The following is a 124,293-nucleotide window of genomic DNA, read 5'->3' as shown; positions in this document are numbered from 1 at the left end:
AAAACAATCACTTCCCTTCATTGTACAAGGGAACATTACTCTGTCCTTCCCTTTCAGCTGAGAAACCTCTGTTTAAGGGCTTTTCTGATACATTTCCTTGGTTAACTTGACACTGGCAAAATCTGTAACTACATCTTTTTACCAGTACTGCCCTACTGGTCGTCAGGCAAGAGAAGCTAGAGTTTACACAGGAGTTTAGACCTACAGCTAAACCAAGGAGCCCTGCCTACACTATGGATCACACGCCGCAGCCTCTGGCGCTGAATTTCATGCCTAGCTCTTCAAAGCACGGACCAAATCGGGAGGGCAATCAACCCCCATCCTTCCGCTGCATATTTATAGGAAATTAACTTCTGATTTGAGCTCACCGTGCCCACTCCTCCATGCAGCTGGGAGTGCGTTTTAATGCGTGCATTTCTACCATCAATCAGGTTTCTAAGACATTCTTTCATTATGTTTCTCCATTTCGTAGCTAGAGCTGAAGAAAACCTTAAGCAGCTACTTGTATTTAGAGACCCCCATCAGACCTTCTGCCTGTGCATATTTTTGCATTTCAGGGACAAGACAAAATTTGGAAAGTCTTCATATGACGCAGCAGGAAGCCTTACCTTGGATATTAAAACAGCAAACAGAAACGCAGAAGTTTTGTTAAAACAAGCAGCTATTAATACGCACAGCTTTAGTTTTGTGTTAATGCCATGTACATGTGTGCCACATCACAGTTTGTATCGTTGTCAATCAGAGCTACTGAAATGCCCATCTAGCATGGTCCAGGCAGGATGAAAAAGCCTGGAAGTGCTGCTAGCGGCCAGTATCTACTCTGTGGGTATTCAGAATGAACTCTGGGAGGCAGATTTAAGTGGCTTATTTCCAAGGCAATTAATTCTTTCTAAAGTAAATGTGTGTGAAAAAAGCTCTTTCGGCCTGGTGGCACCTGACACTGCTGACTTCTTAATACATATTAGCTCTCACTGGCTGGGATTGGAAAGAATATCACTGAAAACATGGCAGCAAAGTAGCTCTGCTTTGTGTATGCATGTGCTTGAATAGCTTCTGACCACATGTTTCATACCTACCTTGGGGCAGTACTCAAATACGCCAGCTCCCGACACTGTACGCTCGTGCATGCGCTGCTGTAGATGTCCTTCCAAAGACACTCTAAAAGAAACTTGTTATTGATTTCATCTCCATTGTATCACATGAGACTTGTTAAATTGGCTTGGGGAAGTCTGTAATCATTTGAGAGGAAAAAACGATTCCTAAGCAAATGGGGAAGCAGCTTGTCTAAATGAGAGTGCCCTAAGCCGCTGCCCAAAACTGGAGGCTGCTCTCATGCTTTAGGCTCTTTTTTTTGTCATATCGTTTAAGAAATGCAACTGTTGCATGGAAACCTTGAATAATCAGTTGGTATCAATACTCAGGGACCTTGGCAGCTGCATTGAATTACTTCTTAGTCACACTGCCTAGTGAAGTTGCAGCTGGAAATGTGGCTGCAGTCATGCCAGCTACTCAGATTGCATGGGCTGAGATGCTGGGATGTCAGCTGTGACAGCCCGCTTCTCCTGCGTGCATTAACCCTTCGGGCACTCCCTCCTCTCCACTCAAGGCCCTGCCTGTGAAAGCACCTGCGCTGTTTACCCAGGAACGCTGACATGCAGTCCCCAGAGCTGCTATGACCCTACTTTGAGCAGCTCTTCCCAAAGTTCATAGAATCATAGTTCAGTAGTTGTTTTATGTTCTCGATCTCTAGGTTGTAAATAAGACAGACTGGGAATTTCAGTGAACGAGGGAGGCTCTTCAGTGCTGCTGCTCAGGCGAGGTGATGGTCAGTGGCACAAGGCACCCTGCTCAGACTTACAAAGATGCTGGCGGGTTCTGGGGTGTTTCTGTCTCTATGTTTTTCCTTTACAGTCACGGAGGAGAAGAGTAAGAGTTATCTGAAAGGCTGCTTGTGGGATGTTATGGCAGAATTGTCAAGGCATCTTTTTAAAGCTGTAAAAGTGTGAATTTGAACCCTGACTCCGCTGTAGTGGTAAATGGGTGCCTATGTGTTTGATCCAGGGGAGGAACGACACCAGTCACATTTCCTTTGTACAAGCCCTTGATCATACAAACAAGGTAGCTGTATCAGCTAGATGTGGGAAAATTGTTCACCTTGCTATTATTCTGGCATACCGGAGAGCTCAGTGAATCTGCCTTCCACCTCTGCCATCCTCCGCCTGCTCATCAAAGAGTGATGAGAATTTATTGTGCAGCTCAGCAAGTTAATATTAGGGAATTACAAATGCAGAACGTAGATGATGGTGGGGTAGAAATGCCAAAAAGCCTGGTTAGGAGCTGCCTCCCCACCCCGCAACATCCAAGACTTCAGAGGGATCAGAGAGAAAACGAGATTCCACACACCAGTTCTGATAAATGTTACAGATTGCCCTGGGCTGCTGGGGAACCAACACATGAAAGTTATTGAGATTGTTTCCTTTCTTGTGCAGCGATGAGAACAATTTTTAAAACATTGTGCTTTGCTCTCACAGGGCTGTTTTCCTCTGCGATGTACTCACCAGGCTGCAAAAGGAGGGGAAGAGCAGAGTGTGGTTCCTTTGGGCATCGCTTGCTGAGGGTGTACCACTATGGTGCTGCTCAGTTTGGGCTTCTCTGCCCCTCTGATTCCTCTGGAGAGAAGAAGGACTTGTCTCTGCTATTGCCACCTCTCTCAGGTCTTCTACTTTAATAGTGTTGGCTTCAGTCCCAGAGCAGCTGAGCTCTGTAACAACTCCCCAGTTATTACCCCAGGGTAATGGGAGGCTTGAAAAAGTGTAAGTTTAAAATTAGAAGGTCAAAGGTCCTTGCCCTTTTTCCATGATCTCTCTCTCTTTCTAGCTGGTTCAGTAATCCTCTTCTGTGTAAAAAGTCTCCGGTAAGACACATGGGAATATCACGGAGTCCAGTTCTTATAACCAGACCTGGCTGCCCAAGGTGAGCGGTGGCAACCTCTGGTCACCACCAGTTAGGTCCTGTCACTGCATCCATCAGTAGTCTTTTGAGGACACTGGCAGAGGCTAGTACCCTTTCCTCGTCCCACCCAGGGAGATGATTTATCCTAATCCCCTTGTACCCATATACATTTTAAGCACCCACGGTGTCTTGTGGCAGGAAGCTTCACAGCTCACCCAGCTCTTACCTGAAGACTTCCCGATTGATTGTTTTGAATGTGTCCCCTGCGAAATGTTGTGCAGAGTGGAAACCTGCCATCAGTCAGACGACTGGCAGTGGGTTTTACTTCTAATTTGTGATAGAGAAATATGATGTGACATGCCACCTTGGGAAGGCTGCTGTCTGCCCTCAAGGAGGGGAGCAGGCTGGCTGATTAGCTCGTACGGCCATAAAACACTGCGACAGGCATGTTTTGCCTTTTGGAATTGGCATTGATAAGGTTGGAGTACTCTGACACCACTGCTTTGATCAGACATCTGTAAAGGCACTGCGACCCAGATGAGGTTATTAAAATGGAGAGAAGGAGAATGTAAATGAACTGAGCGGAATAATGCACCCCACGTGTATCGTGGGATGTGAGACCATCTATAGCTTTCAGCAGCTGTAACAATTACAGGGTTTGGGCTGCGAAGAGACATGTCCCCAGCTAATACTTTTAGCCTCTATTGCTCATCTTGATCTGTCAGAGCAAGGAGGCTGCAGATATGAGAGATAACAAGCTGTAAGAGGTGAGATACAGCTGCTTTGTTTCAAGCTTTCTAACTTCGTTTCTTGAGTTCTTCTGAAGTAAACCTGTGACTTCTTGAATTAATTTGGATGCAGCCAGGAAGAAGTGATAACAAGGTCCCATTGTTGCAGGTGAATCTCCCCTAGCAGTGCAGCTGGATCCATGCAACCCCCTCAGCACAATAAATTTGGATGGGAAGAGGTTCCTGATTCAAGCACTGGCTGAGAAGAGGGACATTCAGTCTCTGGAGCATCATTTGAACCTGAGGATGATTCCCAACAGGATTTCATTGCCCCCACAAAGTCAGGATGTTACCAGCACATGCATCAGGATCTTAAAGTGAAGGGGCATCCTCAGGAATTAAAGGAGGAAAAAAGAAACAACTAGGGTCTCTCAAATGTACCTGTGGCACAGCATTTGGAGAGGACTGCAATAATGACTGCCTGACCAATTCTCTTCTGTTGGTCTTCTAATGGCTGTCTGATGGAGAGGGATGGAGCTGCCTGCGATTGCCTTGCTCTGTGTACACACGTCAGGGATCAATATCCCTGCTGAGAATCCCTCAGACCCCATCCAAAATTCCTTAATCAGGAGAAATCCTTCTTGACATCCAGACTGGACTCTCGAAGCAGCATTTCGCCTGTCAAAAGCTGAGGATGAGTTTATACTCCAGGAAGTAAAAAATTCAGGATACTGAGCAATTTTGGTTTTGTTTTGTGCTAATTCAGAGTTGTAGTTGTTTTTTTGAGTTAAACTCTCAGGGTAGATGTGTGGCCCTGCAGCACTCATGCAGAGATTCAGATGGTCAGGACTTTGCACGATTTTTAGGAGACTCTGGCAGCTGCTGTGTCCGTGCCAAGCCAAGCACAACTGTATAGTGGCACATGGGGGGAGCACTGGTGGTATCCTGCACGTCAGTGATGGCACTGTGTTTTGGCAGCCTCTGCACTGCCTCATCTAATTGTGCCTTGTTAATCCACCTGCTAATTAAATAAACCTGATTAGGATCTAAGTTCTACATGTTTTATTCACTTAGGTCCCAATTCAACTAAGTTGTATTTCATCTCACGGAAATAAAGGATTTTCTGGAGGTCTGCAGGAGACTTTTTAATTGGCCTGCAAAGAGTAACCGAAAACCCAAAGCTGTTGTCAGGAGATTCAAACTCATTGCATCTCCACTGGTGGCCGTAATCAAAAGAGGTTGGAGACCACAGTATTGAAGTTAAGCGTCCGACTTTGAACATGTGAGTAGCCCCACTAAAACCAGCAAGGCCGCTTGGATGTTAAAGGCAGATCCCTTCTGTGTCCAGGCTCCTGCTATGCCAGTGCAGGTAAGAAATCATACAAATGAAGATTACAGGATCAGGGTCGGGGAGTTTTAAGTCTCTCTCTTTGGAATACAGGTTACATTATCCCTGTGGTTTCACTCTTCTTCATAAACTAAGGGGAGTGAGTGTGTGTTTTCAGATGCACGTGGAGTCACAGCCAACACGTGGTTGCCTTTTACTCAGCTTATGAAGGCAAAAGTGCAGGCAGAAAAAATCCTGTTTGTGTCAGACTTAGTATTTCAGCAGCAATACCTTTTGCTGTTTCACACGATGTCTCCTTTCTCGTACAACTGAGTTGGAAAACAGCTATGCTTATGGCGGGTTTTCAAAAGCAGGAGGCAGGAGAAGAGATGCAGGAAACCTTAAGAAATGGCACAAAGGCCAGCTACTAACCTGCACGGCTGCGACCCAGCCTTTCCTGTGCTGTTCCCAGCAGTTCCCAGAGCATGTAACACAAACCAGCCTAACCCCAGCCTGCTCTCGGCAGCCAAGCTCCTGTTTTAATTCTGCTGTCAGGTTGCCTGGCCCTCTAGTGCAGAGTGAGACCGCCCTATGCAGTTTGTAAGGAATGTTTCATCTGCATTCATTAAAAAATAAGCTGGTCTTTGTTCCTATTGCCTCCACCATCCAAAAACCATCTTCCTGGGAGTACAAATACTGCCAAAGCTTCTTCAGTCCACGTTTTTCTGGGTGAAGTAAATTGGTTTCTTCTCTGGGTGTATTCCTTTCACCTATAATAAAATGTGGTTTATTGTATCTGACTGCATTAATTGATGCCCTGGTTACACGAGTACACAGGTCAGATAATCAATATACTTTACCATTTAAAAACCAGTAGAATTTGTGATCAATTCAGAGTCTGTCTCCTAATTTCAGGTATTTAGAGTTTGTTTGTTTGTTTGTTCTGTTTCTCCCTGGGGCTGATTTGAATAACAATCATGTTGTTAATAAAAGGTTTTTAACGTTCACAGCACTTTAGGACTAATCTTGCTGCCTTGGGGTATAGCCAGGCAATGCTTTCCTCGAGTAGTGATAGAGCCTCTATCATTTCAGGGACCACCTCCTCCTCACACCACTGCAATATGCAGTGCGGCATGCTTATTTAACAGGAAAGCGGAACTGGTCACTCACGGTACAGTCACACCCTGCTTTGGAGGCAGAAGCAAAACCCTGACTTGCTTCAGAGGAGGAAGGAACAGCCTGAGGGTTTATAGAGTGAAATGCTGTGTAGCCACTGGAGTCACTGGAGGTTGCAAAGAGACGGCATCGTCATCAGATGAGTCTCTCCCAAAGCTTCTTATCCTGTTGTGTTGAGCTTAGCAACAAGTCTGTCCCAGTCACCGCGTGTGGTGTGACCTGCTCCTCGGTCGGACCAGGAACACGTGTGGCAGGGAGGGCTGACTGATCCCACGTCTTCCGGACCCGGCTTCTCCTTCTGGAAAGCAGGCGATGTGAGGGACTGGGCCACATAAAGGAGGTGGTTGTGCGCTCGTAGATTTGCTCTACCATTCGCAAATGAAGTAGGCTGACTTGGTTTTCTACAGATAGCAGGGTATGGTGAGTGGTTCGTAGATGGTGCTCGGGTGGAAGCTCCTCTTGGAAGAGAGATGCTCCCCTACATCCCTCTGCTACTAGTCAGATGTGATTCACACACAAGCCTGGGTATATACTTTAGAATACCCCAAAACGTGCATTTTAAAGATTCCTTGTCTTATCCCCCTTTCTGAGTTTGTCTTCCATGTGCACTCTGACAAATTTTGTAGGAAGAACCATTGTATTTTAGGTTAATTTTGGGCTTCATGATTTTAAGGTGAGCACTCCAGCACCTGCATGGGGAGGAAGGTGACAGGCATATGTGGAAGGTTAGCATGCCCCATAGGCTCTGTGTCCTATACACCCACCTTGCCTTGCCTGCACCCCTGCACCCCCCACACGCCGGGCACCCCCGGCCAGCGGCAGAGCCGGGGGAAAAAACCATGGGCTGCCCCAGCAGCCCTCGCCAGGGGAAAGGAGCTTCCCCGGCTGCGCGGGCGGGCTCAGCCCCCGGGGGAGGGCTCTGGCGGGGGCCGGAGCATCCCACCGTGCCTGCGGGGGCTGCGGGGGGCGCACCCCGGCGGCGGCGGCCGCCAGCCCCCGCCCCGCAAGCCCTGCCCGCCTTTGGGACGGCAGCCGCCGCCCGGGCATTGCCCTTTTAAGCTGTGGCCCCACCACCTCCTCCCCGGCTCCCGGAGGGGCTCCGGCAGCCGCCGCGACCTCCCTCCTTCCCTCCCTCCCTCCTTCCCTCTTTCCTTCCCTCCGTCCGTCCCCGCTCCCGGCGAGCGGCAGCTGCGGGCCGGGGCGCGGAGAGCCCCAGGGCGGCGGCGGGGAGCCGGGCTGCCCCTGCCCCGCTGCTCGGGGACCATGGGATGCTGCACCGGGCGCTGCACCCTCATTTTCCTCTGCACTTTGCAGCTGGTAAGTGGAGGCGCTCCGGAGGGGGGGCGGGGGGCGGCGGAGAACGGGGGGTTCGGCTCCCCGGGACGGGAAGCAAAGTCCCCCCCAGAGCCTCGGTGCCCCCTGCCCCGGGGCTGGTAAAGGCTCCTGAGGAGGAGGAAGAAGGATGTCAGGCTGTGCTCCGCGAGGGGACTTACTGATGCCTAAAACTCGGAGAAGCGTTTATTAAAAAAAAAAATAAAAAAGTTCTTAATTCATAAGTTTGTGCTGATAAGATACAACTAAAATAAAAAAATCAGCCCGTCCGGGGAGTCCCGGCGGGCTCGGTGGCGATGTTGCAAACCAAACCAAACTTCAGACGTGCCGAACCCCCGCGGTACCTTCAGCCTCTTGTACGGCCGGCTGCCAGGATCGGCTCCCCAGGATCTCCTCCCCCCCGCCCGGGGTCCCCGGGATCCCCTCCCGGGATCTCCCCCGCTCCCCGGGATCCCCCCCGCTCGCCCGCCCGGGAGGGGTTTGTGCTGCCTTGGAAGGAATTATTTCAGACCTCCTCGGGATGAGGTGCCTAGGCAGAGTGCCCTTATAAATATACACGGATTTATCGGGGCGTAAACGCCGCGGTGCGCAGAAAGCGCGGCCCCGGCGGGCGCGGGCTCCCCTCCTCGGGACATCTGCGCGCACGGCAGGGCGAGCGGTGACAAACAAAGGTCTGGTTGTTCCCCGGGTGTCTGTGCGTCCAGCCTGGATCCGGAGGGTCCCCTCTTGTCACTAGCTAATGGGCTCCAGGGCTCCTCGAGCCTTAAAAAGGAAATGACAGCATCAATGTTTTTAAATTTCATTTAGTTCTTTCAAATTTGCTTTATTTTGGAGCGTTAGCGGCGTGCGGGGAAGGGCAGGCTCCCTGCGAAGTTCTGTTGAATAGGAAGCTGGTGCCAAGGGATGAGGCTAGTTAAAACTCTTTGTTTTGGAGTTGCTTGCTCTGACAGCTGCGCGTTTTCTGCCAAGGGCCGGTGAGCGGGCGCTTCGCCGGAGGTGGGAGAGAACCTCTCCTTAGAAGAAACCTGCTAGTTTTTAAATGTAAACCATCAGCCTAAAACTGAAGGGGAGGAGGGTGAGGATGCAGCCCCGTTACTGCTGACTAGCACAATCGGAAGACGCGGATGGAAGGTTTGACTCACAGAATCACAAAATCACTCGTAGTTAAACAAAATACAGAATAGCAGTGGTGGGGTTTTCTTGCACAAAGCATCTCGCTGGGCATATTTATGAGCGAGTTGAATGGCTGGGGAGTGTATTTAGTCTCCTGGATTATTTCTTTTGATTTTTCACCCGTGATCACAGAAGAAAGAATCTGTACCCTGTATTACATTAGAAATTGGCACCTCAACACTCACTGTCTCTTAAACCCATCACTATGTCATCCTGCTTTAAAGCACACACTCACACACACTGGAGGAAAAAAAAAGAATAAGAAAGAGAAAAAGCCATGAGCTGCTGGTGCTGTTCTTATTTCTGACAAGCGTGGGAGTTTTCTCGTATCCAAGACACAGGGACAAAGAACCCCCAGCATTTTATTTTCCTTAAGACCCTCCTGCTTGAAGAAAAGAATCAGTTTGGCTCATTCTTAAGCAAGTTCGGATGCCTTGGCCCTAGCGATTTCCCATGGCACTTGCTGGGTGAATTGGTGGAGCTGGAAAAATGTGAACTATGGTGAGGGAATTCCTGGAGCCGCACTCCGATGGGGGTGAGGCCAGGAGATCCTGGCCAGTTCCCAGCAAGTGCTTGGGTGAGGGTGAGATCCAGCCTGGTGCTTTTTCATTATTATTTTTTTAAGCAAACTTTTTCTGTGAACTGTCACATCACTTCCACGTCAGTACAGCCAAGTGACCTGCAGGACTCGCTGCTGCTCAGGGTGGGCTCTGCTAAGACAAAACACTGAAGCGATCAGACCAAGATCATCATAAATTATAATGACATGAACTTCCTTTGTTCCTTTCATGTCTCTGCTCAGCTTCATTTGATACTTCGAACCCTTCACAGTCTTCCCTGTACATTTCCAAGCACCGTGTCTCCCACTACCAAAGTCTCAGGGGTGAAATCCTGGCCCCTCTATGGTCAGCAATGCTTTGCCTCTGACTTAGGTGGGGAGAGGATTTCGGCACTGGGATTTCCCACTTCACTTTTGCAGCACACCCCTATGTTTCTTCACATGTTCTCATGTCTGTCCCTCAAGGCTTCGCTGGGGCTTTTTATAAACGATGAACGGAAACACGAAACAAGTCCTCCTCCCCCCCAGATCAAATTAGGAATTTGAGTTGCAATGCTTCATAGAGATTGTTTTATTATTAGGTGGAAGCAGTTGAGTGAGTGTGTGGGGAAGTGTTTGCACGCTGCAGCCTAAATGTTTCCCTGGAAAAAAAAAAAAAAGGCAGAAAACAAACATATTCATCATTGCAGTGTATGCTCCCAAAGAAAAAGTTTGTGATCCAGTCGGCGAGCAGAACAACATGTGAATTCAAGGAGCCGCTACACAACGCGAATACCAACTAGATCTTCAGCCCCCCACGGGCTGAGCGCTCGTGGTGCGGATAGAGGAGAGCCGTATGCGTCTGTCTGAAGAAAATCAGGGCTGACTCCCCAGTGGTTTGCTAATCAAGGGGGGAGGGAAGGCTGTAGTTTGAATAAATAATTTGCCATGTTCCAATTTTAGGTTATTGTTTCCTTGAAACGTCCACGTTAGGCTCTTGCTTTGCTGATTGGTGCTGCAGGGGGGCTGCAAGAAGGTTCTGGCTCTCCCTCCCCCTGACCCCGGTGTGTGTCACTGTCCCTAAGCCTCCCCTTCTTCCCGACCCACTCCTGCCTTCAGCGGAAGATTGGGTGATGCTGGCCGAGGTCAGGGCCGCCCTGCAGGTGAGCTTATTCTCAGCCATGGCACAGAGGAGGACTGTCAGCGAGGCGATGGGGTGTTTGTAGCCCAGAGTTTGTGCATCCCAAGGGTGTTGTCACCTCCCAGTTCTCGCTTTGCCCGAACGCCTCTGCCGTTCAGGTGCTGATGTTACCTGCAGCAGCTTGCCAGCCCTTGCTCATCCCTCCCAGCCATTGGGCAGCTGCATATTGAGAAACATGAGCAAAATTTAAATGAGGCACAGGCCTCCCCAGGAAAAAGTCAGGACTCGGGCAGAGAGCCTCTGCAGAGGGTTAAGAAATGTCCCTTGTAGAAATTAGGGTTGAAAAAGGCTGTCAGGGGCAGGATTTCTGAACCCGAGCGGTATGACAGAGGCTGTTGCACCCAACAGGACTGTGGACTGGGTGGGTCGTGGTGAGAAACCATAAATGAGGGCTGGTCTCAGGCAGGGATACATTAAAAAAAACTTCAGTTTGCTTCTTTCCTCTCTGCCAGTGTGAGATTGCACGCAAACGGTGTATTTTCTGGAGCAGTAAGTGATTGTGCACTGAAGGCACTATGTGAATTTATTTCTACAAGGCATGGAAAAATTCCCTCCCTCCCCGTGCCCTGTCCCAATAAATCAAACAACTGTAGTTTCTTTACATTCTGTCTGTGGATTGAGAGCTCTGATGCCAAGCAAAGCCTGGAGACAATTTTACAGATACATTATAAATCCCCCTAGAATAAGAGCTTCTAATGGAAAAAGTGACTAATACTTCAAATGAGCACAGAACAAGGCACCCTGGGACGGGACTGCATATTGAAACTAACCAAAAGTAACTATATACCTTTATTTATTTATTTTCTCGTGTTCTCTTTCTCCCTCACTCCCTTCTCAGCAATGCCTTTTTAATCTCTTACAGAAGGGGGTGACCAGTTCTGGAAACTATTTGAAACCAGCACAGATCCTTCTCTAACTACTCTCTTGTAACTAAAGCGGTCGTGTCAGTTTGATCGAGGCATAAAGAGATGAAGAGCTCGCAGTGCGTGGGGGCAGAAGGGCAGTCTGGCAGGCAGGCAGGTGGGATTGCACGGCAAGTCAGGCAAGGCAGGGTCTGGGCAAAAAAACCCAAAAGCATGAGTTAAAACAGGTGGGCTTGATCGGATCGGCACACGTGGGCTGCAATAGCATCTTCCTGTCCAAGGTAAGGAGCGAGCAGGATTGCAGCATCTGCACTTTGGGAGTTGTGGAGACGGTGTTCTTGGCTTTCTCCTCTCCATTCCAGGGCCATTTTGAACTGGAGACAGGGTGGGGAGAGCAGGACCCATCTCCCCTCCTCTGCAGCTGCCTCCGGAGCTGGGGCAGTTTGATGCATCTCCTGAGAGAGGTCTGAGCTCACACAGCTGAGCACAAAGCATTCAAGGCAAGAGCAGGTGCGAGGGAAGCACAGTGTCCCTTTGCTCATCACGCTGCTCAGGACCACTCCAACGTTACCTTGTGCTCTCCCCAGCTGTGTATCTCCTCCATGTTTTGTGCTTAAATTACAATCCCTCTAGGGAAGGGACTATCGCGTATATGCACAGCACCTAGCACCGTGATGGCTTGAGCCTTTCCTAAAGTCCTTGAACAATACTCCAGGCTAAATAATAACATAAGTCTAAAGACTACGTTTGACAGATGCTGTCTTCTCCGTGTCTGTTCCAGACAAAGGAAAATTAAAGCTGTGCCAATAATAGAGCTCGTCAGCATTTTCCACTGAAGCTGACTTTCAGCAGAAACCTGGGGATTTGACTAAATGAATATTTTCATGAGAAGTATCTGCTTTCCATAGACAATTCTGAGCTTTTCTCCCAAGTTTTGGCCAGAATATTTTGGCGAAAAATCAAAAATGTGCTGGCGAATGTTTGCTGTGCTGGCAAACATTTTTAATTTTGGAGTTGTGGAGCTTTTCTTACAAAAAGTTGAATTTTTGCATGAGGAGATTTTATTTTTTTTCCTTTTCCTGAGCAGCTGGAGTCAGTACCGCTCTAACACAGTGGTCTAAGCCCAAAAGCTTCTGCACAGCACCAGGGGAGAGGGGCTTGGGGTATGTGTGTTTCAGACGTGCCCCATCGCAGATTGCACCTTGCCTGGCAGCCCACATCCGCATTTCCCATAGCGGTGGCGGAGATTGCAAATGACTCACAGGAACCATGTTTCTTTGTGTCCTTTAACCAAACCCATCTACCACTTTCAGACCAGGAATGAAATTTGGCAAAGGCCAAGCCAAAGAGCAGCCGAGGGCAGGGTGGTATTGAAGTCACCTCTTCTTCTTGGAGAACGAGGGCTTTATTTTGGCTGACGCAGTGTCTTTGCCTGACCGCTCTCCGATTCTTCCTGGCCACTCTCTGCTCCTCTGCCTTCCCTTTTTTTCTTCTCTCCAAGCACCAGGGCCATGTGAGAAGAGAAGGAGACAGTTTTCTCCTGATGGGGAACCTCTCCCCCTAGCCGGTGTGGGGTTAAGGGAGTGCTGCGCCTGCCAACCCCGAGCTGACGTTGCTCCATTGTGTGCTAATAATATACGGAAACTCAGATCATTTTGGCTGGGGTGCAAAATGGAGCTTTTCCAAGAATCTGCTCCAGGGGCCCTCAAGTAGGAACTCTTGGAGAATAAACTGGATAACAAAGGCCAGATTGTGATTGCTTTTCCTCCAGGAAAACCCTGGAATAGCCCATAGCTTTTTGAGCACTTAAGAAAATGCATATGATCTAGTGAGCAGTAAGTGCCCCAGCTGTAGTATTCCCTTTTCGCATTAACAAAACATTGGGTTTGAGGTCAGTAGAACTAAACCTTTCTTTCTTATTAAAAAAAAAAAAAAGAGAGATAATTTGTGATTTAATGTCCTTATGCTGGTGGGGTTCCTTTTGTCCCCTCTCCTCCTGTGCTGCAGTAGATGTGAGGAGCACACCTAATGGCATGGGGTGTCTGTGTTGAAGTTTGGTAGAAAGAGAGTTTTCAACAAAGTGGAAACTTTTGACTCAGAAGTAATGCACTCTTCTCCTGTTCCCCATCTCCAGAACACAAGAAGGAAAAAAAAGGACATTTCTGGGTTTAAAAAAAAAAAAAAAAAGAAAATACTCTGGTATTTAGCAATGTTTGCTGAAAATGATGGTGAGGGTTTATTGTGCCAAACCCCAAATATTTTGAACTTTTCAGAAGTGTTTTCAAGCTTCTGTAAAAAAGAAGTTGGTTTGGTGTTATGTTGGTTTTTTGTTTTGGTTTTTTTTTTGTTTGTTTCTTTTTTTTTTTCTCTGGACTTGTGCACTCTGGAAGTTTTCATCTTCTGAATGTTTCTGATGTCATCATGTATCCCCCAACTTGTGTTGAGGCTTAAGGGGAGAAGTCCTCAAAGAGAAAGCACAGGCTTGGGCGTTCCCGCGGGGTAGCGGCTTGCTGAGTTGACTCATTATCTACTCATAGCCCAATGTATTTTGGTATTTTTGTTGTAGAAGGAAACTCAATGAGTAAACGCCCTGCAGAACTGCCAATCTGAGATATTTCATAATTATTCCAGAATCACAATATTACATTAAAGTTCACAGGATTTCGGAATAAGAATAAATGAAGTCTGCTTCACTTGTTTATTGAGATCTAATAAGGTTAAGGATCTTATTTCATCTTCTTGCCAGGGATAATAGTAGGGATTACAAAAGCAAGGATTAATAGTACTAAATGTAGGGAATCAGTAGTTAAGTAATAACAGGAAAGTAGGTATTAATAGTAGGGATGGGAAAAACTGAAATGATTGAAATATCTGGCAGAAATCTTTGAGAAGGGGCTCCAACAAAGGTGCTGCTTCTCACCAGCATATCGGATTTGTGTTTCCCGTTGAACTCAGAAAATTCAATGATGTTGCTCTGGCTTCTCCCTGGGTTAGCTGAGCCCTGGGCCCACATCTGAAGGTCCTTGTGAAATGAAGAACAGAAGTTTTATTTTGCTTTATGTTCCAAGGTTTCACAGACTAGAGAGGAGGGAGCAGCAGTTCTCTGCTGGGGCAAGATCAATAGATCCTCCCTTGACTTCAGTGTAGCTCATTAACATCAGCTGTCTTTTCCAAGGGATGCTTTTTGGTCTCATTTCCACAAGGACTTAATTGCCATTTTCCTGGTGCCTGTGGCTTGTTCTCAGCACAGCTGCTTCTGTGGCAGGACGTTAGACACAAATATGTTGTTTATCAGGGAAGCTCACATCCCAGATTTTCTCTCAAAGGTGAGGATTCATGGAAATTAGGAGAGCAGCTTTTCTGATCCCCCTTGCCCCTTCATCCTGGATGTTGCTTGGGTGAATCCAGGTTTAGTAATTGAGGCGTCAGATTCCCTGACACCTTTCGGCTGAAAAGGTGATGGGTGGAAGCAGTGACCGCTGCTGCCATCTGCCACGGCTTAATGAAAATATACTGTGGGAATCAAGGCAGCAGCTTGTCTTCATCACCTGCTTGGAGAAGGCAGACATCAGGAGTCACTGTGCCAGCTTCCTTTGCCACCTTTCAGCTACTGGCCAGCCCTGCAGGCAGCTTCCCACCTGCTCCCCAGGCTCTCGCTCTCTCAGGCCAGCAAAATATCTGCTTTCTTCCCTCTTCCACACCCACCCCCCCCCCCCCCCCCCCCATTTTTTATATCCAGTGCTCAAAACTCTAGAAAACCAGGACCATCATCATATTTTCCTCTGCACCAGTGGAGCTAACACACAGATGTCTGCCCAGGTCCTGGTTTTCAGAAGTGTGGGAGCACAAGTTGCCACCCCATTACGGCAGCAGGCAGTCCTGCTGCACAGCGCCGGGGCGGGAGGGCTCAGTGTGCGTGTGGGATCCAGCCTTCACCCCCTTTCTGCACTTTGGGGCAGCCCCTCACCACGCAGACTTCCTCCCCATTGCACCGCTCTCAGAGGAGAAAGGAAAGCAGCTGAGGATCCCCGATGAGATCTCTGGGGATGGGATGCCTGGGAGGGCTGGGCCAGGCTCCTCAGCCCAGCTTGCCCCATCCCACACCCTGCAGAGCTGCCCGCAAGCTCGGTTCTCAGGTCTAGGAGGGCGTAGCTCTGCAACAGCATCTCTTTTCTCAGCACCGTCTCCAAGTCTCTTTCCCTGTCATCGGGCCATCCCCGAGTGATGTGGGACATCACTGTCCTGAGGGAGGTAGGTCTGAATGATACAGGAGAGAGCTTCTCCTTCATTACTGAGCACTTGGGCAACCAGTCACCTGGTCAAAGATATGAAAGAACAAGAACTGAATATTACTGAGGATAGCTGGGTTATACTTCTCCTTGAGAGCTAAGTACACTTAATAAAAAATGAACCCGGGTGCTCAGATGAACACACAGTTACAGTGAATATACAAAGCCTGGGAAGAAACCTCCTGTGACACTTCTCCGGGAAACAGAACCTGTCCTGTGTCTCTGGCGACTCTGACAACAGCCTTGGACCCATTAAAGCGTCTGGTGCTGAATTATATTTCCCAAGTGCTGTTCTCTGGAGATAGTTCATCTGTAAGCACCGTTTCATCTGAACAGGGAAGGTGAGATAGAGGACACTATAGAAGGGGATGGAGCATTTTATTACCCACACAGAACTTATAAAATATTGAGTGTAACCTTGCATGGAGCGCTCTGTATGGTGTGTTCATCCATCACAGATAAACAGCCTCACCACAATTAACAGTTTGTCACTGTCTTTCTTCAGCTCTACCTCAAAATTACCGCTGTAGTAACCACAGCTCAATCTCAGTACCAGGACAGTTAACCTACCTGGAGATCAGGAGGAATCTAAATCCTGGCCTTGCTCGAATTTTTTCATATTTAGGAGGTTTGTACATTATTTCTAAAGTACTACAATAAAAGCATTGCCCTGCACATTAGAAATGGCTTCTTTGTGTTGGGAATATATTGGGTCATACTCCAGGGTCTACAAGCAAACTTTTCCCCTACATGAACCTCAGCAGATATATGGTCTTTTTGTGGAGGGTATGTGGCAGGATCTTTCCTTAATATTACTGCTATGGTCCAGATACTCAGGAGTGCCAAACTCCATGCTATGGGGCTTGGGAGCATCTTTTCCTCCTTTCAGAGATGCTGGATCCTTGATACTCTACTAAGAGGGAGATAGTCCCAGTGTAGTGGAAGCACCACATCCAAATGCTCCAAGAACAAGGATGCAGTCATGGGCACTTAAAACAGCTTTTCTGCTTCCCTGACAAGGAACTACTGAGTGAAGCTGACCGGACAAAAACTCGTCCTGAACCAAAGACCTTCCCTCAGCAGGATAAGACAGAGCTCGCCTGGCCTGACTGGCTTGGACCTCATTTAGAGGCCTTGAAAGTAGCAAAGACCACACGTACGTGTTTACCAGCGAGCAGGTCCACAGAGACAAGGTCTAGGTCCATAGGCTGATATACTGGTGAAGGATGACCAAGACCTGAGTCCTCAGACTGGGCTGGACTGTTGATCTTCCCCAGAACCCAAAACACCTCTGAGGTTCTGGGCCAAACACCTCCTGTTCAACTGCAACTCTTCCCTGGAGGGTGGTGAAGGGAACATCCAAATCTCTGGCCAGATCTGAAGACTCTGTGCATTTAGATAGCTTGCATGAATATCTGAACTAGTGGCTACTTAGCTAAATCAAACCCAGTTCCTAATTTCCCGTGGCTGCTGGTAATCCGTTAGCAGCAGATTTCCATGTGTGAGATGAGAATGGGCTCTGACAGGCGGCTGGCATCCCTAGCTCCGGCAGACAACACACTTTTTGTGGTATCATTGTGGGAAAGGCAATACACCTGCTTATATTGTATATGTACAGAATTAGGGGAGAAATCTGATTATCCTAATTACTCAGAAATGCTAAATATGTGCAGAATACAGTTTGGCTAATTAGCCTGGGAGATCGCTGGCTGTTCGGCAGGGAGGAGAGCGGGTGTTGGGAGAAGTGTAACGGGAGTTCACAGTCTGTTACGTGCCCTTTGCTTTCCGAGCATGTGGTGAAAAGCGAGCATGGGGGTTTGGAGATGCGATTGCCAGCCTTAAAACAAATTACAAAGCTGGGAAAGGGCAATTCTTTTTCAAATGTCTGCCACTTCTTAGGATTCTGGGTCTTCGAGTTTCCCATCTCATTATTCTGAGAGGAGACATTCAAGGGAAGGAAGGGACTGCCTTGCTGTACAAACAGCTGGCGAGAGCCCCCGCACGACACCTTCTCAGAGGCATCTGTTCTGCGTGCTCTTTATCCTGCCTTTGTGCTGACACAGGCAGATTCTCGAATGCTCTCAGAAGCCTGCGGAGACCGTGATGGTAGTTGGTTCTGTGAACGGTGCTGCTTCATTTGCATTTAATGGGCTCGTTTGCACCACAGAAATGCATGTTAGAAGAGGCCTTCTGGCCCAAAGGCTGCCCTGCTTTTCCCAGAGAGGCAGGGGAAGTCAGGCACATGCTAGGCAGGGTGGAGGTTCGTGCTGATTACATCTCAAGGTACTAATCCCCAGGTGCCTAGATCCAGAGACGCAGGCTGGTTCCTCCAGCTCCATGCTGGACATACACCCACCAGCAAACCATGACACCATACAGGAGGGCTGCAGGAGCCACACCGGTGTGAGGTCGGGACAGCTGGCATGCCTTGGTGTGTTCTTGGGTCCTGCAGTCTACGCAAACTCTACTGTCAGACCAGAGCCCAAGCCCAGATCTTCTGGATATAATCAGTGCTCAAAATGCACGTTCATCCATTGCTCCTTGTAGCCATGCTTCCTCATGTCTTTAAATAACCCTGCACGGCTTTTATTCCTGACCTAGGCAGAGACTAATGTCTACCTCAAGCTTTTCTGAAGAGGTTAACCCTCCTGCTGTTAAGTCACTGGCTGGCCATATTCAGTGTGCTCAGAATCAGACCTGCTGTCAGTTTAAAACAACATTAGCTGGGAAGTTAGCTATGAGAAGCCACAGAAGCGTTCAGGCTTCCAGGGCTGCCACTGAAGCAGCTTAAAACTGAGTTGTGTGACAGCCTGAAAGAATAGATAGGGTGATATAAAAACTCTGTCATGGCTTCAGACAATAAAGACTGTGTCTCCCTTCTGATGAATAATGGCTCTTTGTTTTATTCCTTAGATGACAGAGCTGTTACAACTGCTGAGAACTATTCCAGTGCTAAATATATGGCTGTGTAATAAAGGCTCTGCAATCTATGAACTGGGACTGAATGGATACTTGAGTGAATCATTTAAAGTACGATGAATTTCTGAAGCAGCTCATAGTGACAGGAGGTGGAGGGGCAGTAAACTCCTTTGCAGATCGCTTAGCCAAAGGATGCTTTCCTTGCGTGAGGTGTAACCCAGGTTTCGCGGCTGCCAAGTTTTTCACTCCCAGTTTTGGACGCTAACCTGCAAACAAAGGGCGTTTCAGACGGAGCTTCAGTGTTTGGTGGTGAGACACTGCATAGATTTTCTAGCAGAAATCCTGGAAACCCACTCCTGGCAGACTCAGTGGGAATGCAGCAGTAAACCCCTTGTTCTACTGTAACCCGGGGCTGAGAGCTCAATGGGATTTTGCTAGACCCCATCAGAAATAGTGATAGTTTACAGCCTGCTGTGATAAGGAGGACAACGCTGCAGTGTTGTCACACTAGTTCAAGAGGTGATGCACAGATATTGTTATCACTGTTCTGGAGTTCACCTCAGAATCTAGTAAGATTAAACTTCCTTGAAATTATTTAATGTAGTGGCAAGGATTTGAATTTCCATAATGTGGATAAGCACTTCTCTATTTTAGCTAGTCCGTGCAGACAGACATGCAAGCAAGAAGATCAAAAGACTTAAAAAAAATGGTTGGGAAGTCTGGAGTAGGGACAAGCCAAAGATGCTGTAGTTCCAAGGATGAGAATCATCTCGGACCTCCAACGGGAGCGATACCAGCAGCAGGGAGGCAGGGCATCATGTGCAGATGAAGCTTTGGTAACACATGCTAATAGAGGGCAAGTCTTTGTCCCCTTTCATGGCTGAAGGAGACACAGGAGTTCATGAGTGCCCCTCATCTGAGCTGCCCCGGGGTACGGGGTTCAGTCTCTGCAAGGTCACCCAACTCTTGCACTGCAGAGACACAACCGCTAAAGATTTGCTGCAAATGAACTTTCTTCTCCAGAGCTGCCAAAGTGGCATCTATTGACCAGCCTCTATTTTCAAAGAGAGGAGAGAGGGAAAAAAAGAGAGGGAAAAGAGAAATTCAACTTTGCTCTTGAATAAACCATGAGCCATTGAGGAGCTGCAAGTCAGCAGGGGAGGGGTAGGGGCAGTGCAGAAATGAAGGGGACGCAAACGTCATGCGAAAAATGAAGCACAGGAGGAGCCTGGCCATTGTGCGCTGCTCTTGGAAACTTAATTGGAGAGTCGGTTGGTGGGAGGCCAAAAGATGCATAAAGTAAAAGACAGACACTCGACTGGACTGAAAATGCAAACAAATTGGGAAGCACAACAGAAGAGATAAATTATCCTCATAAAATAAACAATGGCTGAGTGACACTGGATAAACAGTTACATATAATAACGCCACTGTTTGTCTCAGCCATCCTAATTGGGAGGCTGGGCAGCGTCCGATGAAAACTCTGCGTTGCACATTTTCCCTTTATAATGAGGAAGATTTTTCCTCCTTCCTGAAAGCCTCTCCCCAGTCCCATTTAGCAGCAAACCGAAAGGCCTGGTTTCATTCCACTTTCCCACAGCAAACTCATCCTGGCAGGAGCTGCATTAAGGAGGACAAGTAGAAAATGATAATAAATTGAGGACTTGCTCTTATTTCACCTTGTGACAAATCTATCCAGTGGGTGACTCGGGGAGGGTGATAAGAGCACGGACTGGGCTGCCGCTTTCCTTTTGACGTTTGGTCATGTGGAAAATAACCCCTTTCTAGCCCTCACTCAAAAGGGCTTTCCTTTAGAAGTAATGCTTTTTAAAAGGCACTGAATCCTTATTTACACTGTTGGAAAGCCAGCAGCTCGCCTCCATCAAAGTGAAGATCATGGGTCTCATTTCATCATCTACTTGGACTGAAGAGCAAAAACAAAGGGGATGCACACAAAAAGTGATACGGTCAATGCCATTAATACAAGCAGGAGAACCTCTTAAACCTTAGCTTTTTTTTTTTTAAAGCATGATACTGCGTTGCTAATAAATCCCTGATGAGAATCTTTTGTTTCACTGAACTCCTCTCAAGTATAGCAGGAAGACACAGTGGTGCAGGGAATGGTGAGCAGGAGAAAAACACAGGCTTAGTGACTTCCACCGTGGCTCCCTCTCATGCTTTGAACCCGAGACTCTCCGCCCCGAAGCACTTACCCCCAGCACTCAGTCTGGTTTGTAGCAGAGACGTGCTCTTACCCTTTAATGACTACCCGGAGCAGACTGCTTCCCAAGCTGCTTCACCAACCTGTGAAAGAGAGGCTGAACTTCAGCCTCAAATGTGTGTCTAAACACTTCGTCATCTCCATCCTTAGGTATTCACGTGTTTAATCTGTTTGAGCAGTTCACACGTCCCTGTTTTCTTGCTTTTATTGACCTAAGAAAAAGAGAGCTGGATGTCTGCTTCCCAGCCTGTAGCGCTTATGGGGAGGTTACAGCCAAGGAAGGGACCCAAGAGGTGGTCAGCCTTCCTTGCCCCCAAGAGAGCGGGGACCGTCCTGCTGGGGCCGTGGGGAGGGTACTGGCGACCCCTGAGGTGTGAGTAGCAGCTCAGAAGTCATCCTGGGTGGCACAAAATCGGCTTCGCCTCCTAAAGTGGCTGGAAAACTGAAATACCCCTAGTTTACATGTCTTAAGGGAAGATAGATTTGTTACCTGTAATTACTAAAGTAATTAATCAATTATTTAAATACAACTGATTTCCTTTCAGTGAAGCAATCAGATGATGAAAGTCAATAGTGATTGATTCAGTTTCTAGCCACTTTGTAGAAGGGAAGTTGTTTGTGGGGATTGTGGTTATTGGAAAATTCCTGCAATGCCCCGAAAGCCTCTGACAGTCCCTATTTGTAACAAAATAGTTGTTTTCCTGTTTGTTCCAATTTAAAACCCTTCCTGTCAAAGCGTTTTACTGGAACCAGAAGCTGGACTGCTAAATGTTTTTCATGTCCAAAATACTCTTTTCTTCCCAGTTCTTTTTCATTTCGTGCTCTGATGACAAGCCTGGAAGTTTCCTAGTACATTCATTAGGGGAGAGTTGGTCAGTATTTCTTCACGGATATTTATTTTTCAGCTGAAAAATTGGCTGCGTGTTTTTTCAACTATAGTTTTTCAAGAGGAATTTTTCTTTTGCCCTTTTTGTAACTGAAATAAGCACATTTTTATGTTAGGTTGTTTTGTTGGTGAAGCACTAACAGCATTTCCAGTGATGATTAAAACTCAGCTGTTGCAGTATAGGTCATTTTGTACTGACGAGAGCGTGCATGAAATGCAAGCAAACCACCTGGCCCATTTGCAGCCGAAATCCTCCAGCTTCTAATTTGCCTGAAAACTTTCTGCATATTGCCATGACATGCAGAAGGGAAAGTCTCCTGAGTCGGTTTTGATATATAAACCCAATCACTTCTGCAGTATTAGCTCATCTGCTCTGTCCTGACTTCCAAGCTGTTTATTAGACTAAAGTTATGTCCTCTGGCCGCGGAGGGTGAGGTAAGATTAATAGCTGAGATGAGCAGCAGTGGGGAGTCTGGCAGGAGGACTGACTCGGCATCCTTTGCTGGGCATTGCTGGGATTTGGTTGGAGCATCAACAGGGCTGAATTTGGGGGGGTGCAGGCACAGGAGCGGGGTGAGTTTACCTCTCTGTTTTGAGAATGTGACAGTGATGGGAAAGGTGAGGGGGCTGGTGCTGTGATCATCACAGGGAGGTCCCCAACCTAAAATGCTACCTCTTTTTATGGGCAGGTGGGCATCGATAAAAACACTATTGCAGTGATGAGGCAGTTTCTGCTGACACAGGGTGACTAGTATAAAATATCAAAGAAGCTTTTTACAAATACAACCTCAGTCTCCAGCTCTCGTTTGTGTAAAATGAGGGTGTTATTTCTAATTGCACTACATAGATGGGAAAACAGACAGTTAACAACTGCGCTGGAGGGCTTTGGTGGAAGCAGCAAGGGCAGAATCAAACCCAGGAGACTGATCCGTATTTGGGGTAACACTGATTTGTGCTGCCCTGTGCGCGAGCCAGGCTGGGCGCGAGTGCATCGATGCCCGGATCCCTCTGTGTTGTTCCCATGGAATCTCCTCTCCTGGCCCTTCAGGCCCAGATCTTACAGAGCCCTTCAGCCCGTGACTGCAGCTGGGCGTATGCTGTGCCTCAAGTCAGCAGATGCTCCAGCGCTTCACTGAATGAGGGCTTCTGTCTTCCTCAAGGAGCTGCTGCTCGTGGCATTACAGTGGGGCAAAAAGCTGCTGGCAGATGGAAAGGGAAAGCTGTAAAAGCATGGGAAATGCATCCCTTAGGCTTCACATGCTGTCTCTCCCTGCCCCCCCGCCCCAGCTTCACAGCTAGGTATTAGGAAGGAAGTGCTAAGAGCATTTCTCTGTGTCCTGGTGGGGGAGATAAAGTCTTGCCCGATGAAGAAGGGTCCGTTTGTACAGTAATTACCAGTGGAAATTTCTGGGTGGCTGTGCTCTCCCCTCCTGCTGCAGGATGATTACAAACGGGCTTTCCTTCTAGGAGCAAAGTTGCAGCAAGATCATGGCAGATCCCAATTTCCTAGATTATTAATAATAACAATATCATTTTCTTTCTCCCCTATTTCTCACCCACCCTGTGCTTTCCTTTTAATGAATTCTCTTCTCTTGCTGTAGACTCCGCAGTGACACCAGCCTGATTTGTAATGTAAATAGGCAGCCCAGTGTAAAGGCGACCTGCAAGAGCACCGCAGGGCTCTAATTATAATTTTCATTAAACTCCTTCTGTTTACGAATATCCAAGCAATCTGGCATTGCAGCAGGAGCAAGAGGAAATTAAAGCAATACTACCACTTAGCTACAGTGTCAGGGAGCGGGGACCCAGCTGTTGAGCAGAAGCTGAAACAGGGCTCCTACGGACAAAGTTTTGAAGAGTTATTTCAGCTTTGGCATCCTTCCTCTCTCAAGCTCTTACCCCAGTTGCAGAGTTTGCATGTTTTTCCTTCAGAGGATCTGGCTGGTGCAAGTGTTTTACGCGTGATCTGTTCGTGACCTAATTAAGGGGATCAGCTGCTAGAGCTCCCGGTGCAATGGGCAGCAAGGACGTGGGGGGAGAGCGGCCGCTGAGCCGGCCGGAACGGGACAGCGGGTGGAAGGTGCAGAGCAGGGGAGAGGGACTGTCAAGCAAAGAGGAGAGAGGGGAGATTTATCTAGCAAGGCCCTGGGGGGTTTCCACAAAAAACCAGTCGCTCGGAGACCATTTGTCCACACGTGCTGGGGAGCATCCTGCTGAGTTTGGGAGTGCTCTGACACACGGAGCTATGCAGAAGGTGGGTCTCTGCTGGCCCACGGATACCAAGAAACTCTCATCCTCATATTCCCCTGGACAGGAAAAACAGCTTCAGGTGGCTTTCTGCAGGTGTTCTGCCTTCAGAGAGGCATTTTTGTAAGTCGGGCTACAGCTGACCCTTTGTGAGGAGAAAGTGCTGCAGGTGCCAGCCATGAAATAGACTTGCAGGGGACACTTTTGCTCATAAAGCTAAAGGCAGGGGATGTTCTCAGTGTCCCTTGGACACAGTGAGTCTTTCTTGGGCTGTGTGTGGACAGGACAGAGGAAAAACTGAGCTTGGCTTTTTGAGCCTGAAGCAAGAGTTTCTTCCTCCTTTGGGAAACTGCCAGTAGTACATTTAAGGTCATAATTCAATTTTGGGGTAACCAGAGGCAAAATAAAAGTGCAGTTTGCAATAAGCGCCTATCAAATAGTGAAGATAGCCATAATTTTGTCTAAACTGGGTGAGTCCAGCCGGTGTCTCATGGGCTTTATAGACCCTGGGAGTTTTGGACCAACTCCCTAATGATGTTAAGTCTTTCTAGTGCTCTTGAGAGCTCATGGGGATCTCTGGGCTGCTCCCAATGTGCTGCTCCTACATCCAGGAGACTCCAGAGAGCTGCATCATTAGAAGACAGCCAGGCAGTCCTGGCCCAAAGAGTGCATCAGTACAGCCTTGTACCTTCTATGCAAGTCCTGTTGATGTGTTTGCACTCTCCCTCCAGCAGCAGAGCTGTTGCTTTTAGCTGAGGAGACAATGCTTAGGATAGCAGGTCCAGAGAATATAGGGTATATTCCCTATACCAAACAACCCTTTGGCTAATTTTAAAGTATTTTCACTTTTTTCCTGCATCCCTGTGATGTGAACAAGCCCAAAATTCACATAGCCTTCCTGGCTGAGCAGAGACAGGGATCACAGAATATAATGCCCTGTTGGTAGGAAATAAATCTCTCTATTAGAAAATTAAATTCCTGCTGATCTCCAACACTGCTCTGCCTCACAGCCGTTATAGTGTTTAGATGGCTTCATAAACGGTAGCAGATCTCCCGAGGGAAATGGTTGGTGAGTTAATGGCACATCTTTAATATACTTCACTCAACAGGGAAATCTGTGCTACTGGTGGGAGAAGGTGTCCCCCCAGTGCTAAAGCTGTCTGCCAAGCCAGGGGGCTGTTTGGGGGGAGCAGCAAGGATGTTTGACCAGGTTCATCAGTACGAGGTGGGCTAAGATAGCGTGCAAGTCATCCAACAGGCAAGGGAAAGCCAGGACTGCCACAAGCGTGGAGTCTGAGCCTGGGATAAAGCTGTGCTTTACAGAGCATCTGGCTGACAAAAATGTCAAGCACTTGTTGAAGAAACTAATTATTTTTTATCTCTGTTGCAAATACTGTCACGTCCCCTTCGTTCCAGTGCCCCCCTCTCTGCCGCAAAGCTGGAGAGACAAAGCTGAGCTATGAAACTGAGGGAGGAAAAAAAGCTGGGCGGGGGGAGCGTTGCGGGCACAACAGATTAATTTAATTATGTTTGGGAAACTTAGGTTTGAGTGTTGACGTAGGTTACAAATAAAACAAGTTTGTTATTCTTCTCAGAGCGCTTTTTTGCCTGGATCACAAAGGCACCTGCTTATTAATTTAGCCTGATTGCTAATCTCGGCAATCAGCAATCACAGGAGCATGCAGTACTTAGATGCTATCAGGAGACACACGCGGGAGCGAAGGGAACAGAGCAGCTCGGGTATCTGATGCTGCTGCACAGACACCTCTCTGCACCCCTGAGGTCTGAGCCCGGAGGCGAGATGTGATCCAGGAAAACCAAACAGGCCAGGGGCTGTGCGGGGTGTACAGAGAACAAGCCTCACCAGACACGTAACTGACCCCGGTTTGGGAGAAGTTTAGGCAATAAAGGGCAATAATTTTACTGAAACGTTCCCTCTAGAAAGCAGTCTTTTTCCTGGGAGCTGTATTCTGAGCACCATTCAGAGAGTCAGCGCTGGGCAACCCCTGCTTTCCCCTGCAGTGTTATGTGCAAGGGCCGGCTAATTAACTGTGCTGCTGATCACCCCGCTCGGAGGGTTGTGGAGCAGGGGAGGGGCTGCCGCGCTGGCGCTGCACCTGGGGATGTGCCATTTGGCAGGGGCCATGGGCTATAGAGTCTTGATAGAAAAAGTACTGCCAGCTACTGCCTTCCACCCCCGTGCCGTCTCTCTCCCTTCACATACCCCTGCTGTTTTGCCCACTATGTGGCCCAACCAAACACCAGGAGAAAAACGGTTTAAGAGGTTTGTGTTCATGAATGCTGGGCATAGCCCATGTCTTCACCCGAGCAAGACTGGTGGCTACATGTAACGTGCTAGGAAACCTCAGTCCTTCTGAAGCTGGAGTCTCAACTCCAGACACAAACAGGCTTCTGCACTGCTTCAGTGCCAGTCTCATCCCTTATGTTTAGCAAGGATTGTGCCTTTCCTCGAATGCTAAGCAGCATTCAGGCGTGTGGGACTGAATAATGGCTTATCTTTGCAGCTAGGATGTTTCTGAAAGGCACTGGCAGCAGAAAGCGTAGGTCAAAGCAGTGGCACTCCCGAGAGCATCGATGCCAACACACAAAATGATGCTGGGAGGAGACAGTCCATAGCACAAAGGTGCCAGGCCAGGGCGAGGGAGGAGGTGGTGAGGACTCAGCACTGAGCTGTTTAACAGCAGGATGCTCTGGGCTCCAGCGGGGAAGTTGTGCTGAACCACACAGAGGGGCTGAGTCTGCCCAGGGTCTGCACAGGATGGTACTGGGGTGGGAGAAGTCCTGATCCTCAGCTATGGCAGTCTGAAAGCTGTGTTTGCTGGAGCATAACGCCCCAGGAGCAGCCAGCCCCTGCTGCAGGACAGTGGCCTGGTGTGGGGCTCACACCAGCGATGGGGACTTCTCCAGCTGCCTTGCAAGGGTCTTTGGCAGGCATTGGTCTTCCAGGCCATCGCAGTGTCCAGAGTTTACTTCTGAAACAGAAATGATTTAAAGATATATGGTCTGCTGTTGGAGGCCTCTCTAACATCTGTGTGAATAGAGGGGGTTTCAGCAGCTTCTAGGGAGAAAACAGACCAAACCGAGCAGAGAATGGGGCTTATTGTATCCAGTGGCCAGAGTGACCAAAGATGCCTGAGAGACAAAGTGACAAACAGAGACCTCCTGTGCAATTAGTCTCTTGACCTCTGTGGTTCAGCGAGGGATGCTGGGAACGGAGCTGTGGATCACAAGGCCCTGAGGAAGGTTTCCTTGACAACACTTACTGAAGAAAAATGAGATTTCATGAATGCAGCGTGTATTAGCATGTGAGAGGCTGACTTTAGAAGAGACAAGGACGCGGCACCAAGCAGAACGAGCCCCTCGGTTAGGGGATGTGAAGTAGCGGCTCAGTGAACTGCTTCTTTAGATAAACTTAATTAAACAGCTATTACAACCATTAATATTCATTTAGAAATGCAGCCGCTGTGCTAAAAGCAGACTCATTATTTAATAATTTTTCTGCCCACAAAATCTTCTCCCCCTTCAATAAGCACTGACACACGGAAGAGATTTTTCTGCTCACTGCTGGTAGTTTCACCACACTGCAGCTTGGGTTTAAGATTCTTTAGATCTAGCATTGTTTCACCGTTTACAAACACAAATCAATTGTATAGAAAGACTGTGTATAATAATATATGATAATAATAGCAGTACAATAATAATAATAAACAGAGCAGACAGGTGTTTAGTATTGCCAAACTTAAACTATTTGAAAAAATGGAAATTAAAGATATTTGTGTTCAAAACCTAAACAGATATATTTTTAAATTATACATTTGAGACTTTTTAATTTCTTCCTGCTCTTTCAGCTAGCTGGACTTAAATTTTCATCCTTAGGTGATGTCTCATAAGGACAGGATCACTGTGACTTTGCTCTGAACTCAGGCCATCAACCACTGCATAGCCAAAATACCTCAGGAAATCAATGCAAGTTTTTCCTCGAGAAAAGACGAGTGACCTTTTTCAGTGAAAAGTCTTGGCTGCTCTGATGCTGTTTGCACAGTAGACAAACAAAGAGCATCTTCTTAAAAAGCAAAGCCAGTTGGCAGGAAATCAAATGCTGAATCAACGCATCGGGAATCAGCCAGGCAGCCCTGAACATCACAGGAGCTCAGTGGTGACCGAGGACTGCAGCTGAGGCTCCTTCTCAGTTCAGGCTAGAGAGAAAGTAAATACACAGCTTTACGTTGCAAATTTTGTCAGCATTGAAGCTGTAGATACGCACGCAGAGGTCCAAGGTGGCTGTGTACACCACTGAAAAAGGGCAGTGCAGGAGCTGGAGCAGTCTGTGAGGCCATGTGTCCTTATAGCGGTGAAAGAAAAGGAGTAGCAAAAGAGTTTTCAAGTTGCTTTTCAATAAACCAAGTGGAAAATTGTCTAGGTTTCTGGGGAAAATGGATTTTTTCGTCTTTTTTGCAGGAGTATCTCCCTTAAGTCCTGGCTGGCCCATAGCAGTAGGAGCAGCCTTTCACATTTCCTCCATTTATTGCATGCTTGTAAATTTATTTCTAACATTTCATTTTAAAAAGAAATCTCTTACTAAGGCTGAACTTGGAAAGCATAAGAGCAGGTTTGCTTGCAGGAATGGATACATATGGACGTGCGTGTGTGTAGGCAGGACACCCTCTTTGCATATCTGTACCTGTCATTGGGCTTTCTGAGAATCCTGCATCTGTTCAAGTCATGTCAACGTCTTGAAAGTGATATTTGTTGTTTTGTGTCCCAACCTATTTCAGAAATGCAGTGAAAGACAGAGGTCCAAACCAAATAAGATTAAAGGCTTTAAAAGCTTAATAAACTCAGCAGAGCAAATCTAGCTGATAACATGGCCTTGATAGTAGGCTATGAAGGGCAGGGAGTTAAAGAATTACAGGCAACTGACTTGTTCATCAGCATCCCTGCTTCCTCAGCAGTATGGAGGCACAAAGGGAACAGGTTGAACCCTCCGGTTTGTCAGCATGACAGGAGCAACAGAAGACAAAGATGGGGGGATAAAAGAGATTTGAGGGACCAGAATTTAAACAAGTCCCCCCCCCCAAGCCCATGTTGAATCAGCTTGGAGCATCCTGCTGGCATCGACGTCTGCCAGGGATACTGTCCTGCCAGAACCAGCGGAAGCACAACTGGAATGGCTTGAACCCCCCAACAAGAAACTGTTTTACATTTTGAGATGTTTTCTAAGACCATAGCCCTTCTCTGCAGTGTGGTCCATGAGGTAACACTCCTCTCCAGCTCAGGTACAGCTTCCCTCTCTGGTGAAGCTTTAATGGTGTAAAGACCTTGAGCATGTCCCATCGTGCTGGCTCACAAAGCCTTTCTTTGCGCACCGTGTGTCAGCTATGTGATAGGACTCTCTGTAAACTGCAGAACATCTTCTCTGCCTTTCTTATCTTTCCTGGCCATATAAATGAACGATAGCCCAACAGAGAGCTCTGGCTTGTTTTGTTTGCCTGGCTAACAATTGCTTCACACGGTTATTTGCTATTCCACTTTCACTCAGATCAGCAAAAATGGTTTATTTCAGGAGAGAAAAGTCTGGCACAACTATTCTGATTTTAGTACTGCAACAAATCATTTAATTTAAAGAATGAAAGGTAAAAATGTTCTATGGGCTGGAGAAGCAAAAGGAGCAGAAGAAATCCTGGTTTTAATAAGAATAGTCATAAAGAAGAAAAATTTGTCCTCCCTGATGAAAAGGCCCTGTCAGCTTTGAATGGGTTGAAACCTGTGCCACAATCTGTGAAATTTTTCTTTACAACCAATATCTCTAGAATGTAATAGGCTTTCTCAATAGAATAGTGTGAATCATCGTAAAGAATGCTACAGCAAGGATATTACTCTGCGGAAACCTGGCAGCAGCAGAGAAAGATGGCATTTCCCCTGCTCAACCAGAGGGATCCAAGAGAGGTTCAGTACGAGGGTGCAGATGTATTGGTACCCATGGGCAGGGGCGAACCCTGACCCTGCCGTTTCTGAGCCAGACGGAAGGAACCAGGACTGAAGGGCACCACGGCATTCTTTACATCCCAACCCTAGATCAAGGCCAGCTTAGCACAAACACCAGCCCTGTTTACCTGCAAGTCTCAGCAGCATTTAACGGGTGAGCTTTGCATACAGGCCTGTAGTGTAATGAGTGAAATGGCCGTTCATCTATTTGTTTTTTAGCAAATATTTTCTTAATTATGCTGGGTTCCTGGGGCAACAGGGACAAGTCCAGGGTAACTTCAGGCTGCGTTTCAGATGGCTGGATTGCAGCACAGACTCACCACCTGCGTGTCAGTAATACAGAGCTTCAGCAGCAGCGTTTGCGCTTGTCATCAACACACATCTTACAGAAAATTGCTTTTACCTTATATATGAGGAGACAGCTTGCCTGAGCTCGCACATCGCACAGAAGCGTACCGACCCAGCTCCTGCTCCCCTTAGCTAAACCAGCAGGCAGGCACAGCCGATCCCTGTACCAGATGAGTCACGCCCACAGCTCCCAGGGACAGGAAAACATAAAAAAAAAGTGGAGAAAGTGGCAAAGGAACGTAAATCACAGTAAGGAAGAGGGAAGTATGACATGAAGCTAACTTCCAGGATCATGGGGAAAAATCCAGAGTGGCCAGAGACCTCTCTAGGAGCTATGCCCCAGTCTGAAGTCAGTGTAGGTTGGCAGGTCTGTCTCCAGAACTCTTGGGTACCTCTCACTTCACAGACCAACGTTTTCCCTGGTCCAAACAAGCCAGAGAACATCACAAAGCTGTGGAAGGACAAGGTCTCCCCTTTCATACAGCCCCAATGGCAAATGTTCTTTTGTGAGAAGAAAACACTTTTCCAGAGAGGGATGCCCTGATTCTGGAGTGGGAAAACTCATGGCAGAAGGCATGGGTGGGAAGGATCTGGCTTATCCCCTTTTCAGGGCCTGAAGGCTGAGCGGGGTGTTATCTCGGCAGAACACACCCCCATGGTGTCCCCTCGGCTAAGTGATGCTCTGCGCGGCAGGTTCTCCCGCGATAATGTAACGCACAAAGCCAATTAAATGCCTGATTGGATGAAGCGGTCACAGTCAAGTGACCCACTGCCAACCAGTCAGGATTCAAAACTTCCAAATATCGTTAAGGTACGTGCATTAATCCCCTCCTAAAAGATTAAACATTTAACCTATTACTGCTGTTCCTGATGAGATACAGAAAATCTGCTGTGCTTGGGGGGAGAGCAGGCAGAGCACCGAAATGAGCAGCATTTGCCCTGCTCAGCCCCGGAGCCCCGCGCGTGGCCGTGCAGCACATCTCACAGCATCTTCCGGGCGATTCACATTAATCGGAACAGGGCTGTGTGCGTTGCTTCAAAGGGAAGACTAATTATTTTGCAGAAGAGAGAGTTTTGGAGACTGCCTTCATTCCCTCCCCACTCCCTCTGCACCCCTTTGCCAGTGAAGAGAGATGTCAGAGAAGGAAACCTGCTTATCTCCACGCTGATTGATCTCCCTTAGCCAGGGCTGCTATAGATTTCTTTGAAATACAGATTTTTGTTGAACTTCCAAGGTAGCATTGAGAATTGTGATACTTTCCTAGTCCAAGAGAGGTGTGAAGCTCATTTCCCCACTGATGCAGGAAGAAGGAGGAAAAATGGTTATTTAATGGATGTGGCTTCCCTCACTGTGTGGCTTGACTGGGACCTGCAACCACTCACATCCTTAAATGCTTTAAGCCATTACAGATGCTCCAGTGCTTGGTCCCCAGCTGCCATATAAAAGCCAAGCCAGGAAAAGATGTCACATAGCTGATTACACACAGGGGACTAGGATCATGCATGGTTAGTGTCTAATCAGTAGTTAAATTAACTACCAATGGTAAATTGTAAATATTTATTTAAGTGAAAATAAATATGGGATGCAATAATGCAATCCCAGCATACTGCTATGATAATTAAGCAGCCTTTGAAATCTTACCCTGACAGGGAAACCTCCTGCTGTGCCTTAGCACTAGCAAAGTCACTGGTCAAAGCGGGGAGGTTGGTTGCACTGTGTTAGGGAAGACAAGCAAAGAGAAGGTCTCTCTGCATAAGGCCGGGCACCGGGGAAAAACCTGCAGGGACCATTTTGCCCCCTCCACTGACTGTTTCTCCTATAGACATAATATTTAAAGGCTGTGGGGATGTAAAGGCTAGCATGCAATCGCATGTTTACCGTGCTCTTTCAGCTGCATGCGTAACACAGCAGTGCAGACCCAGGTGACCAGTTGTTGCTGAATCACAGATGGTGGCTACAGATGAAAAGCACATCTTTATGCAAGTATGATTTGAAAATCAGGCCCAGCACTTCAGCAGTAATGGAGTTTTATTTCTAGAACATAGTACTAGCCTTGAACCGTGTTATTAGTGTGGGAGAGGACCGCAGCCTGTCCTCCTGGAAAACCGATGTGTTTGCAGAATTTCTTTGCTGGCTGGCAGCATTTTCTGTGGGGTGAAGGTGGAGGAAAGAGTTTCCTCCTTTCTCACTTTGATGGATGTGTGCTGGAGAACAGAAACATGAGAGGTGTCAGGAATGATGGAGTGATGCTGAAGGCTCTGACAAATGAGCTCTTGAAAGTCCTCCCGCAGCCGTTTAAGATGCTACCGTCCCGCTGCTCACCTCTGCCCTCTGCCAGGGCCACCTGCCTGTCGCAACGTGCACAGAACAGAGGACGTGCTCCCACACAGGCACCGGAGCCCACTGGTCTGCGTTAGCTTCGCCATCGGAGGAGAAGGGATGAGTATAAAGTGGAAGAAGGGGGCATGTAGACACACGTTCCGTCCTACTGACCTGGTTCATAGGCAGTAATTGCTTTGGGAATGGAGTAACATCTTCAACTGCTGCAGTGATTTGCTCAGGGAGCACGTCAAAATCTTGAGAATAAACATCACAAGCCCAGAAGCTGTAACTCTCCTTTTCCTTCTTCTTTCCAGCTTGCTGCGTTAGAGAGGCAAGTGTTCGATTTCCTGGGATACCAGTGGGCCCCTATCCTAGCCAACTTCCTCCACATCATCATCGTCATCCTTGGCCTGTTTGGCACTATTCAATATAGACCTCGCTACATAGTGGTGGTAAGTAATGTGCGTTTTGTTCAGAGCCATTCAAAGCCTTTCGCAGCCTCTGCTCTGGTGGGATATGGCAAGGGATGAGGAACTGAGTAAAGCCCTTGGGAAATCAGGCATGAGCATTGTAAACAATTTTCACAGGAGGTGCTGTGCTTAAGAACACGTTGTTCAGTGTGCTGCAATTTTACTGTACTTACTCCAGACTTGGAAGATATCAGAGAATTATTACTGGTACCAAAGTAACACTGAGATACTGCGCAACAGACAGGGAGAACTAGATGCTGGACAAAGGAATGGCAGCAGCTCTTCTGCTCCCTCCAGACTTCTGCCCCTGTGTCTCTAATCAGGCAAGGGACCATCTACATATGGGAAACAAACAGAGGAAGAGAAAAGAATGGCAGTGCTGACTCAGGGCATTTAACTGCCTCTAGCTGCATCACATATATATAAACTAATACCTGTGATTTCCTAATGTTCATTGCTTCTTTCTCTCCCCCTATTCCTCTCTAGTATGCCATCTGGACTGCAGTTTGGGTCACCTGGAACATCTTCATCATCTGCTTTTACTTAGAAGTGGGAGGGCTCTCAAAGGTGAGTAGGAGCTTTATGGGTGAGTGCCCAGGCTTTGCATTAAGTGGGGTGGGGCTTAGCTGTGAGATAAGGGAGGGGGTGGTTGAGGGCAGTGGTAGGGGATTGTCTGGTGGCAGGTCTTGCCTATGGGGAGGGCTGCCTTGCTAGGGGGTGGAGGAACACTGCTTATTGGGTGGTAAAAGTGGGGAGCTAGTACTGATTTCTGGAGTCCTTTGCTGGTGGGTGCAGGTGGTGGCTGGGATAAGCCCTGCCCTCTTAGGAGGTAAGGTGTATTTGCTTTTTAAAGGTGAGAGCAAGCCTGGTAGCAGATCCATCCTGAGGGGAGATGGGGTTTGATGGCTAATTCCTAGCCATGATGCAGAGGTGGCTGAGGAAGGCTAGGAGCTAACTAGATTACTGCTGATCCTCTTGTGATCTGATAACACCTTGGGAAGAAAGGTGTGTGACTTGGAGGGGAAGGCCCTCCTGCAACAGTGTGTGTGCTCTCTCTGCCAGCCTGTTGCAGAGAAGAGCTGCAGCAGGGACTCAGTCTGGCTGGGGTGACTTGGACCAAGGACTTTGCTGTAACTCCATACCTGACCAGTTCTTGGTATATTTTTGCCTCCCAGTCCTGCTGAAGACCCAGTGCACTCAGCAGCAGGGGTGGGTACCTGGTCGTTGCTGTACCAGGCAAAATATTTCTTGTTGCATCTTTTTGGGAGAGGCTCTTCTCTAACTAACTGGAGCGATGCGGGGGGAGGCTGGTGTGTCTCCTCTGGATGCAGCCTCAGAAGTGATGTGGCTTCCCTGTCTTAATCATTACTTCTTAAATACAGTGGTAGCTATTCATGGCTCTTGGCCAGGGGTGTTGTGAGTTAATATGCGAAGCTCTTTGAAGGCTAGATAAGCAGACAGCAGTCTGCTTAATGAGGGGTGGGTCAGAAATAACAAAAATGGGAGGCAGGCCCTAAATTAAGCGTGAGCTGTAAGCGATGAATTGCTAAGTGTTCCCGTAGCTTAGCAGGCTCTGAGCGATTACAGGATACAGGCTCATTTCAGAGCACTCTACATCTGGCCTAAATTCCTGGGTCATACATCTAAGTTGCAGTCATAATTGGAACTGCACTGTGGTTTTTTATCAGGCCTTCAAAAAGTCATGAGTGACAGCATAAATCCTTTGCAGATAAGAAAATGTAGCTTCCTAATTCCGCAGTTAATCTCCATTTCCCCTCTCAATTATCCACAGAAACTTTGAGAGAGTTTTTGCCCAAAACAGTGATTACTCATGGTCTGAAAGCTCAGCCTGAGATGATCTCGGTCTTGGCTGTGACCAACTAAAAAGTAATTTTATGTAGCTACTTAAATGCTCCCTTCTGTGGAGGAAATATTGGCTTGATAAACTGCTCTGGGAGCTTCTCTGACAGGCAGTGTTTGCTTCTAGCCAGCTGATTACTTGTGTTTACTAATCCCAGCCTGCCCTGCAACACGTCGGCTTCTGTTCTGCAGTTCAAACAGCATGGCAAACTATACTTTCTCAACTACAGAGGAGCTTCATCTCGTAACCTTGCTCTGTGCTGTGGCTCGTTTTAGCAAAGCCAGCATGCAGAGAACCTTTATTTAGCCTACAGGATGATTCTTATGATTGGGGACTTTTTTTATAGAATTGGGTTGCAGCATAAATTGTTCCTGACTTAGTGTACTTCCCTTTAGAGCTGCAATGACAAATTCATGCTGTTAATTTTGTGGCAAAAACTGGAAAAAACAAGAGAGTATTTGTGCTTATTTGGTGGTAAACTCCTTTACAGGCTTGCCTCTGTTCTTAGTAAGTTATTTTCATTTGAAAAGGCTGTCTTGTAAGAAAAACTCATTAATGTTTCCTGCTTCTTCCCTTTAACTGAAGTTATTTGGGTCTCTGTAATGGCAAAACAAAACCTTCACTTCAACCTGAGAACAAAAGGTACCCTTGAAGCAGGAAGTAAGGCTTCTGTAGGACAGAGTGGTGCTTTGTGGGCTGGACTTGAGCATAGTGTTGCTTTCCCGCTGCATCTCTAGAAACCTGACCCAAAGCCACCTGACATCTGCAGAGTCTTGTTGACCTCTGTAGTCTTGGGATCAGACCCCAGAAGGATACCTGGGCTTGGATGAACATGTGTTGAATAGGCTTTTGGAGGGGGCGAGGGCAGAACAGTACCAGCCAGGGGTTTATGGCAGCAGTGCTGCGGAGGAGCAGGTACCTCTGTGTGCCCTCAGGGGCCTTGGGAGGAAGCTGTCCTCTAGGTCCTAGTAAGAAGTCAAAGTCAAAGCTTGTAATTAGCCTGGCATAAGCAGGTAGATCGCAAGTAGTAGAAGAACGGCTTTGGTGGAGTGAGGCTGATGGAGCTGGTCAGGTAAACACTAACTCATTAACTACTAGACTAAGCATGAATATGCTGGGGAGTGTTTTAGACAGGACCATGTTCCTGTGCAAGTCCCTTAAGAGGCTGATAGCTCTGAGGAAGGTCTTCAGGTGCTGTTTCCTCTGTGATTCCTGGTGACCCTGTGGGAGAGAGCTAGAAGAGTGGGAGAGTGGCGTTCCTGCCAGAGCCATGCTCACGCCTCTGTATTCCTGACAAAGGCAGCCTGCCAGGGAGAGCTCTGTCAGCAGCTAGCTGATTTATAATGACAAAATTCAGAAAGGGCAGTGAGCTAGAAAGAATGGAGTTTAACTTGGTGGCTAGTAATGACAGCCCAGTGCAACTGAGACAGGTGATAACTCGGTTGGGGTGAGCAAGGGGGAAAAGGATCCAAGTGTTTCTGCTGTAACAAGTTTAGAAAAAGCCTGAATTGAAAAAATGAGGAAATGGTTATGTGCACTTCTTGCAAATAATTCTTTGTGCTGTGCAGTACAGGGCTGAGATGAGCACGAGCCCTTGTTCTTGTGCCCCCCTTGCTTTGGGTGCCTGGATGATCTAAAGAACAGAAACCAGGGGCACCGTGGCTGTGGGGTCCACGAGGTAACATGTCAGCCCATAAGCAATTCAGCAAAGGGGTTAAGAGACTGTCCCTTAGTCATAAACTCTGTCATCAGAATATGGGCTGGTAGGTGCATGTTGTTGAACTGCAATTTGGGGCCTGGCTATTCTCTTTCCTTTAGCAAGCAATCACTTCTCTACTGACTTTCCTCTGTTGGGTTGTCTGCCTACCGCTTCTCACCCTCTCTTTCCTCCTGTCTTTCACATCATTTCCTAAAGCAATCTTCTTCCAGCAGTGCCTGCTCTTTCCTGGCCGTGGAAACCCTGAGAATGGCTGTTCTGGCCAGTCCTGCTCAGGGCTGTTATAACTACTTCCTAGCCACTAGTTATAACTACTGATTTTTTTTCCCCTAAAAGGAAAATGCTCTTTCCTGCTCTGTGAATGTGTTCTCTACTTCTTGCAAGAGCTAAACTGGCCTGATTTCTATAATTCTATCCTGTCATTTTTTTTCAATCCTTCAATCTTTTCTTAGTAGGAACAAGAATGTGAAATATGGCACAGCAGAAATTCATTAGGTGGCCAGACACAAATGGATCAGCATAAGTGTCTAAGAAAGCACTTCCCCTGTTGCCGCAAGGGCCTCCCTAAGTGGTAGCCTATGCCAGCTTTCCTGTAAGTGCTTTGCCAATGAGCAGGCAAGAGAGAGAGCAATCTGGATTTGAAGGGGTGCTTCTCAGCACTGGCAGTGAGATGATGTGCCTCCGAGCAGCTTTTGGCAGCGTTGCCTTGCTGACTTGTTCTGCTCACAGTTCTGAGCATACTTGCAGCATCTTGGGGAAATGCAGCCTCTCGAAGTGCCGTACCGCTGCTCTGTGGTGGGGCTCACAGCCGAATTGCCTGATTCGGCTCTTCTTCCTTGTCTGGTCTGTTCCTGTTCGATCTCCCTCTTTCCTCTTTCTCCATCTGGCCATTTGGTTAGGTGAATTGTTGAGAGCTATCTCTGAAGTTTCTAGACTGCTTGAAATAACATGGTAAGCTTCTCCCTGTCTACGTGAGTGTAAAACACAGTCCCTCCTGCAACCCCCTAGTCTGAGTCAATTATTAAAGTCCTGCTGTTAGGACATATGAGCATCTGGCTGTCCAGCTGCCATGCTGATTGACTCTTCATCATGTACTTAAGAAACATTCAGAGAGGTTTGAGGAATTGGTGTTGTGTATTTCAATATATTCCTTTGTCTTTTCCCTCTGGAATTATTCATCTTGGAACAGTGAAATTTTTGTACCCTTCCTTCATATTCTCTCTTGTCTATCCAGTGCTTTGATCTGAATCCAGAGCTGCTGTGGTGGTCTAAATCTCCTCTTGAAATGGAAGCTGCCCTTATTAGTCAAATGGGGGGTTATTTGTATTCCAGAGAATCTGGACGGCATCTTGGGATTACTTTGTACCTGGAGAAAATACTGTGAGGAGGATGGATAAATGCACGCATAATTACAATTGTCCTCAACTCCATCTAAATTTAGAAATTGGAAGCCTGGGCTTTGGCCTTTAAATGCTGTGGCATTGTCAAGAAGCCTGCTGAGGGACAATGAAAATGCTTCTCTGTTGTCTCAGGATGATACAGCTACTTGGCACATGACTAAAAGATAAACATTATATTTCCTACTTTGATAAGAAATGCTTCCAACTGAAAAGATTTAAAACGATTTTGCTCTTAAGCTCTAGGGGCTCCCATGCAGGGTTCAATTTGTTTCCAGAGCCATTATCATGCTGGCTTGTGTGATAATTAAGGAAATTTGGGGGGAGGTGGTTCAGAAGGTTGTTAACAAAAAGAAATAAGTCCATCTCTGATGGTGTCCCTTAGCAGATAATTTCAGAAGAGATTTCAGAAAACTGTTTTAGGAAACGAACACAGCTGGCTCCGTGGGTGTCAGAGGTAGGCGTGAGTTTCCCCGCAGGACACAGCGGGTGAGGCTGGGAGCAGAAAATAGACTCTGTAAAATGTAGGTACCAGAGTTTTAGTGCTGTTGTCTTCATTCTCATGCTACTGGCAAATGGATGGCAACCAGGTGCTGCAGCAGTTGAGAGTGATATGTGATATTTTTGGCTGGCCTTCAACATGTTCCCGAGAAGGAGCTTGTATCACTCTCTGCTCATATTTCTCTTCAGGCTGAAGGTTAAAGAGGAAGCGATAGCCCTTCAAATAACAGCCTGTCAAGAAACAAGGGGGAGCACAGTTACACAGAGATCACTCTTCCTACAGCAGGGCTCGCTCACTTCTGGGACTCATTAACATCTTCCAGTCTGCATACCACTTTTGGGAGTATTTCAGTATGTGTAGACTTCAAATGTGTTGCAGAAAAGTTTTGGGAAACACCTGTTTCCTAGGCTTTCTTGCAACTGCTTCTGTTCTCCTGATTTTAGTTTGCTGTTCCTACTTTGCGGTCTCACTTCTATTCAACCCCCTCCTAGCAAATGAAGCTGGCAAACTGCAGAAGACACACTGGGATTTTTTTTTTCCCCCTCCAGTCTCCCAGCAAGCACTGAGCAGCTCAAGGTCAATTAAGTGATTTTTCTTGAATGCTCTTTTATGGTGCCCTATCATTGCAGGTATCCTCTGAGGACATCCAGCCAGGGACACAAGCCAAGGAACAGCATTGCTTTGGATGTTGAGACCCTTTCATTCATGCTGTCCTTGTGCCCTGCAGTGCTCTAGAAAGACACTTGTTCAGAAAGGTGTCTCTGTGAACGCGAGGGCATCCACAACCCCGGTGTGCACTCAGTATTCATTTTACATCTGTGAGATGGATGGCTCCTGTGTGAGTCACTGCGGTGCTTTTAGAATCCAAATGTGCTCAGTTTTTCCAATCTGTTAACTGAAGAATAATTTTTTTTTTGCACAGAGCTGGAGTGTGATTGTAGGCAAAAAGCAGTGAGTGCTGTTTAGGACCTACTGTTCCTCCACCTGCCTACCTCCTGCCCAGCACCTGTTCTGCTTTTCCAGGCTTAATTCACAAGCAAGTGCAGTTTCTGCAGCAAAGTTAAGCCAGAGCCAATTCTACAAAGATTGACAAAAGGGAGATTGAAGAAGGAAAGCAGCCTGTTTCTTACTTTGCTGGATACACACAGATGCTTCTGTGAGGCCTAGAGAAGGCACTGAAGAGGGTCTTTGCATCAGTGAGGCAGAAGGTTTGGGAAGGCACCGCCTGTGAGCTGGGAGAGGGAAGCCCTGGGGACTGAGGTTAAGAGTAGATCCTGTGGTGCCCTGTGGAACAGCTTTGTTTCTGTGCTAACTGGGGGAGGCCCCAGGCAAAAAACACCCAGGAATTGAGAAAGATGATTCTTTCCTTCCCTAACCAAAGTGGCAAGTGGCTTATGAGAGGGAGAAGAGCGCAGCAGCTTGGCGAGCCAGCTGTTCCAGGAGGAAAACCTTTTGCTGGGGAAGATCCATGTGTCTCAGAACATGCAAACTTGGGAGAGAAAGAACAAGCTTTGCAGAAAAGATGCGTTTTGGTGGATATATGTGAGAGATCCGCAGGCTGCTGAAGAGCAATGCCCAGCAGAGGGAGCAAGCCAAAGATTATTCTGCCAAAATTATCTGAAGCTGGAAAACTGTCTCTAGAAATGTAGATAGCACAGCACTTTGCACTGTGTGCATTATCCTGGAGCTGCCAATCTAATAATTATTCCCCACAGCCTTTAAAATGCAGACAGCTCCCTTTAAACTCCCAACTGTTAATAGAGTTATCCCTATTGTCTTTGCTATTCAGGCTGCTTTTGCATTGGTGCCATAGTTCATCTCTGTGCCCTCCTTCATCTACTGTAAAACACATCCCATCTGTTGTGGTGATTATGTCAGGAGTTTGGCAGCTGTCTTCTCACTTAATTGTCCACATTTCTTAACATGTGCTTCCTGCAGCATATTTTAATAACAGCTCTGCAAACTGTTTATGAGTATCTGGTGGAGCGGAGGGTACCTACACAACGTGTATAGTGGGGCATTTGGTTTCTATTCACAGGTTTTCTGGCTGGCAGTCAAATTTTCTGCTCTTGTAACTCAAGTTTGCCCCTGGATACAAACACGGACACAGGAAAGTGTATCTGCAGGACTACCTGGCTAGGGTCCCTGTATTGGGAGTAGAGACGAGTCCTTTCTTCAGAGGGTAATTCAGAGCAGGTGCCTGGATTAGCTGCTCTGAATCTGTGTTTCCCTCTTGACTCTACAGGGAGCTGCAGCAAAGGAGCTGCCATGTGAGGCTTCCCGTGTTAGGAAGCGTGAATGCCCCAAGCTCTGACTGCTGCTGTTCTGGGAGCCTCTTCTTTCCTACAGGGGCTGTGTAGGAAATAGGGACACACACAGATTCTCTGCCTGAGAATTTAATAATCTGTCCTCCAGAATAAAACTTCCAACCCCTTGCCTTGTTTTGTGGTCAAAAGGTGTTGTTGATTCCACATCAAAGTGACCTGAGAGGGCTGCTGGGGCACTTAGCACCCATCTGTGAAGTGTTGCAGCTGATCTGCTCAGCTAGTTCTGAGTTTATCTTTTACTGTCTGCAGGGAGGGATTTGCCATGTCCTGTAAGCTCAAAATCCTAAAGCTCTCCTGGGTACTCCAGTGAGTACCACTCTTTTCTCAAGTGTGAGGAAAATATCATTTTTAAAATGAGCACCTGGCTGCATACCAAACTCCTGCACCACTCGTGTGGCATTTCGCTATGCAACCCCCAGAGTGGCATGGTTTAAGTTATTGAACTAGCAAAGATGAGAAGAGCAAACCAAAAAGCCTCTCTTAGGGTAGAGGTGATAAGAAGTTGCTGGGGAATTGTCTGCAAGAAGCTGCAGTCATCACCTTGAGGTCAGCTCAGCGGGGTAATCTGGCCCGAGACTGACAGTGTGTCAGGTCAACAGAAGATGTAGAAACAACATATGTGAAGAGTGTAGAAGGAAATCAGACTGAAATGACAAGGGAACTTCTTAGGTGTGTTAAAAGCTAGGAACAGAAGAAGATCTTTGGGTTATGAAACTCACTTAGGGTTATGAAGTTCATATTTCTCAGATATCTGTGTTGGTTCCCATGCTGGGAAGAGCATACCCATAACACATGGTTCTGACAGGATTCTTAGTCCTGCCTCATTTGCCTTTTTCTTCTAGACTTGCAAGGTTAATCTTCCAAACCCAAAACTTGAGGCTTTTTTTCTGGGTGCAGGAACCACCAGCGAAGTGGTGGTGAGTCTGCAGCCTAGAAACTGTCTTTCTGATATAGAAGCTGCGGAGTCCTGCTTCTGAAGTGTGCTATGTGGTGGTGAAATAGCTTTGTTGCAGTGCTGCAGGACTGCCTCTAAAATGGTTCCCACCACAGAATCCTGCCTGTGAAATACTTACAAGGAACATAAAGCCAATGTATTTGGATCTGTGCTATCATTTCTTGAGGGTGGGGATCTTGGAAACTTCAAGTTTTCCATTGATTTTAATGTGCCTTTCATCTGACAGCATATCAGACACTCTTACAGTAAATGGAGATCTCTTGACAACTTTTCTTTTTAGGACAGTGAACTCCTGACATTCAACATCTCCCGGCACCAGTCATGGTGGAGTGAAAATGGTCCTGGCTGTGTAAGGAAGGAGGCTTCAATGTCTGGCATCAAAGGGCTGGACAGCCATTCCTACATCTCTGTGATAGGCTGTGCGCTGGAGTATCGGTACATCGAGGTCATGCACAGCTCCTTCCAGATCCTGATCGCGGTGAGTACGTAGCTGAGAACACTGTGGGGTAGCAATTGTTGGGGAGATGCTCTTTGGTTTTATTTTTTTCCAGGCACAGAGGCTGGCCCATATCTTTCACCCCATTTTGTATTATCCGATTGCAAAAGCCTCTGTAAATGTTTTCTTGTTTGTTTGTTCATAAGAAAGAACAAGAGAACAATATTGCTTGAAAGAATTGGGAGTGGATACCAGCAACCTAATACCTGAAGTAAAGCATCACGTGCAACCAAACAATAACAAATCCCTCTGTATCCCTGTTGGGGCGTGGAAATTCATGTTTTGGCAAGGACAGAGACCCTTCTGAAGAAGGATTTCTCTTATTCCACGTGACTTAGTGATAGGTGATGGAGAACATATGTGCACATCTGTTGTGAAGAAATAAAAGGGAGAAGATTCTTATCTCCAGAAAATGAAAGAAACTTTAAGGAAGCAGAAGGCAGCGTATTTTCTTTCTGCTGACACCTAAGATATATGTACTAAATGTTTTCATCAACTCTTTCCTCATTGGAGTCTTCCACAGACTTTTTAAAGTACCCTGCAGTAATTCAATGTCCTTAATGTTCACTGTTAATTAATTGTTACTCACTTGTCTGTGAAATTAACTGAAACAATGTCCGTTGTCCCCCTTACTTTGCTGGTACTCTAGCATTTTGTAGCTGCGTTAGAGTTAGCAGCCCCCATCTTTCTAATCTGCTTTGGTTTGTTACTTTGTGGTTAACAGCTTTAAGTACAAACGGACATGGACTGGTGAAATGTTCACATTTCAGCTTTCAGTTTTGGGTTAAAAAAGAAGGGTGACTTGCCCTCATTAAATGTTCAAGGATAACGAATACAGAAATTCCAAGCTTCTGGAGTGCCAAGTACTTCTCTGCATGTTTTTGGTACAAATTTCCACTGTCCTGATCCTGCATTTCCTATTAGCTGGGATGATCTGTGTGACCCAGGGAACTGCAGGGTGGGGGGAAGCCTCAGACCCCTTTCTTGCCATATCACAGAAAAGAGGCAGTCAGGGAAGCTCCTGTTTCCTGAGTTGGACGGACTCCCTGGCGTGTGTGATGGCTGTTAATAATTGGTTAGCTCTTCAGGGAAAATGATCTGCCTTAAACTGTCTGAGAGTTGCTTTGATGTGTGTGTATGAGGAAGGCAAACCTATGTATCCAGAAGAATAGAGCCTGTTGCCTTTTATAAAGGGCCGTTGGCTGGAATTGGATTGATGCTGCTCAGATGGTGCTGCTCCTGAGTTTGGTGAAACAACTGACAGACTTTGAAGTCAACATCTCAGACTTTTAAAGTGCAGAAGTATGTCACTGTTAGCATCCTTCCTAAACGCCTGAGCTGGCACTAGCCCCAGGCTAGAGGTTCAGCCAACAAATGGTCCTGAGTCTGTCTGGAATAGACCTTTGTTTTACGGCAGCTTGCTAACTTAGGCACACGGCCCTGGGCTAAGTGATCACGCTGACACATAGGAGTTGGTGTCTCTGGGAGTGTTTTCCCCTTTGCTTCTTCCCAAAGGCACAAGACTATTCTCTGTGCATCTGCAGAACACCACAAAGGGCCAGATGGGGAGACAGAGGAAGGAACTATAAGATAAAATAGGATTTAGGTAAATATTTTTATTTCTCCTTCTCCCTGAGATTTAAGCTGCAATGGATTTTTGAATCCTAAACCCTGGAAATGAGTCTAAAATACTTGTGTACAAGAAAGCCGTATGGGCTGAGCTATGCAGAGTGAACTAGATTTCTACATGTCTTGTAATAAAAGTAGAATATTGAAGCCCCAGGCCTGTAACTCCTGCCGGCTCTGAAACGCTTATATAATTTTGTCATGTAGTGGGAAAAATAGAGCTTTTCCTCTCTGCTTTGCTGAGGTAAAGCAGAAAGCAAGCCTTTTCACTTTCTCACTCAGACCTTGCCTGAAAACAGTCAGCCAGTTCTCTCCCTTTTTAGTGTCTGAGGGTCAGACTCTTTGATCTCTGCCAGTATCTTTTTCTGTTCTCTTTATCTCATTTTAAGGCAGATTTTATTACAGGCTGCTGTCCTTCCCAGAGCGCCTGGCAGGTACTGTGCTGCAGACAGGCAGGGAGACCAGATCAATAGTACGAAAACATGACTAGGAACTTGAATGCTCAGGGGACGCAGCAAGGGACATAACCTAGTTCCCTCCTTGTCTGCCACACATTTGAGACTGGAATAGTCAGTTCCCTCTTAAGAAGGGCAAGGGACAGACAAAATTGTCCTTTCTGTATGTAGTTTTTTGTTTTGCCTAATGGTTTTTAGAAGTTGTGGGGTGAGGTGTTTGGGGGGGGTTGTTTTGTTTCAGTTTTTTAAATTATTATTATTATTCCAGATATGGTAGTGTGAAATCCTTGTTCTTTAACTACCCAGTACTCAGCTGTGGTCGTTTTGGCTGTGTTCTGGAAATACCAGTTCCTTGAGACTGAAGAACTGTAGTGCACTGTATTGTGTACTTGGGGTAAGGCTCACTGAATTCAGTCTTGCATGCCAAAGGAGAGGGAAAGCAAATCTGAACCCATATGGTGAGCACAGTGTTGGCTGTCATCTTGACTCCTGCTGACTATATTATCCTGCTCCTGGGCATACATTTGAAGATACATAAGGTCTCAGTCTGCTTTTGCTCAGAGGTTGTCTGTACTCCTTGAAGGCAAAAGAAACTCCTTTAATCTGGAATTCAGTCAAACTTGGGCATATCAGTCTCCATGCATGATACAAGTAGCTGTAGGGCCTAGTATGAAAATCTTTCTCAATGTTTTAGCACCGAACACGTTGGAGGAAAAAGCTTATTGTAACAACATCTTAAAGTGTGTACTGTTATAGAAATGTGACTGTAAAACTAATCCTACCAACCCAATTAGGAAATGCAACAGCAACTAGTTTGTCAAGAAAAGAAATCTGCTTTGTTTTTATCTTAGCAAGAATTCATCTTGCATCTCCCCCATTTGCCAGCCAGCAGGGAGAGGAGTGATTTCTGGTTTTGAAATACCTGGCATTGCTCTGGGCTGTCCATATGGTAGTTCTGGGAGTGGGGAGGGTTAGGCTTTTCCTGAGGCTCCATTGAATGGGATGGAAATTGGAAATGTCTTCCCAACCGAGAGAACTCATTGCCTGCCTGTCTGCTGTTTTCACTCAGATTGACAGGTTGGAAGGTTCCCCGGAAGGCGGCAATGTAAGCCTTGACAGCAGATGTTATGTGAAAAGCAGCATGCAAGAGATGCTTTGCTGTTGGCAGAAGCTAGATTTTCAGTGGTTGTCATTGCATCCAAAGAATAAAGAAGGTCAAGGAATCGAAGGATTTTTATTGCCTCTTTTTGGCTTTCTGATCAAAATAGCTCTTTCACAAACTGGCTTTTTGCTTTCTTGTAGCAGAGATCTCTCTATTTCCCCCCCCTCACACTGATAAGAGCGTACACACTTAATTAGCTCTGATTAGAAGTGAAGCCTAGAATACATCTGCCCTGAAGGATGAGTCTCTGCACATATTGTCTGTGGTGGAAAAACCAATGGCAAGGTGTTCTATTAAGAGATGAATTGAAGAACCCAGAATCTTCACGAGGACAGCTGTAGACTAAAGCTAAGTTTTTACACAAGCAACACTTACACCTCCTAAAACTTGCCTTCCCGTCCTTCCAGTATTTTGTATGTTGGCAGCCAGCTGGTCCCTGTCTGTAGATCTTGCTGTAATTCAGTCTTTCTGGCTCCAGCACTTTAGTTCGATGCTTCTATTTTGTGAACACTTTTCAACTCACTATTAAGAAGTTAGCTTCAGACGTCTGAGGGGCAGAAGGATGTACAGACTTACATTTTCCTTGTTTTCTGTGGGCACACTTGTCTCTTCCTGTCTTTCCTGCGCTGTTCATTTGCCTGCAGAATGCTTGGGACATCCCAGCTCCATCCTCTTTTGCTCGGCAGCATGTGCATTCCCAGGCTCTCTGACAGGCTGACTGAACACACCTGCCTACAACATGTGTTGCTAATAAAAAGCTTAATCGGATACTTCTGCAGCCTGGAGGAAGCTGGTACTGAACATGCAGAACAAGTGGAGAAACAGCAGCAGAGGCTAAAGCCCAAGAACATTCGCTGGGGAATTAGAGCAATAGCTTAGTGTCACTTTACATCACTGACATTTTCCCTCCTCTTCCACCTTGCCTACATAATTTGCAAAGATCTAAGAATTATTTCTATTACCCTGGGATAATAGAGCTTAAAACCCTCTTTCATATTGCAATCAGCAACCAAGATGGCACTTAGAGCAAGAGTGAAATTACTTCCAAATTCTTGGCCTTTGTGAAGCTTTCTGTTCTATATTAATTACTGCTAAACTTGGTGATGTTTGGGGGCTTGACACATCTTCATCAAGGATGCAGTCAGAAGGGTGTCTCTTAGAGTCTGCTCATTCCACATTCTAACAGACTCTTCCAGTGAAAAGGGTTGGACAGTAGGGGTGGCATTTCTCCTCTGTAGCTATATTTCACTTATAATTCATGTAGAAGGTGAGACATGGGGACTCCCAGGAGTTCATTTAATCCCTGAGGTAGTAATGTTTAGTTATAGTTTAGGTCAGCTTATATAAAAATGCAATTCATGTTTATGTTGTACGTCTCTTCCTTCCTTGCCACTGAAACTCTCCTGTTCTGGCCAGGTCACAGGACTAGCAAAACTTCTTTGGGGGAAAAAAAAAAGTGCTGTTAAATAAACATATTCATTTATTGAGGAAACTCATGTAAAGAAGGAATGGATAATAAAGTCAGTTAAAAGCATATTTTAAACACTAAGCAGGTAATTTTGAAACAAAGCCAGGGGACAGAAGAAATAAAAAAGAATACCCTTCACTCCAAGAGAGCTGGAATAAGAGACTTAGTGAAGTTCACTTAATTCACTAGCTGTTGGTAGGTTTTTCTGAATGCAAAAGGTCACCTTAGTCATAAAAGGGAAAAGTCATATGGGGTGAGAGGTATGATGGTTGAGGGTTATGAGGCATTAATTTCTGTGCAAAACAAACTTCTCAAGTCAGTCTTAGTGCTTGCTTGGTGCTTCTGAACTGTGAACAATTTTCAGAGGTTTAACAGGTTCCCCATGACAGTATAGCTGATAATTGTTCATGCATTCTGCCCGTAATCTGGGCAGGGAAGTCATTGCCATTGTTAATATTATCAGGAGTTCCCTGACACAGATATCACATACGGTTTGTATGTACATGTTATAGAGCATAATAACAGTGAATGGATTTAAGGCTGCCACTTTACACAGCTGTTTACCCAAAGTTCCTACTCTGAGGCATGATGGAAAATCTGGGGGAAGAGAAAACCTTCCTAGAGTTCTCTTGGAATCAGGGCACACATTCAAGATGCATCTTTCCTGCTTGGATATTTGTGTGTATGTAAATTGCTGTATTTACATCATCATTGATATATGTAACAAAAAATAATGATAAATTGTATGTGATTTGACCTTATATTCTCTACAATGTAAAAGTCTGGATCTTCAAACTATAAAAATGCTAGAGCAGGTACAAAGAATGTGTGTAGCCACACTCCTGATTTGATCCTAGGGCGAGAGCAAACGCACTTATATCGCAGACAAGAGCGTGCGGATGGGTGGTTAGACTTCGCGCTGAATGCTGGGACGGCCTTAAGCTGAAGCACTGTGTTTTTCCAAGAGCATCAATAAGTGCGCACGTCGGTAGCTACCACAGCCCAGCCGATGAGCGGAAGTTGCTGATTTCGCAGCCAAACCTACTCATGACGCAAGGCAACGGGGAGCGGCCTCGGGGGCTGCGTCAGCACCACGGCCAGTTCCCGCCACCAAACCCGCCCCAAAACCGCCCAAAACTTTCTTTCCCAAAACTGCGGAAAGAAAAAAAATTTCCCCGAGTTTTCTGTTAACACAGTACAAACTTCAGAAGAGAAGAAAAATCTCTGATTATTCTGATTTTTGAGCGGTTTTATTTGTTTCTTTTTGTCTGCTGTTAAAAAGCAGTGGTTCTACTCAGAGGCAATATGAAAAGTCAGCAGGTAAAATTGCATGTGGCTTTGCGGTTACCATCGTGCCCAGAAGGATTTTTTTTTCTCCCTTTTCTCTATGAAGTAATCTGTAGCTCATAGAAACTTGGTACGAAGCAGCCCTAGTTTCAAAAATGCCTATCAAGGGAATGAGTGAGTGCACAGAGCTACATCTCCCCCCCACTGAGGTACTGGGACATGCTTCCACAAGGCTCACCCAGGAGGAAAGGAGAGGCTGGCTTGTCTTTCAGATGATTACAGAAATTTGTAAAGGAAATACAAGGTTTAGTGATGCTACAAAAACATTCAATTTTCTTCCAACAAGGTGTGTTTTGTCAGGGAGAGAGAAATCACGAATGCCTTATAACTCCCCAGAAGAAATCTCATTATCTTGCCTTTTGTTTTTCTGGTGTGATGTATTCTTCTGTCGCATTAAAAATGAACGGACTGTACTTTTCAAGCCCTACCATGCATCATTCTGTCTTCCCTTAGAGTGAGTCACTGTATGTTACATTCTAACTCTTGTTCAAAAGAATTGAGTTCACAGTGGAAAACAATTATGCCTCACAATAACTTTACTAATAGAGTTATTGTCAACTGAGATCTCGCTAAGTGGGCTGTTATGTAAAGATGTAAAATGAAGGATGGAGAGGATATTTGATTAACAGGAAGAAGGCAAAGCAAAATAAAATCCTGCTGGATCTAGCATGCTTAACTCTCGTAGTACCAGAAGTTTGTTTCTCTACTCAAGTTGCTACTGAAACGAATGAGGCAGTTCTGATGCTTTAGAGATTCTACAAACTACCAAGTAAGGACAGACCCATGAGGCTACTTTAAATTGTTTTTTAAATGTTCACTCTAGTCTTCTGCTCTAAAGACTGCTCTGAGCAATGGGTTGACATGAGGGCCACACCATGCCAGGATGGCTGTTATTGAGAGGAACTCTATTGTTTTACTGCTCCTTCTCTGCTTCTGTCTGCTTCCCAGGAGGTGGCAATTCACTGCTAATCTATGCAATTTGTGAATTAAGACCATTGCCATCGTCTTGTCTGTTTCTCACCATGCTCTGGTGCATTTACTTTGCTGGCCCAATGCTTAATTAGTCCATGCAGAAGTGTTTATTCTCCAAAGATAGAAAGAACCTGAGAAATTGTAGAGCTAGAGTAAGACTGGGATTTTTTTCTGATGAATTTTTGATCTCCGGGCCTAAGTTACTACAGATTTCAGTGTCTCCAAACGTTGCTGCTAGTATATCACCATTTTTATGGTTAACTAAATTTCTATCTCGTCTGCATAAAAAATACATCTTGTTGGTAGCTCCTGTACCAAAGTAATTTCTCTTCCTTTGCATACCCATTATGACAGCAATACAGAGCTGATGAGTTAATAAAACCTACCACTGTGTGCCTGTCCTGTATGTAGCTGTCTGTCTAAAATGTTAAATAAGGCACTCTCCTGCGTCCTCACCATTTCTTACTGAGAATAAACTTAGCACGGTAATTTCAGTGTCAACAAAGTGAGCCCATGTTCTTGCCAATCATTCTAGCAACAGCAGACAGCTACTCTGAAGGGAAGGATGGGTCTCCTTGCAAGCTTTTAGTTTGGACATTTGAGTATGCTCCCAGCAGTGTCTTCCCTTAAGCCTACACTTGCACCCCCTACCTTCCAGCAAACTTGGCTCCACCATTACAGTAGTGCTGCCAAGTTGACAGTAAATGTTGGCTGTTGAAGGCATGTCAAGTAGGTTATGACCAGTCTCACAAGACTGATGCTAAAATGATTTATTCTCTCTATTTTCCAGCTGGTGGGCTTTGTCTACGCCTGTTACGTTGTTAGTGTTTTTACAGAAGAAGAAGACAGCTGTAAGTATTTATCAACAGATCCCTTGGCAAAGTTTTTATTACATTTTATTCCTCTCAGATGTTTGTCTGTCAGGACTGAGTTGCCATCAGACTTCTCTTCACCTCTCCACCTCTGTGATATGGCATTACCTACCTTTCAAGGACCACCTGTTTCTACTGTGCGGTATTTTTCCCCGTGTCACCATGCATTAGATGCTGTAATTCTGCTACTCTTTCAGCCCAAAATAGCTTGGTGTTGGCTGCTCACTCAGGATAGGCTTTAGAGAAACTGGGCAGCTTCTTTGGTTCTCAAGCTTCAACAGCTTAATGCCACTGAAATACTACCACTGTAATTAGGAGTACCTACAACAAAGAATACAGCCCAGTACTCAGGTAGGCCACCTGCTGAGTATCGTATGCCACAAGCCAAGGATGAAGCAGATCATGAGGTTTCTTGCCAAGAACCAACCTGACCACTTAGTTTAAAAGCAGAGGAAGTACTCTGTGTGACCTATAAGGAGGAAATCGCTGACTCTCATGTTTGGTATACAAAATCTTAAGCGTCATGACACGTGTCAGAGAAGAGTGAAGACTCAGAGGAATCACATGGGTGATTGGGTCTGTGAGCTCTATCTAGATATCTATAACCTGGTCCTGGATTACTTTGCCCTTCTAAAACGCCCTTTGAGAGCAGTCATTTTGCAAACAAAAGAACGGACGCATAGGGTTCAAATAAGTGTGAAGTCTGATTTCTTTGGCAAAGAGTCGCCTTTCTGTGTTTGAATTCTCAGCATGTTTGACTCAGTAAACTCTTACTGAAATCAATGCATCTAGGCCAGTTTACTCCAGGTAAGCATCTGTTCCAAAGGCTTTATATCCAAGTATCACGTCTTTAAGACATTCAATAGGTTTGTTCAAGTAGCTTCGTTGCTTTAAACAGCAGCTGGCATGGATTTTAGCTGAAAAACAACAGCTTTGAACTGAATATTTGAAAGTATGTGAAGAATGTTGATTTCATAAGAGTGAGATGAGATGCATTTGCTTATGTGGCTTGTCCTCCTGCTTTTCGGTTGCCTCCTATGTGGCTGCATTCATTCTGCTGATTTTATTCATCATTTGTTTAAAGCGCGGCAGTGCACTTAGCAGAAGTGCTACATTATAAGTAATATTTTAAAAACTACCCTATAGCTCTTCTATTAGCTAAATAGCTTGAGTTCTGAGACCCTTTTTAATATTGTAAAGTAATAATTTGACTGAGCTCATTTTTATAGTAGGGGTCTGTTAGGAGAGGCAACCACATGGAATGAAGCATTAACTAGAAACGCAGAGCTGTTGTTAATTTCAGGATACATATTTTTTTCCCCACTAACAAATTCATTTTCCCTCCCAGTTTCCCAGCTTGGAGTTAAAATGCCAGCTTGAATAATTAACAATGACAAACTATCAATATTTCACACTCACAGTGGTAGATCCTTCCAGTGACCTGAACAAATTTGAGCTGCGTTTTAATTTTCTCTTCCATTTGTGGTTTCCTTTAAATGTTGCTTTGATATGCAGCATGAAGTAATTATAAGTGCTGAGGCACATTAATCAGGAAGCTCATGCTAACGTGATTTTCATGAGAAAACACAGCAGTAGGGATCTACTAATGCTGAATTATGGGCAAGAATATTTTAGATGTGCTAATGCACTGTAGTATATTGCAACAATGAACCACAGTTAAGATTTTTTTTAAGTGACTTGGATTTTGAGTGCTGCCATGGTTGGGTGCTCAGATGATAGGACTTCTGTTTGTTCAAGGTACTAAACAGTTACTGAAAGTTGCAATTCTTTAAGGTTTCCTAATTTAGACATTCCACAACTGAGGTAGTATACTTAGAATCTGTTTTTTAAAACTGCAGCCTGTCTTGATTTTAAAATACTCAAACATTTTCAAAAGTGGCTGAGAAAAGGTCAAGTCTCACTGGACCTACTGGGAATCATCCACCAGGTTAACTCAGAATCTGTACAGATTTCACCCATTAACTGACAGTTGTTCCAAAATCACAGTATCGGCACAAACATATATATTGTCCTTGCGTTTCTAAATATATGTTGAGAGGGGATTTTTTTCCACTTCCAATATATTTAGTAAATATTTTTTCTATTGGGTATTTTTTAGTGAACAAACTCTTTAGCTAAAATTTAAAATAATAGTGCCACCTTCAGGAAAGGAAAATAAACAGGCATTTATATAGTTAATAAGACTCTCCAGTCATTTTTAAATGGCATTTGGACGGGATAGCTTTCACATTTCCAAAAGAAATGCACTAACTTGGCACCAAAAAGTGGTCTAAGCTGGATCTATTTTAAAGGTTTTTGCAAGGCCTACTAGGTCAGTCACAAATCACACCACGTCATACCCCTACTGACCTGGCTATGTTGGCCAGCTCAGTCATATAGACTTGGCCTGATTTCAGGGGAACTAAGAGAGCCCTGGAAAATTCTTCTGTGGTTACTAAGGGAATTGTCACTTAAAACTTTCCTTGTTTAGTTACATTGCCCTTATGCAAATACTGGAGAAGGGAGGCATTGTTCCTATTTGTATACAATTAAAAGAAATTGAGTTGGCAGAGGGGATGTGAAAAATATCAGAGCTGAAGGTAATGAGATATTTGCAGTTTTCCAAAGCTGCTGCTATTTGCCTTGCAGGAAAGACAAGTGGGGCAAGAAAATTCCCACTTGACTATATAACCTTCATGGGGATTACTGTGCTGCCACCTTCCCTGCTGGCATTCACTCATGAGCCGTTCCCCAGCTTCCTTCTTTCAGCACATCGCTGGATGGCTGAGGCTTTGTCGGCTCAGTTCTCACGTGAACTCACAGCACGGTGGCAATATCCAAGGAGGCCGAGGCAGGCCCTCTTGTTTTTCTAGCATCTTTTGTTAGCTCTGTGCTTTAAGTCTTGTGTCAGCTGAATCTCCTCCTTGGCACACTTGCCCATCCCAGGAGATCCTGGAAAAGTGGTCTGTACAGGCAGAGATTTCCACCAAGCAATCCATACCTGAAAAATCATTTTTCTGTTCTCTCACTTATTTTTGTGTTATGCCATGCCATGCATCAACTTTCTTTTTAATTTCCTTCCAACTTTCTGGCCATGTTTGTTTGTTTATTTGAGTTTTGATTTTTTTTCAGTTGATTTCATTGGTGGATTTGATCCATTTCCTCTCTACCATGTCAATGAAAAACCCACCAACCTTTTGTTCAAGCAGACATACCTGTAAGTATCATCTCCTGTGCTAAGAGGCTATGCATGCCTCTTTGTTTTATGGCTCAAGGGTGCCACAGGTTTGGGGTTTCTCCTCCTTGCAGGTTGACTTCTCCAGCAGGTTTTTCAGGCATGGAAGGAATGAGCAAGTGGACACCAGAAGGGGTGAAGCTGTCTCTGCTCAGCCCCAGGTTGCTAGGGAGAAGCTGGTGTTGCCACACTTGGTCTATGGCAATGCTGTTTGATAGGAAGCAGTGGGGCCAGCTGTAGGACGTTATTGTAAACAAACTACTGGATGCCTTTTCCTTGAAGAAAGCAGAGCAAGGATTTTCAGCAGTGAATGGTGCCCAAGCTGGTAAAGGTAGGAGCTGTGAGGGAGGAAGAGTCAGCCTCAGTGGATGCTGAGAGTGAGCCATAGTGACAGCAGAATATGATTCTCAGTCTCAAGGTAGAATTGTGGTCTGTCAGGCAGAGCCTCAATGACAGATCTCTGCTGGCATAGGATTTGTGCAACATCTAATTGTTTAAGTTGTATTTTAGCTCTGTGGACAGTCATAACTGAACTCTGACCTATATCCATGCAACTTTAATCGCAGGCCATGTCTTTGTCATCCTCCAAAAATCTTTGTATGGCAGCACCACAAAATTTGACTCTGCCTCGGATACAGGGTCTCCCTGTATCTTCTCGTACTTCTAGGGAACCTGTAGCGTACAAAGCTAAAGCACCAGTGAATTAAATTAAACCAAGCATTAGATGGTTTGTATGCAGGATGGCACAGGTTTGCTCTTAAGATTTCATTTTTGTAAATTCTGTTGCTTGCAAGAACAGAGGCTTCTATGTGTGGGGCATCCCAAGTGTTCAGCTGAAAGCAGGGAGCAGAAAGGAGAGCTGTCCACAGCAGCTCCTCTCATACCACTAATAGAGATCCATTGTTCAGTTCCAGCTCCTGCCCTGTGATAATCCCTTCCACTGCTGAAAGGACAAGATCACACTTTCTCACAGTCCACTTAAAAGCTGGTTCTGAATGAGATTCTCAGACATTAAGGCCAGTATTATCTGTATAAATCAGCAATAAGATCTGAATTTTTGATATTTCTTAAATTGAGCTGCAAGAATGCAGCTCAACATGCAGAAATTTTTTTAAAGCAGCTGCTAAGGGAGGTTGATTTTGGGAATAATGTTACCAGAGAATCCTGCCAAAAAGAAGGATGCGAGGATGGGGGAGAAAAGTGAGGCTAAGGGAAGAAAAACTGCCCCCAAATAGATTTGTACATGTGCCCCGCTAATGTAGCCTAGACTTTCCACCCACTCTGTGGGTAGCACACAGCACAGGAGCAGGAGAACAAATAATTTTTGCAAAGCAGTTAAATTCCCTGTAACTTTGGGGGTGCAATAGCATTATTAGAAGGGATGCTACAGGAGGATAAATACTGATTTCCCTCTCATTTTGTCACAGTGGGATGGAATTTTCCATAGCCTGCAGAAGCTGTGGAGCTTTAAGCAGCTCCCTGATTTACTAGTTTGATACAGCAGTGTGCTGAAGCAGCGTCACATTTTTACAGTATGGGGCTTGGGCTGCTTTTTTCTTAAAATGACAAATTCTGTTTATGAAAGAAGCTAGTACTTATAAATGAAGCTTTCTGTGTGGGGAGATTGTAATATGAACAGAAGCTAGCAACATAAAACTTCCTTACAAGGGTCTCAGTATGATGGTAAGCTACTAATGAAATAGACAGATAATATTGTTCTTCAGGCCCATTCTTCAGACCATCACTTACCTATTGATAGCTTCTGCCAGCACAATATAATATTTCTTTCTGGCTAACAGGAGATGAAAACAGCTGCTGAGCAGTAGATAAGGTGACCCTCTATAAATTTCACAGCAGCCACCAAATAGCAATTTTTGTTTGCTTATTTCAGCTTAGCTATTGCCTTTCTTCCACATGTATGAATAGGAGTGAGAGGAGGAACGGATACCTGATTCTCAGCTAACGATGCCATGGAGTTTTGCAGTCTGAGGCACTGAGTTCCAGATGCCTTTTTCCTGCTGTGAAAATAATTTCATGACGACTGAAGGCATTTTATTTTTTAATATCTTGTTCAAGATGATGCAAAACAACAAATACATCCAACTTCTTTCAAGTTTAAATTTACAAAACATGGACTTTCTGGTTTTAACTCCTTTTTGTTGAAGGAAATGCTGAGTGAAACCAAATCTATTCTACAGCTAATGACTTGGAGCTAACTGCAGCCATGAACTTCCATTTTAGGATGGCATCACCCCATTGTCAGTAGTCAGCTGCTCTCCCGATAGTGTTCTTGCCCTGTTGCCACAACTCTCTAACAGGACCACTTTCCTTCATTCCCTAATGGAATTATCTTATTGACCCCAGCTTTATCTATAGCATTTTCTGATGAGATCACACTTTTTCCTCTCCTCCCAATGTGCCCTTTCCCTTGTCCTGGCTTAGCATTTTTTACTAGTCTCTCTTCTTCATCTCTCCAAATTTATGAATTTTTATCGATCTGAAGGCACCACAGAACAACGACACTGACCTAGCTTAAGTCCAAGACCAAACCCTATAACCTCTGTATCAAGCACACAGCCTATGAGTTAGGTAACTTTAAAATATGCTGTCACAGTTCAAAGATATTAAAGGGACACTGCTGTGTTCCTTGGCAGCCTACTGAAGTGGTTATCAGCTGCTAAATTCAGTATTCAAAATGTACGTCCATTTCTGGCCTTCAGCTTCCATCCACTGCACTGAAAAGAGTTCTTAGATACCTTTGCCTCCTACTAGGAGGAAAAAACATCTCCCCAGACTATTACTGATAATAAGCACTTCCAGACCTCAATCCAGTTATCTCACAGCTTTATCCTGGTAATCCACTGACCTCCTTGACTTCAGTTGCAAGTCTCCAGTTAATGGAAAACCTCACAAATTATCAACTGCCAGGTGTTATTTTCCTTTTTTTTTAAAAAAAAAAGCCAATAACAACCACCATTACCACCAACAGTTTTGTACTGTTGCTTACAAAGGCATGATTTAAGTCTGCTTCATCTTAATTAGTACCTCCAGCACTCACACAGCAACAATGAAATTCTATAAATATAGTTGTTTCTATTTCAGATTCCACAACTGCTTCTGTTCTACATTTCACTGACTCCAGGGGGCTTTGGTTGTGATAGTTCCTATTTCAAGTGACAAGCTTAAGTAAGAGAGACTCAAATTATCATGAAAAAAATTGTTCTGGAAGTTTTACTGTGTAATAGAATTATCCTTAATCTCAGTGCGGCTTACTAATCAAGGCACTGCACTAATTATTTAATAATAATTCGTTAGGAATCTTGATAAAAGATATGCTAAAGTCTTCAGTGCATGAGTTGCTGTGTCAAAGTACTCAGCCAAAGGATAATAAATCACTTACTGAAAACCCAAGTTATTCTTCTGAGGCCAAAAGGGAATATTTCCAGTCCAGAGGTCTTACCCCACCTTAGGTAAAGCTTAAATTCAGGCTATGCCTGCTTGTACCACTGTCTCCTCTTAGGTTGCACAGGGCAGGACATGAGCTCCAGGTTGCTTTTCTTCTTCTTCGCTTGTAGTAACAGAACTCTCACTATTTGAGGCAAGGAAGCATTCTTGCACTGGTAACTGTGGAAGGGTTAACCCAGGCAGCTTTGAGGTTTGTGACTAAAGCTGTTATCTCCAAGTACCCTTCGATACCTGCCAAGACAGCAGGAGGCCCAGATCATTGTGATCATTTGTCAGCACTTCCTGCCTGCTGCATCCATCCAGTGTTTTGACATCATTTTCTGAATTTGTTTCAGAAAGAAGCACTGTGCAATCCCAGTTATAAAACAAAATAGTCTCAAAGCATGATATTGTACATGGTTTAGTGCTAAATCAAGAACCTACCAGATGACAAGAGGTAGCCTCTATTTATATAAAAGGTAGAGAGAGGGGCACTAGTTCTCCCTGCCTTTTTAGACTGTATTTATAAGGCTAAGCAGTGAATTGTAGACTTGAGAGGCTCCTGTCCCTAACACTCCCTGTGATCTGGCACCCCAAGTACTACATTACATTTATGACTTAAAAGCTTTACTTTGATAGTTGCTGTGTTGCCAGATTCCACTGACTGCTTTCCTCAGATCTGCCAGTGGAAAGGACCATAGGGTAACATAGGGTGTGACTTTTATCAGATGTAGACTTCAGTATTGACAGGGCAGCAACAGGGGGTATCAGTTAATTGAATGATCTAAGGCTCCAGTTGGTGATTGCTCACACTGATGCTCCCTAATCAATTCTTTTGTGGTGCAGCGTGTCTGCTAGCCATAGGCATGAAGCAGCTGTGAGCATGCAGCATTAAAGGACTAGACCCCAACTAAGACTCGTCCACTTATAGGTTGAAAGTAGGTTCTTCAGTAGCTCAGCTGACAGGTTCAAGTACACAAATAACATTCTTTAAAAAAAAATATATCTAGACTGAAACACTGGAGAAGGAGGGAAGAAACTGTAAGATTGTTTTTCACTCCCCCACTACCTCCAAACTTTTTTTGGATGACCAGAAGACTTTACAAAGGAAACTTTTACTTAAAGTGGGATTTTTTTTCCTGCTTGTTTTGAGGAGAGCAAAAAAAAAAACCCCAAAACACAAGACAAAATGCTTCTGCTTTTCTTTCTAGGTAGACTTTTTTTCCCAAACAATTTGCTGAATATCAACAGGAATTTGCAAACTGTTTTGATCAACCTGAAGCTGCATGTATAAGAGGTGATGTTCCAGCTGAAGACATTCACTCATCTTTATTGCTGGCTACAAAAGTAGATGCGCTTATACTGCCTCATCTACACAAAAAGCACATCACTGCCATTTCAAGAAGCTACTTTTGTTCTAGAGATGACCCCTAGCTTTTAAAATTCCTAACCAAATTTTATGCAGCTCCAAATGCTGAGGATCTAACACTTTGGCTCATACCCATTCCTTAGTCTAACTGCAGTGTGTTCAGGTCTGGTGTATGTACAACATTCATTTCAGACTTGAAGACTACTTAACCACGTTACCTCTGAGCTCTCAATCCTATTCCTCATCTGTAGTCAATCATGTTTAAAAACCCAGATCAGAGAAGAAAAAAAAAATGTTTTTCCTCATTATTTCCACGCTATTTCTGTTACCAGCTTCATACTTGCTCCACATTGATGCCCTGCCTTCACTTTTTTTTTTGCCCCCTACAGGCCTGCGTAAATAAAGAGGAGCCAGAGGATGGATAAACCTTGCACTCCACCATCAAAGGTGCTGCAGGAAACAATCCCCTGGGGCCTGGATCTTTGGCAGAGGAAATGCAGGATGGTGAATTCCATTCCATTTTTTGTCATCGTCTTTTCAAACGCAATGAATGTACATTGAAGAATGGCCATGTGATTGGTTTTTAATACTCCAAGTGCCCTGACGAACCATTCTTACAGTGGTCTCGTGGTACCAGCCAACAAATGGCACAGCCCTGAAGACCTCAGGCAGAACAAGTTCACTGAGAAACTCTCTCAGGAGACACAGCTGAAGTTGGAGCTGTTTCCTTGCACCATGGATCCATAAAGAAGGAAGCACTGTATAACACCCTGGGACATTTCATGTTTTGTAGTTAGCTTCTTCCCCCTTCTCCTTTCCCTTGTTCTGAAGAGAGCCTAAATCCCCTAACACAACTTCATCTGCTCCCTGCCTGTATAGAACTAGGTGGGGGCTATTTACATTTATGTTTAGGCTTTTTTTTTTAATTAAGTTATAGATGAGAACTCTCTCACCCCCCATCCAGGACTCCCTTCCTCATTCTCTATTCTTTAGACATGGTCAGCACCTTAGCAGTAGGCATTTGTCCTGGATTTCAGTGTTCTGTGACGTAACTCCTATAATGCTGAACAGCTAAAAACCAGTACAAGCGCCAAATCTTTACTCAGCATGGAGCTTAGCCCCATTTCAAGATCCCAAGCCATTCTCAGAGCAGCTGTAGCTTACCCTGGCTTTGCCCATCTACATTAAATTAACACTGGTGTAACTATATACACAGCCAAAACCTACTGCAGGATACTGGAAAATGCCTAGTTCTTCAAGGATCACAGATGCTTTTGAACCTGCCTTCTCACTGAGCAGCCGTGCTTATTCCAGGCACAAGCCTGGCAACACCCTGATGAAGGGTTGTTTTGTGACAGGATAATTTTGAGGGGAGGGAACGGGCTGAAGGAAAGGAGGAATATAAGTGTGATTAAGCTGCATTGACAAGCTGCAGCAGTTAATTAAAACAAGCAAACAAGAAACAATGTCAGTTTTGTTAGCTACATCTCCCAGCATGTTACATGTCAAGCAGAGAAAGAGCGCTTATCAGCCATCCGTGGCATTCTTCGGCTGGTACATCCCAAGTGCTGTTGTCATTCTTTGTCTTGCCTAATCTGTTGGAGATTACTTGGCATTTTGGACTAATGCTTTTCAGAAGAGTCAAGCTAGAAGCCATGCTAGGGAGGGGATGTGTGAGGGAAGAATTAAAAGAAATAAAAACATTAAGTGGTAAGTCAAAGATAGAATGATGCACCTTTCTTTGTCCCATTCCAAAGGGCCCTGGAAGCAAAATCCTCTTCTATAAACCCCAAATTATAAGCACTAAGAGAATTGGGTTTTTTTGCTTCTGTGCAACTTCCATTCCAGATACCCACTGCAACCTAACATCCTGAGTTCTGATCGGGTACAGCTGCAAGTAAAAAGGTTGTTTTCTATAGGTATTCTATAGGCTTCTTTTAGACAGCAGAAGCCACAGCTGCTGACCCAGCAGAAGAGACAGCTGACAGTTGCTGGTTTGATAGTAGGTTTCATCATTTGAGGAAGAAAAAGCTCAACCCCCTTTAAAACAGCTCTGCCTGACAAAACATAACTACCTCCCATATTAGTCAATATTGTGTCACTACCAGGTTAAAAAATACACATCAGTGGAACACAAGCTACCACACTATTTAGACTGTCTGCACAGCACTGTCCATGCACAGCCTCTTCGCACTTTCTCCACCTCTTCTTTGATTCAATTCATTTCAGTATTATACTCATTCCTACTCACCCACCTGATGTTCCCTGGAGGGGCAGAAAAAGGAATGGAAGAATACATATCCTGTAGTCAATGAGGTTGTTCCATGGGAGACTTCATTTATTTGGGGCCTTTGAAATTAATCTTCTCTTCCCTCATCAGAAAACACTGACTTTACACTTTTTGGTTCAATATGATTTCTTTTCCTCAGAAAGAAGTGTTATTCAGACGCCAGCATTCTTTATTGGCCTTGTTTGAGTGCAACCAAACTTTAGCACAGATGGTGGAAAAAAAGCACAGTTTCAGCTCTGAACAGCTGCAACATTTTACTAGTTGTTTCAGAAGGGAATTCTTAGAGATAGTAGTATGAAGTCAGAAGGAAACTCTTTGAATTACTGAGGTCTGCATGTTTTTAACACTATACCTCTCAAACTGACCAAGCCTTGACACCACATTTACTAATAAAACTGAACAAAAACACTTGCTAAATACTCTAAAGAGACTAAGCATCAAGCTATGCACTTAATGGCACGCCTCCTGACTGTAATACTCACTGGTAAATATTGATTAAATAAATACAAGTGGGATGACCGAGTAGCTTCATAACTACTACCCTATGTTATTATGAACACAAGTAATTATCTTTTACTAGAAGTAAAATAAAGGTTCAGGTAAGCCTATAATATTTAGTATCAATGACTTCCATAAATAAGGAAATGAGTCTGAGAAGAAAATAAAGATAAGCTATTAAGCATCATATTCCACACTTAATTACCTCTAGTTTTCATTAGCAGAGCCATTCATCCTTTGTACTCTGACAACCCTTCCTCCTGGTCTGCTTGTGCTAGACCTGCTCTTAAATACTGCAAGGCCATGCAATGACCCTGTTCTGTTAGGGTAGGGGCTCCCAGGTTTTTTTGCTTCTCCAACATGCCGTAAGACTAAGGAGCAGGGGAAGGTTTTGCTCCAGTGGGTTCCCTTATCGCCAGATTAGGAGTGCCCTCTATTGGGGATAGGCATCACTTGAGAGACTGCTAGTCAAAAAACGATGTGTACCTTTTTCTGAAGGGACATTTTCCCACAGAAAAAATGGCTGCACCCTTCCAAATGTGGACAAGTCAATTTTCCACATGTTAAATAAAAGCGGCTAAAGAAATAGCTGGTATATTTACAGCCTTGTAGTCCTGTTGCTCAGGCAAGGTTTCAGTGACACTGAGCTAAAGTTTAGGAGGAAATAACTCTATTCCAAATCTGAGCTGATTTTGTTTCCCCTCCTCAGATTAGCACATCTACTGAAATGGTAAGCTTTTGCTGTTATTTACAGAGGCAAAATAAAGCCAATGATAGCTTGAACCCAGACACAACATCTAGTTTGGCATGGTGGTACAATTCTGTTGCCTATAAAAGCTGCTGTCTGGCAAAGACTCACCAGTTCCTCCAGGAGTTGGAGAATTTAACTGCTCAACTAGTAATTTCTCTCCTTTGCTAAGAGAGTATTACTTTCTTTGAAGGCAAGGATGAAGAGATCTGCCCTCCCACATGGCCCGGGGAAAACTGACCCCTTAAAGTTACTCAGAGACAAGCCTATAATCCTGTTCAGTATCCAGGGCTGGAACCAAACAGAAGCAACTCCAGACCTGGTGCTCCACTCTCTACAGATGTGTTCAAGAGCCACGTACTAAAACTCTGCATCAAGTTCAGATGCAGAATTATTCCCTACCTACACAGCTTCATATATCAGGTCCTTATGCTCCCACATCCTTACATGTTCTTCTGAAGTTAAGGGAGTCTGGAGGAGCCACACGCTGTCTTGTGAATTCTAAAGGAAGCTAATGGATGGTAAGAACAGTTGCTTCTCTCACTCATGCCCATGTAGTACTGAAGGACAAAAGTTAAGTGATCTACAACCTGACACTGCTCTATCATCTTAGGACACCACAACACCCCCTGCTTCAGTAAGGCATTACACTGGAATCAGATATCTTACAGAGGTCTGAGTAAGCAAACAACATTTTATTCAGTGAAAAACAACATTTGATTTAAAAAACATTTCCTTTCCCCTGCAGTTAACAAGCTATAGTATTGACAAAACTTTCTCTTTTTGGCTACATGATAGAATGTTCCATTTAAAAGAATAATCATCAGTTTAGCCTGCAAACAAGTCCTAAAACATAAGTTTCTGTAGTTATCTTCTAGTAGGGCAGTACCCAACAGCCAGGGAAGAGACTCTGTAAGAAGCTTCCATGAGATCATCTAGTGACCCTGACCATCAAAGAGCCTTCCACTTCTGTCTAGGGAGATCAGCTAAGAGAAAAGAGGTTGGGGAGTCTACAACAGGCCAGGCTTTTCACATAGTTATGTGGATTTGAGTATTACTGAAACATTCTGTCAATTGCTGACAATTCAACAAGATAGGGCAGTGGGGGGAGAGGGGGAAGACAGCAAAGAGCTCAGAAGAAAAAGCTAGATTGTCCCTCCCCGACAATATATTGATGCTGAGTATTAAGTCTCAACAGAATGCATTTTGTATTAAAAATACTCCCATTTTGACTCGGACTTATTGAAAGAAGTCATCAACCCTAGCAGAATAATCTCTAAACTGCTAGATGAGAGAAAGAGAACCAGAGAACCTACTGAAGATATCCCTTGATTTCAATAGAGCAGGGATTCTTTTGAGAATGCAATAATTTGGAGGAGAATCTGTGTCAACAAAAGCCTCTTTCTGGAGAACAAGAGAAGCCAGCAGAGTTTTTCTGGAGCAGTCCTACAAGAAGATGAGCAAGAGTTCAGCAAACCAGCAACTCTTACTAGAAATACTGTGCATAGGAGGCACATTTAGTAAGTTTACACATATGCCAAGCTACCCTGCAAGTAAGATTGCTCCAGCATCAAACTATTTACTTATTTTCTTCCTCTGCTGTGTTATGAGCAAGTTGTATAGACTTATCTTTCCCCTTAGGCACATCATGGCTCAGGACATGAAAGTCCTCACACTTCCCCGGATGACTGCTCTGCAGATAGGACACAATCTCAAGTTGCGGGCACATTGTCTGCAAGCTACCAGGTGACCACAAGGAACAAACACAACAGATACATCTCTGTCCATGCACACTTTGCACATCTTTTCCTCTTGCAGGCGTCGGAGCTGTTCTTCTGCATTCATCTGAGACCCATCTTTACCAAAAAAAAGAAAAGAAAAACCCAAACTGTTAGCATTATAACAGCTCTGGAGTGCCAGCCCTGTCATCTTAGGAAGTCACACTGCAACTTGCGCATCATTTTGTTCAGATACCAACTGTGAAGATGGCAAAAGCACCTCTCAAGCAAGTTTCATTTAAACTGAAAAACTACAGCTATTATACACTCTGGCTGATCTACACAAGATTCAGCATATCTTCATATGAAGACTGAGCAGGGACAGATATCAACATTTTTTACTGTAATATGTAAAGTATCCCAATAAACTGAGGGTTTTTTTAACAGCCTGCTTCACAGTAGAACTCTAAATCCTGAATAAGGGTCACTATGTTCAGTTACTATTCAAAGAACACACATTCCCCTTCAGGATTAAAAAAGTGAGTGAATACAGTTACCACCGATACCATTACTATAAAAATCATCCCACTTATGCCTAAGCTCAACTTCACCACTGTTAGCCCAGAGCACCTGATTCCTTTTGTTGCACAGATTGCATTTCTTCTCTTGAACTTGATGTTTCAGTTTCTCCCTGAGCAGCATCTGCATAACCAGGAAAGAAGATGGCATTAAATGCTAGCCCTTTCCTCCTTCAGACAGTGCTGTTTAAACAGATGTAATATCCTGGATTTCAGTAGCCTTAAACAGCTCTTTACTCCACTGTTAACTTCACACACAGCCTAGTGAAGCTGGTGTTCTCTGTGGTGCTTCAGTCACTCTGTGTGTTAACCTCCCTACCAAGACATGTACACATCACAGACAGCTCAGCTTTGCTGAGGAGACAGTCAGACAGCACGAGCCATCAGCTGCTCATTCCTGCTCCTGTGCTACTATTTAATCACACTTTCAATTTTGTAGAAGTCTTTTTTTCCTTAGCTAAAGAGATAGCAGACTGATATGGAGACAGGAGCTTTGGAAAGCAGGCTGGCTACCAGAGAAAGCCTGTGTGGAACTGCATCTTCAAATAAACCTCACTTGGTAAACAGACTCCACAAAAAACAGATAACACAAGACAGATATAGATAAGTTGAGAATATATATTATCCAAACAAACAAGCAGTATAGCTATTTCTGATCAAGCCATTGGTTCTATTTTAAATAGCCTTGGAGTACTTCTTCATCCTAGAAGCCTTGCTTCAGACAACTGCCTCTGCCTGCATCAGATGTGAGTTTGTGCACAAGCCTCCACATCCTGCAGCTGTCTGCTACTGCAGGCCTAACAGCAGCAGAAAATATCGAGGATATCTGCACCATAGGCTATTGGAGGCAGATACAGTTACTCTGTCCCAATAATCACAGCTTTTTTAGGTTTCTTTAAAGCAAAACCTTCTTCAGCCTCTCAAAGAAAGGCAGGCTTGCATACATTACTACTCTTAATTCCAGCCTAGGAAGAGAGAAGGCAGACCCTCAGGACACAACAGTGCTCAAGATTAAGTGAATAAGAGGTTAAGCATCCACCAAGAACGTGGGTGTGCAAGTCAGGCATACCTTTGCTTTCCTCTGCACTGCTGCTCTCTGCCCAGTCTGGCTGAAGCAGATCAGAAATCAGTTCAGACTCAGAAAGGTAGAAACTCCCAGTCAGCATGTATTTATTCTCTACCAGGTTAGCCACCCAGGTGGCGTCAAAGCCCATCTGCAGGACATTATGCACTATGGTATACTGATCCAGAGAAGGAAAAGCCTGCAATTCCCAGTTCCTCAGAGGATCATCTGTAAAGCAGCAAGTAGATACTTAACCAAAAAGACGGAACTTTGGGCCAAAAGTATGTCACTCCCTGAGGCTGTTTATTCCTCAAGCTATCTATACAGCTAGACCAACATCCAGATTTACAGTTTTTACTTCCAATCAAAATTCACAAGAAAGTCATCAAAAGCAATTTTATAAGAGCCAAGAGACTAATTTTGGATTGTTAATTCTACTGTATCAGTGAACCAAGTCTCCCATGTTTGGCCCCAGCCCAGAATCCTTATCTTTATTTTCACATCTCAGAAGTCTCAAAACTGCTTTCATGAAGATGAAGTGGTAACATCCCAATTGAAGTCTCTCCTACCTCATAATCTAGCTCAACCATTCATCACTAAAGACAGAAGTGGGAAATTCAGCTGGCAGACCCTTCAAAGACTTAAGTCTTTAAGCTCATCCTATTGGATAGGCTTTTCAATAGAATGAGGAAAAAAATATCAGTTTTCCAGTTATGGCAGCCAAATTTCAGCTACTTAAATTTCCAGAAGCAACCGATGAATGGGAAAAGATCCCCAGAATCAACACTTTCATGAACAACTGGACCCTCTAGCTGTTCTCTGGTCCCCTGTCAGGTATGTTTAAAATGCCATAGTTTTAAAATGCCGGTCTGAAAGACTCTACAGACAGACAACAACGTCAAGAACATGGGCAAATCAAAGAAAAGTTAGGCAAGCACTCAAAAGTCACATTATTATCCCAGCTAGCTAAGTGTTACCAGCCTTAGACTAAGAGGCTTGTTCTTGCAAGAAAATTTTGCTTCTTGTGCTAGAGACTATTTCCCAAGAATAGTGAAACAGCTTCTAGAATACCAAAGCATCTCTCAAACACCGTGTCTACAGAGCACACGGTAGCTGAGGTGGGTAGAAGGCAGGCTATACCACTTTCAACAGACGACAAGACACTGTTTAATTATAGCACTGACCTGGGGAAAAAGGGGAATCTGGTTCGATCTGATCCTGGGAATCTGTTTCGATCTGATCCCAGGAATCTGTCTGAAAATATCAGAAGAGTCACAGAGGAGAAGCATGTATTCAAAACTCCCCCACCTACCAAACCCCCACCCACTATATACAAAATATTAATGACTTACTGGAGATACCAGGGTGCTAGAAAAGGAATCCTGAACACTGCTAACAAATTCTCTCCCCCTTGACTGCAACAGAAATTCACACCTATAAGCAGAAAGATTTAAATACATTAGTACAGGATATCTCAAGTGAAAGTAGCAGTAGTAGTCTGAATTTTAGAAGCAAAAGGTGCTATCAGATTATGAGCAAACTTCTCTATTCATTAAAGAAAAGGGAATATCATGGTCTTTTTTTAACCCCCTCCTTGCATGAAGAGCAACAGTAAGAGGCTCATGATCCCCCTGCCTTAATTCAGTCTTCATGTTTGGCCCAAGAGGAGCCCAGTTGCAATCCTTCAGAATAGATTACAGAAAATGTGATAATAGACCGGTTCACAGAAAAACCAACAACCAAACCCCACAAGAACTGCTACAGAAAAACAAGGTTTACAATATCTTTCATTCTGTACCTCAGAGTAGTAGAAACCAAAGCTGTTCTTTGACAGAGAAAGTGATTTTAATTGACCTTTTAGATGGTGAACTCTAGGTCAAATTAGAAAATCTCAGGTCTGAACTGTGCCATTCTATCTAAGCTTGAACATTTGATTTTGCTTTTGAAGTGAAAGGTTCTAAATAGTTAGACTTTGTCACCTCTATTTGTACAGTTCTTTCTAAAAAAGCTAGTTACAGCTTAGACAACCATCATCCACACTATTTCACCATTAACACAGAACACTCCAGGGACAAATCAGTCTTTAGAATACAAGATGTGGCAATGTCAGAGAAAAAGCCTAAAGGAACTGAAGCCGACTGTCCTGGAGTCAGCGAACTATTGTATGGGATAACATGCAGAGAGACACCAGAGATATCAACTACTTTTTGGGGAGGGTGGAAAAGGAGAAACGAGAGGAGTTAAAGATACAATAATTAGGTTCTCAGGCCAATCTTGGGTTTTTCCACATGTGAGGGGACAGAAGGAGAAAGGCACTTTTAGAAGACAGTACAGACTAAGTGGCCGACCTAGAAACACATTTTCTATCTTGACCCACTATTAGGATCAGAAGACAGTCCCTTGCTGTGCAACTTTGGCCTTGAGGATTCAAAACATTTCTCTTGAGATTTCAGGGATTTCCAGAAGGTTACAGACTATTGCAACAGTTTATGTAGTTAAACATGATTGAACATATCTGACTACATTTTCACCTACTCTAGCTAGGTAGAAAAAATCTAGAATTAAGCAATAACAGAGCCTGGAAGCAGTCCTTATTACCAGTACCCCAGCAACTCATTTGCCTCTCAACTGGGGGTACTTCTATCTTACAAGAGAGATCAGTGTGGAATGCACAGCATGTATTTTTGTCTTGCTATGAGGGACATTTGTCAGCCAGACTGACTTACCCCGGATACCATCTGGCATGCTCCCTCCAAGGATCATCTCCAAATGACCAGTTCCTCATACCTCCATCACAGTAAAAACACCTCACTATATCATCTCGTCCTGAAAGAGACATCAAGAGATTATTTGACCTCCAAGTCATTGTATGCTTTACCAGCCCTGGATGAGAACCTGGGGAATGATTCAGCACAAAACACAGGCTACCAGACAGAACAGATGAACACTTGACAGTTTACCAATGCTCTGCAAGTTGTACAGGGGCAGGAAATCCAATGAGAGTTGGAACTCCAAGAGCTGCGGCTGGTTGAGATGATTCCAGAACCGGGTCACAAGCTAACAGGCCGCATGCATGCAAGCACCGTAGCTCCTGTGTATGCACATACCTATCCAATGCCATCTTGTCTGCATTTAGATTAAAGCTGTAATTAATTATACCTATAAACACACTTTGTTTCCTCACCACAATACACCACAACCAGCAGCAAGCACTGTCAGATGTACACAGCTTCTGTCTCATAGGTATAAGCATTTGCCACAACATGGTCCCAGGCTACCCATCCTGCTGCTGTGCTTCTCTCCACAGACATCATGGGGGAAAAAAATTAAAGCCAAACACTGTAAAGAAGAACTGCCTACAAACACGCTGCCCTAGGGGCAATGACAATGCCAGTAAAGGCCACCAGTGAGTTTGGGTGACAGACACCATCTTCCAAACTCTCTCATGTTGAACTACTGTTTGGCTTAACTCAAGGGCTCAGTTCGAGTTCTCCTACTCAAGTGACTGCAGGGGAGTGACACGTCTAACTGCTGCTGCCTAATGAGTCCCCAAAGTAAGCCTCTGGGCTGGGCTCTTAAACAGCTGCTCTGCAAGTAATAAACCAAGTCCAACACAGAACACAGGTTTTTTAGCTAAAGACACTACTTTATAGTTTATTCTGTGTTTCTGGCCATGCTGGTCTTGCGTGCCTTGAAACTAACACAGAGACAAAAGCAGCAGATAGGCATATGAGCTTATGATGCTCTTCCATTTAGGCATGCATGCTCTTTAGCCCCGCTATTGTGTGCCAAGTAGACAGGTACAGATTCTTAGTATTAACTGGATTTATAGCAAGATGCAGGTTATGCAGTGTGAGTGAAGATCTTGCAGAATTAGCAAGATATTCTAGTAAACTAACCAGTTACTTCCTCTAACTCAAGCTAACTAACAAGTCAGTTATTTAGACAGGCTTTCTTATGTGCATGTCATTCACCATGTCACATCTCAGATTTTTTCCAGCTATCACAACATTTAAGGCTGTTTTTTTCCCATTCCCATCTTTAGCAACAAATAGTACTTAAGTGGAAAAAAGGAGCAATTCAATTTTACTTCAACAATGAGACATTCAGGTTGCACAGGTTCGTTTCTGCTGAGGGGCTTTAGTTTGTGGACCCTGCCTGTCACTTCCTTCCATGTCTCCATTTGATGTACAAATACAAAATGAAGACATTCCTTCATATGGAAGAATTCATATTTGTAACACTACATTATTAGCTTTCAAAAAAGAATTATCCCCTCAAGATTTCATTACAGTCAAGCATTAACATTTGTATTAATATTAGAGTAAATATTTCCTCTGTCTGGTCCATCCAGGGAAGAGTACTTATTCAAACCTCTTGTCTAACCAGCAAAGCCTTCTCAAGGGGAAACAATGATGTTATATAGATACTCACAAGCTTATAACAACAAATATTGCTTATTTTCCTCAAAAAGTATTTTTTTAAACTTCTGTATTATAAGCCCAGGGTCCTTTCAGGAACAAGCCCCAGTGACATCCAAACATGGTGACTACCTACAGGTTTCACTCACATTTGTTTTTTTGAGAAGGCTTCAGTGCATGACAGAGCTTATACAAAATGTGACATGTCAAGTGCCTCATGTCCCTTTTGAGGAATAAGTAGTAAATAAGCTTAATGGATCTTAAAGCACACACTTTTCTGCCAGTACAACATTGTTTCAAACAGGTCACTTTTTCCACTCCTGCTGGTAAGGGAATGGACTTACCAGTGGAGCCCTCGGTACCCAAACAGGAGTTACGTAGAAGTGAATTCTGAACAAGCAGCAACTGAAACAGCACAGGCTGAGGGAAGGATGTGGTTTCTAACTACTCTACACATACTTTCAAGTGTTTGTGCAAGCAATAAAACAGTGAACACCTCCACAAGTTAACTTGAATAAGAGTAAAAAAGTATTCCCCCGGGGTACCTACCTGTGTAAAAGAATCCTGCTCTAGCCAGTTGCAGAGGACGCATGTCAGTATGCTGTGGCCAGGTCTGAAACGTAGACAGTCTCATCTCCTCTGTTACCATGTCTGGGTATACTGGTTCACTGGGCGGGGCTGCCTCCTCAGTGTCTATTCCCTGCACAAGACTGAGGAACTGCCCATCCACATCGTCAAATGTTTCCTGAAGAGGAGGCATCTCTTCGTTCCCAACATCCTCACCACAAATGAATCCACAGGAAGGGAAGAACTTCTGGTGCTCTGCTAGTGGGCTATCACCCGGTTCCCAGTCCTTCAGGACACCACCACAGCAGAAACACTGTACTTCATCGCTTGGACCCACAAAGAAAAAACCAGCCTTGACCAAATCTTGGGCAGACACAGGAGAGGTGTCTGGCCATTGCCAAAAAGTCCTCAGTCTTCTTTCTTCGTTCCTCATGCTGGAGTCAAACAACTGGCCGAAAGCAGCACTGAACTCAGTCTCCTCCACTGGTGTCATGTCCCCCATGTTCTCGTTCTGAAAGAGAGGATGAGGTAACCCAGAGCAGTCAGCTGGATTCCCAGCATCAGGCAGCACTCACCCTGCATTATTTGTTCCTCATTCCCATGCATATTCTGGAAAGCTCTGGGTCTTGACAAAGCTGAGCTCGTTTCAGAATTGCAGCCCAATCAGAGACCTGGTGTTTCTGTACTTTGCTGTGAACTTTTGCTGAGTCCTCACTAGTGTCTGAAAGGAAGAGACTAGCACTTTCTGAGCCCCTCTGCACATTTAGAGGAAAGATGCTTGTGAGAACAGATAGGGGAGGGGGAGCGCAAAACCTGTGCTGCCTCCCTTGCTGAGCCAATCCAGCTTTTGGCATCTGATCTGGGTCCCCAGTCACTTTGCTCAGCCTTTAATTTAATGTTAAAAAGACCCTGCTGCCCCCTCCCAAAACAGATTTAAGAAGGCATGCCATAACAAAGCAGAGAACAGCCACACCCAAAGTGTCTCATAGCGTTCAGTTTACAGCCAAACACTACACAGACTATCAGCAGACTTTCATAACCTTGTTATATTTAAACTTCTAGAATATATAGAAATATCTCTGTAAAAAGATCACTTCTCCAGGACACGGTCTAAAATAATTAGGTCCAGTTTCTATAGGAAGATGCCCTTAGATCAAAGGAAAGACATTTTCTGCCTGTGGTAGTTCTGTACATGAGGAAGAGTGAAATTAAAGAAGTTATTGAGTGCCCAATTATCCAAGCCCTCATCCTACTTCAGGTAATAGCCCTTTTCTAGGCAAGTAAGCTAAATTGCAACGCAGCTACTGCTTCTAATACTTTCTATACAGCTGGCAAATACACATGCAAAAGGTCACACAGCTACACAACTGAGGATCGGATCAATTTAACCCATCACTCTAAAGGAATTCCGTTAGAGTGAAGTCACTACATGTGTGACTAAGTGGTAGGTACAATCAAATCAATTCTTTAAATTAAATGCCCTGAAAACCCTCTCACCACCTAACTCAGCAGGCCAGTTCATCCCAAGGAAGTGCCAACAATCTACTGGTTATCAGAGCTAAGCATTATAAGCACACAGACCCAAAGCATCACGCAGGCAAATACTGAAGAAACTATATATATGCACACGTTTTCCCCCTCCCCCCCAAAAAAAAAGGGGTGTTTCAGAGGTGGGACAGCACATTATTAAAATAGTAGATAACTGCTGTAGTGCACTGTTTCACATAGGCACACTGTAAAAAAAACCAATCTGGTGGAGACCACGTGCATAGCCGCTACTCTGCGGTAAACACAGTCACAGAGACTGTTCAGAGATGTGAGTGGTCTGAGTGCCTCTTAAGCACTATTCCTCTTAGTTAAGTGCTGCAGTACATTTAGGGGAAAAATTTTACAAGGCATTTTAGTTGCAAGACCCATAGCCAGCATGAATATAATCCATCCTTTATAGATACTACACATTTAGTGATATATTAAAAGCAAAAGCAAGCTTGCTCAACTGCATGCCTTTTAGTAAGAGGTAGCAAGGAAGAAGTCCATTAGCAACTACAATTTTCTTCTATAATAATCACAGAAACCAGAGGTTTAGGAAAAAAGGCCCTAAAAGTTTGTTTTAGCAACTGCTCTATTTAATAGAACAAAGTAATTACTCAAGAACTATGTTGCTGAGTTAAAGAAAAATCCATACAGAAGGAAAAAACCCTGCTAGTCACTGATACACAGCAGACTCTGCAAGCTAAGCAAACTTTTGAGTATGCAATTTTTTAGTCTGCAGGGCAGATTTTGCCCTCAGAACACAGAAAAGCAACAGAGAGACTTGATCATCAGGCACAGCTCCACAACATCAGTGTTGCTCTTACCATGGGCCCTAACAAAGCAAATGCTGTTACTCTTAAACTATGACAAACACTGCTTTCCACCTAGGTGGCCAAGTTACCCTAGCATCCTTCCACTGAGGAAGTACACATCAGAGCAAGCTTCTAGCAAAAGACAAAGAAAATGAGGTTTTTCCCCCCAAAAAAGCTTAACAGCTGAATCAAGCTTTTCTTTTAAAATAAGAGATACAGCAAAGGAAAACAAGTATATTTATCTTTTGTTTACTAAGAAGCCCATTATGGTTTACCTACATTAAACACATTTGTATGCTGGGCAGCAGATCCATTAACCTGACTTAGAAGGCTACCCAAACCAAATGAATATTTTAAGTAACTACAACACCACTAGAAACCAGTATTCTCCCACACTCCACTACTTACACCAAATAGAAATACAATCCCAAAGCAACATTACAGGTAATATCAACAAGTCCTTATGATTAGCACAATAAAAACTTTTTAAAAAATTACCTGCAAAATGCTTAAAAAAAAAAATAAAGCCTAAACAACTCTCAGTAACTAAAACTCTCCCAGCACCACAGTCTTCAAACTGCCCTAGTCTCAGTAATGCAGAGGCCTTTCTTTTAAGAAGCAGAAGCCCATCCAAGGTGTAAGTGATGCCACCTGACACACAGGCCATTTCTAATGCTTCGGTTTTCCCCATTGGTTGGGTTTGTGCTGAAATTTGCTATTGGCTCAACATTCCAAATTTCATCTTTGTAAGTGGGAATCACCTGGGAAAGATACAAAGTTAAGCTCAAACTTCCTCCAGCAAATAACTGTTTAGGCCCCTAAAAAAAAAAGTTTAAAATAACACCTAAGCCTTGTGATCTCGTTAAGACCCAGCATAGTCCCAGTCATGACTTAACGCCTGCAATCCTCCTATTCTGCTACAGTACCTTTGCTACTGCACCCATGATTTTTTCTTTAATTTCTATAGAGATAATAGCAGAAATGAACATAATCATATTCTAAAAGAAGGCTGTGCCGAAGTAAGTTATGACATACGTCAAATATGCCGCAGTATGTCATACAGGGGCATGACAGCAGTTCTCTATAAGGAGGGTGATGATAGCCCTCTTAGCCTTTTTCAACTTGCTCCCACATGTTTTGTACCTTACAGCTTTCAGGAAAATGTAATTAACAGGTAAATAGCAACAAGAGTTTACTCAATACAGCTTGAATAGATTGCACCGCCTTTTCTTTGGGAATAAACACTGACTCTTTTGCTACCATCGCATCATCACAATCTGAAATCTTTCTATTCCTTTGCCTTCCTGTGTCACAGTTCAGAACAAAGGATTTTAGGGCTAGTTTTGAAAGGTGCAATTACTTGAAAATGTGCTTTCCTCTACCACTTTTCTGCCTGAGAAGATGCGTGCAGCTTATTCTGAACTATGTGCTGGACAAAACGTAATTTTTCTGTGTTAACATAAGAACACAGGTGGTTTATGTTTGTAAAAAATTATAAACCAGGGTTTTTCTTTCAAGAAAAAAGATCCAGACCCCCTTTCTTACAGGCAAGCCTATACAAACATTTTAATTGAAAAGAACAGTGTTGAAACTATTCGGGTTTTTAATTAAATGTGCATTAATGAAAATCCCTGAGCAGTAGAGGGCAGTGCTTATATAGGAAAGTTACAGAATCTTGTAACAAGTGAATGTGGTTCTTTTTTTTTTTTGGTCTGTAATGAATGTATATGTAATTGCCCAGTATCTTCTGCTCCAGAGATCCTGTTCTTTGTAAGTCTATATTGATTTTTGAAGAATGTATCCTAAAAATATAAGAAACAATGTTAACCAAATGCCTCTTACAGAGGCTGTTTGGGGACTCTGCTGGCAGCTTGTAGCGAATCACCTGTTAATATATAAGAGTGATCAATAGTTTGGATCTTGTGAAGCATTTTATAAGCATTGACCTCATCTTGTACTGCTTATAACCATCTTGCTTCTCAAATGTGATCCCGGGAGGTGCTGGGAACATGGTACGCTTCTTGATTTGCTTTCCTCACAGCCGTGCCTTGGCCTTGCCAGCAGTCTGCAGGCAGCTCTCAGGGATGCAATGCTTAAAAAAATCTGCCAGTGGCACAGGGTGGCACTGATGCACCGCAGCGCTGTGGTGAGGGCGTACTCAATTCCCAGGCCCGTACAACTCCACTTGTTCTAGGGGAGGGAAAAGCTGTACAGAAGCTCAGAGGAGCTGAAGGGCAGCTCACGAGTTAATTTACAAAATTTTACTGACTCTGGCAGTGATTATTAGGGTGTCCTTGTTTGCATAACTGTTTCATCATGCAAGCTTCAAAACAGGTTTAAGGTTGGTTTTCTGTGGGGAGACACTCATGGTTTTGGGGGGAGTGTTTTGCCAGCAAAGGAATGTTCAGAAGGACTAGTGAGATGACTGTGGTGGGAGAAGATGAAGGACACCAAGTCTGGTGCTGAGAGCAATTAAAAATAAGCCACCATTGATAAATGATGTAGTTTTATTTTAGCACACTAAAATTTTAAACGCAAGTTCAAAAATGTGTTATATGCAACTAATACTGATCTTTTTTTAGCAATTCCTATACATTTTTAGCTCCTTTTCAGAGATTTGAGATGTCCTACTGAAATTCTGAATGCTTCTTAAAATGAAGAGTGTGATGAGGTAACAACACACAGATGTGTGCATCAGTAAGCACCAACCAGGAGTCCAGGACAGATCAGCGATAACGATCAATAGTATGAGAAATGTAGTTACTTCTACATTGCTGATCTCAGTCCAAGCATAACTGGAAACCAATACTAGAAGTACTAGAAGCACTCTATGAAGAATGGAATGTTAACATAATTAATAAAAAATATGTTCACTAATATCAGCCTGATTTGGAAGGAAAGCAATCAACAAATACTAGGGCTAGAGTATAGCTGGAGACAGCGTGATAAAGAGCTCAGAAGGGCTGAAGTGAGTGGAGCCCCTGGAAAAACTCTGGTGCAGTTCAGCTTCTCTAACCTTGATGTTCTACACAGCTGTAAGGGGATGAAGCTGATCTGGGTGGTTGGCATGACTGAAGAAGCAAAGAGGTTGGGAACATGTATAGAGATGCCATAGCTTGCCACTGCAACTGATGTGTAAGGGGATTGGATATCAGGAGACTTATGGCATAATTCATGTTCCCACTTGCTCAGAACCACTGTTAATCACTCTGTGAAGACAAGGATCCATTTTTCAGAAGAAAACCATCAGACCTGGCGATATAACTGCTTTCCAGCCTGAAGCAGAGTAGACAAAATCATTACATTTGTAGCCATAGAAGTAGGTGATTGCTTCTGTTTCTCCATTTAGGGCCTTGCTTTTCCTCTTCTGGTTGCCTCTTCCTTGTCCGTTGCCCTTCATCTTCCTTTGTCCTGAATGACCAGCTGGTACCACCCTGCATCAAAACACCTGCACTTTGCTGCTCTCCTAAGACATGCTGGCACTCTGTTTCCTGGAGCAACAGTAAAATCTCCAGGGCATCCATAAAAAAAACCTGCTGTGGACAGGCAGCACGATCCAACCCAGTGCACGATGACAACACACACTGAAAAGTGACTGGTCACACCAGAGACAAACACAAAGCGTGGTCCCTTCGGGCAAAGTTTAGAAGTCTCACTTTGCTTTTTCATCCAGCTCAGGGTTCTTTCTTTCATCATAACGGGTAGTGCTATACACCAAAAGGGCTCTTCTCTGCCTATCAACGTTTCCCTTGCTGCACTTTTCTCACTGGATTTTTCAATAATAACAAAGAACAAATTTAACACAATATATGATTTATTCCTCCATACATTAACAATCATTAATTCAAGAAGCCTGAAAAATGTTGCTATAAAGTAAATACGCATACTGTAAATTTATACTGCCAGAACTAACGCACAGGTGAGTAACAGATACATGTTTTGTGATTTCCTAAGGATTCAAACCTTTGAATCTTCTCCCCTAATTCTTTCTTCTGGCCTCCACTACCATAGCATTTGATTGCCTCAAAACTTTATGTATCGTAATAGTTAGGAATAGCTAAATGTAGCCTGCAACATGATTCATGAAAGTCCCTAAAATCAAGTACTATTAATATACCAGCCCACAGGAAGAGAACACAGTCCACAGCAAAAGAAAAATCTGCAAAGCACAGCAGATATTCAAAAAATCAATACAGGAATTGACCTTAAAATCCTACTGTGATTTGAAAGAAAAGCAAACCTACATGTTAGTTCCTTGGAACGAGGAACATTAAAATGTTTCTGCCACAAGCCATTACAATGTTTTATATTGTTTCATAACTTCATGATTTCAGTGTCCATCCTATCAGAAAAAGTATTTCTGCTAGAGAAGATAGAGTGGGTTAAAAACTGTTCAGTGCTTTTTTGAAAGGTAACTGGTTATAGAAAACAGTTTCTTTTTTATTTTTCTAAATAGCTCTCGGAGCTGAAAATGAGTTTATTTTTCAAGGGTCTTTTTTTCTCTTTGTTTGGTTTTCTACCCCTTCTTACCTTCACCAGTGAACACAAAACATCATGGGGAAAAAAAGAAAGGACAAAAGTAAACCCCACCCTTTTTTTTTTTTTGTTTCCCACAACTTTCTGAATACTTAAAAAAATCTGTGAAGATTCAGTGCTGCCCAAATTGAATGAACTATTCTCAGTTTTCAACAGATCAATGTGATATCCAAAGAGCAAGCAGAGTGTTTGGAGGGCTGAGCCGCAGCACAGGGATCAGGAATACAAATTAGACTTTCAGGAGAGAATTGGATGGCTAAGTACAATTCCCACAGCGAGCACAGAAAATGTGAATGATATTCCCTTTCTTTGTCTCCTTCTGAGTAGGATCTGGCTGGTTTCCTGTCCTGGTTTCAGCTGGGATAGAGTTAAATTTCTTTGTAGTAGCTAGTATGGGGGGGGCTATGATTTGGATTTGTGCTGGAAACAGTGGTGATAATGTGGAGATGTTTTAGTTGTTGCTAAGTAGCGCCTACACTGGTCAAGGACTTTTTCAGCTCTCCGTGCTCTGCTGGGTGCACAAGAAGCTGGGAGGGGGCACAGCCAGGACAGCTGACCCCAGGGATATTCCATACCATATGACATCATGCCCAGTATATAAAGTGGGGGAAGAAGAAGGAAGGGGATACACGCTGGGAGTGGTGGCTTTTGTCTTCCCAAGTAACCGTACACGTGATGGAGCCCTGCTTCCCTGGAGCTGGACGAACACCTGCCTGCCCATGGGAAGTGGTGAATGAATTCCTTGTTTTGCTTTGTTTCCACGCCCAGCTTTTGCTTTACCTATTAAACTGTCTTTATCTCAACCCATGAGTTGCCTCACTTTTACTCTTCCAATCCTCTCCCCCGTCCCACCAGGGGGGCGTGAGCGAGCGGCTGCGTGGTGCTTGGTTGCAGACTGAGGCTAAACCACGACAGACCTTTTTGGTGCCCAATGTGGGGCACGAAGGGTTTGAGATAATAACAGTTGCTGGTCACAGCATAGACTCTCTTTATAATAGTTTATCCAATCTGCACCATGCTCTTGTATTCGCTATGCCTGTTAAAGATTGGTGTCGGTTTTTGTGGTCTGCTGTGCTCTGCAGTGATTAGTCATGTTTTGCCTGGAAGAGTTGTTTTTAAAACACTGGCCTCTAGGTTTTTTTGGTATTTGAAGTTTATATTGAGGCTGTTACTGTACATCGGGTACTACCTCATGGAGACAATTAGCAATTATACCTTCTCCTCTGAGAGTTTTTTTTATGGAGGAAATACAGAACGGCACCTTAGCTACCATCTTCTATAGTGCCTCCTCCCTCATTACAACAACTTTTCAGTATCTTGAACATCCTTGGGTAGTTAAGATACATCTGTTGGTATTTCTTTGGCAGATTGTTTTGATTTTGTCTAAGGTTAATAAGCAATTTAAGAATATCATCCAGAGACCTGCCCCAAGGCTCGATAGTTATGAGTAGCAGGGAATGTGGGATAGTATGGGCAAATACCTAGCACGGTAGGCACCTCCAGTGTGCTGGAACTTCACCCCTGAACAAATGCAGAATCCTGAAAAACTAGTAGAGTATTTGGAGGAAGTATGTTGTCACCCTGGGAACTCCACAGAGACACGGATAACTGCAACATGCTGGGGTCTGGCCCATGCGTACCAAGCCCTGCTCAACACTATTCAGTGCTCCCAAGGGGAAGAGAAGGCCTCTGAACCTAAGAAGACAAAGAAAAGGAAAACAACAGGCACTCAGACTGTTCCAACTCCAGCGACACGTAGTGCGGCCACTCCAACTCCAGCAGCACGCACTGTGGCTAATCCAACCCCTGTGACAGGCCTTGCAGCCACTCAAACCCCGACGACATGCACTGCAGCTGAACCAGAGGATCAACCCATGCCAGTATCAGTCACCCCTATGCACAAGAACAAATCTTGGAAGAGAAAGTCAACTCACTTAGAAAGACATGATGGAAGAGCAGGGCCAGCACAAGGAGAGGAGGAGGTAGAGGAAGATCTTGTACAAGAGGTGGAAACTACCCGATCCCTATCCTTGAGTGAGCTGCGAGATATGCAAAAAGATTTTGGCCATTGTTCAGGTGAGCACGTTATCACCTGGCTGCTCTGATGTTGGGATAATGGGGCCAGTAGCCTGGAATTAGAGGGTAAGGAAGCCAAACAACTGGGATCCCTTTCTGGGGAAGGGGGCATTGACAGAGTGATTGGAAAAGGGACACAAGGTCTCAGCCTCTGGAGGCAACTCCTGTGTGGTGTGAGAGAAACGTATCCCTTCAAGGAAGATGTTATATATCGCCCAGGAAAATGGCCCACCATGGAGAAAGGTATCCAGTACCTGAGGGATTTATAGTGACCTGGACGATCAACAGTCATCCAAAGATCCAGATGAAGCCCAGTGCACATGACCCTTGTGGTAGAAGCTTGTACAGAGCGCACCATCCTCATATGCAAGCTCACTGGCAGTGATGTCCAGGAAAGATGACGAGGCACCAATGGTGGTAGACGTGATTGATAAACTCTGGGATTACCAAGCAAATATCTCTTCCTCATCTCAGCTGTGGAAGAACTGTCCTGGAAGGTTCAGCAGCTTGAAGAGGATATGCCCTACTCCCCACCTGTACAGACCAGCATCTCAGCCATCTGCATCTCAAACGCACCGTGCCTTTTATTTCTAGTATTTGAGTCCTACCTCATTAATGGTTCTATTTCTGCTTCTTGTGCATAGTGGGTTATGTTGTTTGTTTGTTTGCTTTTTCTAAATGGGTGGAATACCTAATGACCAGAACTGTTGCTACTTAACAGTTTTTAGGTCCTGCTGAGGATCCTTTGGCCAAGATGCAGTTTGTAGGAGCTGCACAGAACAAAAAGGCAGCTCCTGCCCTCTCCAAGGCCCTGCAGTTTATTATATGTATACTGATTAAAATACAGAAACTTGTCTAACAATGTGCCTCAAATCTGTTTGAGTTCTCCTGACCAAATCACAAATATTTTGTGATGAAACAGAAATCAACATGGTTTTGCTTTGTCATTACTTATATTATGGTAACACCCAGAGGCCTCACTGTCCTGCTGACTTCCAAGCAGATAAATGATCTTCACTCAGTGCCCTATTAGAACATGGTGAACTGGGAGCCTCTCATGCCACAACAAAAGAAAATATCATTGCAGTGCTTCTAAACAGCACTGGTACCAGATGATATCAACTAAATGAAGCTTACAGAATATAATTTCTTTTGACTTCTTCAGACACAGGTGCAGTAAAAGGATTTGTAACAAAGAATTTTCACTGATTAACAATATGTCACTGAGATTATCTTTTAACACATTATATAAGTGTCTGACATCTGTTTGGCGAATGGAAATTATTGTCCTTAAATTGGCCAGTAGCCTGATTTTTTTCTTGAAGATATCAAAATACCTGCAGAGATTTAGTTTGGTAAGTCACTTTTGGCTTTGAACATACCTCTTGTGTAGGTTTCCTGACACAAAGATGTACCATTTACAGTTTCTAGGTATCAGCAATACAAGAACGTATTTGAGGGAAAGGCGAATCAAAATCACGCCTTCAACATAGGTTTAATATATTGTGTTATTGCCTGAGGTAATAACTTGAGGTCCAAACTGGTGTGATGCTTGTATCCTCTCTCATTACTACATTCACAAGTAGCTAGAGCTCTGAGCAAAGTCATTAAGACTCTGCTGAAACCGACAGTAGTTCCAGAAGTTACAAATTCTTCCTTGTAACATCTCCATGACTAATTTTGGGGGTAAAAGTGGCAAATTCTAGTCCTTAGGAAAGATACCAAACCATGCAATCATCCTTTCCTTTAGACAGAGTTAAAACCAGTGTCTTACCTCTGTTCACATGGTTGGAAATTGTTAGTTTGTGTTTGTATTTATTATTCTACTAAAACATCTGAAATGAATAGTCCACTTTCTTTTGTCCTTTTTCTGATCAGTTCTGGAGGTGCTTTGGGTTCTGTGTTGGGTTTAGGCAGCAAGTGAAAATTGGCATGTTTTACCTTAATTCTGTTTACCATGCAGTATAGCTATGGACAGGGTCAGTAAGTGTGCTCTTGGGAGTCCCTGGATGAGCTGCAAAGGCTATCTAAAGAGCAGTGCTTCAAAACAAATGTGAGAAAAAAGTGAGCAGCCTGGCTAGAGAGTGGAACATCTGTCTAGAAGGAAAAGGGAAAGGCTTGTCCTGGATACTTGGGTGATGGGCACTGCTCTGAAGTCCATGTGATTGTGTATGTTCACTAGTCTCAATATAGAAACTATGTGACTATGAATCATCCTAGCCATGAGTGTATGTAGGCAGAATGCTAGAACTGTATTTGCTTCAGCATCCTAAGGTACAGGGGACTAAAGCTAGTAGGCTATACCTGTTACTTTAGATCCAAGGAGAGAGCATGTCAGGCATGCAAATATACATGTATATCCCTAAGCCCATGTTTGTCAGAATATTATTTTTTTTTATTATTATTGTATCTTCCTGGTAACTGTAAAAATTATCTTCTCTGTCCATTGAGAAGTACACAACCTTTTAGCAACAAAACCAGTAAGATGAGAAGTCTCAGTTGAAGCGTATAGATGAGGTAATATTCAGAATTACATCAATTTAGGCTGCTTTTGGAGTGTAACATTGTAACGTAGGGGGTGACACAGGTTTTTGTTTGGTTTTGGCTTTATTGAGAGAAGTATGGTGGTATGTTCTTCTAGTATAAGTAGTAGTTATGGACACTTTCTGAAATCTCAGAGGAGTTCATGTGTAAATTACAGAATACTTTTTTTGTTTTCTTTTTAATTTAGATTTTTACAGGGATTTTATGCAGCCCTCTCTACTATGAGCAGGGGGATAAAACTGAACATTGCCATGCTGGAATCATCTCCCTCCTGCACCCTCCACCCCTGTGGAATGTAACCAAAGCAAGGATCCAACATTAATTTCCAACATTTTAGGGTGAAAATAAAAGTAGACTCACAGAGAAATAGTATCTGTTCTTCTCTCCTGTTTTTCATGTCACTGCCACATTGTGAAAGCATGAGAAGGGAAATCATATGCGAGGAGTGTGGCCTGTGAGCAGATATGATCTGACATCTTCAGCACACATGCTGTACTTTGCAAGACGACTTCATTGAAAAGCTGTAGCAAGGAGCTCAAGTGAGCAACGGCTGATCACAAGGACTCTCCCATGTCTCCCTCTTGATCTTCATCATTGGCAACTCTTTCTTGCTCCTATCATGTAGTTTCCACATTAAATTGTAAGGTCAGTCTGTCTTTGCTTACTTGTTAGAATATGGCCCCCATTTTTCAATTCAGCTTTTTGTAGTATCCTTCAGCTTGGTCTGTTGTCTTTCTTCCTCATCGTTTTATCTTGCTATTGATTATTGATACAGGGACAAAATAAACCTATTCAGAGTCAATTTGTATGGAGGAAAACAGATAAGTGCTAGTGTGACAAGCTCAAGAATAGATCTTTCTGCCTGTTGCCCAAGCAATATTCAGACAGCTAGGCACATCTCTCTACAACAAAAACATGTTCCAAACTGCAGAAGGATTTAATTGGAAAATCAAATGTTCCCTGTTCCTTGATGGCTAATTTTCCACCAATTAAAAAGTGGGTTGAGCTCCATTAGAGTCATAACAATGCCTAACAAATCCTTCTTTAAAGATAATTAATGGCTAAATAGTGGAACGTACATTAGTCACAAGCTTATAGCAATCTCTTCTGAAGAGTGATTAGTTTTAGTTGTGAACTATTTGGAGTAGCAATGTCACCCAGTTTATGGGAGGCTACACATCATCTATTCCTGTACCTTCTGCCAGGCTTTGAGTAGGTAGGGGGAATAGAGCACAACTGTGAGGCTCCTCCATGTCAGAATCAGAAGGAATCAGGAATCATAGAATCATTAAGGTTGGAAAAGACCTCTAGGATCATCAAGGCCAACTGTCAACCCAACACCCCCATGGCCTCCTAAACCATGCCCTGGAGCCCTGCATCTACACATCTTTTAAATACTTCCAGGGATGGCGACTCTACCACCACTCTGGGCAGCCTGTTCCAGTGCCTGACCACTCTTTCGTTAAAGAAATTTTTCCTAATATCCAATCTAAACCTCCCCTGATGCAGCTTGAAGCTGTTTCCTCTTGTTCTATCTCTAGTAACTTCAAAGAAGAGACCAACCCCCACCTCACTACACCCTCCTTTCAGGTACTTGCAGAGAGCGAGGTCTCCCCCCAGCCTCCTCTTCTCCAGGCTAAACTCCCCCAGCTCCCTCAGCCGCTCATCAGACTTGTTCTCCAGACCCTGCCCCAGTTCCGTTGCCCTTCTCTGGACACGCTCCAGCACCTCAATGTCCCTCTTGTCCTGAGGGGCCCAAAACTGAACACAGGATTTGAGATGGGGCCTCCCCAGGGCCGAGCACAGGGGCTCCATCCCTGCCCGGCTCCTGCTGGCCACACCAGTGCTGACACAAGCACACTGTTCCTGATACAAGTAAATCATCAGAGTCAAGGAGAGGGAGAGGCAGGAACAGAGAGGAAGGAGAAGTGCAATTGATCTTTGGGTAAATGTCATAGTTCAGCCCCAGTCAGCAACCAAGCACCATGCAGCCGCTCGCTCACTCCCTCCGCATTATCACCACTGTTTCCAGCACAAATCTAAACCATAGCCCCATACTAGCTACTATGAAGAACATTAACTCTATACCGGCTGAAACCAGGACAATTGGTTTCATTTAATCTGGTTTCTCCTTAAGCCAACCCTCCCTATAAATGAAAGAGTCAACTTTGGCATAAAGCAGCACTGAACAGTTACAACTCTGGTGGCTTATATAATATTGCTTAATTTCCTCCTTTCCTTGGAAGGGTGAATAGGTAAGTGACAAGCCTGCCTGAAAACCACCGTCTACGTCTTGGCCCTCCTGAAATCAACACAAGCTATGCTAAAGGGGCCAAGATTTCACCCAGGATCTGCAAGGCAGCAGCTAGACGAAAATGAACCGAATTAACCTCATAACGAACTGCGGTGCGAGCAGCCGCCGCCAGCAGCCAGGCCGGTCGGGACCCTCCACCAGAGGATCCCAGCCGCAGTACCGCAGGCCCAAGGGCTGGCTCCGCGCCGCCCGCGGGCTGGTGTAAGGGAAGACCGGCGTCCCGCGGGGCCTCAGGCCACCAGGGGACCCGCACGGCCGAGCCCGGGGGCGAGGGGCCGGGCCAGGGCCTCGGCCCGGCGGCGGGAGCAGGCGAGACGAGAGGAGCGGGATGGGGCGGGGCAGGGAAGGAAAGGGAGGGGAGGGGCGGCCCACCGTCGTCCCGCGCATGCGCAGCAGGTACGACCGCGCTCCGCGCGCCTCCCGCCCCCTCCCCGCCTGCGCTCGGCCGTGCCTTCCCGGCGTGCCCCGCTCGCTCTCGCCGCTGACGTCACCGCAGGCCGGCGCCCGCCGCCATTGGCGTTGGAGGCACCGTCCCCGTCCCTCGCTGCGGCCCGACGGCGGCGGGCAGGCCCGGGCGGCGCGGCGCGGCACGGCCCGGGGCATGTGAGCGGGCGGGGACCGCAGGGTGAGCCGAGGCGCGGGACCGGCGCCGGCCGACCGTCCCCGGGGCGCCCTGAGGAGACGCCGAACGGCGGCGAGCGCGCCAGCGGCGCCTTTCCCTCCCCCTCGGCCCCGGCCCCTTCCCCGCCCGGCCGCCGCCTGAGGGGAGAGGCCGCGCCGCCCCCCGCCAGGCCCCGCCGCGCCGAGCGGCCCTGCCTGCTCCCCCGGCCTCTTTGCTGAACCACGGCGGCCCGGTACATGAATTATGTCTGCCACAAGCGTTGACCCTCAGGTAAGCGGCGGAGCAAGGCGCGGGGCCTGCCTGTTCCCCCGGAGGCGGGGGGTTTCCCTCGCGGGCTGGTGCCTGCGCCTGGTCCGGGAGAGGCTTTTCTTCTCCCTCCCGGCTTATTCGGAGCTTAATCTTTCTCGTTAACTCCCCCCGTGGGCACGGCGCGCTCCCGCTGCGTGTCGAGAGCCGTGGCCATTTCTGAGGAAGGCTAGTGCTGAATGATACATGAAGCTACTCCTCAGCCCCGGTCTAAACGAGCCCTGATAAGTCTTTAGCCGCTTTTAGGAGCCTCTTAACCGTCCTGAAAAGCTGTGTGTTTTGCAGTGACCATATAAACGTTTTTCTAAAATTAACTTTTTTTATTTCCCCTGTCTTTTTGGTTTGTTTTTCTTTTCCTTTACCCCATCGTGTGCCATGGCTTCCCAGAGACCGAAAGGACAGGATAATAAAGGTGAGGATCGTGCTGAGATCTGGTTGTTTAAATTGTTACTGTAAGGGATGAATTATGCAGGTACCTGTAGGTGAGCAGAAAGGTGTTGCTCTGAGGTCCCTACGGATAACATGTGGAACAAAGGAAGTTGTGCTTTGTTTCAGAAATAACAAGAACTGTTATTTGTACAAGCTTGCTGGCACCCCACTTAATGCTGCTGAGTTTATGGTGGGTAGGACTATCTGTTAGTACTAAACATAATTATGCTCTTAATTTCCTTAAAATAAGGCAGGTTTCTACATAAAGTCACAATGATATGCCTATTCAATATATATTTTACATACTTTTGCATAGTCTCTTCCTGCTGTATGAATACGGTTGTGTTACTGGTCTGCTGTTGACTGATATATGTTCAGGCTGTCATATATAAGCCTACAATTTTTTTTAAGTAATTTTAAATAAAAAATAGTTAACTACTGATGAGATAATAGCTTTTTATAACTCCCATACATAATTTGAAATTAAATTTAATAACAAGTAATCTAAGAAAATACCTTGATTATTACTGTGATTGCTAATAAGTGTGTCCTTGTTTAGGCATAGAAACTAACAATATTCAGCTTATAAGTGCTTTTTAATATAACTTAAGCAGCCTTATAAATCCAGCTACTTCTAGTTACAGAAGGTTTGACATTATTTCCTATTTTGTAAATACTCTTTTACCTCTGCTCTCCCTGAGAAACTTTGCAGAAATATGCTGGTAAATTCCCACACTTGTTTGCTAAACATCCTGTTTGGTGTAGTGTTACTTTTAGTTTAGTTCAGCTGTTCTGTGAAATGGGTAAACAAAGCAGCTATCACATCACATGTTTGACTTTGTTTTCTTAAATTTAAGGCAAACAAGTGAAATTATTGGAAGTGACCAAATAATAGTTTTGGGTTTGTATATTGTTCGCTCATGGGTTCTGAATGCTTTTCACACATTAATTTATGCTTCGTAGGCCTTTGATTATGGCAGATCTCTCTGTCTTGCACATGAGAAAGTTGAGGCTTAAATCTTTTTGAAAATGTCAGGACATCAAGGCACTTTAGCAGTCATAATTTCATAACTAAATGTAACCTCACCTCATCTTATTTTATCTCATCTTAATTTAAGCAAGCAGTGAATAACACATGCTGGGAGAACTGTGAATTAGTTTATGAGAGTTCTAATTATGGACCAGAAGAGTAGATGTTATTTCCCAATATTTTTCACAAAACTCATGTCAATAATTATTTTTTATTCAGAGGTTATTCACAAGTTGCCTATTCCCTTTTGACTGTGGGATTTGTAAAAATCTTTTAAATTTACTGAAATTTAGTTTTATAAGCAATAATATAAAGAGAAACCATTTTGGGGAAAAATGTCATCCCTCAGTCTTTTTATCAGTCTTCATGCTGTGTAGAAGAAATACAGCTTTTCATGAAATAACATAGGGTGGAACTCTGCTGAAATGCTGCTAAGCAGTATTATAATACATTGTAACCTTTTTTTTTCTAGTACAAAATGGTTCGTTACATCAGAAGGATACAGTTCATGACAACGATTTTGAACCTTACCTTTCTGGGCAGTCAAATCAGGTTAGTGTATTTTTAACTTAGTTTTTTTTCTTAGGCATACTGTTGGTATTCAATTCATAGGATTGTGTTGAGGAAGCAAATTCCTTAAATAGAAATGGAAAAAGAAATGACTAGCATATTGTGTTACTTGGTAATACTACTAGCATTTGTGCTCGCAAAGCTAATATTACGCTGCACATCCAGATGGCCACAAGTGAAAATGAAGTTAATGCTGGAACTAGTGTCTGCTGATTGCTCCTCAAATTGCAGGTCATTGGTACAGTTGGACTGTGACAGACTATTTGATCTTACAGTTCTTTAATAGATGACTTGCATGTGGGAGTCTGAAGGTTCTGCTTTTGGGCTTTCCTGATTTGTATAATTTGTATAGTCCTAGAAATTAGCATAGTTGAAATTTGGTTTTGATGCTTTCTAGATAGCTTGTAGACTGTCCCACTTTTACACTTCAGCAAATACTGTTGTCTTTTCATGTCCTCTGAAATGTCTTAAGAATTAAATACGTGTTTTTTTAAGAGTAAGGCACTGTAATGTAAACTCAGTATAATCCAGTTTGTTATGATGTATGTTAAATCAACATCCATGACTTGAAAGATATTTTCAATTATAATGGTATTTAATGGAAGTAATTTTTGAGTTCACATTCAAATTTTTAAAGTGAACAAAGTGTACAGACACTGGAGGTGCAAAAAGTTTTCTTTCACAAATGTAAAATACCATTTCAGAGAGAGACCTGCCGAGGTACATTGTAATTTCTTGGCAGAAAGGCTAAGTGTTATGTTTTAAAAGGGAAATTTATAATTCAGCCTGAAACTGATAGATGCCACTGTTAGTGTTGGTGACATCACTGAACTTGCTTGTGAAAGAAAATTATTCTACACCCTGAAAAAATAGCATATAATGTGCTGTTCAGTTTCATTTGTGGAAACAGTGACTTAGTCTTGAACAGTAGAGCAAACAGTATCACTTCTTGTACTGTGCACTGGTTATCTTCAAGGTGTATTAAACATTTTTGTTAGGGTAGTCACAGAGGTGGAGCTGTGTGAGTTTGATTTGGATCATAGCAGCTTTTGGGAAGGGTGCAAGCTTTAGCACAGTATAGATGTGCTTGAGCTCGTTTCCATTCTGGAAGCAATCGAGACATACCACTGTGGAAGTCAGGACTAGTGTATGCATCACAGCATGAACTGTCTTCTGAGCTCTGCACTGTGTAGGTTCTGGCTCCCAAGCTAAGCTTCATAGTCTTCTGCAGCTTAGACAGGTTCTCCAGCTTTATACAAAGTTAAAATGATCTAATTGGAAGTATTCCCTCTTCTCTGGAATTAATGTACTGTAGCGGGGATAAAAGCAGGAAATTTGTGCAAAAAAAAAAAAGTAATATTTTGTTAATGCAAAATTAGTTTTGAAAGAAATTGAGCTTTTCACCTTTCTCTAATTTCTTAAATTCTGCTTCATCAGATCTGTATGTAATTTTTATTACTTAAAACCAAGATAGGTTTTCCTAATGTGAAATGTACTGAACATGAGACTTCATATAGAAAAAATGTAGAACTGGTTATTATAGTTTAATTCTAGGAAATTTGTCTTAGCTGTCAACAAGCTCAATTATTAGGTTTAAATGGAAAAATTGCTATGACTATTAGAATTTCCATAGTAAAGTTTTCTTACTTGAAAGTATAGCTCCATTGACCGATTTATTTATGCTGCATTAAGAAATTGGCGCGCTACAGGAAACAACTGTGTAGGTTGTCTTACAATTTTAAGTGAAAAGTGACAGTAGCATTAATTAGGACTGTGAGATTTTGTACTGAAGATAACCGTGTTTTTGAACAAAGCCTTACTAGTTATTCAGTCAGATTTATTCAGTGCTTTAAAATTACTGTAAAATATAACTGACTTACAAAAAGGGATTTGAAACCAACTGGATATTTTAAAATGCTTTAAGAAATTAAAACCCCAGCAGATACAATAATACATTTGACATCAAAGATGAAATGATTGTGTTTGGGTGTGTGGTTTTTTTAATTAAAAAAATACAGAAGGGTACAGAAAGGTCAAAGATAAGTTTGATGAAATAAATGTAGTGCTGTTGCAGTAAAGGACTTCTGTCAGGGTTTCTTTTACACACTCTGGCATAAAGCCAGTCAAAACAGATTGAATGTTTTGTAAGGATGTCTGCTGAAACTTTCCTTTAATCTTGTTAGAATCCTTGTGGAAACTTTACAGGCTGTGTGACAGGAGGTGACAGTCTCAGGAATTGTCTAGAATCCTTTAGCAGAAATATTTTGGGACAAACACCTGCTTTGTCTAGTCTTATTCTTTTTGGTCTTAATAAATTCTAAATCTGTAGAATATACGAACATAAGTGCCTCTGAAGAGCTATTTATGCCTCCTGTCTTTCATCTGTATTTGTTCTTACGTTTTTCTTAATGCTAACACTTTCAGATATAACATAGCAATCTCAAAGCAAAGTCTTTCAGAAAAATGTTTTCATGTGCTGAATATTGATTATTTTAGCTTGGGCGTCTCAGAAAATTTTAATGCATTTTAGAGGATCTTCTAGGAAGGTGGATTGTGTACCTCTTGTTAATGACAGCATTTGCATGTAAATAAAGGCAGCATGAAAAGTTGCAGAGATTATTTCTTTTGAATCAATATCACTGGATTTAGGCTATTTAAATCTCGGAAGTGATTGCAGTAGTGTATGTAAATCTTGAAGGCACTTTATAGTATCAGTCTGCCTATGGAAAGTAAGGATATTGAGTTACTCTGGCTTTGGGGTGTCATGGAAGGGAGTAATTGAAAAATGGGCAATAGAAATGACTCTATGTATCAGTTGGGGTTATGTGTATCTTCAGCAAGGAGGTTTTTTACTTCATTGTTTGAATGAGCTGAGAAATAATCTGATTTTTGGAAAAATGACTGAAGTTCCAGTGCAGTTTTGTAGATTTTACAGCTACTTTTTTTTCCCCAAGTTTGAAATCTTGCCGTTTGAAAGAAATATTAGTTCCTCTTCTTAAAATAATCTTTCCCCACAAGTCAGGAAAGGCTAGCTAGTTTGACTCATTAACAGGAGATGTTGACCTTCCCTCCCCCTCACTGGTAATTACAGTTAGAGTGTCGGTTTGGAAGGTCTCCAGTATATATGCTTCAACTTTATTTAAAGAGGAATAAAACTTATTTTAGTATATTCTGTATTTGTTCTTTTGCATTATTAAATATGAGAAACATATGGAATGCTTCAAAATCAGGTGTCAGCAGAAGATTCAGAGTGCAAGGACTTCTCAGCTTGGTCTAAGAAGCAGTTGAGAAAATGCTAGAATATCAAAGGGGGTCTGCTGGTTTATAACTGGTCAGTCTGTTATCTCGTAGAGTGGAAAAGCTGGCCCATTTGAAAGGATGGTCAGAAAGTCTTGCACATTTGTAACTTTACCACTGAGGAAGAGGAAGAGACTTTTGCAAAAAGTTGGATAGGGTCTTTCTGAAACAGGTTGAATGGCAAATATATGCCATGTTTGCATATATTTCTCTCTAGTATACCAGTGTTGTGATTTAGCCCCAGTCAGCAACCAAGCATCATGCAGCTGCTCGCGCACGCCCCCCCTGGTGGGACGGGGGAGAGAATCAGAAGAGTAAAAGTGAGGCAACTCATAAGTTGAGGTAAAGCAAAAGCTGCGTGAGGAAGCAAAGCAAAACAAGGAATTCATTCGCTACTTCCTGTGGGCAGGGAGGTGTTCAGCCAGCTCCAGGAAAGCAGGGCTCCATCACGCGTAACAGTTACTTGGGAAGACAAAAGCCATCACTCCAAATGTCCCCCCCCTTCCTCTTTCTTCCTCCAGCTTTAATTTCAGTTTGTGGTTGTTAGGTCTGCTTGCAGCAAACTTAGCATGCATCTTAGTGTGTGATCTCACTGTGGTCCTGTCTATGTCAGAAGTAGCCTGTGTATGTTTTACCACTTCAGGTACATTTTGATTGTCAGGGACTGTTGGCCCCTCAAAACAATCCTATAATGAGGACTGTAATAATATATTCCTGTTCCATGTGCTGTCATATTGAAGTAATTTCACCTAAAACTTCTCCCATGCATAGATCCAGAAATATTAAATATCCTTAGCTCTGAGGCACAAAATATATTGTTATGTAAGTGCCTTGAAATATTTTGGGGTATTGGTAGATTAAATAAGTCTAGAAGAAGCCACAAAATACCCTTAGTAATGTAAATAAGCTTACATGGTTTCAAAGTCTCAAGTACTAATCTTGTTGTCCTGAGGTGTATTATAAATACTCAGATACTGCATTTTAGCCCTGAATCTTTCTCAGAGTTTGAAGATCTGTAATTAGAAATTAAATTACCTCGTCTCTATTGCTATTTTCTATTTGGTGATGAACAGTGTTGTGGCTATTTATAAATGAAAGGGGCTTTTATATCTGAAGTTACCTTTTTTTTTCCCTCTCTAACAGAACAGTAGTTATCCATCAATGACTGATCCTTATCTGTCCAGTTATTATCCACCATCTATTGGGTTCCCCTATTCTCTCAGTGAAGCACCATGGTCTACAGGAGGAGATCCTCCTATCCCGTATCTCACCACCTATGGACAGCTCAGTAATGGAGATCATCATTTTATGCACGATGCTGTTTTTGGACAGCCTGGGGGTCTGGGAAATAACATCTATCAACACCGGTTTAACTTTTTCCCTGAAAATCCTGCCTTCTCAGCTTGGGGAACAAGTGGATCCCAAGGACAGCAGACTCAAAGTTCAGCATATGGGAGCAGTTACAGCTACCCGCCTAGTTCGCTGGGCGGTACCATTGTGGATGGACAAACAGGATTTCATAATGATACGTTAAATAAAGCTCCCGGAATGAACAGTATTGAACAGGGAATGGTTGGACTTAAGATTGGCGGAGATGTTACGACTTCTGCAGTGAAAACAGTAGGTTCTGTCGTCAACAGTGCCGGGATGACTGGTGCCCTCTCCGGTAATGGTGGATCGAATGTAAACTTGCCAGTATCTAAACCAACTTCTTGGGCTGCTATAGCTAGCAAGCCTGCAAAACCACAGCCTAAAATGAAAACAAAAACTGGACCTGTAATTGGAGGAGCATTGCCTCCTCCACCTATAAAGCATAATATGGACATAGGTACTTGGGACAATAAGGGTCCTGTGGCAAAAGTTCCTGCCCCCCAACAGATACCTTCTCCTCAGTCTGTCCCACAGCCACAGCAACAAATTGTTCAGCCTGTTCCAACTCAACCTCCTCCATTGACTCAGCCGCAGTATCAGACCCCTCAGCAGCCGCCCCAAAATCGCTGGGTAGCTCCTCGCAACAGAAATGCAGCTTTTGGCCAAAGTGGAGGAACTGGTAACGACAGCAGCTCAGCTGGCAGCACCCAGCCTAACCCTGTTCCAAGTGGTGAGTCCCATCCTGTTCTTGAAAAACTGAAAGCTGCTCACAGCTATAACCCTAAAGATTTTGAGTGGAACCTTAAAAATGGACGTGTGTTCATAATAAAGAGCTATTCTGAGGATGATATTCATCGTTCCATTAAGTATTCTATTTGGTGTAGTACAGAACATGGCAACAAACGCCTGGACAGTGCTTTTCGGTCCATGAATAGCAAGGGTCCAGTCTACTTGCTGTTCAGTGTCAATGGCAGTGGACACTTCTGTGGAGTAGCAGAGATGAAATCGCCTGTGGACTATGGCACCAGTGCAGGTGTCTGGTCTCAGGACAAATGGAAGGGGAAATTTGATGTCAAGTGGATCTTTGTGAAGGATGTGCCCAACAACCAGCTCCGACACATCAGGCTGGAAAACAATGACAACAAACCTGTTACAAACTCCCGTGATACACAGGAGGTGCCCTTAGAAAAAGCAAAACAAGTGCTTAAAATTATTGCTACTTACAAGCACACGACCTCCATCTTTGATGACTTTTCTCATTATGAAAAGCGCCAAGAAGAGGAGGAGGTGGTGCGGAAGGTAAACTTAAAAAATTTATTTTATACACAGATATGGGGAAAATGAAATGTGAAGGCTGCTATGGTGGAAAAAATGTAAGTAGGAAATCAAAATGTCTTTAATACATCTCAACTCGATGGTTTTATGTGTGTTTGGCAACAAAAAAAAGGAACTGATGCTCATTTGTCTTTGGCAATTTCATAGCTAAGAGGTTTCAAAGCAGAACACTAAGCAATACTGCAGGTAAAGGACGTTATGTCCAGCTTTTTGGAATTTGACTTTTTATCTTAAAATCATTAATGAACTAGAAAATAGTTTCTGTTTCAGAATTGGATTCTGCCAATGATTGCCACTTAAGTTTTTTGCCTTAAAAATATGAGGTCTTTAGCACTGTTTGACTAGAACTGGGCTATCGAGAGAGATACCTGTGTTGGCATCTGGAATTTGTACATCACCTTTAAGAGCAAGAAGCCTGATTTTGTTTGTTCAGTTGATCTCTGGAAAGGAGAGAGTTTCATAAAATTCCTGGAATAGTGCTAGAAAGATTGCGTTTCTGCTGCTGAAGTCGCCTGTATTATTTGGGTAAATAAAGATTTTTCAGTTCCCAGGTCTAACCTGTCTACTACTTCTTGAAGTTTTGAGTGAGGATGTAGTAACAGAAATTTGGGCAGTAACTGGGAAAGTGTATTAAAAACTTACATATGCTTTCATGGCTCTAAGTCTGCCGCAAGGGGCATCTGACCCTGTCCATCCCAGGACCTCAGTTTCAAGAATGCCTTTTTCTAATTAGGCAGTCTAGAAGTAATGGACTGACAAAATAATAGGCATTGGGATGTGTAGTTACGACCTAAGTAACACTTCAAGTTGCTTGATACCGATAGTGGTTCATAGACTCTTTTTGTATAGCATCTCAAATAAAGCATTTATTTGACAGGCTAGTTTAGTGCAGCTCACGCTTGCTTCAAAATGTTTTTTGAAGCAAAGACTTAATGCATGTCCCTGGAGCTAAAATTGAAAGGCTGCCATTTTAAAAGTTTCATTGCCATTTAAAAGTGCTCATAAAATTGCTTTAAATTGTCTTCATAGAATGTGCCCTTAAATTACGAGAGAAAAGGAGGTTAGTGTCCTAAGGAATCTTTAGTTCAACTTTCCCTAGCCATCGGATATGATGTGCATAGCATGGCTCAACGCAGCGGGGAAGGAGAGCTGAAGATTTGAAGTTTTTCTTGTGTACTCTCTGTGGCGTTCCACAAGCTAAAACCTAAAAGCCTTTACTTCAATACTTCATTTCTTCAGCAGACAATTAGCAATTCGATATTTAATGCAACCTGTATCTTGGAGAGGTGTTCCCTTGTCTAGAGAGAATCTTTAATAAGTCAAAAAGCCTGGGTTCCTTTATCCAGCATTTACAGTATATGGTGGGAGGTGGGTGATTGTTTTGTGTTTTTTTTTTAATGCTGAGTCTCCCTGTGATTTGCTGCCAAGTCAGGAGGGGAGAATAATGTGTGTGTTTGAGGAGCGAGTGGATAGGAGAGCTTGTCTTGATCAGTGGAACTTACTGGCCTGAGGGAGATGCAGATGGCTGCGTACTGCACACTGAACTTCCTTTGCTTTGTAGTAGCTCAGGGGGCTGTTGGGCTGATCCCACTTTGGGTTGTTTTAATACACACAACTGTTTCCCGCTTTCAGTTCAAGTGCTGATTATAATGTCCTTGCTAAGGTTGCTGATTTATAATGGGATCAGTTTATCAAAATAACGCGTTTTTTCTGCCTCATTTAAAACTGAGGCTCTAGCTTGTATGAAGCATTCAGAAAACAAACACTAAAGTCTAATCTAACATTTCTTAGGTTCCTCTGAATAGCTTAGAAAATAGGACAATATGAAGACAATTGAAGTACACTGAGGGAGATAATAGTGCTAGGGAGGTAAAGCGGATCAACAGCGAGGGAATGAAAAATAAGATACTGCTTGTCAGGTTGCATTCTATAAAATATTGTCTGGAAAGTTAGTATTTTCCAACTCATTGACTAAATGAAATTTAGAGTCCAGCAGATTACTAGAAGAGTTTCTTTGCAAGATACGCACACACATTTCTTATTGTTTAGAAGTTTGTGGTATTGAAGTTGAAGCCTTCCTGTTATGCAAAGTTAACCTTCCTATGATGATAATTTTTGAAGAATTTTATTGCCAGTTAAGGTCTCTTATGACCTAATTGACATCTTCAGATGGTTGTTTGTATATGTGCCATCTTAACTGGTTTCAACTTGCTGTGGTTTTTCTTCATTATACACTGTTTAACAGTAAAATTACTTGTTGAAGTTTTGTGCTTCCATGTCACCACTGTTGTGATTACAAAAAGGTCAGAATTCTTACAAAATGGCCCCATGGAGGTCTTGAATGCTTTAATTTCATTTGTACACAAATATTTAGTAGGGAAGAAAAACTTCATGTAATCTGTACAATGGCAAGCCACTAGCATTTCAGTTCTTTTCTTTAGATGGTTACAGTTTGTTGCTAGCCAGTCGTTCCTTGACTGATGTGTGCAGAGGAAGCTCCAGCATGTGCTCTCTGAGTTTAACTGATCTAGGAACCTCTGTGTTAATACCAGGTCAGCAAATGTGGATTAGCCATATATAATGCTGGATGAAAGTCACTAAAGTGAAGAAGATTCGTCAGTGTTACCAGCATTGCTCAAGGACTGTATCATCATCTAGAATGGAGGGGGGATTTGTTCATGCTGGGATGTAAGTCCAGCTTTTGATTTGCTGCAGTAATAAACTATTTAAGCCTGGTCTCGTGACCCAGAACCTGGGAAAGGAATAATAGGAGGATATTGGTTTCTGGAATAAAATAGTGAGAGGGTGGCATGAAACCTCTCCTGATGCTCCTTGCCTTTCTCAGTCAGTTTCCAGGGCCACTACAGAGTCCACAAAGATAGCGACTTCTGTGAGCAAAGCTCATGCTCTTAAAATGTAAAAAAGTGGCAGTATGTGTGAGAGAACTTCTTCACAAAGAAAATACAGTATAATATAGCATTAATTATTATAATTCCATAGAAATATGCTTGTATAGTCATAACAAGATTGTCTTCCAAAGTTAAAAAGCTTGTAAAGAAAATAAACTTGTTGCAGATTTTGGTATTTTTATTTGCATCTCATGTGGTAGGACAGATGGGTTGATCTACTGTCAGCAGCTTGTCTTCATAGATCTGTATTTAACTCGATGGTCGCAGTTACTGTACTGGGCTGCTGTGCTGTCACCTCGGATCTGTGTCAAGGCACTCGACTATTGCAAGGTCTATGCCTTGGTGTTGTGAAAGAGCTGAGTAGTTTTATCTCAGAAAGCTCTTGAGTCACTAAGCTTACAGTTTCTCCTTTTGGGTGATTAAGTATTGCAAAGTGTTAGCTAGTGCATGTTGGCACTTAGAAATACTCATTTTCTAGCATTGTGTTTCCTTTCGGCATGCTTTCTGTGAACACATTTGTTGATGCAGAACTTTTAAGGATGGTTAAAAACATTTCTATTTTAAGATTAATACTAATTCTGTTTCCTGATATAAAGAAAACATTTATATTTGTGTTAGAAGATGATGCCTTAATCCCGCTGACCTTAACAAGTATAGTTCAGTAGGAAGGTTGACAGCTACTTCAGACTGAGGTGAAGGGAACAGAAGTTTGACAGGGATGTGTGTCTCCAAAATAGAAGCTTCTGCAGGTTTGGGGAAAACCTGTTTTTGCTGTGTCTGAAGACTGTACGTGTTAATGTCATGAAGAAGTATGCAACAGGAGGTCCCCTGTGAGGTATCAGAGAATTCCCCTGGAGAAGAGAAACTATGAAGGCTCCGGATGGATCTTCAGAACCAAAATGAACAGTTGCTTGTTAGTTGCTTATGAAACTGCTTGTTCTTGCTTGCAGTAGTGCTAAATAGCAGTAAGGAAAAGAATTTGAGAGGTAGAGCTTCTAGAAAGCAGCTATGCTCCAGAGCACGAAGAATTGTTGCATCAGTTTCGTCCCCATCAGTTTATATGGTTTCAGACACTTTTTAAAAGGAAGACTCAGATTAGCCCCCGAGAGAGAAAGCAAGCAGCAAGGTAGGAGGAACTGCTTAATAACTTGCTCAATAAATAGCACCTTTTACTGAATTATAAAGCCTGAGCTGAGTCTCTGAATGCCATGAGCATACTTTCTGGGTACCAGGTAGAAGTCTCAGGTGCTAGCCTGTCTTCTATTTATGTGGGACTAGTCCATGAGAATGGAAGGCTTTGACTTTTAAAGAAAGTGGGATTATGAGGGTAGGTGGATGACTACACAGAAAACTAAAAATAAATTATGTAAGGTGGCAGTGGGACAGAATGGGCTGCTGAGGGTGGTAGGGCAGTGAAGCAGAGTAACGGGGATTTGCCACCTTAGGAATGGAAGTAGGATGGAACAATTACTTTTTGGAAGCCTAAAATGGGGTTGATATGATTCAGTTTTAGATTCTTTCTAGCTACGTTTTGTTTGCAGTGTCAGACAGCTGTAAGTTCATTAAGAACTTACAACACCTAAAATGTTCTGATATTCTTCCACTAAGAAATGGCTTTCATTGACAGTTCACCATAAGTCAGCAGTTAAAAGATAGGGGGAATATAGAGGTTTTTTAAAAAAAATTGTACCACTTTATACAGTCTGTTTTGTTGATTTGGTAAAACCATTTTGCTATCTTCTGTCTTAAATCATAGATTAAGAATTTATACTAGACTTTGACTTAATTTTATTATCAAAATGGAAATATTATTCTGCCTGGGGGCAGAAATCGATATATTCCATTTAAAAAAAAAAGATTTTATGCTGTGACCAGTCGAAGTAGCAAATAGTCTGTTACACTTATAATGCTTGGTATATTTGCAAATAAGCTTTACATTGCAACAGAAACAATTCTGAGATTAATTTTATACAGAATAGCTCCACAAAACAAGTAAAATCTGAAGGCGTTAGTTTAGAAGTTGACTGTTGTTTATGCTTAGGCTATTTCACAATTTTCTTGCTTGAAATAGGATTTGGTGCCCTATTGATGCATTCAGGTACAGTACACAGGGTAGAGTCTTTCCATGCCCATTTGCAGTACACAGGTGGTTTTAAACACCATTAGGATGAAATGGAAAACAGTAAGGTGAACCCTTTCTATTCAGTCTGCATGGTGTCTTAGATGCAAAAATGCACCAGCCTCAAGATACAGCAGCATATTTTATTCAACTTGTCTTGCTGTCTTCTGCACGTTCTGCAGCTTATGGGGCACCTGAAACATTTATTGAAAAAGTCCCCCCTTTTTTGTTATCACGTTGCTCAACTTGCCTGCGTAAGCCCTATGCAGAGCCTCTGCTCTAAATCGGGGCAGAGGCGTGGCTGTTTACTGCCGGGGCAGCGCAGGTTGGTTAGACGAAGACTTGGAGCAATTGAGGGATGCCTGCGGGCATCCCTTAGACTACCTTTATCTGTTTTCAATATTTGTGGTTAGCTGAAACTGTTGAGAGAGACTTCAAAGAGCCTACTGGCTTCTGTACTAGCATGCTTTTAGAAATTCTTGGGTTGTTCAGCCTAGCTGTGCTGGTTTTTATCAGGCCATACAAAAGCATATAACTTTTCTTCCACCTGATGATGTTGTTGGCCGGGTTGTTTCCTCCCCTGGCCCTGACTTGTCAGGTATTTCATAGTGCCTCCCAGAATAGCTGAACAGATAGGGAGAATTAGGAACAGAATTTTTGAGAGTTCAAATCTTACTTTTATTGAATGTGACTAACCTCCAAAGTCATTTGAGTGCTTCAAAATTATACCAGTTCTGTGGAGTTCACTGCCTACTGTCTCCTTTCTGCTCTTCTATCAGTTGTGCTACTACTGCAGTAGCTAAACTAATCCAGAAAGTAGGATATTGCAGGTCCTGTTTCTACTTAGGAATGTTGATATTCCATGTCTTACTATGACCTTCATCTGCTGTCGGTTTGAATAGACTGTGCAGGTATTAATGCAGCTGTTCCTCTTCAAGCTGCATTAATATTAAGTTAGCAAGTCCTTGGCTTGTCAGGTATATACAATATATTTCTAAAATGTAGCAGCAATGTTTTAACAAAGTGTATAACTGAGATCACAGTAGTGCTGTTCTGTTACGAAAAACATTTTGCTTGTTTGTTTGACTAAAATATTTCTTAACTTTTTAACTTTTTTCTCTTTGCAGGAACGTCAGAATCGAAACAAACAATAAGAATAAACATATACAGTTTGATATATATATATACTAGAACTGATACTAAATTCGACTGAGAAATAAAATTTAAGTATACTGGTGCTGTATCCTGGCATCAGGACAAACTAAAGCTTTCAGCTCCGATATATCTTCTCGTGCAGGGGAAATTAAGTTGTCGCATCTTTAAGTACGTTGTAGTTTATTTTTGCCCAAGTGGATCTGCATTAATTTGTATCTTTTTTTTTCTATGTAAAATTCTGTAGAATCATTAATAAAGGTGTGTCTTTTTATTTTTTTAAGTTGGTAAACAGTTATATTAACCTGATGTGGACCTATACGTGAGCATACTAAAGTGTCAATGCTTCCCAAAGACTTCATTTTGGCACAAATTGCGTTCCTAGCCAGATATAGAGATTATGGAGAATACATCACAATTCTTCCTTTATCCTCCTCCCAAACCTTTTTTTTCTTCATGGCGGAAGTAAGTAACCATGCATTGGTTTTTGTCATTTAAAAAACTTAAGATACTGCACTTCAGAATTCTAAAACGAAAAAACCTAAATTTCTGATTACTTTGTGCAGCTGCTATGCCTCCTTATCTGTACAATTACACTTCTAAAATTGCTAATGCGCCATGTCGGTTTTTCTGTCTAGTAGAAAATCAAATTGTCAGTGAAATTGTTTTTCTGGAAAATATTTCCCTTTCACTTCTGTTAACCAGTGCTTCAGTGTGCATTTGTTATACCATATCCTGCCGAGAGTGAGCGAGATGCTTTCTCTCAGCCATAATTCTGCTTTACGGTTTTTGTAGCTTAATTAAATAATAATGTGATGCTATCAACATTGCAGGGGTTTTGGACAATGTGTTTAAACCTGTTTCAGCTTTCAGGTGTTATTAGTTAATTGCAGATCATTTTTAATCCTTCCCTTCATTATTCCCTCCCACCCCCCAAATCCTAATGCCATTTAAAGTTTTTTATACCAATAATGCTGAGCTTTAACGTAGGAACTAATAGTACGGATAATATGATGGATTATGCCTCAGATGTTTAAAATTGACAGTGTGTATGTCTAATTTTTTTCTGTTGGATGAGTAAAAAAACCTGTTTTAAGAAACTGAATTTGCTGTCATGTTTTTGTGGAGTGAGGGGACCGTCGGAGAACCTGTCACCAACTGGAGTTCCAATTAAGCATGGAAATGGTGCTCATGTCCGCTGCTCTAGCACACTGAATCTGCACGTGTTTATTGTAGAGGATCTTTTATTATATTAGAAAGCAAGTATCTTCTGAATACTATTTACTCCAAAAGGACCTCCAATTTAAATAAAGTTTAATCTGTATCATTTAGACTTGTATTTAGAACGTATAACTCTTGTCTCTGGACTGTTACTGCCTGTAAGGAGTAATGGACAGCATCAGATTTAACTTTTTCCTCTAGGAGAATACAAGCCTTAATAAACAATACATATTTAGCAAGTTTGATGTCACTTTCTCTTTTTTTTGTCTATTCTCAGTTGTCTTCCTATGTTAAATCACCCTTTATGCCAACTTGTGAATTAAGTCTAATTTGAGAAATGTTTTGATTGAATAACTTTGATGTTTGCTATCAGCATACTTGATAATTGCAGAAGGGTTTCGCAGAACTCTGCAGAGGAGATTTGAGCTACTTTGAATGCTACTGTTCCTCAACGAAAATACACGCATGTACCGTGGCTGTCACTTGTACTTTCCTTTCTCCTTGTGTGGTAGTGAAGCTGAAGAAAGAGTTGGAAGTTGTCCTGTAGCCCTCAGGACAGCATTGCAGGCGTGGGTCACCGGGATGAGAAAAGAACTTTCTAAATAGAAGTAAAGCTCTGAATGGTTTCTTTTACAGCAGTTGGCTGCATTTCCCAACTCTAACTTTAGTAATTTGGCTTGATATCGTGTTTTTAACTGACCTTTTGAAGCAATACCACATTTTACAAACATGTTACTGTCTAATAAAAGCACCTGCTGTTTGATTCAGTTGTTATGTCAGGGCACTTACAACTGGTGATTCCAGAGCCAAAACAAATACAACTCCATCTCGACCCTGAAGAGACAAGTTAGTTGCATGACTTCTCCTTCTTTCTTTAGATCGGGGTGGAGGGAAGTACATTGGCTGTGATTATACCTATAGACCTCAGGTAAATACTTTCTTAAAAAAAAAAAGAAAACAAAAAACTCAAACAACCCAACCTAAAACCAACAAAAATCCCTGACAAATTGAGAGCCTTCAGCTGAAACCGGTTTGGCTGTATAGTTTAGAAAAGTTATAATGTGTCTCAACCTGCTGTCTGGCTTTGTGGTAGCAGAAAAGATTCGTAACAGCTTCAGCATGCAGAGATTTCTTGCAGATACTGCAGCGCTGTGGCTGAGGTGTACAGGGCTGTCTGAGTTGAAGTGGGGAGAAAATTTAACAGTGGGTAAAATAATCACTTTCATTATGACCAAGTTCAGTGTTAACTGAAATGCAGACTGCCGGTAGTTCTGATTTTCAATCAACTGTCATTTCAGTGTAAAGAGACTTCTCACTTTTTTGTTTCACAGTGTTCAAACTACACTGTGTGTGTGGGGAAAGTATTCTGCCAGTGTCTGTTGTATAACAACTTCATGTCGTAGGCCTTACTCTTTATTTGATCCAAGTAACAGTCCTAAAAGAACTTGCTTGTGTGCTTTTGGAATTTGTGCTTAAATTCACTCCTTAAATGAGTTGCTTTTGACTGACGTTTTTAGAATTTGTGTGTGTATTTGGCAGTATCCCTGCTGCCTTCCACTTCTAAGCCCAATGTAGCTGGTAGCACCAAATCCCGCTTACAGAGTTAAGTGAAGTTATTGCTCTGGTTTGGTTGCCGGTTGGTGACGGCAGCACGTTGTACTGCGCTGAAGCTGTGGACGTTATGTTATTGGAGGGAAAAAAAAGTATTCATTTGCAGGTAGTCACACCAAAAGTAGCACCGAATACTTCATCTTTATGGAGATCATATTTGTTGCTGTGAAGGATGGTTTTAAGTGACTTGAGCTTGTAGAGGAAGTGATCAAATTAAATTATGCTGAGATGCAAGGACAGAAACAGGCAGACAAAAATATGTTCTCATTCAAGATTACTGCTCTGCCAAAACAGCATGCTCGTAAATTAAGGTCAGACTTTGGTTTTTACCTTACTCTTTCTTGGGAGATGGAAAGAGGGGATGTAAAATTTAAAATCCTGGGGTTTTTTCTTCCACCCTTTAAAGGACTGTTGATATTAAAAGATGTGTTTCTTCACAAAATACTTGATTTTTGTTTGGAGAACGTACTCAGTGAGATCTCAGTGGGAAAAAGAGTAGTATGTATTTTTTAGCATTGGACTGACCACAATGCACTAGAGAGCACGGACAAATTGTGACAGAACATCTTTGCTTTTCTTCTTTAATAATGAGTGATTTTATTTGGGAGGGAAGGCGGAAATTCCACCTAATACCCACCTAAATGTGGGTATTAATGAACTCACAGGCAAAGATACCACAGAACTATCAAAAGCAAAGTAGCTGTTGTAATGTTGCTGCCCTTTTCTTGTGCACCTGTTGAGAAAAGTAGTTCAGGGGAACAAGGGAAGCTTAGTTAAAGTAGCAGATAAATTCAAAAATGAAGCACAAATAATATCTAAGTGGGGGGGAAGTGTGTTTTGATCTAATGCTTTTCCTGGTCTCTTGGTTACTTTGAATTCTTTATGTTGAACAATCTGTTTCACTTGGAAAAAGCTCTGGCTTTTTCTGACAACAGTGCGTAGCATCTGCTCATTTTAGGAGAAAGCTGTTCGCTATTTGGGGGAAAGTGCGGGTTTTTAATTGGAATTTGTGATACTGCCCAATAGTGTGAGTGTAGCTGTGGCTTTTTCTGCGATAACTGCCTCAGCCATAGCCTGCCTTGCCCACAATTCCTTTGAGAAAGGACAGCTTTTGTTCAGCCTATTTTTAGAAATAAGGGAGTTGAGTCAGTGTTGAAATGACTTAGCTGGGGTGTGACTTGGCAGAGGGAGGTTCTGGATTTCACGAGAAATGTGGCTCCGTCCGATGGACTGTTTCACAGCTGACATCGTTCTCACAGTACTACTTCCAGTTCACATGTATCGGCACTTTGGCCTAATGTTAGAGTGGGATTGTCTTGTGTATGAATGGTACTGATTTCACAGCTTTCCTGTCTTCAGAAAACATCTGTACGAAAAAATCCATTAGAATTGACTTGCATATTGCATACGCAGTGATGCATTGCATATGCAATGTGATGACAGTCTAATATTTTTCATTTCCTAGGAAGAGTATAAGCAGGGCAGGGCTTTAGGAATTACGAGGGCAGCTTTTGTTCCCTAGTATGATGCTGGATTAATTTCCTTATTTTATGTAGGATCATAATTTCAGGGCACCTTTGTAATCCCTTGGGAAATCCTACATAAAAAGAGTGCTGACTTGACTTCTGTACCATCTTTCTGCTTCCTGTAATGTCCCCGATCTCCCTTTTGTTCCCGTTCCCGAGGCGATTTACTGACAGCACAAGGGAGACCTTGGAGATGTGCTTTCTTCAACATGCAGGACTTCATAGAACTGGCATCTACACTGTCTTTTACTGAATCTCCTTTAATTTGGAGGGCGTAGGAGGTTTTATGCCATCTGTCTGTTTTTAAGTTATTCAAGAAATTATTTTTACCTGGGATGTTACCATGGCAACAGACAGTTGGTAAAGTCTTCACCAAATGCATTTCTAATGTTGTCCAACTGCTGCTAAATCAGTAGGATCTGGTGTTTTGCTGTGGTTTCAATAATGAAGACAGTGTGAAAGAGGTGTAAATACTTGTTTTGCCAAATCGGTGTTCTCCAGGTATTTTTAGATTATTAATGCAGCGCACTGGGCAGCCATGCATATCGCAGGCAACCTTCTTGATTTCCCACCACCACTCCATGGGGTGAGAATAGGAAGAAAATAAATGTTATCAGTAAATGGTACATCAATCTATATATTATTAGGGAGCTTTTTCACCATTTGTGTCTTCTGTGTAGTCCCTCCACTAAAGCATTGCTACACTGCTATGTTCCCATTTACAGCATTATTGTAAACTGCCGCACAGTTTTGATTTCTTGCTCTGCTCTTGTGGATCTACAGATTGTAACTTCAGCAAGTCGATTATCGATAACATCTGGCTCTCTAAGAGCGCTCTGCATCTCCCTGAAAGTTAGCGGTCTGTAAACCCTCTTCAGAAGTTAGAAACCGCTTACGTAGGAAGTGCTCTTGCTGCTGTTGGCTCTCCTGTAGCAGCGCATTTTGGTTAGCCAAAAACACTCATGGCAGAGAAACTGAATGTACTGAGACAGTATTTAGCCTGCTTCTGATGAAACGGTGCGGGGGGTGGGTGCCATTAGGCTAACAAAGAAGCAAAGCAGATCAATGTCTGCACCTGGCTAGAGATTCACTTCCTAATTAAAGATTGTGCATGTGCTGTGTAGTGGGCCCACATCTGAAGTTAGGCTTGCTGGCAGGGCGGCTTCCTTTTCACCCTCTTTGGGGTGAAACTTCTGGATGATCAGCACATTCAGGAAAAAGTGTGAATTTTGGAAGGTGTGGGGTTTTATGGAGACTATTTGGTTTTCTTACCCCATTGGTGTGTATGGAAAAACTTTGCTAATATAAATCTGTTTCTTATAGATCTGTAAAATATTGCCAGTACAATTATGTGAGTGCAGATAGTCTGATTTTCAGGGGAAAGAGCTCATTGGAGGTCTGTAACAAACCGGTGCTTTTGTAACCTCAGAAACTGTCAGAAGTTGTTTTGGGCCACTTTTTAAAAAGCTGATTGTCAGGAGCCCTCAGAAACAGTTCCATGGAAAGGCACAGTATTTTGATGTTTTGGCATGTAATAACCTTATTTCATAAATGCGTCAGCAGCATTTATTACTGTCTGGAATGAAAAATTAGAAATGCATTAAATGCAACTATCTGGTAAACTTTCTAGACCTCTGTTCTGATGTTTTTACTCATGCAAATCCTTTCTAGTGCTCTGGAATACACGAAAGCTGTGATCCTTCCCATTTCTGCTGCTCCGCTTTGAGATACGACAAAGCCTGGAAGGCAGGTGCGGGTTAGGGCAGGTAACAAAACCGTGCCATTGCACAGACCTTTTGAACTGTTCTGCTTTAAGATTGCATGATTTAGTCCATAATGGAAATATTTTGTACTTTCCCAGGGTGCTCCAAGATAGAGCAGTGACTAGGGGCAACAGCCTGAAGAGGCAGTCGGCGGTGGCTGAGGATGGAGGCCGCTTGCTGTCGGGGAGATGTTACAAAGGAAGCAGTTACCAGTAAGGACTCCCTTTCTGGGACAGTATTAGATTCTGAGCCACCAAAGCAGGTTTTCTGGTTTAAGCCACTGGCAAGTTGTGGGGATTTTTTTTTCATATTTTGCCCTTTTCAGTCCCAATGCAAGTGGCTGCATAACTTTGTTGAGATCTCCCTTTAAATCAAAATGCTAAATTGTAGTAGTCCATTAAACTGAACTGTGTGCAGCAGCTGGACAGTCACACGCTTAATCACACCAAATTCAGTGCTTTTTCGTTACACCTTGTTTTATAAGTAGTGCCTGCTTAACTAAGCTAGCTTGTTTCAAAATGTTAAGTCTTTGGAGCCAGGGTGTTGTAGTGATTTATGCTTTTTTCATTAATACTAGATCAGCCAATAGAAATTTGGAATAAACCATTAAGGAGGTGTATCAGCATGTTGCATCACCCCAGTAGGTGTGCAGCATTTTAAAAGTGAAGGCAAGGGAGACTGCTTTGTGTCCCCTAGTTTTACATATTTCACCTCTGTAAAATGGAAATTAAACATGAAAACTGTAATAATTCCTTGTTTGCTCTGACAAGGAACAAGAGTTCCTAGTTTTAACCTGTTAGTCTGGTAAGGGTATCTTTCATTGTCTCTTGGCTGTACACTTGGTTCACCTGACTTGACAGTTCATTCGTGACCGTCGCGTTAGAAGCATGGTGGGTGTTTTTTGTCCAAAAGCTCTGTCTTTCTAAAAATGCCGTTTCAGAACTGGGGGCTGGTGGGCAGTAAGTCGGGAGAAGAAACAAAAAGCAATTTTTACCAGCTGGGAGTAAAGACAGCTCCAAAAGATTTCCTGATGCTGAGCAAAGAGCAGCACTAACGAGCTCCTATGGGAAATGTAATTTGCCGACAGTGAGTAAAATACTAGATGGGGAAGAAGAGTGATTTTATGAGGCAGGTATCATCTCAGCTTTTTCCTTAACTTAGTGACCTTGCTGAGGATGGGAAAACACTGCATGTTGCTAATTCAGTCATTTCAAAGCATGTGATAGTGGAAGATAAATCCTAGAAGGAAAGTATTCATAGAAGACTGGCAGAGAGGGTGATCTTTAGACAGATTTTTTAAATTATTAATCCGTTAGGGTAATAATAATAATAAATACAACCAAGGATGTGAGCCTGCAGATCACAAATTGCACAGAGGTTCCTCCTGTTAAATTTCAAAAGCCTCCTGGTGAAATGAGCGTGGGTTGTGAGGGTTAACTATCCTCAGTAACATACACAAAACTATCATCTGCTCTGGTGAATATGACCTGAGACATCCCGCAGCCCGTTGCCATCTGAGCACCTCCTCCTGACAGACCGATGCTCAAGAAGGTAAGTGGCCCACAGAGGTAGTGAGGAGGGTAAGTAAACAGATACAAGGCATTTATGAAGCAGTGCTTTTGTGCTTTTCAGTCACTGAACGTACGCAGATCTTCCTTCAGAAATACTCCGGGCATTGAGGTCATCGGTAGTCAAAAGCCGGTAGAAAAGCTTGCTCTGCAGGCGGAGCACGAGACCCTCCCCATCAGTTCTGCAGTGTGAACAGCAAGGCACACTGGGGGCCAGGGCAGCGAAACCTGAGCAAAGTGGAGGGAAAGGTGGCAAATGTGAAAGTAATTCCGTGATTTTTGTTCTTGCTGTTTTTTAAAGTGTGAGGATGTGCTTATGTCAGAGATAAACGGAAAGATAGGAGGAGGCAAGGGAGAATAGGTGATCCACAGTATGTAGGGTCGTCAGCTTCACCAACACACCTGCAGTGAGAGGCCCACATGGGCTTTCCCCGAGAGGCTCATGGCTATTAAAGCATGCCTCAGTTGTTGCTCATATAGCAATAAGGAAGCTGTTTGAATTATTCCCAGGAACCCAGATGTGCCATTAGTCAGCCTAGTAAAGTTTGTCCGGAGGCAGAAAGCATCTCTAGCCTGGTGACTGCAGCAAATGTTCAGTCCGTTTGAAAGATTAGCTACAAGAGCCATCACATTGCAGAGAAAGGGGGATTTATGGGCAGTACCTCTCTGACGCCTCTGCCACAGGAAATGTTGTACGAACGGGAGCCCACAGTCCTGGATGGTTGAGAGGGATTTTCTTTGTGATTTAATGTCATTGTTTCCAATGCAGTTAGTTTTGCAGCTTTCTCGGTCTTCCTTCTACAAGGCACTTTTCATCCTCAGTAGAATAAGAACATTCTGCAGGTAATAAGCCCTTAGTTTTGCGAAGAAATCACTCTCTGGAATAAACACTGGGATTTCTCCACTAGATAGTAGCTTTTATGTATATCGGTGTGTATATTATGTACAGATATGTATACACATACACTTATGCTTTGAAGAGAGGTACAGTAAGAAACAGTGCTGGCTTGTTCTTCATAGAAATGAAAAGGTGGTAACTGTGTTGCTGTGTGTCTGAGCTGGAGTGAATTGGCACGGCCCCAGATGCTGCTGATTTCCACTAGCTGGCAATCTCACCCTATTTCTTGTGAGAACTGCATTAAAAGTATTAATGATGATAACAAAGAGAAATGTGGAATGATTGAAAAGGAAATAAAATAGAGGAGGGAGGAGGTCTGGAAGGCACAGTGTAGATCAGAGACTGTTTCCAGAGATCCAGAGCAGAGAAACCAACCTCTTTTTCACATTTTTAGAAACAGCTTTGTCAGAGAAGTGGTCTGGTGTGATGCCCAGTTGCCCGTGCTGTAAAAGCACATCCCACGGTGGGTGATTACAGCCCACCTGTGAGAAGGGGGTTCTGCAAGATGGGTTTTCCTTCCAGCAAGTACCTGCAGATAAATAAAAAAGCAATGGGTTTGTGAAGCTCTGTGATTCTTTCACAATGTAAAAGCACTGATATGATAAGAAGGATTTATTCAGTATTATCTTTTCTCTAGTAGTAAAGCTGGCTTAAGACACTTCAGCTCTCTGTCACTGAGGGCTGCTTCCCTTCCCATTACAGCCCTGCCCATACTTTTCTTTTTAATTGAACCCTAACTGTAAAAAACAAAATACTTTATTTCAGTGGTTGGATTTACACCCTAGGCTGCACAGTTAGCACAGCTAGTGCAAGGTAAAGGAGCAGAATTAGCAAAGCTGGAGAAAACGTGATAGCAAACTGCATGCCAAGAATCCTGCTGCAGAGATCCTGATTGTCTCAGTGGTGCTGATTTGGTCGTTGCTGATACAGTAACAGCGCTGCCATTTCAGTGGCCATCACTAGAGCTCAGTTAGATGAGTCAAAGGGAGCTGGTCAGTGCTTTGACTCTCCGTAGGTCCAACTGCATATTTAGGATGCCTTTGTAGAGATGTTTGTGACATTAATTTAAACTTATAGATACATATGGACCACTCTGAGGTGACGTGATGACACTGGTAAATTGTTCCAAGAGTTCTTGACACCTGTTGAAATGAGAAGAAAATTCATGTGAAAATAAGCTGGTTTGTAGTAAATTGTATGAGTACAGCACATACAGTCTTTTGGTGACCTCCCACAGTGCCTTTCATCCTTCTCTAGCAAATAAGTTCATTAATATGCTTATTAATATGCATTAATCAGAGGCTAATAGAGTAGCCTCTGCTGCTCTAGGGCTGGACTAGGTTTCTTTTTCCCTTGTGCTGAATGCTCCAGCAGTCAAGCATATTTTAATTTTTATTAAAGTTGTCCTTATACCATGCTTGGTAGTAGTAGCTTACAGTTTTATGAGCTTGAGTCTCAGCTGCCGCAGTAAGATGACTTCCAGAAGGCAGGGAACCCCTCTGGCAAAGTCTTTGAATTGATGTACCTAGAGCTGCGAATCGGTCTGTCTCATCAGTGTAACAAGCAAGCAGTGAATTCAAGGACTGCAGCTAAAAAACTCATCTTTTCTCCAGGATGACTAAGATTGGAGTTTTCTCTTATGTCCCTGCTCTGAGGTTACAAGCCCTGTGAAGTTAGATGTTTTTTAGCTGCCATTCACCTGGAATTTGTTTCCATATGCATCAGTTGCAAAACTCTTACAGAAGATAGTAGGTATCCCTCGTCTACCATTCCCATTCACCTGCAGATTTGCAGAATGTATGGAGGGAAGGGTATGGTGAGTGTAACTCCCAGTTAGCGCCGTCTGGCATAGCTCATGCTCGGGCTTCCTGTGATGTGATCACAGCCATGCAGCTGCTCCATCCCCATGTAGATGGGGCCTGTGCGTGCTGCTGGCACTGTTTGTTCTGAAAGGAGTTTCTGGTTTTGTTTAAAAAAAAAAACCAAACAACAAAACAAAAAACCCAAAACAAAACAAACACCACCATTAGAGCAGAAAAAATTAAGGAGAGAACACAAAAAGCAGAATTCCAGCAGCTCTGCTTGAGAAAAGGAGGTAATTGTTTGTTTGGGGCATGAAGGGTCGTGGAACATGATGTTCAGAACTGAAATGCAGCTCCCTGCTCTAGGGAGCTCTCTGTCTTACCTTACTGCCTTTTGTTCTGCTCCAGATGAGCTGGCTGTATTGCTCCATCCCAGGAATCATTTCCTTCTGACATAGAAGGGTTCCATTAATACCTTCCTGCTTGCGTCTTTGTTTCTGGGCGATTTCCAGAGCATTAAGCCACAGCACATCCACTTATTCTGGGACTCCCCATCTCAGTCATTAGCTTCTTTTGCAAAGCCTTGTCCACTGCATGCTGCAAGCCTAATTGTGCTCTGCCTGTTTCCTCCACTTTGACTGCTGTAGCAGTTACAGCCTCAAAGAGCTCCATCAGATTAACCACAACTGTTCCTAGCTGAAACCACCTTGGTCCCTATTACTCAAGCTGTGCTTTTACGTTTGATCTTTTAAATGCTTTGTAAGGCTTACCCCACCGTTGACGTGAAGCTAATTGGAATGTACCTTCCTACAGCACTTCTAGATCTTTTCCTGTAATGACGCCAAAAGCTTTCCTATCTCTGGGGCCTGCACCTGAATTTAGCTGCAAAATGACGGGCTTTTGGGAGGTAATCCTGTGCATCAGGATTTTGGTAGTGTAAATTTCTGAATTCTAGCTATTAACTGCTAGCTGCGCTAGGAAAGGTGAGAGCCTTCCGTGTGAAGGGTTTGTGAGCTAAGGAGCAAGAGCTCCCCAGCAAAGCATGCAGTAAGGTGCAAACCCTTGTGCTGCCAGCAGAGTCAACAGTAGAAGGCTGCAAGGCAGCACGGTAAAAGAGCCCCCCATGTACTTCTGCTTCCACTGGCCAGTTTCCAGTGCTTCTTTGCTACATCTCAGTTACTCCCCTCCCCTTATTTTATTTCCAGGCTCTTAGGTGTCAACTTCTCATGCCTTACGGTCCAAGCCTGAAACTTGGTTGGCCCCAGATTTGGCAGCCTTGTGCCTTGGCATCAACACCACACAACCCCTCATGCTGCAGGACCCCATGGCATGACTTCTATGAGGGTACCAAGCTGGAGTAACCCCTCTACGAGGCATGTTGCCCATTGCCCGTTTACAGCCTTGCAATGCAAGACCTCTTTCCTGTGAGCTGATGTACAAGCTTTTGACAAATGATCGCATGTGCACATACCCCCTCCTTTCCCCTCCTTCACCTTTTTTTTTTTTTTTTGCCGTCTGGGTGCAAGAGACTTCACACATCACATTAGGTGATTTCTATAGATCTCATTTAAATTACACTCGTTTAAAGATGCTCTTGGAAAAAAGTGAGCTAGGAGCAAGGTTCCTGTGTCATGCAATAGCTAAAATCAAGCTCAGCGGTACAAGCAAGACTTTGATCACTGCTTTGCACAAAAGGTGAACATCTCTAAATCAGATGGCATTTCCATATGGGAAGGGTTACAAACTTCCCTGGAATAAGTGGGGTGGGGCACATCGAAGCTTATCGCTGTGCAATGGAGTGTTAAAGAACATCCAGTCTCCCTGGAGGCTGGATACCAGTTATCCCAGGAGGGGCAGGGCTGGGGAAGGGGAAGCCTGGGCTGCCTCTGGGGCTCTGAGGACAGGGATTGAATGTGTTCAAGAGGCTCTTAGTTGCGAAGCCTGTGGAAATGAGTGAAAGAAGGGAGAACTAGTTACTCAGCTAAGGGTGAGCTGGCTGAAGACTAACCTTCCACCCTTACGGGGAGAAGGGGCTTTGCATGGTCTGCTTTATTGCAGCATTAATTTGCAGAGCAGCAGGAAAGGCTATGTTCCTTGCACACTTCCAACCTTGTCATTTGAGACACAAGCTGTGGGCCAACGTCCAGCGCATCCGTGGAAGTGGTGGCCCTGGCACCCAGTCTTGCTATGTGTAAGGTAAAGGAGCTGTGCATGAGCAGGTCGGCTGGTGTTCTGAGTATCCAGAGAGGGGCCAGGGTAGGCAGGGGAGGAACCGGAGCACGTATCTTCTGACACGGAGGAGTAACCCAACGCCAGCTTTGCATCTTGCATCGGCAGCTCGTTTCCCGCAGGTTCCGGCAGCCTCTCGCTAAGATGGACAGCTAGTGCCACCTTGTGCACAGCAGCAGCCATGCCTCCCACCCGAAGAAAAGGTGTGCGAGAGCTGCCTGCCTCTTCCCCAGCAGCCTCTTGCTCTCTGCAGGGCGGACGGAAGGCCCCAGGAGGCAGGAGTGGTGGGTAGCAGGCTGGCTGCGGGATGCCTGGCTGCTTTGCCTCTGTAAGGCCAAGAGGGTTTCAGAGCTGAGTCGGAGTGGCGAAGCCAGTGGGGGACAGGAACAATGGACTGAAAAAGCTGAGGGTGAAAGAATCTGGTAGAACGTCCCTTCTGGTTGTTTCTGTAAACACCAGAGCAGAGGTGGCTCTCGCCACGGAGAAAGCGGGACCGGACCAGTGGAAGGAGGCAGAATTGCCTTCCCAATTCAGAATGAAAGTTAATTCAAGCCACAGTCTTGAAAGCAAAATCATAGCTGAGTGCCCGCGTACGTGCAGGGCGCTGCATCATTCATCGGCCGTCCAGCGCCAGGAACACCACCTGGGAGGCCAAAACGCTGGGTGGGCTACCAGCAGGAGCGCTGCCTGCAGCAGCCCTCTCCCCTCACTCCGGTGCCTGGCACGGGCCCTGCTGTCCCTCAAGGAGCAGCGGCAGGAGTGCCATCCGGCCGTCACCCGGGCCCTTGCAACGGAGAGCGGCTCTGTCCCGCTATTGTTTTCCCTGCTTCTGCAGGAACTGGTTTTATCTTAGTTCTCTCTTTGTAATAAGGATGATAAAAGTTAAAACAGGTATTGCCTGCTTAAGCTGGGCGGCAGTGGACGATGGGGTTACTCAGAGGGTTAGAAGAGCAGCCTGTGAAAACGATCCCTGTGCTCTAAGAGTCCTATAGCCGCTCTGCAAACAGCACGGGGAAAGCTACTCTGAAATACAGGCAAGCTCTGCAGTGAGGGAGGCTGTCTTGCTGAGGGTCCCTTACCTTCTGCTCTCAAAACTCTGGCAGCCCAGGCTGAAAAAGCTGTGCTGCAGGTGAGGTGAATTGTCCTGATAGCCTAAAAAAAAAAATCTCCCCTTCCCCTCGTGGAGAGTAGAGCAGAGTCCAGGATCCTTGGGTGAGTGCTTTGAATCCTCCCCTGCCTGGCTCTGCAAGTCCCCTGGGCATGTCCTTTTTAGGGGGGCAAGAAAGCTGCAGATACAGCTGTATAATATATATATAGTCCTATACACAACAGATTATTGCTGTTTTCCTCTGTTTCTGCAAACATACCCAGGAAGGTGTGCAGTTCATCGAAAGGGAGCTATTAGGAGGTGAAAGAAAATAGCAGTTCCTCTGGGATGTCACTTGGGGCTATTATACCTTGGTAATGCTGTCAATTGGTTTTGAGCTGGCTTGGGACAAACTGTGCGACGAAGTAATCCCAAATAGGATTACTTCCATAGGGTTGATGAAGGTACATCCCTTTGCTATTTTTCTGGAAAAAATGACACCTTGAATTTGATCACTTCTATTGGGATGCCTCAATCTTGTTCTCATATGAGGATGACAAACCTGGGCTTTTATAGCCCTGCGCTCTGTCAATGCTGCTCGAGCAGTGGTACCTTTCCAGGTCTCTGGTGACACAGATGAACCCTTTGGCTTAGGAAAAGACATGAAGATGGTTGGGAGCTTTTCCATTCTTCTGGGGGAAATAGAGTGTGATGCCACCTTCTGCTTGTGGCACCTTCTGCGTAAGGCTGGAGGGACCAGTGCTGTCTTGGGACTCCTGCGAGGTGCTTTTCCAGTATCTTCCCTAGGCAGGAATTTCTCTTCCTTCCAAGGTTGTTCAAGTGCTTCTCTATCCTTTCCACCGGAAAGCTCTTTTTGTAATACCTGAATCATTCCTGCTGCAGGTCGGGCCCATTACTACCTACCCAGCTATGGAAATCGGGTGGTTCCCTTTCCTTACAGCAGCCTTTTATGCACTTGGCTGTTATCCTCTTTCCCCTAACCTCTTTCTTTCTTAGGTTTACCCACCCATATCATCCAACCTTCCCTTGAGATCAGGCCTCTGCCCAGATTTGTTTCTCCTTATCCTATTTGCAATCAGTCCCTGTATTTCTTGACGTAGCTCAAACCTGAGGCCTCCCTGGCACTCACAGTGGGATGACAAGACAGCTCCATCTGCCATGTGGTGATTTGAGAGCAAAGATACTTATTTTTTAATCTGTTCTTAACAACTGATGTCAGGACTTTTATAGAGTGAGGCAGTCATACTTAAAGCCATTCCCTGACCAGTTGTCATATAAATGAGTGGAGACTGGTGCTTTATGTGCCTTTACAACTAAAGGGTGCTTAGAGGGCTGAAGGTAAATCTTCCTTCTTACCCCCAACTTGGATCCAGCTGTGCTTTTCCCTGTGGCAGGGGAACTGTTCAGCTCTCCTGAGTGTGGGGAACTATACAGCGAAAATAAGATGCTAATTTGTCCTCTGTGGTGACTGCATCATGGAATGGCCTGATCCAGACCCACAGTTGCAAAGACCATGTTGTATTCCCCAAGGTGTTTCCATCAGTAAACTGGACTTGACTCCACTAAAGCTGTGACCAGCACAGGGCTACATCTGATCTTGGATACATTCTCCTTCTGAATGAAAAGGAGGTGGCGCCTGGGACCGGAGGTGGCTTGGTGATGGTGCTGTCTTTGCTGTGTGACTGATGGTGTTGCTCTGGGGGCTTTTTTCATCTAACCAGCCTGCAGGATGTGTAACCTCCTGAAGGAGGTGCCCCAAGCTGTGCCCTGAGCAGAGCGAGCCTCTGAGCCAGCTAGGAATTGCTGCAGGATTGCTGGCACTGCAGGCCAAGGATCTGGCTTTGGCACAGAAGTGGAACCATATCCCTGAGAACACGGGATCCCACCACTGAGCAGAAAATATGATGGAAGGTAGGGTGGGGGCAGTTTTATGGACATACGTAGGCCTCTGTGCGATAACCCTCTGCTCCCAGGCGATAAGCCTTGACTTACCTAAATAAATAGGGATCAGTATATGAGCAGAAAACATGCAGAGTATAACCATGGCCGGCTCTATCACCAGCCTTTCTTGCTTTTCCATCTGCCAGCCGTAGCTGATTTGACTCTTGCTGGCTTGTGCTCTTCTCTCCCTTGATTTCAGACTGGCGTGAATGGCTCATTGCCGTGCAGCGGCCCCAGAGCCCCGAGGCCCATGACTGTGCTCGGTGGGGTGTGTGTGAACCAGCCCCTCTGGGCCATGCTGCAGCCGTTGGCTTGTGCACGCACAGCGGGGAGCATGTTCGGGGCAGTTCTGCAGAGCCCCAGCTGCAGCCTGGCGGTGGGGGCTGCTATTACTGGGCACGCTGGAGCAATACATGTGGTGGCATTGGAGGGGCCTTTGCGTGGGGGGAAGGGGGTTGCATCTAGGTGATCTAACCTCACTAATCCCCTCTTGGCTAAGAAGAAGGGGGCACGTTGGAAGCCTGGGGGAGGAAAGAACATTTGAGAATTGAGGCAGTCCTGTTTGCCAAGGAGCCTGTGCGACTCCTTCCTATGCAAACCTGCAGAGGGATCTGGTCCAGGAAGAGCATCTGCCTTGCACTGTCTTGGCACGATCGGTCTTGTTTCTTAATTCCCTTCGTGCCCCAATCTGGGGACCAGGCCCAGTCTGGCCTATCAGGCCCCAGGCAGCCCCCAGTTACCTGCGTTCCTTCAGAGCTGTCCTTGGCCTCTTGGTGGCCCCTGGAGGGAGCCAGCAGCTTTCCTGCTGCACTGCAGATTACCTTGGAGTGTCTTGCTCCCTTCTGTCTCTTAATGACAGCTTTAGGTTTAGTGGGGTCTGGCTCCCTGTGCTTGGCTTCTCTTCCCTCACTACCTGCTTTGCAAAGAACCAAGGACTTGTTCAAGAGCAGAACTGCCCTGTGGCTGGAGAACTGCCCCATGGCTGGAAAACTGCCCCCGCAGGGTTGGATGGAAAAGATCAGGGTGGTACAGATGTCCCTTCCCCCAGCAGTGAATCCAGTCACTGCATAGCCCCTGACTTATGGTGGGGGCAAACGAGGTCAAAATGTGTCCTGTGACCTTGCAGCGCTTGATGGACGTGGGAGCAAGCAGGTCTCCGACACCTTGGCACTTGCGCTTGGCACTTTCTACTGGGAAAGAGGGAGGGGAAAAATCCAGCTTCTCTTAAAGATCTCTGTGCCTCTAGAGCCCTCCTGATGAAGCAGGGCCCGTCTGTACCTTGCAGCCTCTTGCCCTGTGAGCTTCTGCGGTTACAGGGTACCTGGCCTTGCTGGAGCAATGCTCAGGATCAGGTCCGCAGGAGAGGAGTGGGTTGCTGCACTGCTGGATGTAGCCGTAGGGGCATCGCATGCTTCCTCACTCCTGCCTTTTTCCAGGGTTGGAGGCATGACCCGTTCTCAACTGTTTGGTTGTGCGACGCCTCTGCTGCAGAACAGCCTCAAGAGCCGGGGGCAGCTACCTTCCTCAACACCACGCTGCTGTCCTCCGAGGCCCGCGTCCTCTGCTTCTTCCCCTTCCTTGTCCCGCTTCCCCCAGGAGCCCTACCTAAAAGTGCCTGCTTTTCACAGGCGAGCATGAAATCAAGCAATCCCACAAAGTACAATAAGGTTTTTCTTTTCCCTCTCTCCTAAACAAGGAAAGTGTTCTGCTACTGACATCTCCGTTGCAGGCAAGGTCGTGTATCCCACGTCAAACACTGCAGGGATGGAGGATAGAGATGTCTATAGACTCGGTTCCTTGGACAGACGCATTGCTGATAAAAGTGGAGCAGAGATGAAGAGGGGAGGGGTGCAGAGAGTTGTGTGTATGCGGCTGAATCCAGCTACATGGCTTTTTGCAGCCAAATAATTAAATCTTCCCTTGCCCAAGCACAGCTCTCAGGAGGCTCAAACTCGGGGCTCGGCGTGTCTTTAGGAAGCTGAAAACACGAGTCTTACAACAGAGATTTATTGAGGTCTAAAGCCTAACCTAAGAACCGACGTGGGCCACTGCAGTCTCGCTGGAGACCATGAAAGGGGATGCGTCCCACCTTGCAGGCTGCGGTGACAGAGCCCGGCGGGGCTGGAGGCAGCACTGGGGGCAGCTGTGGTGCTGCGGCCCCTCGCCTTGCCGGACCTGTCCGGCTCTTGGAAAAAAGCAGGCTCCTAATTTAGTTCTGCGGATAGTTGAGTTGCAAAGGGGCTATGAGGGCGATCAGACAGGCAGGACAGAACCATGGACCCTTGTTGCCGCTCTGCAGCGCGAGGGAGGAGTGGTGCATGGCTGCGGGAGCAGGGCTGCGGGGGCCAACGGCAAAAAGAAAACAAAATAATAAAAAAAAAAAGCAAGTGAAAAAAATAAAGCAAAAAGCGCCCCCCTTCCCAAAAAACCTCCAATGGGGTGGTTTTTTTTTCCAGGGAGCTTCCGAACGGCATTGCGGAGGGCAGCGCTCCCTTCATAGCGCTGGGAAAGCGGAGGGGGGTGTCCCTTGCTCTGGGGGGGTCCCTCACCCTGCAGCCAGGGGCCGCTTGTGCCCCCCTCCCCCGGCCCACGCCCCCTGCCCGCGGCCCCCCCGGCCCTGCCCGCATTGTCCCGCCGCTCCTCCTGCCCTTTGTAGGGCGGGAGCCCCCGCAAGCCCCGGCGGAGCCGGAGCGGGGCCTCCCTCCCCGCCGCCCCCCGCGCCCCGGAACGCCGGCAGACAGCTGCCCCGCCAGCCGCGGGCCGCATTGTTACTCCCATTTGTCAAAAGGCCGAGGATGCTCCATAGATCGCTCCGTGGCTGTTGTTAAGTGTAATTAGAGGGTTTATGTCCCCAATTTCCATGAAAATGAAGCTGTGAGGCTCCTCTCTTGGCATTCACCGCGTGCCTTAATTGTATGGACATTAAATCAAGGTCCGCTGTGAACACGCAGAGAGGGGCTCGGGCTGTCCCCGCTCGGAGCGGGGCAGGCGGCGAGCGGGGCTTGCGGGGGAGAGAGAAAAAGAGAGAGAGGCTGTCAGTGCAGGGTCCGCCCGCCGGGACCGCCGGCCGCCCCCCCGCCGCCCGGGGCCCCCCTCCGCTGGGGCGGCCGCGGAGGGGCGGCGGGGCCGGGGGCGCCGGGGGGCCGGGGGCGGGGGGGTGCCTTGCGGCCGGGTGCCGCTGCCATCCGCCCCCCTCCCCCCCGGCCCCTCCTCGCCCCTGCTGGGGTCAGCATCGCCCCCCGGGCCCCGCTGCACCGCGAACGGCCCCGGGGCAGAGGGACGGACAGGCGACACATGCCGAGCTCCGGCCCTACGAGCGATAAAAATGCGGCTGGTAACAATAATAATAAATTCTAATAATAAGAATAAAAGCCGACAGCGCCGAGGGCAGCTCGCGACAACCCTCCGGCTGCCGGTGCCGGGCGGCGCGTCCCGGCGCGGGGGCAGGAGCGGCGGCGGAGCCCCGGGGGTGCTGCCGGCCCCCCCCCGCTCCCGGAGCTCGGGATCGGGTCCCCCCGCCGGGCCGCCGTCGTCCGAGCCCCGGGCAGCCGGCGGGTGGCTGCGGGCAACGGGGGGGACCCCCCGTCCCCTCCTCGGAGCAAAATTAAAATCCCCTCGGTGGGTTTCTCTTTGCTCGCAAGGCAAAGGATTTCTCTCCTCTCGAAGGGAAACCGGCGGAGGTTAAACACGCGTTGCCCGTCTCGCTCCGCTCCGCCGCGGCTCGGCACAATAATCCCTCCACTTTTTTAAAAAAAAAAAATAATAATGCAAAAAAAAAAAAAAAAAAGCGAGGGATCGAAAAGGGATAAAGCAATTAAACCGGTTTCGTTGAATCGCCGTCGGACTGAGGCGCCTTATGAATTTAGGACGATTTCTCTCTCTAAATACCGCGTCTGAAAATCCTCACCCCCTCCCCTTCCTCCCTTTCCTTTTTGTCCAAAAAAAAACCAAACAGAAAAAAAGAAAAAGAAAAAACCCACAAGCCCATTAAGGTCGCTTGCACAAGGGGAGAAAAAAATCCTGATGCTCTTCCAAGTTAGCAACAGAGCTGGGTCGCTCTCCCACCATTGTCGCCCAAACCCCGTAATTACAGCTCGCAAGGCTGAGCTCTGAGCAGATTTACCCACTCCAGTGGAAGCAGCGCCCGGCGGCTCCGGCGGCACAAACTCTGCTGCCTCGCTCAGATCCAGTGCAAACGCCCTCCCGTGGCTCAGGACGCTTGTTTTTGTGTAGGCAAGCTGGAGATGAATAAGAAAGGCGCCTAGTCTCTCATTATCTTTGAATTTCAGAGGGTTTTTTTCTCTCTCTGGGTTTTTTTTTTCTTTTCTCTTTTTTTTTTTCTCCTCTCTCTCCTCCTGCCCTGGAACAATGCAGAAGGACCTCATCAGAGTGAAAACCAGGCTCCCGCTAGGCTTTAAAAGCAAGATGAACTTGGTGCACCACCCATCTTTCTCTTCTCCAAAGCTCTTTAAAGGGGTTATGAGGCGTCTCTCTCAATTTATCCCTTTTCTCTTGATCTTCCTAGCAGAGGGGTTTGGGGTCTAGTCCTGGCTGTTTCAGCTGATCTCATCCAGTCTAAGGGATTAGAGCTTCTTCTCCGCATCCCGGCTCTCAGCACATCTGCTGATTGGGTTCAGCACAAGAGGATTACATTGGGACCCAATGACGTCACCGCTAGGACATAAGTTCTCCTCCATTAACCAAATCCTCATCAGCAAGATGTCCTTGAAACTGGAGGAGTAACATTCAGGACTCCATCGCCAGCCCGTCCCCACCTTCCTCCCGGGCGGGCTGCTGGGGCTTTTGGAAAAAATATTGTTTAAGCTTTGAGCACTTGCAGCTGCATCAATAATGTGCCGCTACGGGCTGGAGGACTGAGGCGTTATAGGAGATCGCGTACCCTATAAATAGGGTTCTGCACCTAAACTGTTAATCAGAGGAGCTTTATATATTCTGTTGCTTTTTCTTTTTTTTTCCCTTTTTTTTTTTTTTTTGTTGGGAAGGGAGGGGGTGGAGGGCAGAGGGGGAGGGGAAAGCTGCATCCTACAGTTATATTTCCAAGCTCAAAAAGACATCAGCAATAATTTTCTTTAAAGCTGACATGGATGTAATTTTAAAACGTGTTTTCTTTTTTTTTTTTTTTAATAAATGTGTAGGCTTTCACCCCCGTTCTCTCCAAGAAGAGACAATGTGTCCTGAGTTATATAAAGTAAGAGGTTCCCTTTAAATATACAATATGAATTTTATATTTTGGGGTTTAACGCTACATTTTTCTTAATATTACATGAGCACAGACTCACAGGAGTGAGGACCTGAAAGGAAATGGCTTTGACTTCCAAGTGACAAACTGAGAGAGACTTTTTTTTTTTTAAGACTTCCACCCTGGAAACCGCCGAAAGCACCTATAGATTTGCTGCCCTCAACCTGCTCTAACCTATGCCGTGGCATCCAGGTGGCTCTCCCCACCGCGCCGTCCCTCTCGGGCATCCTGTGCTTGCAGTTTAGCTGGTATCTCACTAAATCCTTCCACCACATCCATTTTGTGAGCTGGAAAGCAGTCAGACATGGGTTTGCTGTGGCTCTTGTCGGTTCGACTTACAGATCTCGTCGCGGGGCGGCTGTCACAATGGAAAAGGGGACTAGGATTTATTTATTTATCTAGGGTCGCCAAATTTCATCTCTGGGGAGAGAAAATGTGTTTAACAGCAAGCAGGCTATGTCCAGCTAGGAGAGGTCTTGCTTAGAAGCCTTGCGAGTGTTTAATTTTGCGGTAAGCAAGCCACTTCTTCACTGCTAATTATCCATCCTCCCCCTCCAGACCCACCCCCCAAAAAACCATGTGTATGCACACACACTCACACTGATTTTTGTGATGGGAGGTGCAGGTCTGTGGGTTTCTACACACCCTTATTCCCCGTCTAGAGTAACTTTTATGGCCAGCAGTGCTATGCGTATTCTCTAGAATAGCTTTCAGGCAAGGATTTATTTGCCTGTGTGTATTTCCATGCACTGTGGTATTTTCCTTCTTCTTAGGAAGGCGGGGGGAGGCAGGATACGATTGTTTTGATGGAAGGCATCTTGCTCCAGCTCTGGAAGTCTCTCCCTGCCCCAGCAGTGTGAGCATTTCCAGGACAGCTGGGTGATAACCGCTGGATGAGGGGGTCTAGTCCCTTCCCCACAATACCAAAACAATTGTTCTGAGGATGGCGTCTCCCTTTCCGAGAACCGTGCCACGCCAGACCAGGCTCCGAGGGGGGAACTGCCTCCAAATAGCAGTTTGTAAATAAGAGTAGCTGGTGGGCCACGTTCGGCTACCGACAAACGGACAGGAATACCCTGCAGCAAGGTGAAATACCACCTTCTGAGCTCAAGACCCATATTTAAAAGGCAGCCACAGCACTGTGAGCCTCTGTCCCTATTTGCGTGCATTTTTCTCTTCCTCTTTTATAACGCTGCAGTTCAGGACATAGGCACTGAACCGAGGGAAATCAGTATTTGACGTTACGCAGTGAAGGGAATTTTCCCTTAGCTTTTTGTCTTCTGAAACTTTAAAAAAAAAAATATCTGCTTATTTAGAGCCTATTCCATATTGACCTATTTACTCCGACAGTCCAAGGCTCTCAATCTTTTATCGATTTAAAAGAAGACAACCTAAACAAATTAACACGAAGGAAACCGCTCTCCTTACTCCGAGGGTTTACCGTTTGCACGGGGCCCACCTCTGGGGGAGGCTCGGACCCGGCCTCTGCACCCGGCCCCGAGGATGCTGCCCACCGGGGGTGGGGTACTCTCCTCAGGGGAGAAGCTCCGGGGGTGCCCAGGGTGTGCGGGGAGGTGGGGTGACCTCCCCCCGGCCCTGGCCTCCCCCCGGCTCCGGGTCCGAGCCTTCCCCCGGCCTCCCCCGGCCCTGACCTCCCCCGGCCCCGGGCCTCCCCCCGGCCTCCCCCGGCCCTGACCTCCCCCAGACCCAGCCTCCCCTCGGCCTCCCCCGGCCCCGGCCTCCCCCGGCCCGGCCCGGCTTCGCTGTCCATGGTATTGAAGGAGCGGGGCCGGGGCGGCGATGCGCGGGGGCGCGGGCTTCAAGCCCGGGGGGGGTGTGTGTGAATGGGAGGGTGGGGGGTGTTGTTGCTTCTCCCCATAAAGCAGGGGAGGTGTTTTCCTTGGTGCCCCTCTTCCGAAGAGGTCTTAACTCAGCTTGAAGGGCCCTGCGGGGGGAGGTCGGCTGTCTGTCTGTCTGTCAGCCGTGTGGTCAGAGCGTGCTCCTTCACCTGCCTCTTTCCTCCCCGAGAACCCGCGGGTTTTATTTCCTCACCCCCACCCGGAGCGAAGCGGGGACGGGGTGTTTTGGCCCTCCTGTCCATGCGAAGGCCCGCGCCAGTGACTTAGCGATGTCGCACGGCGGCGGGGGGAGCCTTCCTGTGCGGCGGGCCGGCGGCAGGGGTTTATTTCTCCTTTAAAACAAACCCCACCAACAGTTCAGTCCCTCCAAAGTTTACCATTAAATCCCCCACGCGCTCATCCCTCCGCCCGCGGCCCTGCAGCCCCTTCCTGAGTTGCAGGCTTTAAACGTAGGCTGAGGTCTGGCTCCTATTTTATTAACACTTCCAGTGAGACATTTTGTCTTAAGCACGGCCCTTCCTTAATCTCTAATGCAGCATTTCTACATCCCGGAAGAAAATAGTCAGATGATTTGCAAAGGGCCATTTTTTTTCTTTTTCTTTTCTTTCTTTTTCTCCCCCTCTTTCGCTCTCTGCCTTTTTAAACCTACCACCTACTGTTCCCCGAACAAAGAAATCCCAGAGACAAGCAACATGCCTCCACTTTCCTTCCATTTCCAAACCCCGACTCCGCCATGCACAGATGACCACATTAGAAAAATACACAAGATTGAACCCGAAATCAACTGCGGCACAACAAGCCCTAGAAAATCTACGCTCAGCCCTGTCCCGGGCAGCGTGACACACACGTACACACACACACACACGTGCGTGCACACACACACGCGTACTGCGGAGCGCTCACAAAACACGCCAAAAAATTCATCTCCCTCCTTATTTCTGCGGAATAAGTCAATAACAAAACAGCCTTTGTCTGTTTGTCTGCCACCAGGATGCGGCCCAGGTACCGGAGCAGCGCTCAATGGCCGGTGCCCCGTCGCCACCCTGAGCATCGTCTCGGAGCTGACCCGCAGCCTGGAGGAGAAAACAAAACCTCTTTAAAATGAAGCCCAGATCTCTTTCAAATTTCAGAGGAAGGTTTTGCAGATTCTAGGCCTCTGGTTTCTGCCCCGGAAATCTCGCTGTGTAGGAAAGAGATCAACAGAGTTTGGTCCCGACTATAATTTCAGGCATTCTTCTACATATTTTTCTTTTTCTTAGAAAGCAATTCATTTTCTTAGAAAGTAATTACACTTACAAGAGGTTTGGGAATCAGATTTTTCTATCAAGTCTCCTCTCCCTCTTTTTCTCCCTCTGTCTCCTTTTGGTCTTCTTGGCTGCTGCAGAGCTTTTTTTTTTTTTCTCAGATCTGTAATAAAAAAAATAAATAAACCCCCTCCCTCCTCTCTTCCCCTAGAAATACACAATTTGCTGATTTGCAAAGCCTCTTCCTATGTGGAGGAAAGCTGCCTGCTCTCCCCACGACTCGCTTTCCTGGCCTCCCAGCTCCTTGAGAAAGGAGGAGGGCCTTGTGCATTACAATTCCATTCAATCTCATTCATTCTTGCTTCTTTCTAACGGTCTTTGGACAGCAAATCCACACCAACGGGGGGTCCGAGCCCCCTCCTCATGCCCCCCCAGCCTTAAACACACACAATAGCCATCAGCTAACAGCACAGCAGCAACTTTGAAACATTCAAGCTTCTGAAGTGAAGAATGCCTGCAGCTCCCCAACCCCCACCCCCTCCACTTGTTCCTAGGCTTGACATTTAAAAAACATATAATGATCTTAATTTTAAAAAACGGGGTGGGGGGGAATCCTCACTTGGGTCACACGTGGTTTTGCAGGGCAGAATTCTGGTGTCAAGAATTTCCTCTGCAGGAGAGGATTGCTCCATCACATAGCTAATTACCTGCTTCCCCTCTCTGCTCCGTGCTGGAGAAAGGCTTTTATTTTTTCTTCCCCCCTTTCCCTAGAGATGTTTATTTGGTTGTATCAATCACCAGGATGGTTTCCAGCCTGATTTTTCCCAGTCACCTCGCGAAGGCACGTCCGAGGACTGGGAGCTGCTGGGGGGGGAGGGCTCCCAGTTATTGTGTGCCTGCGGCGCAGCACGGATGCTGCGCTTGTGTGAGCGGGGCTGGGAGTGGGGACCGACAGCCCCCGGCGTGGGGACAGTGGGGGCTTCCCTGGGGGGGGGCTTGCCTGCACCTGGGGGTCACCCCCACCCTGGTGTAAGGGGGGGTACACAGCCCCTCCCTGGCCAAGGTGCTACAACTGGGGTGAGGGGTGCATCTCAGCAGCGATGGGGGACCCTCTCCCCATCCTTGTGTGGGGTGAGGTGTCACCTACCTCTCAGGCGAGATGTGAGCAATGAGCCACCATCTCTCCCACCTCAAAACGCTGCCCCTTGCCAAGGCTTGCTG

At 44.8% G+C, this 124,293-nt stretch overlaps 3 protein-coding genes and 1 long non-coding RNA gene across 8 annotated transcripts; 3 read left to right on the top strand and 1 right to left on the bottom strand.

Moving 5' to 3' along the window:
* The first annotated feature begins 7,224 nt into the window (after nucleotides 1–7,224).
* On the top strand, nucleotides 7,225–63,904 carry NKAIN4 (sodium/potassium transporting ATPase interacting 4). Of its 3 annotated transcripts, none has more exons than XM_064465398.1 (7): nucleotides 7,225–7,500; nucleotides 32,844–32,981; nucleotides 33,486–33,566; nucleotides 42,039–42,236; nucleotides 50,075–50,135; nucleotides 53,289–53,373; nucleotides 58,047–58,132. In XM_064465398.1, exons 1-7 carry the CDS (start codon nucleotides 7,447–7,449, stop codon nucleotides 58,048–58,050), a joined length of 621 nt encoding a protein of 206 aa, XP_064321468.1. In that variant the 5' UTR covers nucleotides 7,225–7,446; the 3' UTR covers nucleotides 58,051–58,132. The 3 variants fall into 3 exon arrangements, with proteins under 3 accessions (XP_064321468.1, XP_064321469.1, XP_064321467.1); XM_064465397.1 differs by lacking the exon at nucleotides 58,047–58,132 and adding an exon at nucleotides 58,594–63,904 and having other exon boundaries at nucleotides 7,228–7,500; XM_064465399.1 differs by lacking the exons at nucleotides 53,289–53,373; nucleotides 58,047–58,132 and adding an exon at nucleotides 58,594–63,904.
* Nucleotides 63,394–84,233, bottom strand: BIRC7 (baculoviral IAP repeat containing 7). 2 transcript variants are annotated; one of them, XM_064465396.1, is made up of 7 exons: nucleotides 83,979–84,233; nucleotides 70,070–70,598; nucleotides 67,826–67,925; nucleotides 66,452–66,533; nucleotides 66,284–66,353; nucleotides 64,089–64,160; nucleotides 63,394–63,596 (listed from the first exon to the last, which is right to left on the bottom strand). In XM_064465396.1, the coding sequence occupies exons 2-7, from the start codon at nucleotides 70,587–70,589 to the stop codon at nucleotides 63,394–63,396; spliced, it is 1,047 nt and encodes a 348-aa protein (XP_064321466.1). In that variant the 5' UTR covers nucleotides 70,590–70,598; nucleotides 83,979–84,233. The 2 variants fall into 2 exon arrangements, with proteins under 2 accessions (XP_064321466.1, XP_064321465.1); XM_064465395.1 differs by lacking the exon at nucleotides 83,979–84,233 and adding an exon at nucleotides 81,949–83,190.
* Nucleotides 84,234–84,367: 134 nt separating this feature from the next.
* YTHDF1 (YTH N6-methyladenosine RNA binding protein F1) lies at nucleotides 84,368–100,502 on the top strand. Of its 2 annotated transcripts, XM_064465394.1 has the most exons (5): nucleotides 84,370–84,794; nucleotides 85,218–85,242; nucleotides 86,762–86,841; nucleotides 91,300–92,826; nucleotides 99,018–100,502. In XM_064465394.1, the coding sequence occupies exons 1-5, from the start codon at nucleotides 84,768–84,770 to the stop codon at nucleotides 99,042–99,044; spliced, it is 1,686 nt and encodes a 561-aa protein (XP_064321464.1). In that variant the 5' UTR covers nucleotides 84,370–84,767; the 3' UTR covers nucleotides 99,045–100,502. The 2 variants fall into 2 exon arrangements, with proteins under 2 accessions (XP_064321463.1, XP_064321464.1); XM_064465393.1 differs by lacking the exon at nucleotides 99,018–100,502 and having other exon boundaries at nucleotides 84,368–84,794; nucleotides 91,300–99,011.
* A 4,569-nt stretch (nucleotides 100,503–105,071) lies between these two features.
* Nucleotides 105,072–105,594, top strand: LOC135315658 (uncharacterized). Its single transcript, XR_010375144.1, has 2 exons — nucleotides 105,072–105,150; nucleotides 105,262–105,594. It is a non-coding gene; the product is annotated as an uncharacterized LOC135315658 (long non-coding RNA).
* Nucleotides 105,595–124,293: the final 18,699 nt, after the last annotated feature.

This window comes from Phalacrocorax carbo, chromosome 14 (assembly GCF_963921805.1).
Source record: "Phalacrocorax carbo chromosome 14, bPhaCar2.1, whole genome shotgun sequence".
Lineage (NCBI taxonomy): Eukaryota > Metazoa > Chordata > Aves > Suliformes > Phalacrocoracidae > Phalacrocorax > Phalacrocorax carbo.
This window is presented reverse-complemented; position numbering and strand designations above follow the sequence as displayed.

Coding starts and splice junctions, on each gene's coding strand:
- NKAIN4 (XM_064465397.1), top strand. CDS start 7,447: ATGGGATGCTGCACCGGGCGCTGCACCCTCATTTTCCTCTGCACTTTG. Junction 33,567..42,038: donor AAGTGGGAGGGCTCTCAAAG/GTGAGTAGGAGC, acceptor TTTTCTTTTTAG/GACAGTGAACTCCTGACATT. Junction 42,237..50,074: donor CCTTCCAGATCCTGATCGCG/GTGAGTACGTAG, acceptor TCTATTTTCCAG/CTGGTGGGCTTTGTCTACGC.
- BIRC7 (XM_064465396.1), bottom strand. CDS start 70,589: ATGGGGGACATGACACCAGTGGAGGAGACTGAGTTCAGTGCTGCTTTC. Junction 67,926..70,069: donor AGCAGGATTCTTTTACACAG/GTAGGTACCCCG, acceptor TGTCTCTTTCAG/GACGAGATGATATAGTGAGG. Junction 66,354..66,451: donor CTAGCACCCTGGTATCTCCA/GTAAGTCATTAA, acceptor TGATATTTTCAG/ACAGATTCCTGGGATCAGAT.
- YTHDF1 (XM_064465393.1), top strand. CDS start 84,768: ATGTCTGCCACAAGCGTTGACCCTCAG. Junction 84,795..85,217: donor CCACAAGCGTTGACCCTCAG/GTAAGCGGCGGA, acceptor ATGGCTTCCCAG/AGACCGAAAGGACAGGATAA. Junction 86,842..91,299: donor TTTCTGGGCAGTCAAATCAG/GTTAGTGTATTT, acceptor CCTCTCTAACAG/AACAGTAGTTATCCATCAAT.